Below are 144,179 nucleotides of genomic sequence, written 5' to 3'. Positions count from 1 at the left end.
TTCTGCAATATATAGCAGCTTTAAGTAGAAATTAACTGCCTTTTCCTTCATTTTGGGGCCCATTCACATTCTTTTGTTGAACAAAACAGAAAAAAACCCAGATATTTTGCATATAACATCTAATCTACCTTTCAATCTCTATCTATAACTTTAGTTGAAGCAATTTCTGTTGGTTACCTTGTCATACAATCATAGAATTGAATCACAGAATGACTTTGGTTGGAAAAGTCATTAAAGCTCACTTAGTTCCAGCCCCCAGCCATGAGCAGGAATACCTTCCACTAGACCAGGTTGCTCAAAGCCCCATCCAGCCTGACCTTGAACTCTTCCAGAGTTGGGGCATCCATAATTTCCCTGGGCAACTTGTTCTGGTGCCTCATCACTCTCATGGAAAAGAGGTTCTTCCTAGTAATTGTCGCTTTTCGTTCTTTTCTTCTCACAGTAATTAATCTAAGCTACTCTCATTGTAAGGCTTTTCACTCTTGTCCTGTCACTACAGGCCCTTGTAAAAAATCTCTCTTCAGCTTTCTGGCAGGCTCCCGTCAGGTACTGAAAGGTCTCAGGTCACCCGGAAACCTCTTCTTCAGGATGAACAATCCTTTCCTCATAGGAGAGGTGTTCCATCCCTCCAATTATCTTGGTGCCCCTCCTCTGGACTCTCTCCAACAGGTCCATGTCTTTCTTACGTTGAGAACACCAGAGCTGATGCAGCACTGCAGCTGGAGTCTCACCAGAGAAGAGCAGAAGGACAGAATCCTTTCCCTCACCCTGCTGGCCACACTGCTTTGGATGCAGCCAGGACAAATTTGGGCTTTCTGGGCTGTGAGTCATTGTTGGGTCATGTCCAGTCTCTCATCCACCAACATTTCCAAGTCCTTTTCATCATCCTTCTTACTCCTGAGGGTCTGTAGTTGTGGGAAATAGGCAGAAAGATGTTTTGATTTTGATAATCCTCACCATGGCTGATGACACTTCAGTGTTATGGCTCAGTGCCCCAGGTCCTGATCTCTCCAGAACAGGGCCTCCCAAAATTTCATCAGAAATTTCAAATTAAATGCAAATGGGAACACAGCAAATGGATTTTGGTTTGCAGTTGAAAGCAAAAAGGTCAAGATATGTCATTCATTCCAAACAAACAGATGTAGGATGAGCCATACCCCTCACAAAATAACACCAAATTAAACGTTATATCTTAGGGCATCAATTTTATTTGCACAGTAGCAAGAGTGTTTCCCAAAGGCAGACAGTTTTTAGGACTGTGCTCACATAGACCATTTCCTGTCATGAAAGTGACAGTATTCCAGGGAATTTCCGAAACTTGAATCTATTCCAAAGATTTCCAATAACTGGAAGCTGCAAGAGTGGTCTGGCCAGGGAAAAGCCCAGTGTCCTTCTGAGTCTGCAAGGGAGAATTAATTTCTGTTTGCCGAAAGCAGCTGGGTAACAAGAATTTGTACCACTCCCAGGATCACTGTTTTACAGGGAAAATCTTGTTCTCCAGAAGTCTCTGCTGGAACAAAATTATTTATTTACTCAGTTAATTAATTTACCTCTGAATCTTTTTCCCTGAGCCATTTGAGGTACCATGAGTGAGGGGCACTTTAGAACAGAAAAATGACTTTAATATATTATATTTGTTGTCTGGTTTGCATCTTTTTTAATCCAAATTAAAAAAAAAAATCAAATCCCCCTGCTTGACTGTCAACACCTAGAGTGTCAGCTAAGGTGACTTCTTCCTTGTTCTTATACAGGAGACTCTGTAGTTTATGAATTTTGGGTTCTGGTTTTATTGTTGTTATTGCTGTGTAGAATAGCATCCAAAAACCTTGTAGCACAGTATCAAAACCAGGAAGGTGACCAATCAGGCTTGTACAGGATCCATAGGGCTTTTCACCGCTCCCAGACTGGAAATTCCCATCTGTGTTCCAGGCCTTGATTATGTTACATCCTAACACAAAAAACATTTTTAAAAATCCTCCTCTGCCTTTCCACCTCCTACTTTGGACTGCAGTGTAATGAGAAGGTACCAGATCTCTGGCAACTCTAGCTGCCTACAGCAAAGGTGAGGGAGAAGTTGCTTTCCCTTATGTTTGAACTCACCACTGTCTCATCTTTTGCCCCATAGGGACAGCCTGCTCCTGCGCCTTCAGGATTGCTTTAAGTGTGATCATCTTTTCTGCATCCCTTTGTTTTAAGCTCTTCTCCAAATCAGCATTCTGGGTAATAATTAGAAGGCTGAATTAGTTCAGGGAGTGTCCTGGTAATATCCCATACCCAGGCCCCAGGGAGGCAGCAGACTTCTCTGTGGGAAAGGTCCAGTCCACATACAGGGTCCTCAGTTCCCCTCAGAAGGGAGTCACCTACTACAGCTGCCCTTCTTTTCTTCCTAATGCCCCAGTCTGTGATCCATCTGACAGAGTAAGTGCAACCGGGAGACCTCCAGATTTTTTTCTCTAGTGTCATCTGCCTGACCCTCTGGACACAGGGCCTTGTACCTATTCTGTAAAGGCATAAAGGATATTTTACCTCCCCTAGCAGGGATCCATTTACATTTCCCCCTATCTAGCAGGTCTCCCCCTTCTGCCACATGGCAAGAGGAGTGGGGCTCCTTTGACTCCTGCTGAGATTCTCTCAGGGTTGGAAGGGAGTAACTCCAACCATCTCTGTCTCTTTCTCACTCCCTAAGACTCCTTTTCACTTCTTCCTTAAGCTCTGCCACTAGGCTCACTGTAAGGAGAAGTACATCTCTGCAGCAGTTTTGTTTTGAGGAGTCAAGTTTCCCCACAGCCCCTCAGTTTAAATCCTGATACACCAAATTTGTGACTGTGATGCTATGCTGCATTTTCTATCGTGTTACAGAGGTCTCATCAGCCCACAGATAACTCCAGCATTATCAGTTTGGGCCAAGGAAGGGATTACTTTCACAGGGTTTTGGGTTACCTCGCTTTTCTGCTCCATTGCCTCCTTCATGTAAGTTGGGGATTTTGGCAAATGTGAATGCTACTTAAAAGAGTAGAGCAGGCACACAGTGTAAAAAGTGTCAGAAATATCACTTTTTTTAAACAAATTCATCTTTCTCTCTAGTTCCACATCACCTGGCACTTTGCTGCCAGGAAGAGGTTTCTTCTTACTTTTCAGAAGCTGAGTGCAGCATTTGACCAGAGTGTGAGCATTACTCTTGTACCAGGAGAGCCATAGCAAAGGAGGCAGGTCATGGAGGTGTTACAGGAGTATATTGTCATCAGCAACAATCAGCAGTCTCTGATTGTTCCATTGGCCTTATTAAAGTTTTTATTTATATTATATCTGAGTATGAGGGAATAGCTTCTAATAAAATAAGTAATAATTCATGGGGTGATGTCTCAAGATCACAGGTAATAGTATATTTCATCTGGATGTAGCAGTCATCCAGATATTGTTTGCAAATATCCGTCTTGTCCTGGATATGCAGGCTAAAAAATTATAATTAAGAACTGCCTAAATATAACCATGACTGTCATCAAAACTCCTATTGTAGCTTATAAAAATTTTATTTATAGGCAAAAGAACTACAGGCATGTAACAATTTTCATTAAAGAAAAAGAGAGCCATTTCCTTGTAAAATTAAAAAACAAGCAGGCTTTTTAGTCTCTGATGTATTTGATTTTTAGATCACAGTGCTGAAACTTTCACCACAGAGAAGGCATTTTTGCTATTGCAACAGTTAAGAAACTATCTCATATATACCCCATTGTCCCCTTATCCTGGAAACGGAAGATAGAATAGAGCATTGCTTTAGCAATCAGTATTCAATGTTTTCCCGTGCTCTCCTGCTGAAGTAAAAAGCCAGACTGTGGAATTCGAGTACAGTGAGAGTGCTGTGCCAGGTATTACAGCTGTTTCCCTGAGAACAGGACAAAGGGCTCTGGAAGACTCCAAGGCACACAAAACCTTCTCCAGCAGAACAGCTTGCACGTGCTCCTACATACATAGCTGGGTTTGTTTCCATCTGTGCAATGAAGATCAAAAGAACTGAGCAAATGTACACTTTATAGCGTTCTCTGAAATAAATAGACGTTGTAAGAAATAAGTATTTAAAAGTTTTGCTCAGGTTAGAGCTGAACTATCCTAGAGAAAGCAGAAGACTGGATTTTATTACAATCACTTGAATGCAGTGTAAATTGCATGGCTTTGATGTTTTTAATCAGTGAGTTTATATGAAATTTTAGAAAAAAATTGATTCATGACATAAACAAGGCAACATTAATAGAAGTATCACCTATGACCTCCTTTTTTATTGTCTCAGAAGTTGAGCAAGAGCCTTTCTATATAAAACTATCTTTCTTTTTTATGGTCTAGTGGCACAGCAACAAAAAGGTTATTAAGAGAACAGTTTAAGATTTTGAAGCAGAAAAATATAACTGCATTGCAGCCTACCCTAAGAACAGCTTTCTTTTAACTAAGGTAGCTTTTGGGCACTGTCAAATATTTTATACTTTGTTTTAAGAATTTGGACCATTGTGATTTACAATAGTAAATTATGAAAAAATATCTTTCTACTCCCTGTCCCTATATATAATTTAAGTTTCCAGCAGCTCTGTCACAGTATTTTAATAGTCTGTTAGCACTGGGCTTCAATTTTCAGAGCCAATGAGAGAAGGAATATTGAAGAATCTTAAAATAAATAAATGCTAAAATAAGGTTACCCAAGCCTTAAAAGCTGATGCAGTATGTTAAATTCTAAATGTTTCTCTCAAATCCACAGTGCAATTTCAATGCTACTTGCTTTTCACTGTATTAAATTCTTTGTTGTAAGAAAACCTGGCCAGTGTTTTATATTCCTCAGTTAAGTGTGGTAGAATTAAAAAAAAAAAAAAAGAAAAAAAAAAAAGAGTAATTTAGGATTCTGGACTATATAGCTTTCTAACAAAATGTGCAAATATCATATGTCTTTTTTTTTTTTTTTTGGGTTTATTAACTTGGTTATGTGGAAGATGGTGAGCATGGAGCAAATTACTTGGCTCAGCCTTTGAGTCAATATAAAAATTTTGATTTAGTAGAGGCAGAATTCTTTTAAGGGATTCCAGTCTTAAATGGCATGAGAATGTAAATGTGGGAAGACTTCATAACATTTACTTTCTAGACATAAAAAACTGAAAATCTGTTACTGATTTAAGTAAGAGAGATGGGGGAGTGGACAATAGCATTTCAAGGCAATTTTTCTAATATTGGCACAAGACCAATAAAATTCTGAAGTTATGGAATCCAGCAGAAGACTTCAAAACCATGCATGTTCAGTATGAATACAACACATCCTGTGTTCCAGCAAATGAATTGCTAGCAACATAATTAGGCTTTTAGTTACACAAATAACATATGTACATACAAATGGAAACTTAATTTTGAAATCCTCTTTGTTCCTTAAAATATCTCCAGCTAATAATAAATATATCAGTTTATACTCAGTGAGAATATCCAGTTAATTTGCCTAATTTTTATCTATATTCCTTCACAAAAAGAAATAGTAATCTAGATTTTGAATCAGCTGTATTTTGCATGTAATCTTGGAAAGGGGAAGTACATGATTTTACAACTTCAGTAAAATAATGGGCCAAGAAATGTACATTTTGATCATAAATTCATAGTGAAGTTCACAGCTTTTCACTTAGTCTGCAGAAACTATTACTGGCTTCTATTTCTTTCCTTTCCAGGACACGTATAATGTGCTTCACTCACCAACTCTCCATCTTATGCTCATTTGGATATTGAAGAAGAAACAGCCCTTTGGATCTATATAACTGAAGTTCAACAATTCACATTTCCCCATCAATAGGAAATTCAGATGTTTTCCTTTTCACGACCATGAGGAGACCATGCACGCATAGCACTTTACAGAGCTGTCAGCACCACCAACATTACAGCCTCTGCCCTGGGGAAAGAAACCACTGAAAGTTCCCTCAGGACATGCCACAGCTTCAGCATAAGTCTGCTCAGTAAAGATGTTTTCATGCTGAATTACTCTATGATGAATGAATAAGATTTCTCCAATGAGTCAGTTGAAAAATAGTTTTAAGTGGTGTGCCCAGAAAATTATTATGAACAATACCACAATTAACACCAGAAGGTTAAAGTGTTTTAAATTTTCCTCCCTGACTTTTGAAGCTATATTTGAATTTTTCTCTCTTGTGCTATCCCCACAGGGCAGGAGTTATGTAACAATGCATTTCTACTCTTCTAAAGGTTTTCATGCAGACAATGACATGTACTCTGACCTATGGAAGGGTACCAAACCTCTTAATTGCATTCAGTTTTTGAGATGTTTAGGAATTTATTTCTTGTTCTATTAAATTTTTGCAACAATAGTACAATTATTAAGAAATCTAAGGACACATTATTTTTATTTTATTTTTGAACTGCTCTATTCATTATCACTTATGAGTTGCTAAATGTAACCAGAGCAGTCTAGCAAGTAATTCTAGGCTTCATTAAGCAGCTCGGTGATGTGTTACGTCTTTTGCAATAAGGACATTACTTTTTGGTTGTCTTCCTGTTACACACTTAGATAGGTGCAAATATACCTATATGTGTCCATAGGTATATTTGTTTAAACATGCATGCAAATTATACCTGCACTAGTGTAAAATAAACATCTAAGGGGAATAGTCATTTTTGCTGCTGTTTCCAAAGCAACTACAAAAGTTCACACCCTTTGAGGTCATGACCTGTCTGCTTCATGCAGAGGTGCTGGATTGCAGCAACGACCACCACACAGAATCACAGATGCATTTAGGTTGGAAAAGACCTCTAATACCAGTTGTACTGAGTACAACTATTAACTTAACACTGCCAAGTCCACCATTAAACCATATCCCTAAGTGCCACACATGTGCACATTTTAAACAGCTCCAGAGATGGAGACCCCACAACTTCCCTGGGCAGCCTATTACAATGCTCAACAGCCCTGTCAGTGAAAGAATTTTTCCTAATATCCAATCTAAACATCTCCTGGTGAAACTTGAGGCCATTTCTTCTTGCTGTCCACAGAATCACAGAATCAATTACGCTGGAAAAGACCTCTGAGGTTGTGAAGCCCACACAATTGCAGATACAGGCCAGGATGCCATTGGCCTTCTTTGCCACCAGGGCATAGCTGGATCATGTTCAGCTGCTGTCAGTCAGCGCCCCCAGGTTCTTTTCCACTGGGCAGCTTCCCAGACACTTTTCCCAAGCCTGTTGTACTTCATGGAGTTATTGTAAACCCTGTGCAGAACCCAACACTTAGTCTTGTTGAACCTCATACCATTGTCCTCAGCCCATCGATCCAGACTGTACAGATCCTGCTGCAGATCTTTCCTGCTCTCCAGCAGACTTGGCTTCATCTGCCAGCTGACTGAGGGTGCTCTCAATCCCCTCATTCAAATCACTGATAAATACATTAAACAGAACTGATCCCAGTACTGAGGCCTGGAGAGCACCGCTGGTGACTGGCTGCCAGCTGGATGTAACCCCATTGACTCTCTGGCCTGGGCCATCAAGCCAGTTTTTTATCCAGTGAAACACCCACTCATTCAAGCCATGAGCATCTTTGACAAAGGAAGCTTCTGGTTCCACTTGCATCAAGTGCAATGGGAAGTAGAAGCTCTTTTTATACACAGCCAGAGTCCTCACCAAATTTTGTTAGGTTATGACCAGCAATGGTGCTTGTTCTCCTGAAGAATATTTATTAGTGTCCTTCAATTCTTTAAAGTCCATCAGTGGAGGATGGATGCTTCCCACACAGGAAGTTGTCCTGGAGCAAATAATGGCTTAATTGCATTGCCTATAAACAAGCACTTGTCTTGACTTCAGAGTCAGAAAGCCTTTGCAGATCAGGATTCACAGCTATTGAAACTAGAATTGTCTCTCTTTTATTTTTTTTCTTTTTCTCTATGATGGCCTCATGGATGGAATATTTATCTTCATTTAAACACAGTCTGTATTTATTCACCTGACTCTTTTCACATGTCATTTCAACTCATTAATTTGACTATATTGTCTTTTTTGGAACACCTAAATGTGTTCTGTCATCTAGAGTCATATTTCTCATATGTTCAACTGCTAATAAAACTAGAAGCCAAGATTGCTTTTTGTTTCCTTCAAGCCTTAGAAGCAGAAACCAAGCAGCATTTCTTCAGGTATTTTTTCCTGGATATGGACAGACTAGGTAAACCAACAAAGGAATTTGCTATAAATAATAGTTCAAAGTTGCCATCACTAACCACAGTTTATCTATTCCTTTTATGCTTTGTATCATAGCAAGAAGTATTTATGATAAACATGCCCCATTTTTCTTCATATTAACATTGAAGATAGCTTACAAATATCTTGGGTTCTCCAGTTTTTAACCTAGCGAGCTAGACAAGTGCTGGAACTTTTGTTGGTAGAAACAGCAAATGAATATTGTTATTTTCATTCCTACAGATTATGTTCTAATCATGCATTTTTAAATTAACTAAAAATTGGCACAGAATAGCAACAGCAAAGTGAATCATGCTGGTGTAGTGACAGATTCTTTCCTTAAGATGTCCTCTGAATTCCTTTTTCACACTCTTTATGAGTATACCCAATTCACTTTATCTGTTTCAATTCTATCAGAGAAGAATTCTTCTTTCATAGAGGTTTTGGTTTCAGAACATGCTATGTCTCAAGAGAGTGAGAATGAGAAATTATCACAAGCATAAAAATATCTGGCTGGATGTTTCTCCAGATGTCTAATCCATTTCTCTTTTTTATTTTAAATGGATAACTCAGAGGCTTATTTCCAAAGCACCTAAATGATGCAGAGAAAGTAAAGTTTTTGTGAAAGCAGGTCCTAAGTATTTTGTTCTTTGCTAAACAAATGTAACTTTTAGTAATACTGGTTTTATTGCCCATTCTCAATTAGGATTGTAGGTTGACATATGTACTGTTTTCTCTGTAAACAAGTATGACTTCTTAACATCCTAGTCCTGCACTGACTTGTTTACACCAATATACTCTTGGTGTGTGCATTTCTTTTTGTTGTAAAAGTGACTCTAATAATAGTGCATGTACTGGGTCTCTTCTGGCAACATCTTAGACCACTCTCAAAGCAATTCTAGGACCTTAATATCGACAGTTTCCTTTGGTCAATAGTTCTCAGTTTTGTTTGAAATAATGCTTATCGGGGTACATATGTCCTATTTTCTGGATCCTTTCAGAGTCAGAGTTTTTTTCCTTAGAAATATAAGTCTTTGTCATAAGTAGGCATTTTTTTTTCAGACAACCATTCCCAACATACATGTTTTAAAAAATAAGATCTGATTTGTCTTTATCAGACTAAAATTCTACTCGTTTTTACAAATAACAAAGGAGATCATTATTCTTCCTCTCAAAAGAACTCAAATTTCCCTGTCACGTGTGCAGACTTTTGGATGAAGATTCTGATATTTGTTTCTGTTGTATTCATTCCACTACCAGCAGAAGTTTCAGGGCAAGGGGCAGAGGTCAAGTTCTTTCACAAAACCTTTAAATTTCTGGCACCATTTTTGTAGAAGCTTATGAATAAAAATTAGGAAACACTTTTGATAATTCTGTGGAATCTGTATTTAATCCTGGCCTCAGTGGCCATTTCTCTATCCAAATTTGTGTGGTTAAACTCTAGGTAGAGTCTACCCTTCAGCATGAGTAGCCTTACTCCACACAAGCTAGATGGAAGGATAATATTCAGCATTTGCAATTTCACATTAAAAAAAGCCCATGGATATCAGAAAATGTTGTGATGAACATTAGTAATAGCATAATGTCAAAGGCAAAAACATCAGCTACTTGTCTGTCTCTACCATGAGGAATAAAGAATGATTGCAAACAACAGAAGGCAAATAGTACAGTCATAAATGAAGAACAATTTTCTCAACATCAAGCTGACAATGAAGGAAAGACTTCCACTGAGGACATTGTTGACTGCTGTTACCTCATCCTACTATTTTTTCTGATTTTTTGAGGGTTTTCTTGGAAGAGAAAACTCCAGGGAAGAAAATAATGTCAAATAACAGAACTATCAAGGATTAAGTTTTTTATACAGTTTTAACTGAATTATCCTCAGCTGCAATTCTAGTCTTTCTCTGCTTTATTTTAAGTTTATGGTTTACCTAAGAAAAACTCTTTAAAAGTAAATATATCTTCAAGAATGCATTGCCTTTATATGCATATTTTCTCAGAGTCAAGCCAGAATTTTATAGCCTGTTCCAAATTTTTCATTGGAAAAAGAGAAACTTTCTGAATGACAGCAGTATTTTTCTCTGGAGATTTTTGAATGTCCCACTAAAAAAAAAAAAAAAAAAAAAGAAAAAAAACCCCAAACAAACAAAAAAACCAAACAAAAATAAATACCAAAAAATGTTGGGCAGTGGTCACTGAACACATGGAAATCTGGTTACACAAAATCAGCTGGACAGTGGGCTGGTGCTGACTGCTTGTTAGAAGAGCTTTCTCACCCTTTTGTGAGAGTGGAAGTGGATACTGTGAGGACACAGCTCATCCTACAACTTACAGAGGGCAAAGTTTCTGGACACAGGGTTATCTTTTTCTTGCCCATAGATGGTCAGACTCTTCACAACACTCTGCTGCCCAGACAGTGTGAAGCTGCAGAATCACATGTTCCTGCTTTTCACAAGTGGATTCAACCTGCATCCCATGCCAGAAGTCTGCCATGAATTTCACTAAGCAGAGTCTTGTGGCAAGGCATTCTGGTCTTTGATATCTTTGCACACTAAGCCATCAAGACCTGACATAAAAACAGAGGCATGGAAGGTCATTTTTGTAGTATTTTTTCTGCCTTCATTTTAGAAATCAAGAAAAAAAGCCTGAAGGCTTTTGTAATTGCAAACTTTGATTTTCACCTCACTGTTCAACTAGTTTAGCATTTACTCCCACAATGATACATTACTCTAATGTAACCGAGGCCTCACCCTGTTAAGAACATGGAAAAACAGCTGTAGTCTGTTTCACTCCTCCCCCTTCTTTTGCCAAAACAAATGTAAAATACAGCATAAATAAGGGATAAAGATGTCTTTAAAGAAGGAAATTAATTATGCTGACTGAAAATGTAAACATAATCCAGTTTTGCAATCCGTAATCTTGCATAGAACATAATCCAGTTTTGCAAGGCTCAATTCAAGTCTTCACTACTACGAAATACTGTTAAACTTACTAATGCCCATATAATGCATGTGAAAGCATTATTCCACTCACAAAGGATAAATGCTTCACTTACGTGTTGCAGGTAAAAGGATATGCAAATACATATTCTGATAGTTTTAAAGATGAGCAAAAACTATAGGAGAAGAGTTCAAATGGTTTACATTAGGGATTGCAAAACAGAATCTGTAAAAAAGCTCTTCTGTGTCTCTAATCCCCAGAGTTCATCCATGCAGCATAATTTGACATGTATACGAAATCTGCAGACTGGCTTTCAGAGCAACAAACATAATGTGGGACCTTTTCTTTACTGAGAACTAAAGCTGAAACCAAAATATTCATTTATCATATGGGGGTACGACCCTACATCTTTTTCCTTATAGTCAGGCTCTGGTATAATTATCTTATTCATATCAGCAGTTAGAAACTGAAATCTAAAAATGATGAAATAACTGAAACTTTACAAAAATTTAGTCTGTAAAGCAAACAATCTGTAAAGGAAATAAACTTAAAAGCAAGATAAAACAAATTTCTTTCCTTGTTCCAGATAGTAAGAATTTAAAAGACTGGACGACAGAATTTGGATTGTTAAATCCAGTGTTTAGATGTCAAGTTCCAAAATAAGTTAGAAATTATAACTGTTTAAATCATGATTCATAAGATGTGCCACAGCATGCTTGCTTTTGCTTTAGTCACATTCATTAAAAATACATGGATCCTGCATCAAAAAGATACCACAGAAGAGATGTAACTTCATTTATCTTATTTATAGGTCTATAAAAATTAAAAAACAAATTTTCTTATTTAACTTGAGCAACAGCATTCTTTTCTCCTGTGTAAATGAATGTAATGATATATAATAAGACCTTACATGGTAACATGCATTCAGACTCAAAGTCACATGGAAGTCCTACGTACATGATTCACATCATATCAAGACAATGGGATGCAGTAGAGATTTCAATTTGCTTGAAACTGCATGCAGACACAAGTTCTTCATATTGAATGGTTTTGGTTTTGTACAACAGAAGATATTCCAGGCATCTTTACATATTCTCTATAAAATGCCACTGCTGCAAAAGTGAGTAGAGAGGCAAAAATTCCCTTTCCCAGTATGATTATTGTTTCTGGTAGTTCTTGTTCTTCATGCAGGAATCAGGCTCAGCTTCACAGTGCCAGCCCCATCTCCTCACATTCCTTCACTCTGTTACAGAGGAAGAACAAGGTGCCTATGGCTCCTGTTCATGGTAATTTTTTTGGAGACAAAACTCATCTAAGAAGTCCCCGTTCAGTTAACCATTTACTCTTTCATACACACACTGACATAAATATAGCTGAAGAGGGATGCAAGATGAATGAGTAAAGCTAAAAGAATGACTAGCTGGAAGTAAGCAGTGATGGCATTAACACTTGGAAAATGTTAACATCAAACTGGAGTCTTAGCATGGCATTCACAAAGGCTAGCACCCAGTACACAGGTGGTCATTGCAGGAGATGGGCATCTGGAGACCCTTGCTTTTCTACAGGTTTTGAATACAAATCTCTGTACAGGAAGGAATCATCTTCCCCTGCTGTGGATTTGAAGGCGTGGACCTCCTCACTGAGATAATCACTTCCTCATTTTTGACTACAGCTCCAAAGAGAGAAGCATGTCAGTCTTTACACCAGCAGTTCAGCAACCCAAATGTTCATTCATAAGTAGACGTGCAACTTTTCTCCTACTTTTGCTAAAATAGCAGCATACTAAGGTAAAATCTCCTACCTGTCAGAGAAAAATGCTAAGCTCTGGGCTATCAGAGTGTCCTGTCCTGGACCATATTCAGTTGCTCTTCCTAAAGCTTATTTACTGGGTCAGTATTACATTAGGACAAGGCTAGGTATCAGGCTGAAAAATTCTTAGCCTTACATATTTTTGGATCAGTATTTTTTGACTGGTTACTGCACTAAAACACAAAAACTAAAGGACACAGCTTCCTACAGCTCCATAATAAGGATCCCATTACTTTCTACAATGCTTACCACTATTATTGCAACCTTAAAATAAAAAACAACCAATGAGAGTACTATTTCCCCTACAGTTTCCATCTGACATAAGAAAAATTAATACAACAGTCTTGTGGAGCAGAGCTCTACGTTCTAAGAGGACTAAGAGAAAGTTACTTGTATCTCTAGAGCAGAGTTGAGTCACAATGCAACATTTTGAAGCCTTGTATGCTGGAGACCAGATATTTCCTAGGAGATACCCAGAGGAGTGTTTGGTGGCTTCTCTTATGCCTTCTGTTTATAAGGTGCATGTGACTGTGGGTGAATTGAATGCAAAGATTCAGATGGTACCTTTCAGTGCTGTATTCCTGAAGGATTTAAAATTTTAAAAAATATTTTATTGGAATGTTTTCACAGCCTGTTGAAAGTGAGAATCAGCTTCACTCAGAAAGGCAGCAAAAAAATGTCTAGCAGCAAAGATGGATTTTGTGCTGCTTCAACTTGCTGTTTGCATCTCTGGCTCTGTGAAGAGTTTGAACTAATTGCCTGAATTTCAGTGCCATTTATATTGTAAACCACACATGAGATGCAGTTGTAGATTATCACTCAATATATTAGTGCTTCCAAGGAAGGCATACAAAAAGGCACAGGTTTTATCATTGCATTTTCATTGAGGGTACCCCATTGGTTTTAATGATCTTTATAACCTCTCAATCCTATAACTGTGATAAGACCTACATCAAATGATATAAAATACCCTTATGCTTAAAATGTAGATTTGGGGAAGCTAAAAGAAATAGAGTTTAAGATTAATTCACTTCCAGTGCCACAGAAATCTACAGAAGAAATATCTATTATAAATAGAGTGGCAGTAGGAATTATTGGCTTTGATTATGGAAAGCAAAGTAAACCACATTGCAATGCACTCAATCTTTTTTACATTTATTGACTGTAATTTGTATATACTACTGTCTTCCTCTAGTAGGGTTAATTTCTCTGTATGTTTTTTTCTCCTATATGTGTTACAGGTACCATTTCTATTTGAAAAATCTGTGTGCTTGTAGCCATGCAAAATTCCTAGTGACACATTTTCTGTGGGGTGGGGGAGGGGAAAAGAAGAAGATAATTTGTTCCCACTAATAAGACACAAAATTTTGCAGAGCAGGTAATTTCTTTGTTCCCATTTTGTTTTGGTGTCTTTTGTAATCTTCCTGGAAGACCTGATGTGTTTTAACATTTGCTAATACCATTTCTTCCCATAAGCACTTAATGCTATGCACAACATTCCCTGACATCCTTACAGAGCAAAGCTCCTTCTGTCATCCTGTGGAAGTCACAGCTCCATGCCAGTGCTCCCAAGCAGAGAATTTCTCCTGGTCATTCCTACACCATCATCCCACCAGATGATGTCATCATGAACACATGCCTAGATAATATCCTCATATCCTCCTGCTTCTGGAAGAGTTTGCCTCTCTGTTCATCTTCTACTTATTTTGCTCTTGATAGCATATATTAACAAGTGTTTTAATTTGTATTCATCTCCAACACCCTGATTTCTAAAGAAACAAAGATCTCTCCATACAGAGATATCTCCATACCACCGTTGCTGTCAATACATAGTGCATTGGGGTGAAAAGTTAATCCCCTGTTGCGACAACTACTGCAGTTAACTTTTAGAGATATTTTAGTGACAATCAACAATGTGCCAGCATTTGATCAATTTCAGCTTCTGAATAGATTTGCAGAATCACAGAATAGCAAAAGCTTTGGGCTTGGAAGGGACTTCTGGGGATCATCTAGTCTAATGTCACTGTTCAAGCATGGGAGCAGGCTGCACAGGATCATGTCCAGGCAGGTTTTTAATTCTTCAGAGAAGGAGAGTCTAGAATCTCTCTGGGCAGCCTGTTCCAGTGCTCTGTCAGCCTCAAAGTAAAAAAGTTTTTTCTCATATTCAGAAGGCACTTCCTCTGTTTCAATTTGTGCCCATGTGCACTAGAAAGAGTTTGGCACCATCCTTTTTATATTCACCCTTAAGATATGTGCATATATTGATAAATGATGTAGTGATTGCTCTCTGTCTTTTACAGGCTAAACAGTTCCAACTCACTCAGCTTTTTCTCATCAGAGAGGTGTTTCTAATCTCCACTGGATCCTCTCCAGTAGTTCCTCATCTTTCTTGAAGTGGGGAGCCCAGAACTGGACACAGCACTTCAGGTGAGGACTCACCAGGACTGAGCAGGGGGGCAGGATCACCTCCCTCAACCTGATAGAAATGCTCTTCCTAATACACCCCAGGATACCACTGGCCTTCTTGGCCACAAGGACACACTGCTGGCTCATGGACAGCATGTTGTCCACCAGGACCTCCAGGTCTTCTGCACAGAGTGGCATTCCTGCATGTCAGCCCCCAGCCTGTACTGGTTATGCTTCCCCAGGGGCAGGATCCTGCATTTGCCTTTGTAGAACTCTGCCCTGCCAAATGGTGGGTCTACCAAGGTGACAAATAAGGCAGAAGAAGAGAGCTACAGATATGCATAGAGGGAAAGATTAAAAGACAAAAAGACAAAAGACAAAAGAAAGATGCATTAAGGGGTAGTGCTTCAGCGTTCTATAAATCCCTACCTTCATTATCAGGACATAAATTATATTTAAGACGCTATAGTCTAGACAAGTAAAATGTGCTGATGGTAATTCACTGTAGCCTAACGTGAAGTAATAAATTTATGAATCAAACATGATAAAAACTGCAGAAAGTTACATTTAAAAAGTGGCCATACACTAGCTCATAAAAGATTAAACTAGTCTGAATTGTATTTCCCTGTACAGCTAGTTGGAAGCTTTGATTTTATTAGAGGATACTGCTTCTGAAAATGTTACAAAGCTTTCATCAAAAGAAAAATGTATTAAATGAATTCCTCTGGGTACAAGGATTTCACATATAGAAATAGACCATCTTTATGCCAACACAGAAGAAAAACTAACTGAATCAATATCAATTAAAGTAATGGAATAAAGTTAGCATATTATCATTGCGACAACCATTCAGGTGTCAAGTTCAATAGTGTCATAAATTATCTCAGCTTTGACAGCAAGACCTGACCAAAAAGGAATTTTTGACAGAGGTAGCTCCAGATAAAATAGTGACCAAGAGTTGAAGGCAGTTAAATTAAATTTCTGTAGGTTTTAATCTTGATATTTTCTACTTCTTTATAGACAATGGCTTGTAATTACAGAGCAGCAATTGAGAATTAAGGACTTTTTTCCTAATATTTGTAATCAAAGTATCCTTTTGACCACTTGAGCTTTTGTAGGTAAGACTAAGGTTTTAGGACTACAAGGCACTGTCACCTCTTGTTCCTAAAGGCTAGTTTCAGTGTACCAGAAAGTTAACAATGACAAATTGATGTAGAAAGGTCATGACATTTCATCAAGAGACCGCTCTTGTTCTCAGGCAATTGGGCCTGTAAATACACACCATTCTGAAAAGTTCTGCTGCTCCAGTACCTTCCAGTTTAGGAAATGTTCCTTAAATGCTATGAATCCCTGTTCCAGTAAATCTGTTCCTATAAAAACAAGAGTCTTACCAAAATATAATTTCAAAGAAAACAATCACTTTAGATTAGCAATGCAAATCTTGTGTTTCTGTCAAAACTATTTATTTCATTTGCTTTATTTCATTTCCTTCTGTCACATTCTTTAGACATATTGGAATGCATAGAAAGGTAAGAAAGGAAAATTGAATAGCAATCAAATGAGCTGCTGACAGGTTTACCAATAGCATTCTGTGTGGCAATGAAGGCCACTTGTCATGAACACCAAGGAGTGTTGCATTGCGGGCTGCTTGGCCCAAGAACTCATTAAAATCCCCCAAGATGTTTCTTCCTATACAGAAACAAAAAAAATATGATTCCATAATGATTCCTCTCTGCTCTTATCTTCTGTTTCCATGGATCAGCAAATGTAGCTATTTGGAGAAGACTGGAGATCAGCTCTTCAAAGCAGAATTTATGTTTCTTAGGGCTCAGGGAGAAATGCAGCCACCTTTAACAGGGGAAAAAAATCAAACCTGGACACAAAAGACACACATGCCTGCTGATCATGGCCTTAGGGCACCAGGAATTCTCTGCTGTATTTAGTACTGACAGGGGAGAAGGAGAAGGAGATTGTGTGTGTTTCTAAACTATGGACTAGCATAGCTGCCTACAGACCAAGGGTGGTAATCTCTGCCATATAACACATCACTTGCAAAAAAATGCCTACTGTTATCAGCTGAACTGAAACACAGCTCCAATAGTTCAGAGTAGCTTTCCCGAAGGGAGAAAAACTAGCTCAGCAGAGGTGCATGGAAATTTCAGAGAAAAGAATGAGGTTCTGCCAGCTTCCTATCGACAGCATTGTGTTCTATAAGTACTTCCATTGATCTATGGGACTTCCATTGGACTATTCATGCAGTAATGTTCTTTGTGCAAGGAAACAAAACTGGTTAAATGTAAATTCAAACTCAACATGGTTAAGGTGCACAATCTGGCTCATTTGTTCTGTAGCTACAACCCACTGACTTTCTAAATTATTATGGAAGTATCAACAGCTGTTCTCTCTACTCAACTATTTCATATTGAGCCGGAATGCACACTTATCCATCAGTAATGAGAACCAGCCTTTTCAAAGTCTATGAATAAGCAAAGAAAATCATATTGGCAAAACTGGAGATGTAAAAAGTTACTTAGGGATCAAAATATCCCAGCTCTCTCAGTGAGAATTACACATAGTTGATCCACATGAAAAATCACCCTTGTGAAGAGGGGTGAAAAAATATTCTGTTTCTGTGCTAAGGTGAAGGAAAACCTTTGCCAAATTTGGGAGGACAGATTCATCCACCTGCTGGGGTAGAATGTTATTAACACTCACACATACAAAAAACGACAGCTGTTAACAGCTGAAACTCATAATTTCCTTGTGATCCTTAGTTGTCAGGGGACTTTACAGGTAGTCCAAAACAGAAGGACATAACAAGTGCAATGAAGAATTCTGCACTGCACAATATCTCACAGCAAAACTAGAGCTCTCACAAAAATACCTTTACAATATTTAAAGGTGTGAAATAAAAGAAAAACTGGCACCTTTGCTATACAACGGAAAGACTGTTCAAGCCCAGGTTCAGAAAAGTTTTCAAGAATAGTTTATTTTTGACAAGGTTCTCTCAATTTCAGTTTTTATGATGTGCTATTCAGGAAGGAAAAGGGGGCAAAGAGCACCTAAAAATTCCTTTCATACATTACAGGCCCATTACTTGTTCTTGACAAGACCTCTCAAGTCCTTTTTTCTCTATGAAAATATCTGAATTAGAACTGAGATGGGGAGTCTTGGACTGTTTTTCTTCCTTCCACTGTAAATCCCAGTGGGGGTTGCATGAAATCTCAGCACCCAGCACTGCACCAAGTGTAATCTTAAAAAAAAAAAAAAAAAAAAAAAAAAAAGCTTTCATATTAAATTTAGAAATATGTTACTTTATCCCACATTAAATATCAGAAATACAGCTAATGCATTTTTGCACATCTTCAGCTTTAAAGCTGTGTTTCCAACCTGTTTGCAGGCCACAGAATAACAACTGAAGACAGCAAAATGCACATGGACTGCATAGATTGATTAGGAGGATATCCTGCACCAGATAAGGCAGGTCTGAGACAATGGCAGAAAGTAAGCTAAAACTCTCAAGCAAGTACATTTAGGCTGTGATTTAAGCAATCATCAGCCTGTTCTTGAAGCCAAATGTGTCTCTCATACTCCCTGATGGACACTTTAGCTGATAACTGGAGATAACTAAGGAGAAAATGTGGGCTCAATGCATTCACGTATATATAGTTGAGGGGGGAGATTGGCATTATCTGTCTCCTCTGCCCTTGTTGTGCTGCTGCTGATGAACAGCCATTTGGTCCTGTAAGCTTTTCTGGAATTGCCCAATTTTGCAAACTGCCAGAGTAGTGGGATTTATAGCCAGTGCAAGCTAGAGCTGTCTTGTATAATATGGGGTCATAACTGTTTGGCTACAGGCACTACAAAACTGGCAGAGTGAGACTTAGTGCAAAGAGCTACATTAGCAAGCAAACAGGCACGAGCCAAATCTATTATCCAGAATAAAAATATGGGCATGGAGATGGGGTCCAAAGGAACATTGTTTACTCTTCATCATTGCTAATAAAAGCAGGAGAGTCCCACACTTGGTGGTTAGAAGGATAAAGAGTAACTAACTGTTCTTTGCTGCACCCAGCTGGCACAGAACAAGATGAAATGAATCCCTTCGGATAACAAAATTCAGAGGAAAACTATTCCTGATTGTAAGCCATCTGTAGCTGTAAATGTACCCTGAATAGCAGTTTCTATGAGACATGTTTGAAATTACTCAGTTGGTTATCATGACTTTTTTTGCCTTAGATTTCAACACAAGATTTTTAGCTGAATCACTGAACTGCTGCACCAGTTTATTGACTCCATATGGCATATGGTCCTCAGCACATTCTTAGACAATGAACACCAAATGCCCAGAGTGAGACCAGCAAAAACAACAGAAGGAGGAAAACAGCAAAATAGCAGACCTAATTAGAGAATTAGGGATATTTTAGAGAATATACTCTACTCCAAGGAAAGGTAAGAGCTTTTTTTTTTGTGCTGCAGGAAATCCATGACATAGTTGCCATCACAGAGACATGGTGAGATGACAGACACATCTGGAGTGCAAGGATAGGCAAGGAAGGAGAGGCAGTGGAGTGGATGTGTATTTTAGGGAGTGCTTCAATTGCCTAGAGTTTAGTAATGGCAACAACAGTGTTGAATTTTTATGCATAAAAACCAGGGGAAAGACTAACAAGGCAGATGTCATGGTGGGAGCCTGTTATAGACCACCTAAACAGGTTGAAGAGGCAGAGGAGATATTCTATTTCTATTAGAAATTAATATTTCTATTTTCTGCTGGGAAAAGTCTCAGAATCACTAGCCCTTTTTCTTTGGAGGAGTTTGGCTTACCAGATGTCAGCTGGGAATACAATTCAGCAGAGAAGAAACAATCTAGGAGGTTCCTGGAGTGTGTGAAAGGTAACTTCCTGATGGAGGCGATGAGGGAACCTACCAAGAGACACATCTGCTGGACCTGTTTCTTGTGAACAGAGAAGGGCTGGTGGATGATGTGATGGCCACTGGTCACCAAGTTATAAAGTTTTCTTTTCTGGTCAGCAAAATTGCCACCTTGGCCTTCCAGAGGGCAGACTTTGACCTGTTCAGGTGGCTGTTTAGCAGAGCTCCTTGGGAAGTGTTCCTGAAGGGCAAAGGAGTCCAGGAAGTCTGGACTTTCTTCAAGAAGGAAATCCTAATGGTCCAGGAGCAGGCTGTTCCCATGTGTCAAAAAATGAGCCAGTGAGGAAGAAGATTGGTCTGGCTGAAGAATTCATATGAGACAAATTCATAAGACAACATTTAGAAGAAGGAGCAGACAATGTGGGAAGGCTACAAGGATGTTGTGAAGGTAGGCAAGGAGAAAACTAGAAGGGCCAAAACCCATCTAGAACTTAATCAGACTACTGCTGTAAAAATCGGCAAAAAATTGTGGTATAAATAAATCAGCAAGAAAAGTTGGGCTAAGGAGAATCTCCACCTGTTATTGGAAATGGAGAGGTAGTGATGAAGGATGAGGAAAAGACTGAGGTAATCAATGCCTTCTTTGCCTCAATCTTTTAATAGCAAGACCAGTCATTTTCTGTAGTCCCAGCCTCCTGAGCTGGAATACAGAGATGGAGAGCAGAATGAAGCTCCTATAATCCAACAGGAAATGGTCAGGTACCTGCTACACGACTTAGACAATTGCAAGTCTATGGGGATGGATGGGATCCACCCAAGGGTACTGATGTAGCTGGTGGAAGTGTTCACTGAAGCACCTTCAGTCCTTTACCAGCAGTTCTGGTTAACTGGGGAGGTCCCAGCTGACAAGGAATTGGCAAATGTAATGCCCATCTAAAGAAGGGGTGGAAGAAGGGTCTGAGGATCTCCAGACCTGTCAGTTGCCCTTGGGGCCAGGGAAGGTTGTGGAGCAGATCATCCTGAGTGCCATTCTATGGCACATGCAAGACAGCCAGGGGAACAGGTCCAGAGAGCCTGGGTTTGGGAAAGACAGGTCCTGCTTGATCACTGGTGAGGCTGCACCTCAAATCCTTTGTTCAGTTCTAGGCCCCTCACTACAATAAAGACATTGAGGTGCTTGAGCATGTCCAGAGAAGGGCAATGGAGCTGGGGAAGGGTCTGGAGCACAAGTCATATGAGGAGTGACTGAGAAACCTAAGGTTGTTTTTCCTGGAGGGAAGGAGGGTCAGAAGGCACCTTATGACTCTCTATGACCACTTGAAAGGATGTTATAGTGAGGTTAGGGTTAATGTCTTCTCCCAGGTAACAAGTGACTGATGAGAGAAAATGGCTTCAAGTTGTGCCAGGGGAGGTTTAGATTTGGTATTAGGAAAAAAAATCTTCATTAAAAGAGTTATAAAGGAAGGGTTATTGGAAGTGGTTGAGTCACCATTCCTGAAAGTGTTCAAAAAATGTACAGCGGCTGTAGCATGGCTTAGTGGTGAAGATAAAACAGTGCTGAGTTAACAGTTGGATTCAATTATTTTAAGGATTCTTTTCAACCTAAACAATTTTATGATTCTATGAAAAGTCCTAAGATACTGTCTTGATCTGAGCATTACTGATGCTCTTACAATTGCCTTTGTTTTGTCAGCAGTGCCAAACTGAGAGAGCTGCTCATGCTGCCTCAGAGCTCACTGCCTGCTCTGAATTCTCACCCTTGAGTAGAATGAGCTTAAACTTCCCCTTTACTTGGCAGTTTCCAACAATGTAAGAATGCTCTTGTGATGCTGGGGAATTAAAGAAATCAGCTTCAGCTCTCCCTCTGAAATGAACTTCCAAATCATACTGGGTAAAAAGAGATTTATTATAGAGCTCTGCACATTTGTTTTGGCTTTTCCTATTATTTTTCCATTACTTGAAAGCATGCTTCTCTTATCCATATTAAATGCCTAAAGCTATTGTAGACCTTTTATTTAAGACAGATAAAATGGTTAAAGTATTCTATGTCTTTGGTGTAAAGAAAAAAAATTAGAAACTTTAAGACAGCTGCTACCTAACAGTGATTGAAACATCATCTTTTCCAGATCAAAGTACCTTTGTGGCAATATTTAAGTGGTTTTCACAAGCAGGGAACACTTTAGTGGTTAAAAAAATTACTAAAACCATTTTGAGAGAAAGATATTGCAACAAAACCCAAAACGATGGATTTCTTTCAAGATCTGAACCCAAATTCTTAAGTAATGAATAGCTTAAATAAGAGTGGTTTTTCTAAAGAGTCCAAATGTTTCTTTTCATCTTCTGTTTAGGAAAGAAAAGAAAAATATTTGGCTGTGAAAACTTTTCTGTGTGTCTAGATGCCAAATTAGTAGTTACATGATTTAAAGTTGTCATGAGACACATTAGTAATGTGCATTAAAATGAAGCCTCTTGTTCCCCCTTCATCTGTGGTATGGTGAATTCACATGTCTTAAATTACAAACTAACAATGGCCATTAAAATAGAAATTAATATTTCTATTTTCTGCTGGGAGGAGTCTCAGAATCACTAGCCCTTGTTCTTTGGAGGAGTTTGGCTTACCAGATGTCTGCTGGGAATACAATTCAGCAGTGTTTTCTGAGGAGATCTGTAGTTATTCCGCATTTCTATACTACAAGGCAAGAAGGGCTGCTGTAGCACCATGTAATTTGATACACTAAGATTTTTAGAAACTAAATGCCAATGAAAAGGAGAAAACACATCAGAACATAGTACACACTCAAGATATATGTGGCTCTTAATCTACTCACAACCTGTTTGTTTATTTATTTGTGTTGTAGAAAATGTGGCAGGACTTAGGTTTCTCTTTCCCTCTCTCCCCATGCACACAGAAACCCAACACAGCCATGCATGTTTTATAAAATTCTTTTAATTGATCTTCAATTTAGTACCCTTTGACTTAATATATTACTAAGTTTCACTAAAATATGGTGAAGTGTAAAGAAAATAATTTAGAGAAACTTTCATCACTTGCAGTACCTCAGGCAAGTGCTCCCAAATTCTTCTGTGCTTCAGGCTGAATAATATTGACAATTTATTTTCAGTTTTCATTGTAATATAATGGTATTTTCCACTACAGATACATGTAATTCCTCTATGGTTAATCTAGGCTATTATCCACAGGACACTTCTTTTTAAATGGAGAAAGAGGAATTAGTGAGATTATTGATACCCAGTATTTGTGATTAGGTGGAAGTCAGATCAATGCAGAGACCGTTAATGGTTACAAAGACACATTTTAAATCATAATAAAAATTCACTAGAAAAACATGGGGAAAAATAATTCCATTAGTTGTTTATTGGAATTTTTGTTGCTTTACTTTAATAATAAGAAAAAAGACACAGGAAACTAGGAATTTGCACTTGAAATAAAGCCCAAACCTCTCTGTGTTTTGACTGTGCTTTCATCACTCTTTCTTGGTAATTTTTACACAGCGACAATAACATGCATTTGCATAGAAATATTCTTATCTAGATCCAGTAGTACTAACTCCTTCTAGCACTCATATGAATTTGTTTATTAAATATTTGTAAAGCTTTTCATAGACAATTGCAAAACCAAATTATACTTGTTTTGCTCTTTTTTTTTTTTTTGGCTAACAGATATGTCATAAGCAACACTGGACAGCCAAACTATGCAAGACACCTGCACAGACTGCAAAAGCCTTTTTCCACCACACACTGTGAGAACAAGATGAGAGATGCAAGCCTGTCCCATTTTCAAGCCTTATTTAGCTGAGAATGAATTCCTTCCAAAAATATCATAATCCTTCTTTAAGTAGAAAACTGTTATATTCAAGCCAGCCAGAACTGGGGCTGGAAACAGATAAGTCCATTTTTAAGAGGGCTTTTAACTGTCCTGAGAACTAGGGAAATAAACTATTTCTCTGACAAAGCAACAGAGCCCTCCATAGGAAGAGCTTGTGGAATAGTTTAAAACACACCACATAAATGAGATGTGCTCATGGCTGGGATAAAATATTCTTTGATGTATTTCAACAAGATATTTGAGTCATAACTGGGAACTGTGATGAATAGGAAAGCAACAGCTAGAAAAGGTCAGGAGAAAAGGAAAGGAACACATGCCTGGCTTGGAAAGTACAAATTCTGTCTCCTGCTACAGCCATCCTGTTCCTAAGGGTCTTTCACCCAAGTGGAAACCTCTTTAAGGCAATGGGACACTTAAATCTGAGTATTATTTTCTTCTAATAGCACTGGTGTATACTGAGGTGGTGGTATGAACTGCTCATGACACTCAAACCTCTATTTCTTTTTGCAGTAAAGTCAAGCACTGCTATGTTTGCTTCCCCTGGATGCAAATGCTGATGAAGGGTTACCATGCAGCATTAGTTATAGAAATTTTGTCATTGACATGACAGACTTATCTGCTTGTTCTCTCCTGTGAACTAATATAGCAAAGGGAGATGGAGAGAAAACAATAATATGAGAGGAAAGAAATGCTCTCACCTCATATTTTTTTTTTTAAATGTGAGACTATTTCCCAGTAAATCAGACAGAGAAACAAAGCGGTGGCTGCCAAAAGACACAAACCACATTCCTTGCAAAGTGGCAGGACAGTGATAACTTCATTCAGCATATGCCTGTGAGATCACAGCAAATAGCATGTTCCAGATTGACAAACTGTCAAGATACGAGATAGGTGCTTCTGTTAACACAGGGCAGCATAAAAATGGGTGTATTATTTGTTCATCAAATAATCACAGGGTTTTTTTTGTATAAATAAAAAAAAATCAAAGAAATTTGATGGGAAATCACAGTTTGCTCCTTTAAAGAGTACTATATAAAGTAGTATAGCTTTTATTTAGAAAAAAAATATTATTTTCTTGTTCACTTTCATAGTTTATCTATTACATCTTTAAACCAGGGCCAAAACAGAGTAATTTATTCATGGATCAATAAAAATCAGCTGGTCTTATAAATTTCATTGCCCTCTCATCTCCTTCTGTGCCTCAGTTAGCATTCCTAGTTTTTCACCAAATGAAGTGTAGTGTCTCAGCATGTCTGGCAGACCCAGGATCATCTGCCACAATAACAATTAATACTTTGCAAGACCTTCCATGCTTCACAAACTCAAAGTAACATGCAAATCATATATATTATATGTGAATTATATATGGTGATGTATGGATATGATAATTTACATATAATGATAATTCATGATGTTTTGGGCTTGAAGATAAGGAATGTGGTAAATGATTCAGGCATCACACAGAAAGCAGACAAAATAGTTTAAGTTGTTCACCAGTGACTTGAACAATTGAGGAGTGCCTCCTCCATAAGTTTGCTGATGATACAAAGGAGAGACAAATACCCGAGTGCTGTGCAGCCATGTAGCAAGACCTGACAACAAGCTGAAGAGATGGTCAGAGAAAAACCTAACAAAGTTCAGCAAAGGCAAATATAGGGTTCTTTCCCAGGGCAGGAATAATCCCATGCACCAGTACAGGCTGGGGGCTGACCTGCTGGGAAGCAACTCTGCCGAAAAGGGTCTGGGGGTTTTGGCAGACAACAACTGTCCATGAGCCAGCAGAACCCTTGTGGCCAAGAAGGCCACAAATTCAAAGTGACTTGAATTTGTGTATCCTGGGCTGCATTAAGAAGAGCAATGCCAGCAGGTTGAGGGAGGCAATCCTGCCCCTCTGCTCAGCCCTGTGTGCAGTTCTGGGCTCCCCTGAACAAGAGAGACATGGGAGCTCCTGGAGCAGGTCTAGCAGAGGGCTACTGGGGGATGACTGGGGGACTGGAGCATCTCTCTTATGAGAGAATAGAGGACGACTGGGGGACTGGAGCATCTCTCTTATGAGAGAATAGTTTGAGAGAGTCAAGCCTGTTCAGCCTTGAGAAGAAGCAACTGAGAGGTAAACTCATTAATGCCTATCAGTATTTGAAGGGAAGCTGTCAGGAGGATGGAGCCAGGCTCTTCTCAGTGGTGCTGAGCAATAGGACAAGAGGCAGTGGGCAGAAACAGAGGCACAGGAAGTTGCAACTGAACATGAGGAAGAACTTCTTTGCTGTGCAGTGACCACACACAGGAACAGATTGTCCAGAGAGGTTGTGGAGTCTCCCTCCCTGGAGATATCCAAGACCAGTGTGGACACAATCCTGTGCAACTTGCTCTAGGAAGACCCTGCTTGAACAGGAAGGTTGGATCACATGACCCAGGTCGCTTCCAACCTTATCCATTCTTTGATTCTGTGAAAAATCATGTAATTGCCTGATCTAGTGTTTGGCAACCTCTTGTGTTTAGCATGCCTGCCCCCATAAAAGTATTCTTTATCTGTAACTGTCCCTAAAACATACTCTGTTTCTCTGATGGTTTTCCCCAAACTTGCTGGTCCACAGGCAATAAAAACAAATAAGTAACCCACTACTTAGATTTTCTTATAGACCTGGGGAAAAAAATACATCTGCAGAAAGTGAAATAAGACAGTTTCAGAACCTGTAAGTTGGGGCACTCTGGGTTACAATTGTGGCAATGAGCAAAAGTGGCTCTATTTAATTCTTATTGAATAAAGAATCTCTGGCAGCATTTCCCTTAGCATTGTGCTGATCTAACATCTACACTAACTTCAGTTCTGATACCAAAAGAACTTAGGACAGTCACCATGACTGCATACAATCACAATTTTCTAGGAATCCCAGTAAACAAGACTATACAGGAATGATTCCTGCTTTTCAATGCAGATATTACTCAAGTAAGCTTTGAAGATATCCTATTCAGTATTCTGGTCCACAGTTTTCTAGGAATCACAGTAAACAAGACCACACAGGAATGACTCCTGCTTTTCAATGCAGGTATCACCTAAATAAGCTTTGAAGATATCCTATTCAGTATTCTGGTCCACCCCAAGCTTGCTTCATTTGGAGAATTTGACAAATGTTGTCTCAAATCTATATTGCTGCTATTTCTTCCAAGAATTCTGATCTTATCAGAGCAAGACCATGCCCAATGTGACAAATGAACCTGCATAGCAGATGCTATTCACTGAATTTGAAAGTCACCTTTGACCAAGCAGCATGGATATTGCCTGGAAGAGTATGAGCCTTCTACGAGGACAAAGTTCATATGTAACATCAGGGCCACAAGCCAAAAGAACAATTTTGTCTTTACTCCTTAGGAAACTGATTTCTCTTAATAGTAATTAATCCCTGCTGCACTGAATCTTAATTACAGGGCAAGTAGATGGCAACATCACTAAAACACATATGGCTTATTAATTTCTCCATATAAAAGTTTATAGTTTACTCATTGCACATGTTATTTTAAGGTAGCTGAATACATAGATACAAATATTTTCAGGAATGAGGATCTAACTGTTAACTATGGGACAATTTTACTTGCAGTCACTCTAACAGCTATTGCAGGAAAATTTGTGAATCCTCAACAACTTCAGACAGCCTGTATAAATGCTTTTAAGTCTGAACTTATAAACAAGTCTCTGTTATTGAGTTACATCCAAACCCTGGGAACTGCTGATGGCACAGCATTTGCAGCCTCGCCCTCCTGTGCTTGCAGCCAAGGAGCTGCGGCTGCTGCTCTGCCTCCTGCCAGCACAGCAGCGCCAAGGGGAGCTCAGAAAGCACCTGAGACACAGTAAACCTGTGTATCTATTGATGAACACACACACATTGGATTTATTTGCCTCTAAAAAAAAATCTTCAGTGATTTAGTACTCCCAAGTTACATGCTCTAAGCCTGAACTTGTGTCACTGAGATCAACTACTGCCAGAGGAACAGAGCCAGAGCACCATGAAAGCATATTCTTAATGCTGTTCTGTTCACTGACATGTGCAGTTTGATCACTGTCTGCTATTGTTCCCATGGCTTGTTGGGACCTGTTTCATATTAGACTGCAAGTTGCTATGAGCAAAGTGTGTGAGTACATGGCCATACCTACAGAGCCCTGGCTTGGAGCTTAATTGTTTTTATTATAAGTAATGAATAATAAAATTAGTCACATAGCCCAAGGAAACAAATAGCACAAGTCAGTTTCTAACCAACTTGCTGATGGGAATTATACCAACAATTTAGCAAGTATTCAGTATGAGATACTTGACAAAAATAAAAATGTCTCATGCATCACTATTTATAGGCAAAGCTGTCCATGACAAACTTGAACAGAACTCTGCTTCACATGCAAAAGTCTTTACTTCCAATTCCTTAGAACTTTTCTAATTGTTAGCAGTTTTAAATGAAAGTTTCCTATTCCACTTATTACCTGAATTGTACCTTTTCTCCCTACTAATATTTCAGTCTGAGTATTTCAACCATTTCTGAGAATGAGGTTGGGAGAAGAAAACCCTGCTGTTTGGTCTCATATGAAAATATTTTAATAGTATTCAGAGTTTTACAATTCAAAAGGAAACATCATGCTTTTTATCTTAATCAAGAACACAAATCAAAGAGTTCTGCTAGGAAATATTTAGAGAAATTTTGATGAAACCTGTGTGCACTGTGAATATTTTTTGAATGTGTTTGCTCAATATATATTATTACTGTTAGAGAATTAAACCAGGGAAAATGAATCATGAAACTTTTGGCTATTGACAAAGGTATACACCCCTTGCCAATCATCAAAAATTAGGAGGCTCCAAAGCATGTTGCTAGTGCTGGCATATTAGTGATTTGTTTGTACTGCTCACTGCAGGGAGTTTGAATTAGCTGACCTTTAAAGGTCCCATCCAACCCAAAAAATTCTATGATTCTATGAGTACAGTGTATGTTAACAAGATCAGTTAAGATCAGACCTACAGTCTTATAATACAAAATTAATTCTCTTTCATTTTTTCTTTTTCATAGAAGTTATTTCATATTCACAAACTTATTGAAAAATGTAGGCATATTAATTTGTCTTAAGAGAAAGGTAGTCAAGGTCCAACCTGATGGATGTGGGTAATCTGAAAGTATGCTACAATTATGAAAAAAAATCATTATACTTGTCTTCCTCTGGTCTCATGCTCAAAATTGAAGGCTTTCCAGTCTCCAGAAGAGCTCTGCTATTTCTGTAGTAAAAATAGCAACAGTTAATGGATTTTATAAATTGCTGTTTATGAACTTTAATACCTTGTTTCTTGCAGCTCCTTCCCAAACAAATCTATGACTAAAACCAATCACATCTGTTAACATCTCATCATATTTGACTCCTCCTCAGTGGTACACAGCACTCAGAGGGTTGAATAGAAAGTCTGGGGCTGCACCTACTACAGTAAATGAAGTGCAAGCAACACCACGGTTTACATCCAAACCGCTGAACCCTTTTTTCCTTCCCACACCCTGTGCTATACCTTTCTGTGTCCGAACAGGGAGTTTTTGGCATGGGTAGGGTCTAAAATGTTACCAGTTTAACACATTGAATGACACTGGGTAGTCCATATGCCCTGGACACTGGGCCATGCTAAGTGTGCTGATAATAGAGGTAGTCCCATACTCTAAATTCTGTTCTCTTTCCTGTGCACATCTTCCCTTCTAACATTTGCCACCAGTATGATAAAGTTGCCACAGAAACTGACTATAGCTGAGCTGGAAAGCAAGAAGCCTGCATGCTAGACTGGACTGGGAAAAGAAAGACACAATGGCATCATATACATAGTAGGACAAAGTATACATATGTTTATATATATTTTTTTTTATTTTTGTACCTTTGTGTTCTTTGCACCAAGATTTCACTTGCTTTGGAAAAATAAAGGTCCTGATTCTGATTTTACTGAACGTGCACATTTGTGCATTGCAATGACATAAAACATCAAGATTATAATTTCTAAAATTTATATAAGACTATTTCTAGACATGTTAGTGAAAATGGTAGGGGTACGGTAGAAGTAAAATCATAGTCTCAAGAAGAAGGGCAGAATATACACAATGAAATCTGAATTCTGTACTACTTTCTAAATGATGAATGACAAAGATCATCAGAGTTCCAAATAATAGGTTTTTAGATATAATTTAATTCATGCAAAATATGAACCATCTAGCTTACATGGTCTGTCATTCTGGAGAGATGAGACAGTGGAGATGCTTTGGGTTTATGTTTGTTTGTTTGCTGTAAAATTTAATGCTGAAAGCTTGAGGAAGACACAATGAGGCTATGGTCAAGATGTGGCAGAACTGGATCAAGATCAAACAGTACCTTAGAAGGATTTCAGGTGAAACCTCAAGGCCTCCGTAAATACATCTCCAGCAACAATTCTGTCTTCTATAATCTGCATTCTTTTTTTCTGCCATTGCTTCATGGTGTTTGGAGAACTGAGTAAAGGTGTTATAATTGGACTAAATTCTAGCAAGACAGATACAAAACAAAAATGACCCAGGGTCCTCCAGGGGAGACAAGCCACAGGAAAAGCAGAGCATTATCTTTATTTCTTAACTTAGTAATTCCTGATCAACACATTCTATTAAAGGCAGTGAGGCTTTCCCATTTTTGATTACATTTGTTTCAATTAAGAAAGATTCCTCCTTTTTAAAAATAATTTTTATGAGTCGCTGTAGACTTTGAAGTTCAAGTATTGTCTTGAGTCAAGTATTTGCCAAAGAGTCAGAATGCACAGGCTAAGATACATGTCTCCATATGCTCTGGTATTTATAGGGAAAAAATCAGGACATTTTCAGAACTTCTATTTCTCCTATGGGGCCAACTACAGAAGAGCTGAGAAACTCAGCCCTGATTACCTTGCACACTGTGCCTTCTTTGCAAAGGTGAGCACTCAAAAAGATCGCTCATGACTGAGCCCAAATTCATTGTGTCAACAGCAATACTTCCTTTTTTTTAGGGCTTTTTTGGCTGGATTTTCTTATACTTCTAGGAAGTCCTGAAGACCATAAAAAAAATAACTCTGTATGCAAAGGATTTTTGTCTGGTTCTAAAAAGATTCTAGGGAATTTAAAATGTATTGTGCTGTTAATATTAAAACCAAATTATAATTTTATGAACTTCCCAGATAATATTCAGTGCTAAAATAGAAAAGATGCTGTCTCATTGGGAAGGTCTATTATTATCATAAAAAAGCACATGTAATGATATGCAGCATTTTGAGCACCAGAACTTATTTGCCATGATTTAGGATAAGACTGAAGCATATACTCACTAGGACAAAGCTTGAATGATTTGTTGATTAGCACTTCATTAAATTTGAGGAAAACCAGCCTGTTTTTTCTTTTTCAAATTCAAAAACTGTGGTATGAAAATTGCTTTCTCTTCCTTCAGCTAAAAGGAAGAGAAACCAAGTAGGAGCTGGTACTCTTCTAGTTCATCTAAACCATGAATGAAAATACAAGCTTAATTTACACTACAAAATCCATTCTAAAACATGCAAAGAACCTCTGTGAGCATCCTGTTCTCCCTTGTTTTCCTCTTCTTTTTCCTAAAAAAAAAGTCCTCTGAAGTTGGTGATGACTTGGCAAAAGCTTTAAGTTCCCCATCTGGCTCAGCCTTTTCTTCCTCTCTCAGAGCAGAATTGCTAAGGTAACTTTCAATGCCAGACTAATGCTCCCTGAGGGTGCTCTGACAGCATGTGTGACTAAATGACACATCTCACACTGCACATTTCAAATTGTGAGAACTAAAGGGACTTAGTAACTTTTATTGCCTAGTTAGAGTCCTCCTCTTCTGTTTGCTCCTTCTCTCTAGACTTCTTTTCAGCCTGAAAACCTATGCAGAATTGATGGATTGCACAATATTGCTGAGGAGTATACCCATTGTTTTAGCAATGGAAGAGCTATTTTTCAAAGCACTCATCCAGAAATTTGGCTGATCACAACAGCAATCTACGTCCCTCAGGGCATTTCTCTTTTCTTCCATATAAGACAAGATGTTGGAGAATATGTAATTAAAAAAAAAAAAAAAGCCAACCAATTTACAAAAACAAAACAAAAAAAATCCTCCAAACCCCACATATGGCAAAGTAAAGCAAACAGGCATTGGAATATTTTGCTTTTGTGACTCATTGTGTTCCTGAATAAGGTATGACAAGTATGCTGAAGAGAACAATTGAATGCTTGACTAGCTCTGGATGTCCTGAATTTCAGTCTTACTTCAATTCAGGAGTGTACCTCTGAGATTAATTTTCTGATCATCCTCACCAGTTACATCCACACAGGGACCAGGCTCTGAATTACCCACACAAAATTTCTTTCAGATGAAACCAAACCTGGAGTGGGGCCCCAAAACATTCTCCTTCAAAGACTAAAAATATTTGGTCCACAGCCTGTAAAGCTGTAAAGTAACTTCCCCTGAAGTCCATCTGCTGTTAGTGTCAGACCTTAGTGCACATTCATTTGCTCTCCAAATGCTTCTGCAGTGCTGCACTGATTGGCACTATGAATGTTGCCTCTGCGGCCACATTAGGATACAGTTTGTGCACACAGTGATGAAATCTATTTGTGCAAATAAGAAAGAATTTTGCCTACAACCATTCTGGGAAATCAAGCCCAGTGCTGTTTCTGTGACACAGTTACTCTGCAAATGCTGCAGGTCAGTATTTCACAGCATATGACAGAAGACTATAGATGAAATCAATAAAGGCAGAAACTCAGTGTGTTTAATCCCCGAAGATTTAAAGACTGTTTTTTATTTGTAAATAAAGATATATCTAACAAAAATTACTGTTCTGAGATATTCAAATTTCATCACAATTTTCATTGTTCTTATATTAGCATACTTACATCTATCAATAGTTTCAGATTGATGAACCATCAATCCATTTGATTTAAAAGACCATTTGTAGATCCCTTTTCACAGTGCTTCTATATGCCCATAGGGGGAACATCACAGCAAATTACTAAAAAACCTGATCTGTCTCCGGAAGCAGTAAAATTTTAGTTTATTGCCAACATAATGAACCCCAAGAACAACATTTGAGGCAAGTATATATGTATGAACATGTGAAAATGATCAGAGAAAGCTGGATAAATTGCTGTATGAAAGCATCGGTGCCACATTTCACAAAGAAAGTGTAGTTTGGCAGAAGCAAGTATTTCTGCATTCAGAAGAAACTGGAATATGTACGTGTGAGTTGCTTAAAAAGTTGTGGTCATAATATTTGTGTCATATTACAGACATTTTTGTGAATATGAAAGCATAGTTGTACTGTGTTTCTTAAAAAAATATATGAACAGGAGATAAAAACGGAATCCATATTTTCACTGTCTTTGGGGACCACACAGGTAAGAACTGAAAATAGTTACTAACAGGAAAAGTTTCGTAAAAACGTCTTGCTCCTTGCAAAGAACAGGAACAGAAGATAGTAGAGTAGAACAGCATATCAATGTGCATAGCTGATTAGGAAGAATTTTTGATTCAGGAAAATGTGTGAGGAGAAAGTGTTGCTCTGCTGCAGTTTTCTCAGAGATGTAAAGCCCTAGATTTTAAAGCAAAGATTTATGGAGCAAGCAGACAGTGTACTGTAGAAATGAACTTGTGTTTATAGGAGGCAGAAGAGGGAAGAGTGTAATAGGTCTTTTTCAACCCAAATATGTTGTTTTCCTTGCTGAAATTAATTTTGTAAAATAGGTCCATATATACTGATCACTGTTTCAGAGCCAAAGCAGCAAAATCTGACAGAGTGTAGTGTCAACTACAGCCAGGGGTAGTTTACAGGAGAAGAAATATGGTTTAATGTGACTGGTTTCTCAGCTCTTTTTCATAAGGGGATGCTGAATTTTTTTTTTCAGAAAATCTCTCAAAAATTAAGGAAGATCAGAACACTGAAGTACACTTTTAAGGATTCTTTAACTGTCTTGTTACAGACATTTCAAACTCCTGACAAAGGCTACTCTGAGGACAATAAAGCCCCATATTAATATAATACTCTGACAAGTACAGTAGGCTGGAGCCAGAGATTAAGTTAAAGTAACCTGTGTTAGTGTCTTTAGAATATTGTTTCCTTTTCCCTCAGTGATGCCATAGTAGAGACACTGGTCAATGTAAAGAATAAAACAGGGTGATTACTCAGACTTTTGTGGTTTCAATATTAGGTTGGAACACAGTTTCAGTGCCAAACACTGCTGGATACAATAGTGCTTTTATGAATATGAAGAAGAGAACTCCAATGACTGCAAGAGTCCCCAAAGGTCTTCAAAGAAGAAAAAATCCTCATATTTTCAGACATACCATATTTGTCTTTTTGATTGCACTTTAAGGTTCATTAAGTGTAGTCAGGCCCTACATTTAGCTCAGGAGTTCATACAGTCAGTTATACAAGGGAGCAGTCAGGCCTTAGGCAACAGAAAACAGATCAACTCTGCATCCTGAACCTTCCCAGCTGCCTTTGTTCTCCCTCTCTCTACTTTATTAAGGCTTTCTTTACATGGAAGTATGCTATAGGGAGTGTATAATTTTCTTAGAGTTATATTTAATAGAGTAAAATGATTAAATGGCCTTTTGGTGAAGATAACTTGGACTGAAATTCATATATATTGACTGATCAGGATTAGGGGTTCCAAATGAAATGGGTGAAACACTGTGAAATGCTCCAAGATTACTTGAAGTATTAATTAAGAATTCACACTAAAGTCAGCTTTTCCTGATAATGAAAGGCATCAGTCTATGGAGATTTTTTTTGGGGTGGGCTTGCAGCCTTTTTCTTGCAACGTCTTGTTGCTTTTAGGTTAAATACTTGGACTACAATATCTTAAATTTATAATAGCATTCTAGAAGGAGAGCTGTCAGAAAAGCTAAGGCCACTTGCTTTTCCAATGACAATATGTTTTGTTGAAAAGATTTTGAGTAGTATGTGCAAAACATAAATGGTATCTCTTCTGGTAATGCCATAATTGTGCATCCCACAAATAGTATTGGGTCCTTCAAGACTGCAGCATGGTAAATCTCGGTGATGCATTCCCTCTTAAAACATGTCAAAAGTCCAAAGCAGAGAAAAAACCCCACCACTTTATCAAACACATAATTAGAACTAAATATGAGATTTCAGAGACTACTACAATCATAATCACAGAAACCCATATTCTTTACAGTACAAATCAGTGATTAGTAGAATTAACAGTTAGTGAAGTAATATTTCAGGTGATGCTTCAATTGGCCATGCAATGACATAACTACCCCTGGAGATATTTAAAAGACATGTAGATGTGACACTTAGGGACATGGTTTAGTGCTGGACTTGGCAGTGCTGGATTAACGGTTGGATTTGGAGATCTTAAGGTTCTTTCTCAACCTAATGGTTCTGTGATTCCACTGCCATAATGGTTTTGTAAAGGCAACCATTCCAAATGCTCCTTTCTGGAATTTCACTCTGACCAGAGTCCACAGCTGGGACTATTTGGCTTGGGTAAAAAGAAGCCCAAATCAACCAAAAGACTCAAACATTCTTCCCTTAGGATTTGTTCTTTGTGGAACAATTTTTGCAGGGGCAGTTGTGAGTCAGCAGAGGGACACTCTCAGCACAGTGACACAGCAGCCCTGCTGATGGCGTGCAGGGACACCTTGGAGCTCCCTGATAACATGGTGCACAGCTGAAGAAGCAGGATCAGAGCTTTTGCAGATGGAGTAGCAGAGACCATGACACTGGCCACAGGAGTATTGCCAGAGCTGACTGAGATGCAGTTCCTCTCCAGTGACCTCCTTTTTTACCGTGCTAAGGAAAAAAAACTTACTCCATTTTTATCAAATAACATGGATAATTTTCATTTCCAATTCTACTAATTTTCTATGTTCATTGTTTAAAACTTGTCACCCCCCACCAGAATATTAATAAAAATGGATCAATTATATCAATCTAGCTGCTGGCTTGTTTATGAGGTTTGTTATTTACAAGATAGGAAATTAAATTTTGCATAGTGAGTAAAATCAGATTGTTACTATTCCAGTCATTAATTGTATTTCACTTGTAATTTTCATACTGTCAAACATATATTCCAGTTTGCAATTAGTTTAGCAGCTTTTGTTTATTCCATCATATCTAGTTTCCTCTTAATTAAAAAAAATGTTTAGGTTTCCTAATCTGAATACTATAATTTCATGATAGAATTATGATTACAATGCTAATAATGCTTTCCAAGGGAGTGTTTAATTATTTGGGGTAGATTGAACCAAGTGTTCTGGAAGAAAAAGAGAATACAATATCACTTACTTGATATTTTGGTGTTTTTATGGACTTCTGACCTGGATTCTCAAACAGCCTTCTGCAGGTGCAAAACATGACTGCTCACCTACAGCCTGGATATTCCATATGCAGAAATTTGACTGGATAACCAGTCCCACACACAAGCCCACTTCCTACATACATTTGTAGTATCTCACACCTAATCACATCAGTCTAAGCCTACTCAGGAAATTACCTACCTTCTCACATAGGCAAGCTTGGGAAAATTAAGCTATAAGTGTCCTTTACCCCAGTAGTTTGGCCACATAATATGCACTTCCCATTTAACTGCCCACACTGTTTTCCACTTGAATATGAACTACAACTTGGCCACATTAAGAGGCAATCTAGGTTTTGCACAGATATCATGCAAAAGCAAAATATTAAGGATATTTAATGAAGCCTCATCCTCAAAACATAATGAAAATTGTACAGATTACAAAAAATTAAGTGGAAAAATTGACAAGTATTTCAGTCTGTACAATATTAAAATTAATCCAGATGAGCAGAATAAATTAGGTTAGGAGCTTGATTATTATTGTTTAATGCCAGAACAGTGAATCCCGATGGAGAATCCTATTTTTATAAATCATATTTATATTTCATTCAGCCACTTTTGCCTAATTTACAAATAATTTTTAAATCGAATGTTAGACGCACTACTAAAAATTAAATAGTTGAGGGGCATAATTTGGAAAACTGAGCCATGAGACTTCTGGATGGAGAGCTTGTCACTTAAGAATGTGGTTTTTTGTCATTTGGCTAAACCAGATCCAGACAATGTAAGTATCACCAGCTGGGAAGAGCAATAATAACAACAACAACAATAATAATAACAATAAATTTTTAAAACCTTCACAGAAGTGCATTTGAATACGCACTGATTTGTATTGGTACTTAAATGCACAAATGAAACCCATGGAACTAAATTTTCATAAGGGGTCATCCCTAAACTTGCAAAGTGTGGAAAAGCCTCCACTGAAGGAGTTCAGCTTCTTCTGAAAGACAGTAGAAAACTCCAGCCAAGTTTTATAAGGGCTGAGTGAAACAGTCACAGTAATTGAATCTTTCTCCAGTAGAAAACCCAAGATGGCTTGTAACCCAGTATTACTGCATCAGACCATATGTGCTGGATCATTAAAGACAGTTAAAGTAAACAGATAAGCAGGAAATCCAGTCTGGCTTTAAGAATCTAGAGTGCAATCAGCTACTTCCACAAACTTAGTGAAGTGACCCAGAGCTCAGCAACTGGAACAATAGAAAATGTTTATGCATTTTACTCTTAAATTGTCTTTCACTGAATTCTTGCTTTGCTTTTCTGTTTGTGACTTTGGGAGAACAAGTATTCTTAATCCATAATAAATATGTACTTTTAAATCTGTTCTTTAAAAAACTTAATATGTTAGCAAGGAAATAGCAGCCAGTACTGAAACAAATAGGGCAGTATAGACATGCAATACCAAAACCAACGGTAGAAGTACTGACTGAGGTGAAAAATGAACCCTGGATGGTCTGGATCTAAAATTCTTCTAAGGGGATCAAGCATGAGTTTGTTACTTCTGAAAATCCAGCCAGCTTGAACCTGACACAATTGGGAACAGCCAGCTCTTGACAAGAGAGGAAGGAGTTTCTCCCCATGTCCAAGTCCCCTGACAGTCAGAGGCTCTTTTAGGCTTAAGTGCTGATCCTGCAGGAAAAGGCATCTTAGGAGAGCTGATGTTCACAACAACTTTTACAAGCTGATCCCAAGACATAGAACCACAGAGATCAATCTTAAAACCTGATGTTAAGAGCTTGGTCAAAAAAAGGAGAAAAGCTTAAAAAAAAAAAATTCATTTAATTAAAAATTTTGAAGCTCCTTCTTGGTGAAACAAATTCTCTTCATTTTGGGTCTCATCCTCTTTCTTACACAGCTTTGGAAGGAGTATTCTCATTTTCTTCTTTGCAGCCAACCAAAAAAGTCCTGAGAACCTGGGGTAATGCTCTTATTTTAAGTCATACCTGCAGTGACAGCCCATAAAGATTTGGTAAAAAACAAATTACTAAGTAGACGCTTATATTTTATTACAGCATTGAGTGTTAATGAAAATCAAGGAATATCAGTATTCTGTTTTTCAGTGATTTTTTAAAAATGGATATTAATAAAAGAAATGTATTAATTAATGGAAGAAGCACAATTTTTACTTGATTTATGGTACATTTAGTCAGCTGACATACCTAGGTGATTGATATCCAGAATGCACAGTCTTGTTCAAATGGTCTGCTGAAACCAGAACAAAACATCTAAGTCTGGACCAAAATTAAACATTCTCTGAAAGAAACAGGAACAAAACTAGTTATTTGTAAGGCAGATGTTATATATAGGTATTTTTAACTCATTATAATTTATTTTGCCTGGAAGCAAGCTTGCCATTTTCATACAGTTCTTTGGGGTTTTTTTTACCAGTTTTCTGCCACTGGGTAGTATTTAGTGATGAAATGCAGTCAGAAGAGCTTTCTGTGTAATTGCACTTGCAGTGAAGCAGTCAGATCCTCTTCTTCAGCACTTGCTTGCTCTCACACCCACATATTCTTATTCGTATGCAGTGTCTTATCTCTTGCTGTCTGGCCTGTGAATTATGTGTCTGCTTTTATGTTTTCTGCCAGTGTTTGCTCATCACTGGTTGGTCATTTTTCACCTCCTGAGTTACACAGTCATCACTGTTACTACTTGTACTTCCATGATAGAAAATGAAAAGTATGTCCCTTCACTTCAATATTTAACCCTGTTTGTGCTAAAAGAGGTTGAGGACTATTCTAATCACAACATGTGGGGGTTTTTTTCCTAATCAAGATCAATCTAAAGCTGAAAAACTAGGTAATGTTTCTGTCGTGTATTGTTACTAAAATTATCAGAGTAAGCAACAGTCCTGGCCTCTGTCTATGACATACTGTGCCATAAAAGATCACTGTGAGATTAAGTCTGCTCTTCCATATTATGGTACACAGCAGGCTGAGTGGGGGAGAGACAAATTAAATGGAGATGCACATAAGTGTGTCGCCCTGTTCTTTTGAGAGTTTTAAAGTTCTTCTAAAAGTTTCAATACCTTCTGATATTTACATATTTTTACTGAGTTTTCTCACACCATTCATATAAACAATGATTGTTTTGCATTCTTCTTTGTGAGTGGAGAGAATTGATAGACTGTTAGTTTGACCAGTGTGGTTGGAGAGGTGGCAGTTTCACCCTCCAATCCACTGTAACTTTTGCTCTTGTATATATAGTGGAGCCAGAAAATAAGGTTTGTCTTTTTAGTTCTTTTTCTTTCCTTTTATATCTAGCCTGCTTGTGTGAGTTATTTCGTGTCGTAGAGTGACATAAATGTGTGCGAATTAGAGAACACTGCAGGGCAGCAAATGGCTTCTTGAAAGCAGCAAGAAGCACTTAATCAGAGGGACCATGTGAGCCGCAGGAATTACTTGCTCCCTTAGCTGGGAGATGTGACAGCATCTGCTCCAATGCTGCCATTAAGGCACCATAAACACCCCCATTCTCTGCCATGCAGCACTGAAAATCAGATCCTGGTGAAGTGACTGTCTTCCTGGTATTGCTGCCAAAAATACTTCAAGGGCATGTATGAATAGAGGAAAAAACCCAGCAGCTTGCTTTTCAGACTGAATTACCAGCACAAAAATGTATGCATTTTAATGAAAATTCTGTTCACATAGCAAAGTGTTCAAGAAATTGAAATACCTATGGGATTTCCAGTAGTATATCCTAAGAGGCTTCCTCTGTTTATTGTGACTTTCATTAATAAATTAATTGCTGGCAAATTTATCACACATTGTGTGCACAGATCTTCAATCATCTCTGGGTGTGCATTTCTTTAAAGCACTTTGCTCTTGACAATACCAGAAAAGTCTCTAGGCATGCCAGGAATAGTAACATTCATGCAAATTCCTTGGCCCCAGCTGAAAGTCAACAGAAAAAAAAGACAGTTCGCCATTTGCTAGTAAAACATCAGTATTATTTATAAAGGAAAAAACAGACTTAAATAACTACTTATTTATTAAATGCTGAATCATGGAACCAGATATGCCAGAAACCTTGCCAGCATATATTTCCCATCCTGTTTGGTTTTTCTTTACTGAAAATGGATTGAGAAAATTGAGTGCATTCTTGAGATCACAGACTCTGGCAGCAGTTACTAGAAAAAGATTGATCACATGAGAACAAGCCTATCTCCATCTGGGAATGGGTTCCATGGGTTCCATGTCCATGGCAGGAGGGTTGGAACCAGATGAACTTTAAGGTCCCTTCCAGCCTGAACCATTGTATGAAGGTATGAAATTACAGTTTGATAGCCCACTTTGCACAGGAAATGCCTGTGGCCAGACACAAGTGGGACTCCAGCTTCAGGAGCACGAGGCTGTCCGACCTGACTCCAGCCACACTCCTCCAGGGGGGGAGTGTTGCATCCTGGGGTTTAGGTTCAGATTTGGGGTTCTGGTCTTCGTTATCTTACCAGTTCTGTGTATCCTCGTGTATCCCCCATGTTCCCCCCCCACGGATATTAACCCCAGGCTGCTGACCATTGGATTTTCTCCCCTGCCACTCCTGTGCCCACTCCCCTGTCCCGTCCCGGCAGTCCCGTGCTCGTCACCTCATTCTCGCAGTCCCACTGGCCCTGAACCCCCGTGTCCACCGCCGTCATGTCCCCATTGGCCGTTGTGGCAACGTCACCGCCACGGCGTCTGCATTCGTTGGGCGGAGAGCTCCCATCCTCTTCTGTCCCACCCCTCTATCCCTCCGCGCTCCCCAGCCTCAGGGCCAGATCTGTCCACGTGAGGTTGGGAGCAGCTGTAGCTTCTCCATCACGGCTTCCGTGACCAATAAAGCATCCAGCCGCCACGCAGACGGATTTGGACAATTCCCTGCCTCTTCGTTTCCTTCCCTCGTGCCGACGGCAACGCGTGGCCAGCTCACCCCGGGGCACAACCGCAGAAGTGCCCAGAAATAGCGGCCAGCACCGACCCTGACAAGAAGCCGAGGCACCAAGCCGGGGCTGGGAAAAGTAACGCACAGCCGCTGGGGAGCTCTGGGGGGAAAGAAATCCCCCCTTGCTCAGCCAGGGCACTAGCAGCCTGCTGACATGGGTGAAGCTGAGCTGATCAGAGGCACAATTACATGGTCAACTACCATGGCAAAGCTGCCCAGTCCTCAGAGAGCTACAGGTTTAGTAAGGTACATGCTGGATGGAAATCATGGCTCCTTATTTCCACTCAAGGAAAAACAGCACCCGAGGCAATGTCAGAGGAATGCCATATAGGACAATTTCTGAAACACCTCCATTAAAGATTTAAAAAGCACAAAAGCAGAAAAAAAAGAAGTTGAAAGTTGCTTTTCTGCATTATGGAGCTAAATGACAAGTCACCTCCTTGTTTCTCAGGAGGTCTCTGAGAACAATCAGTGAATTTGCTGCTGGGAAGTATAAAAGGTAATATATTCACAACTATGGTCACCATTCCTGAAATGGCTGCACAGCCAGCCATGGTCTATAACCCCTGTGTATCCAGTGCTGAAACTGCCCTTTGTTTCCTGAGAGCTAGAATTAGGGTGAGAATGTTCAGGCAAAGACTGTCTGGTATGAATTAAAGACCAACGCTGTAGAAATGAACATGCAAAAATTCATTGTCATTTTCTGGAGTGTGCAGCAGTTAAGTATTCATCCCCAACCCTATGAACCTGAAAATGTACTGGAAGCCCAATTGTACAAAACAACTGTTGTAGAGCATGGAGCAGTGCCTTAGAATGTAGCTGTGCAGCTAAACAGTGCTGCTGGTGGGATCCTCTTTACAGAACCAAAACAAAGGGCTGTGAGTAACCTGTGGGCTAGACACCTTGGGTGTTGTGCAAGTGACCTGTGCTGAACATTCTTCTGACCAGGGACTCGTTTTTAATTGTATGGAGAGAGGAGCGCCCTAAATAAGGCTTGTTCCTTGCAAGCAGATCCATGAATCATGGGGTTTACAGAGCTTAAAGTCTAGACAAGTCCAAGAATTTTAATATCTTTTGAAAGGCTCAGAGGGGACACGTACTTGCTTTTTCTCCCATTCAGAACCTAGAAGCATGTTCCATAGTCACAGTAAAAGGCCTTAATTTTTCACCTTCCAGGTCACTGGAATGCAGACAGGCCACTTTTAAAAACATGTTTATATTTTGTTATAAAAAAATGTGTGCCATTCTGGTCATCTATGGCAAATACTTCACAACAACAACCTAAAATTTGAAAAATTCTCCTCACATGACACATGAATTTTCCTGAGGGCTGAAAGATTTTTAGAACATGTCTTTTACATGAGTACTCCATTGCCAAATATCACCTTCTGTTATCTGCAGTTTTGGAGGATTTGATTGAGCTCCACTGCCCTTGAAGAGAAGAAAAACAAGCTGTTTTTCTCTAGCTCTGGAGACTGAAACCACTGAAACGACATGGTTTCCTAACACAAGAGCCAATTTCTATAATGAACATCTTGAAAACAAATCCCAAACCTTTCATCACCTTGAATATATTCTAGAATAGACAAACCTTTTCTTATCTCGCGCTTGTTATTTTGACTTCAGAAACATCATGGGTTCAAAAAATGGAACAGCTGGACAAATAAAAAGATAAAAAGGAAAAGGAAATCACAGCAAAGAAAGCTGATGGAATGTTCTATTGTGGAGAGATATGGAGAAATACGAAAACAAGCTCTTCCCTACCCCAGTGGTCTGATTCCTGATGTCTAGGTTTATGTACCAGTCATGGCTTTTCCACCTCTGCAAGGGATGCTGACACAGTGAGCCCTTGCCTTTCCCTCCACTCTCTGGCAAGGGGGACAGTCACGACGGAGAGGGTAGCACAGAACGGGGGCAGCAAGGCCTGGGAAACCCCCACCTCCCCAGGGATGCCTCTCCCAGCTGGCTTCCCTCTCAAGGGTCCCACTGTGCCTCCACATCATTTCCCACTGCTGCTGTAAGACTCTGGAATGCTTTGATGTGGGCAGCTAGCAAAGTATCACCTTCAGGAGGTGAGCAAGGGGAAAAAGTTACTCCACATGCATAAGGCATAATTCCAGGTAAAGCTCTCTGTGCTGTTGCGTAAACAGTCTGGCTTATCCTGCGCAATTGCTTCCTATTTCCCTGTGAGATAGGGACTGGGGCAGTCCATTGGGACAGGCACCCAAAGTCTTTTCCAATGCATAACAGATAAGACAAAATTGAAACTGAAAGAGATTACATTTAATTTCCTCGCTGCTGCCAGAAGTTGTGATCCAGCGTGAAAGACTCTGTGTGTGCATAGACATCCACATCCTCTGTGCTACAGGGCCTGGTCAGTGTCTAGTGTTGCCAGTAATTGCTGTTTTGTCTTTCAGGACAAAAGCTCTAGAAAGGAGAATGCACTGAAGCATGGTTTTAGTCTGGAGATGCAATTACATACTTCCACCTTTTCTTTTTTTTTCTTTTTTTTTTTTTTTTTTTAATTCAGTAGCTTTCTAGCAAGTTCTAGAAGTGCTAAAACTAATGCCGAATGCATACGTGCACACAGCTGTGGACATGCACCTCTGAGAAGTGAAAGAAGCTTTTGTTCCTGAGCCACTTGGAACCAAAATGCAAAATGTAATTGTGAAAAATGAACGTGAGAATTGCTATACCAGATCTTTACATGGTCTACTACCTTTCATTATGCAAAGGTTAAAATCACAGATTTAGAAGGTTATTTTTAAGTAATTAGAAAAATCCTTTCTCAGGCAAGCACATCACATTCTGAACAAATTATTACTGCAAATGCTGTGTGTATACTGTTCTCTGTTGGAATCCTGGATGCCAAGAATTTTAAACTTCCTGTGCTGAAAGGCAGAGAATCACAATAGAACACTGCATTTGACCTGAGGCTGTGGAGAAAGCTTCCAAAATTGATTAATAACACTGGGATTACGGGTGTGTAGTTAGTTAGAAGTGTGTAATATCACAGGATAGAAAATGTAGAGTTTGGAGTTTTAGAATATAGAAATAAATATGAAGCAAGATAGAAGTTTTAAGGCGGAGGTAGGTTGCTCTTCTTCACCTTCTTCTTCCCTCTTCTTCATGGGTTTAGGTGATGTTTTGTAATTGAACAGAAAAGTCCGCATTGCAGGCTTTGAGTTATTTGGTTAAAAAGGAAAATAATCTAATAAAAGATTCATTTAGAGAATGTGAAGCTGTTTCAGTGACAAGAAATAATAAACACCTGAGTCCAAACATGAAATATCTCAAGTACCTTCAATCCCGACCTTGACAGAAGTAGAAAATACAGAGAATCCACAGTTCTCCTTTTCTCTTTCAATGTTTTTCATTCAAATTTACTTTTATAATTTCTTTTTTTTTTAAATGTACTTCAGAACTAATAAATACTCTAAAGTAACATGAAACTAGTTTTCATATTTCAGCTTTCATCTTTCAACTACTCTCAAAAAGTGAAAGAAAATCTCACAAAACATTTAATTAAAATATGATGTTACTATTTAAGAACATAAACAGGAAAGTACCCCTGTCAGATGAAAATCCCTTGAGCTTGTATAACTTTCTCTGATTCAGCAGACATAAAATACTGTAGCATAAAACTAATTTCATGCTGCCACATAAATCAGTGTGTCATGCTCACATTATTACGTATTCTTAAGTAAATGTTCACTTGAAACAAAGTATATGCTACATTATTTTTAAAAAGCATGTAGAAATGCATGTATATACAATATGTGGCATTTAATGTAATTACAACTGAGCTGACTTCTGCATGAAAATTGGGATCCTCCTAAATTTCAAACGTCTGCAAGAATAATTTCAGCCCTCAAAGATCAGCCCCACAGTCAAGAAATCAATGGAGAGCTTTACATCAGGGATTCAGTTTACCCATCATGTACTTTCACTTCATTAGAATATTTTTCTTCATTTGCAGTAAGCATCTAAAACAGAGAAACATATTTCCAAAGAAAGAAGTATTTTTATACATCTTTACTGGCTATCTCTTTTTTTATATACATTGGTAAAGATGACTTTTTAGCTTAAGATTGTTTTCACTAATCATTAACAAATATTATCCTACCTGAGATGTTATTCAATAAATGTGCAATTTAGAGTTTTCTAGGGAATATTTATTGGGAAATGTATTTAAAACCATGCTTTTTTATAAAACATATTATATGTACATCAATGAATCCAAGACAGCTTCAGTTTTCATTGTGTTTTTTGTATTTTTGCCTATTAGTCCTCTTTTATTCCTGAATTTATTAAAGCAATCTCTCAAGGTATTGTTTATAAATTCCAGAACAGCTTGCATTTTCTTATATCCTTTTAGGTAAAAGCTTTTTGCCCTTACTCTTTTCATATTCCATGGAGATTTTTTAAAATTTCAAGTTTATCTAATGTTCATTTCAAATTTTCAGTTTACTTGTGTTCAGCGTTATTACCCGTCTTTAGTTTTCCTGCCATGCAGATAAACCGCAATAATTCTGGAAAGCTTCCAGTTTTATCAACACCACCAGCACATCTTGAAGTCCCATTTGTTATAACCATGATCATTATTAGTTTGTCCTGTTCCAGTGAAATGAGCTTCATTGGAATTCCACTAAATGAGAGCACTGCCAAATGAAGCTACACTACTTTTTAAAATAAAAACATTTTTCAACAACGTTTTTGGCTGCCTTTTTAAGAAAAGTTTTAACAAACAAAAGAGAACATACGTAGCCATTCAATCTATTGTAAGGCTCTATTACAAAATAGAGACAAGCTGCTAACAGGTACCTACTACTCTGGATGTCGCCTCTGCTCACTAAAGTCAGGATTTTTTTAAAAAATAATATGTATTTTCTTCTTCTCTAAATGAATGTGTAGCATGCTGAGTCTGAGACTCCTTAATTTCACAGGTTAACCATCAGTACAGTACAATCACTTGTGTTTACATAATGAGCTTTAGTACTATTTTCTGTACTATCAGTAGACCTATACTTCTCAGAGACTTCTAATTTTCAGTCTTTGCTTTAGTAAATATTGATTATCTATAACTATTTTTTATATCCAGATATGCATTGGGAACTTATGCATTTTGCATAAGAAACTGATTAACAGAGAGCCTTGTACTATAGAGAAGACATGGAGAGTTATGTAGTATAATAATCAGAATGTGAATTTTGGGATTATGTGCATAGTGAGAAAAATAAATACTGAAAGCAAAACAATAAATATTTTAAAAAGATTACCTTGAAACACTAACAGATAGCTAGCTTATTTGATTAAACTGAGTGCATTAAAGTGTTTTATAGTTTCTGTAAACAAGATGTTCTGTGTAAGTACACTTTTAGCCTTAGAGAAATAACACCCTGAGGTTGCTTTTGACTCCCTGGGATAACAGATGACTTAAACATCCTCCTTCACTACCTTTAATGGTTGAATTGGATAGCTTCCTGTCTATCAGAAAGAAACCTTTCCCCATGGATCTCTTCTTTCATAAAGGTCAGCACAGCCTCTTTTGCCTTTGTCACTTTAAAAAAAAAAAAAAAAAAAGTCAGTAAGTGTACCAGTGTATTTACTAACCCTTGACTTCCTGAGGGCTTTTCCCCTTTTTTTAATGAACTAAAAAAAAAGAAACGAGAACAAATGAGAGAAAGCTATTTCTCATTGAAGTGTTTGCTTTACGATTTTGTAATATTTATATAACAGCAATCTTCAAAAAAAACCACAACCCACCATATAAGTATTTTGCAAATATTTCTTCCCTTGTCAGACAAAATGTTATTTTTACCTAACAATTAAGGCACTTGCTAAGATGCTTCTCACAGATATTTCTTCCCATGCAACTCATTTGTCATAGGATTGCTAACATTAAAAAGAGGATAAATTATGCTTAAGGGCTCTTTTCAATGAAACAAGCTGGCTGAAGAAAAATCTGAGTGCACTTCCAGTTGCTGGCCATGAGACATTTTAAATGCATTTTGGTTCTGTACAATCTTCCAGCTGTTTGCACTATCTGTCAACCATAAGTTGACTATAAATTTTAGCCACACTTTACTCAGTATCTGAGCTTACTAGTAATGCACTTGATATTTTTAGGAATCAGTCATAATTCATACAGCATGCAAATCTAACAAAGAAGCCTGAATATATTCTTGCTCAGTGTTATTTGAGGGGACACTGTAAGGGAGATGCAAATGTCAATATTATTCTCTACGTGTAAATATTCTCTTTGTTTGCATAATCCTCATGTTTCAGTATTTGGCTGCTTCTAGCAGACCAAAGGGCAAAGTGGTGGAGATATCAGCAGTAACATACATCATGACAAGCATTCAAACACAAAAAGCTTTTTGGTCTTGGCAAAAGTCACCAAATTCAGTTTCTGGTTATGATTACATCAGTTTTACATATGTCAAATGATGTTTTCAGGAGCCAAACAAAGAAGATACTGCCTAGTGCTTCATCCTTCTCCCACTACAGCACAAGGAAGACACACAAACAACTCCACCCTGGAGTGTGATGCAGCAAGTGTTTGTGCATCCACACACATTCACATCCCTCTACAAATAAATGAAAACCATACTCTACAATTCAGAACATATCGCCTGCCTTAAGATAAAATTTTTCAGTCACCCTTTTAACTAGCTATTAATGCCCCTCAGCTCTGGCAGTCGTGTCCATCAGACCAGGCTCAGGCCAACAAGTCTGACTGGACATACACAGTGGATCCCAGCAGTGAGGGGACCTCATCCATGTCTGTAAGTAACTGAAGGGAGGGGTGGCAAGAGCATGGATCCAGGCTCTTCTCAGTGGTGCCAAGAGGCAATGGGCAGGAACTGGTGCACAGGAAATTCCACCTGAATGTGAGGAAGAACTTCTTTACTGTGTGGGTGACTGAGCACTGGAACACCTTACCTAGAGAGGTTGTGGAGTCTCCCTCACTGGAGTTATTGGGTTGACCCTGCCTGACCAGGGAGGCTGGACCAGATGACCCACTGTGGTCCCTTCCAACCTGACCCATCCTGTGATTCTGTAACTGAGGGGGTTTGGCTCTCTTTCACACACATGACTATCAAATCCTGAAGAATAGTGGTTTTTTCCTTTGTAAAATCCAGTGATGCAATAAACAATCATTTTCCCTGCAAAAATTAGACTGTTCTTACTTGAAATAGTTTACTTTAAAACAATGGCATTTTTATATTTTGTTCATTTTAAAGTTTTCAAAAATGTTTCATTCAGGCTTTCCTGCTTGCAGACCTGTCTCAGATTTTGGACACTTGTTGACTCAGAAACCTTCCTAGAAAGGCATCTTCACAGACACCCTCAGTGTACAGCCTTGCTCAGTTAGCTCCACATTTCTAGCATGGGATTCAGTTTAAGCTTCATGCGTTCAACCAGCAGTTCCAGCTGGTTGTCTCCTTAAGAGACACTTACTTGCCAAAGGATGTTTTTTAAGCAGTAGTATTTTTTAGTATCACTGACGCTTATTTCAGATCAGTTAACTTTCATTGCAGTCAATTTCAAAACTCCAAGTTGTTCTGAAATCCATTATCACCCACTATCTGATTTTATGGGTCTGGGTTTTCCTAGGATTCCAATTAGAGGCTTTGTTGTTTTGTTAAAGTCAGTAGGAAGTATAACCTTCCACATGTAACTCAATGATCCAAAAAGTATTCTTACTTTCTGTTGCACTGCCAGGTGTTGCACATTTTAATTCCGGTTTCACCCCCCAGTTTTCCTCATGCATCATTGCCTCAGCTAAGCCGAACAATAAACTGCAGATGCAGATAAGGGACAGCATCCTTTGCCCGTTATCCCGGCAGGGTTACCAGCGATGAGGCACTCGTGTCTTTGCACGGCCACAGTAGGGTTTCTTTGCGCTGCTGGCAATTCCTCAGCACGGGAGCGCAGAGGAAGGAGGAGGAAGAGGAGGAGGAGAAGGAGGAGGCGGCGATGGCAGCCGGGGTGGATCAGAGCGTGTCCCTCGCTGCCGTGCGAGCCGGGCTGCCCTGGTGTGAGGGGGCACGGCGAGCAGCAGCAGCTCCGCGGGTACAACACTGCCTCGGGCGCCAGGCTAGGGCAGCGCCGCGGGCAGAGCCCAGGCTGCGGCTTTTCCCAGGGTTTACTGCTGACATTTTAAAGACAGTTCTGGCTCCCTCTCGTGGAGCATGAACCATAGGCAAGGTTTTGCCATGCGCTGGTTACACGTTTACATATGCCCAGCCCTAAAGTTTACAGATCAATAGGATCAATCCTTTCATTAAACTGATTAAAAGGACCTCACACTCTGATTTCTAAAAACAAAGATGGTTCCTTTATCTGCACTGTCTTCCTACACTAAACCACCACACTCACCAACATAATGCTCCAATTCTTCATGAGCCTTCAGCAAAGCTCCAGAAGGCTCCTTTCCTTCCTCAGCACCGCCCTGGCTCTGCCTGTCAGACACTCACCTTCCACCTCCAGCTCCTGCATGCACCACACCTGAAGATGGAAGCTGCTCTTGCCAGAGTTCTCTGTCAGCACACGGCGTCACACAAAGGTCTACCTCAAGGATAAACAGAACCAATACCAAAGATAATATTTATATTTCATTCTGGTGGTTTCAAAATGTTTTTTAAAGCATCTCTTTCATATGAGTGAAATAAAAAGTGATGCTGCAATGTGGTAAGAATAGCTAATGTCAGATACAGAAGTAATGAGTATTTTCCTTTTCTTCCTTTGTGTTTTGATTCAGCTCTCCATGGATCCATAAAATATGAAGATGACATCATCTTACTAAATGCTCATGTTTATTTGATGGTCCTTCACAATCTGAAGTCCTTTATTTCCTTCATTAAGTAGAAAAAAATGCAAAGTGAAACAAGGACCAGGGGGAGAAAAAGGCATTATTTAGACTTAAATCCTTACAAGAGGATCCCCCATTGTGCTTGACTGGTGAGAAAATACCTTGCATTTCACTATGACATGAAGTTTTCTATGTGATTTTATATGAGGTATTAATTGGTATGGCATGTCAAAATAAGCAACATTTTTAAAGGCAAGAATTCTACCATGTGCCAGGTTCATCACTGCACCCAAAGTACAGCCCACAACAGGAGAAGTCATTTTTTTATACAAAAACTGTTTCTAAAAAAGCAAGTTGTTCAGCCTTATAGATAAAAAAAGGAAAGTGATGGCATTACAGGAATAATACAGAGTTGTTCTGCAGCACTTAAAATGCCACTCATTAGTCTTACTCTTCATTAATAAACTAAAGCAAGTTTTATATGATGTGTTTTATTTTTGTCTATAAGTGGTAATAGATATTGCAGCTTATAAGTTGAAAAATCCATGAGACTGTCAGTAAGAGAGGTGTATGACTTTACACAGGAGCATGTCCTAGAAGAGGGTTACTTGCATTTTTCCCAGCCTCTGCAGGCCTCCACTGAACTGGTGAAATCTTTCCAGCACAGTAAAATGTTGTTTTTCCCTCCATGACAGCAAAGAGAACAAATTCATCAGCTGCTTCCTAGGAAAGTTCAGCCAAAATAAGTAAAATGAGTGCTCCTGGAGAAAGAGTGGACACCTCCTACACTTCCCACGCATATTCTAGTCCTGAAAATGTCTATATAATCCAAATCCAATCCACAGCAGGCTACTTGATTCTCCCAGGTTGAACTGTTTGGTTAGCCTAATCCTTCTTGCTGTGTAAGCACTCATGCCAGCAATAAAGTAAATAGTAATAACAATGCTAAGTAGTGTTGCTTGAGAGAATGTAATAAATTGGCTTTGAAACTTCTGTAGTAGTGAAAGCTGGCAGAGACAACAAACATATGTGGAAAATTCCTGCTCCTCATAAATTGAGGCTGTTATGTTGGTTGTACTTTTTCTCTTACATTCATTATGTGTTTTATTTTCACTTTCAATTTTCAGATAAACAAGTGCTGCTTGTACAGAATCTAGCTTGCAAGAAGTCAAATCTGTGAAAGCACAAAAGATGCTCAGTCAATAAGAACTCATTGGTTTCAAAAAGAACTCATTTCATTACGGTTCTTGTGACTGACCTTTGCAATATTTTCTTTCAGTATTTTGAGGCAGCTCACATTGAGCAAATTCAAATCTACAAGGAACTTACCCTCTTACTCAGATGAACTGGAGGAATTAAGTGGCAAACACTGATTCTGCCAGTATTGCTGGTTCTCAGCCAGCCAAAGCTCTCAGCAAAGATGATTTGCACAGAATTATATTTTTTCTTGCAAAAATATTTTTAAAATATAAGAGAATTAAAAAAAGAAAGCCAAAACAAACGAAAATCCATGTCTGCCTCCTTACTTCACCCTTGAATAAAAACACAAATTATGTAATGGAAATTGTTCCGTGCATAACAAGAAATTTGCGAGAGGCTTACAGGATGTCAAAAACAATGCATATGTCTTGCTGAAACCTCCAAAACTCTGATAAAATCATAGCTTTAAGCTTCTGCCCATCATTACAGGCCAAAACAATATTTGTTTGCAGGTAATAAAATTATATGATAATTGCTTGTCACTAGGCAACCATTGATTTTAAGATGAGTTATCAGTTCTTGGAGACAAAGCTAAACATAACCAGGAACTACCAGTTAATTCTTTAAATATTAGCATCAAATAAATGATCTTTTTTCTCCCCAGAAAACTACTGTTTTTAACTCCAAACTTCAAAGAATCAGCAAACACATTAGTGTGGCTTTGCTAAATCTGTTCTTGCTTTTAATTATGTAGGAGATATAAACGTGTTTGTATCAAAAAAACAAAAAGAAAAAAGTGAGTATGAGAGACAGACTTTAGTGTATTGAAAATCTTTGCTATAGCTCAGGACTGAAAAGTACTATTGGCCATTTTATTTTGTCTCCAATAGCCTCCTAGCAACAGTATTTTCATATTATTACCACACTTTTTTTTTTTTAATATTTATTTATCTCTGCCACAACATGGAGGTAAGTCTAAAACACAGAAATATGGGCTTTTTTTCCCCTTGGTTAGAAGCCATCTTCAAAAATCTAGCCTGAAGTTATTTGCAAACTAATTACAAACATCAATCACCCATTGATTTATCTAGCTCTTTCCAACTGTGGTCAGTCTCTAGATTTACCCATGAGTAAATCCCATTCTTCCCCTTTGGTAGGCAATAATCAGCCAGTTCGCTTCCTTTTGCTCCACAGGATCTCTGCTCTCTTGATGTCAACTGTATGCATCAGTTCTTGTCAACTTTTATTTTCTTGAGTATGCTTGAGTCGTCTTCCTCCAGATCTGTATTTCAATAGCACCATAACACTAATATTTCCTGTCTCTGCGGGAAATGTCTTTACTGATGATCTGCCAATTCTCTCTGCCTAGAAATGAGAAAGTGATCTGGCATGATTATTCTTTAAAATAAGTCCTTAAAATTCCTTAAAATACAAGCTGGGAAGGGAATGAAAACAAACAGTCCTTCTACAAATCACTTCAGACATTTGTACCAGTGAAAGAAATGCAGGGATATGAATGGAAGCCCCTAAATTTAGGAAATACTAAGTGTGGTTGCCTGGGCCAGTTAGCATAGCTGAGAGTGGATTGGGTAATTGATGTAGGCTGAATGTGTGGCAGAGCAAGCATGGGTGGGGGGAGCAAATGGTCCTGTTACCTGTGCCAGGAGAGCACACCCTGAGAGAAGACTTCCAATGGTCAGCAGTGCTGCCAGGAGAATCAGCTGTGCATACACAGGTAGGTCAAGTAGCAGAACCATCATATGCTAGTTTAGCATTTCTGGGAAAAAAAAAAAAAGAAAAAAAAAAAAAAGAGGAAGAGGAGCAAGGGACACCATTATAGAAGACACCACTTCAAAGGAACTGATTATATTTCACTGGCAGAAAAGAAGTACACCTCCAAAAAAATTTAAGCAAATGAATCCTCTAAAAAATAAAAAGAAAAAAAAGATTAAACTTAAAAAGAGATCACTCGTGAGTCCTCAATTATCTGAACTCAAGAAGAAAGTATACAACAGGAAATGAATGAGGAGCAAAAATCATTTTGAAGCATGAAGGACAGAATGAGGCTGTCAGAATGTACAAAGGCAGATCCATCAGGCAAAGCTCATAAAGGACAGAAGAAAATACACTGTCGATACATATTGTAATGGGAAAAGCACAGAAAGAGATGGCACAGAAAAGGTCAATGTTTATTCATTGTCTGCTTTACAGTCACACTCACAACTCTGTATTTTGCTTTGTATTGGCTCACTGCTACCAGGTGCAGATCTTTCACATCTTCTTACTGAAATGCTTGTTTTCCTTCTACTGCTCCCAGAACTACCTTAGCCCATCGAGGCTTTTTGTGGTATTTGTCCTCCAGTGTGCACTGCACCCCTCACAGTGCCATGGCACACTCTCCATTACATAGGCAATACATGGGTTAGCAGGGGACACAAAATGCACCCTTCCAAAATATATTTTCTACATCTTTGATAGTGTTCCCAGTGACAAGTTTGTTTGAAATCTTAATTCTAGGTCACTCACCCAGCTAGTTATAACTTATCTTGGCCATATTTCTCTTACTGTACAAGACTGTCATAAATAACAGTATCAAAAGCCCCAATAACACCAAGGCAGATTAAATTTACAGCTTCCTCTCTGTTCAAATGACATGTTATCCTAACAAAGAAAGAAACAGTATTGGCTCAACACAACTTGCTGATTATAATTAATTTTATTTTGATCTTTCAAGTACTTATATGTATTTAGAATTCTTATTCCAGAATTTATCTGGAAATTGGTGATAGTTGACTGGTCTACAACCACCCACCTATCCCTACTTTTCCTCTTTCCCTTCTTCCTCTTCCCTACAACATCTGTTTTCTCAGCACTTTTCCTGTCTTTCAAGTCTTCAGAGAGTGCAAGCAGCTCTAATTTTCAAACAATTTCAAACAATTTTAATTTAGGGTTGCATAATATGTTGGCTGATGCAACATCCTGCTTCTTAATTGCTGCTCTAAATTCTCTTATTTGAGAAGGACTACTATTGAGTAGCTCTCAGTAGTATAAATTACAGACATGACTCCCCATGACTCCCTACAAAGATTATTTATAAAAGTTTACACTTCACATAAAGGAAAAAAAAAAAGAAAAAAAAAAGTTAATATGTTCAAGTAACCAGTAAAAATTCTGTTAATCTTTTACATAAGGATGTATCAGATAACCTATTTAAAGAAAGGAAAAAAAATAGAAGACTGGAAAAAGATTACTATAGTACAGTATTATGTTTACACTAATAAGCATCATAATTGATTTCATGGCATATTTTTATTTTCTCTCCTCATTTCTGAACCGAAGTGTTTGAATAGTCAAATATTTCTAATCACTACATTCTCAAAAGAAGAACACAGAGTAGCCTGAGAAAGGAGAGTATTGGTGGAAATGGAAGACAAGAAAACAATATCTCATAACAGATGTCTGGTCTTTGACCTTTTACATATTCTTCCTTCATGTTTGCTGATTCATTTCTTGACTCTCTCTTTCCTGGAAGTCTCAACTACTCAGTCACACCCTTCACTTATGTACGTTTTGAGAAAAACCATCATTTTTACCTAGTGCTGACAGCTTGTCATCTTTCTCCCAAGAATTCATCCTGAGGGATGCTGATCTTGAGGTGTATCCAAGACTGAAAGAATCTGCTTTTGGTTTTCACTTAATTAGCTAAAATCTATAAAGAACTGTGGTACATGAGATTGCACTGAAGTACTGAAATCCATTTTCATTTACAACTCTTCTCAGTGCAATTCCTTAATTTTTAACCCTTTATTTTAAGGAAGCTTGTCAAAGAGAATCTACCTTGTTTGAGAAGAACTTGAAGGATTACAGCTCAGGGTCAGAAGGACGTAGACCCATTTTCCCCCAGAGCAAGCATCCCTACCTGGAACCCTGTTTTACAAAACTGGTGCAAAACACTTCTAGTTCCTTGTAGCAGCAGTGTTTGACCTCCTCTCAGGACTAGGCCTCCTGGAGTAATTTTGCTGTTCCCAGTTCCTTGTTCTTTCTGCAGAGAAGGGTTCAAAAATGAAGGGCTAGCCTACAGACATTCTTGGGTTATACGGTCACCAATTTTCAAGCCTGAAAAGTTATTTTAAAAGTCCGCATCATTCACATGTGGATATACCCAAAGTCATGACATTAAAGACAAATGGAGTTTTTATTATATAATAAAATTCTCAATAATTAGGCTAGGGAAAATCTATTTAAAGTATATCTCATGTATTAGACCACCACAATGCCATCTCATACAACTGAAGAAGATGAAACCTAACAAACACACAAAACCCCCTGAGAACAGAGTGGATATGCAAAGGAGCAAATGAAACCATATAAAAGTAATGGTTTGTTTATTCACTTTTTTTTTTTTTAATTGAGAGAGAAGGCCTGGGTGGCTACAATTTCATTACAGTGAGCATTACCCATGTTTAATAATAGAATGGAAGTTCTCAAGTGCTTTTATGATGTGGTTGTATCACAGTGAATATACAAAACTCCCTACTTCCATTTGCAGTCACACAAGATTCGTGCCTACCCTGCAGAACTGGATGAGATACCATCCTGTAAGCACAAAGTGGCTGGAGCAGTGCCTGCTCAACATGATCAGCCAGCTGTCTGAAGGCCACCAACAAGTGTTCTGCAGATCAGAAATTCCAAAACTCTTCAATGAACAAATATTTAGAGCATCCATGTCTACAAAAATGTCTTCTTCCTACATTTTTCAAACCCAGAGAATAATGTTCAGAGACATAAAGGCAGTGAAATGTTGCCAGAAAACACCATTCCAACATCTGTGTATCTTTTAAGCTCTGCAAAATTCAGACATGATGACTCATACAAAATCACACATGATCATAAATGTAATATAATTTGTTAGGGCAATACAAATCATAATTTGTCAGGGCAATACAAATCTGAGGATAAAAATATGAGTGTCACACTATAGTGTCATTTACTTTTGACCTTTGCTACTTAGAAAAGGGCAAGCAATTTTTGGTTCTGCTCTGTTAGGAAAAACCATCATGAAGAATGAAGAGCTGTGTTAGGACATTTCAGACACAGCCCTAAGCCCTGCTCCTGCGCAGAGTGGTGGTAGTTCAGCACCACGCACTGAAAAAAAAAAAACAAAAAGACAAACAGGGAGTGAACCTAGCTGTCCTTAGCTTTGCCCATCAGGTTGGCTGCAAACTGCAAGGTTTCATAATTCCCTCTCTCATGTTGATTGTCTGATTTACAACAAAGCCCAAGTTTATATTAAAACCACTCGTTCTGTCGAGGCATTGAGTGTTTTTCACCCAGCTAGGAGGAGCCGTGTATCTTCATGTTAGTCAGCTTGTTGTTCATATCAACCAATGAAACCAGCATTATGAGATAAAAATATACAAATCCTTTGAAAGCAACACTTAAAAGATAGCATTAGGCTAAGAGGAGGGAGGCTGCAGTGATGATGATGTAGTGTGTAGGAAAGGACTCCTTACACAATATATTTGCTTATAAGCCAAGTATTAGCTGGCTCTAAATTAATTCTCTTCAGTAAAGTACTGACAACAATTAAACATTTCCAAAACTGACTTAAGCTGATTCTAGTTCTAAGGTTTGGAAGCCTTGGTTTTAACAATCTTATTTATTCTCTTGAGCCTTTAAAGTTTTTTCCTCCTGACCACAAAAATATTTTATTTTTTGCACAAAAAAGGGTTGAAATGAGAGTTGTCCAATTCCTATATAATCCTTTCATTAAAAAGGAAGAAGATCTAATGGAAAAAAAAAAAAGTAGAGATTATTAATGTTTTAAAGTCTGCAACTACATACATAGTGTTACCTGTACTATGACAGTGTGTTTTGCATACTGGTAATTGGTTAAAAATCAACTATACAATAACTTGGAATATATTACACATAAAAGTATTCTATCAAATGAGAAAGCAAAACCTCTGCTTTTTCAAAGACGCTGCTTTTGTAATATTCAAACAGTAAGTATTGGTTATGGTTTAACTATGAAAGAAGCCTTGCAAGTCTGCATCCAACAACTGCATTATGTGCAACCACTGCATTATAGTGTGATTTGGTGCTACAATGAAGTAAATTATTTAATAAGTGAATCACTGAAGTTTATAAAAGAAGAATTTACATCTTTCACTGTCAGCAGTTTACACCCTCACATATCAAATCATTATGCCACCCTTTCTCAGAGTAGTAGCCAGTATAGATTTATAGCCCAGAACATTTAGATTAATTAGGAAGACAATAGGTATTCCAGAAATCAATCCACTTCTGCACAGGTTATCTTTTTTTATTTTTTCCAACTCTATCTTATCAAGAAGGAAGAGTATGGATCCCAAAAGAGACATCTGTAGAAATATGGCACATTAGGAAAGTTTGGTGCATTTGGAAGGAATTAGTAGAAGTTAAACTACTATGAAAAGTCACCTAATCAATTTTTGAAGCACATACAATTTAAGATAAATACATACAACAGGCCAGAGTGTTATAAACTCAAATTAACCAGCAGCTATAGGAATGCTTACTAAAGCTTCTAGAAGTACACAACATATCTGACCTTATTAAACTGGTATCTATCGACAGTTTAATTTACTGTCTATTGACAGTTTTATTGACATGGCCTAAGCCAGAGATGAGCAACAGGGAAAGCTTCAGACCCACTGCAGTTTTGTACTGCAGTACAAATTTGATGCGTAAACCATCAGCCATTTAAGTTTCCAAATTGGCAAGGCTATAGCTCCAGTTATCAGAGCACAGTATTTGGCATAATCCTTTAAATGTGTTTGGTAGCTAACAAAAAGGTAAACATGTCTAAGCAGAGTTTAACTTTGCAGGGTACCTAGACTGCCAAGTTTCAGCTGCATGTGTTGGCCCAAATCTGTCACGCTAAACAAGGATTGCAGAGCATGTCTCTCCCAACCTCTGAGCTGTGCTCCAGTCACCTAAATCAGGAGGCAGAAAACAGGAACTCAGAATGACTGCTGGGCCTTTGTGGTTTTGGAGATGAGACTGAATATATATTCTCATTTTTTGCAAGTTGCTGAATTTAGGCAACTTTCTTTGTTAAAGACCTACTCAGAATTCTCCAATATGATTTCAGATAAGATAAAAAAAGAGTATTTTTATTCAATAAATCTTCTTAATTCTGAGCTCAGTCGTTTTTTTTTCTACAAATGCAACTGAAATAACAAGGCATCTTGAAGTGTACAATTATTCACTTTAATTAAAAAATATCAGGTGCTTAATGACTGTCAGTTTTACTCATTGCCTAAGTGGCAGAATTCAGAAGTTTTTGGCTTTCTGAACTGTTCGACTTGAAGTTCCACCAGAGATAATAAACATGTAACAGAAATAATTCTTCTGATTTTTAACTAGCCTTCCATATCCCCTATGGCATTATATTAGTATCCAAAAATCATCTTCTACTTCGTGAAAATGTAGAGCACTACTGCTACCTAATGGGTCATTTTCTTCAGGGCAAGAGGCAAATGACCTATTAGATAATAGACAATTTTATCTGCATGCTTCTTTTTCCATGCCAGAGAAACAATCAGGAGGACACTTAGCAGTGGTAGTTCTGAGTGTGTCACCACCACGTTAATTTTTACTGATGGTACTGACTGACAGCAGCACTCGGATGTAGCAGTTAACTGCATAAGAATCACTGTGGCAAATGCCACTGGATTCAGTTAGCAATTCACTTACCAGTTTATCAGTTTATAAATCAAAAAACCATCTTTCAGCCGTGGCCCTTCTACTGATATTACAATTTTTGCATATCTTATTCAGAAACATGTACGTCTGAAATCAATTTGTATTCATGGGCAAATCTATTAATGGGGAATCTATATTCAAGGACAAAAAAACTGTTTGTCTCACAGGTGACACAGAAAGGGAAAAGCAAACAAAATCTTCATTGGTTATTGAAAAGGAAGATAGGGAATCAAATAATTTGTTGATAAAGGACAAAACAAATAATAAATTACATAAGAAACAGCATGTAAATTTTTCCACTCTATGCAATACCTTTTATTTTAGTCCTAGCTCTGTTGAACAATGAAACACTTTCCATAAAGCTTTTGCCACTTATTTCCATGCTGCTCCAAAGTAGGTTCTTCTTTCCTACCCTACTGTAAGCACCCTGAAACAGCAAGGGAAGGCCACCCTTTAACATTGGCACATACGGGCAGACTCAGCCAGCACTGACAAATACCTGCAAAAGCCAGAACAAATATTTGCTACAGCTGACAGATCATTTCAAGTTTTAACTGGAACATTAAAAATATTTTGTGTGAGCTATGCCAATTTTCTCCCACTTGTAAGCAGCTAGAGTGAACAAGTTCCATCCTAGCAAGTATTTTTCTTCAGTGCTTCTCCTTCTTTCAGAAGTCAACCAGCCTGTTTTTACTTAAATTTTCTTAAAATAATCTATCAATAGTATTATCAGGCTGGAAACAGACATCTTTATTCAGATTAAAGGTAAAGGGACATAAGAAGAAAGCAGAAGCCAAAAAGATCTTGGATCAACAATTTTACATATAACTAATGCTAAAAATAATCAGGGGAGGTGCGGGGGGTGTTCCAGCTTAAAAACTCTGTTCTAGTCTAATTCCTCCCCTCAAAGTAGCCTTGGAAAAACAAGATGTTCAACCTTTTTTTGGTGAAGATACTAATAAAGGATGACACTTAAGATATCCTGATAATAATAGAAGATAAAGACATTTCACTTAGAGAAACATGCTTTATTCACTTTTATTGCACTTGTGCAAATTTTTTAATCTCCTAATTCTTCAGCACTTATTACAGAGATATTGAAAACCAAAACCTATATGTCAATATCAGTCATCACTTCCAAAAGTATTTTCAAATTGTAAGAAATGGACAATTTAATTTTTAAAAGCACAAGCACTGCGGAGAGCACCAACAGGCAGATCTCTCCTCGGAAGCAAGGCAACAATTAGCATCTTAATTCTCTTGGGTCTAAAGTATCCTTCATTCCTGATTGCACCTTAAGTTTTTTCAGACTGTTTAGCTTACAGCCTTGCTCCAGAAACCACTGTGAGGCACAGAAACCTGTGCAGCAGCAACTGCACCTTCATTCATGCTGCCAATCCCCTTCAGCCTGCCCTGTTTCGAGCCCATTTCTCACCTGACTCACTGTTTCGTTTAGGTGCTGACTGTCTGATTGCCACGCGGCACGTGGCAGTGTTTCACATGTGCCACAACCACAGAGCCTGTCCCACACCCAGAGCATCATGCACAGAGGTGCCTGGCTGAAAGATGAAAGCCATTTCCAGACTACCCACTTCTTCCCCTCCTTCTCCCGTTTATTTGGTGCCCCAAATGTTCAGACAGGAACAGCCAATTGTGGAGATGTAATTTAACAAGGAAAAACCTACGTGGGAGCTGGTTGTGGCTGCACACTTTTGCATGGCTTCGTCATTTTATTCTTAAACAACTTCTTTCTTTGTTTTCTTTGAGTGCAGTGATGCCAACACACTGTAGGAGGTCAAGGTGCTGAGCAGTGCCTCAGTCCCTGACAGGCACACATGGCCCAGGCCAGCAGAGTTTCATCCCTTACCCCTGAGGTAGTCAGCACAGGAAAGTCATGAACCAACCAACTCCATCCCACCCAGGCATCAGCCCATCTCCTGCCATGATAACCAGATTCACATCTGTGTTTCAGGCTACCTCTGAAGAAGGAGCTTATCACCAGACTGATTTCATTCTGGCAGGCAGTGAGTGAGGAGTGAGGAGAACTGATAAGGGAAAAAAACAGGCTAGCCCTTAAGCTTCTCCAAAAGGGATCTTCAACATTTTAATATTTAGTATTGCACCAGAAAAATCATGTACAGTTTACCTTCTTGCTATTCTTTTAAACATTATTTTAAAAGAAATATGAATCTGCCTTATTTATAATCTTCAATTCATGTCTCTGGTGAGGCAAGATAACCAAAAAGTATTCTCACAAAGTGTTTTTGCAGCAAAAAGCAAAATGCTGCAGCCTTCTACTTCCCTGTGCCCACAAATTGTGCAGAAAATCTGGGAAGGGGGGGTTGTCACACTCCAGATCCCTGTGAACATGGGACACTTCATCGTTCCCATGGAGCCAGTTCCCTTTCAGCCCTCTCAGGCTGGCACACTAGGCCATCCATCCCTGGTGCACACCCTGGGCACAGGAATGAAAAGGGAGGTAAGGAATCCTTGAGTATTTGATAACTTTCTTACCAGCTAGTCTGGCACTGCCTTGCCTTTGGATAATCCTCCTGGTTCTACCTCAGCCACTAACCCAAGCTGTGCTCCAGGGCTTAGTTGTGGTAACTCCAATCTCAATAATCCTGAGCACTTCTTAAATTTCTGGACCTGGCATCTTTTTGAAATACTTCTAGAAAAGGGCAAAAAATAGACTTAATTGTCACCAGAAGGATCTGGGAGGCAGGTATCCCACTGAATCCAGACATCCAAGGAAGATAAGCTGGCATCCCACTGAATTTTCTATAGATGTGCCTTGTGGAAAATGTCTTGATCACTTTCTGAAGCTTATGTTGGAAACACCTCCCTAGACAAGGAGCAGAAGGATGTCCTCTGGTTCCCTCTCCCTAATAGGGCTGTCCTGTCTTGCTCTGATCACAGCAATTTCTGGTCAATGCCTGGGTAGATCTCCATCTGGGATGTAGACAAGCTTGAAAGGTCACTATAGGATGTAAGTTTCCTTGACAGGCTCTTAGGTAATTTGACAAGCCAGAAGTTGCTGACAATGGAAGGCTTCTTTACAGGTCAATGGCCAAAAAGATTTTTTTGACAGAGTCAGGGAGAGGCAGTCTTCCAGGAGCTTAAGCTTCTGGTTAACTTTTAACCTGGTTAAAAGTTATTCCAGAATCCTTCCTCAGGTGGTTTCTAGATGACCAGAGGACACTTGTGACTTGATTTGTTATGGCCTTGTGCCACACATTGACTCCAAACAGTGTGAACAGGAAGGATAGAATAGGAAGAGACTGATAATCTTTGAAGGAGAAAAATGGAAAAACTGGTAATCCCTAGCATTTCCCATGCACTAAGCAACTCTTGGTAAGCTGTATACACACTAATAGCCACATGCCAAAGTGCACGGAGAACCCAGCCCAAGAGAAGTCAGTCCTTGGGAGACGGACTCTTACTGGGGGTGATGACAGTGGTGCCCATGCACCATTATGTCCTCATGTTGTTCTTTATGCAATCCAGCATCAAAGGAATGTACTTCTGGTATTCCAGTCCAAACTCTCATATAATGTTGTCTTCACAGTTTCATATGTTCCACTGTATCAACTAAAACACTTCTTGTGAGACAAACTTGGCTTTTAAACATTTTTGTAACCCATCTGGATAGCACTGCTTTGTTTCTGCTATTTTACTCAGCTGTGATGAGGCAGCTGAGTGGGGCCTCAAGGTCATTGGCTGCTATGGGACCAACAGAGTTCATGTAATAGTTTGGATTGGGAAGGGACCTTAAAGATTATCTTTTTTCCAACCTCCCTGCTGTGGGCAGGGACACCTTCCACTAGAGGAGCTTGGTCAATGCCTCAGCTGACCTGGCCTTGCTATCTCCATACTGAGACCCTGTGTGCAACTTCTTCTGGGTCCATTCTCTATTTACCGTCTCCAAGTTTTGTACAACAAGCCAAAGTTTGTACAACAGTAAAGGTTTCTTTTATTCGTTTACAAGAGTCAGAAAATTTGGTACTTTCTTTGCATCTGTCTCCTAGACTCACATAGAAACTCTTTTCCTAAAAGCACACAAACCAAGGAAGTTCCCATTCTTCTACCTGCCAAAGAGTAACAGTGAGCTCTGATTCTCACTGAGGAAAGGTTTACATGCCAGGGAAATGGAGGGGATAGCAATTTGAGCTTGTCCCAGGATCGGCAGCTAGTGGAAGCAGTCCTTACATCTCCTGAACCCTCAGTCCAAACCCATGGAAACAAAGGTTCTAGTATATTCACCAATTGGCACTGGGGAGGACTCTTGTCCAGGTTCACAAGCTGTGTTAGGACCACCACCGGGTAAAGTATTTGCATTCAAAAAAGTCCCTTATAAACAGAGCATGACACAAGAATATTAAGTTGGGGCAAGATAAGTGCAAGAAGAATGTCCCATGGATTTGAGACTGGTATTTTTCCCAGGAGTGCCCCAAGTGAGGCTGCATTTGCTGTACTAGAAGTCCCTTAAGGGATCACAACACAAATGTGCAAACACTGTGGCACAGGGATCTCTCGCCAGGGTGTTCTTCAGAAGCGGCTCAAGGCAGTGTGTATGATGTCACAATATCTGCAAGGCTCTGCCTCTGTGGAAGATACGACAATTCCACCACGAGCCGTCCTGACCTAGGGGCTCAGGTCACCAGTGGTGGACTAGCATTCCCAAAGACAGTCATAACTCCCTGCTGAAACCCCCATTCACCTCCTAAGATGTCCCAGTCACACAGTCTTAGCTAAACACATCTTCAGTTGCCTCGCTCACAGCCCTGCCCTAATCTTAGAGAAAAGGCACTAAATTGTATCATCTGGGTCAGGAAAGATAACAGATAATGCTGGGTGTGACACACAGAGAAAAGGCCACAGCTTCTCAGTGCCCCTATAAAAACACATCAAATAAAACACGTGGCAAAATGGAACTCTGTGAAATAACTTGTGAATTACTGGCCAGTTATTTTTCCTTCCAAAACTGTATGGACCAGAATTCTAACAAATAAGCCAAGGCTAAGAACTAAGATGTAGCATATTTCTTTAATACTTGTAGTATATTTCTTCTTCTTCTATATAGTATATACTTGTAGTAAATATCTTTAATACTTGTAGAGAGGAAGGAGTTAAAAACTGCAGAGTCAGGAAGCCTTTACTATTATTATACCAACCTTTATTAACTGCATCTCCTACTGGTGTTGTTTCTTGATAATTACATGCCTTTTTAAGACCTTGAAAGAGACCCAAATCTTCAATTCAAGGTGGGACATTCAAGAATATGTTTCTGAAATCACAACAGCCTGTTAAAGACTGATTGATTAGACAGTAGTAATTGTGGATGCAAGGCATGGAGAGTCTCAACAGTCGTGTTTAGCTTGAGTCTTCATCATCATTCTGAAAAATGTCACTGTTGAATATTTTGGGAACAATTTGGGAATGTAATTTAAAAGAATATAAAATTATATATTACTGGCACTCACTCCTTTCTTCCCTTTCATTTCATAGCTTACATAATTATTTGATCCATTTTCTGTAGGTTAGAATAATTTCAGGTCATTTTTTTAGTGGTGGTGTTATCTCTGCTAAGGGAGACAACACAAACCAAAGGCAATAAAAGGCCCAAACATCTCAGAACAAGCAGACACATATCCATTCACTGTTTCAAATTCAGCCCTTTAAAATGGATACATAAAACAAAAAACACAGTACCTGCACGCTGTTCTTATGAAATACTGTGGCTAGATCTTCTTGTAATATATAAGCATACATTGTTAAAAAAAGAAATTCAAGTCTCAGCGTGCACGGACTGTTTTGATTTGCCAGGTGATGCTTATTGGGCAAATTGCAGTAATAGATCATATTTTAATTGTAGTTTTTCTCTTTCTTAACCACCCCCTCCCACACTAACCACACACAGATCGCACAGTCAAGGAAGAAAGGTACATTTGTAATGGTTTCCACTACTACTACAACATAATTTGTAATCTTCAAAGACAGAGATGTGTTTGGAATTATTTCAGGGCAACTCCAGGGAGTAGCAAAAGAAAGGTAAGAAGTAATTCAAATCTTCAAAGGAGAAATTTCAAAGTTCAAGTTTCAAATCTGCAAATTAATCTTTTGCTTATAAATAAGCATCTAAGCTAGGTATGTTAAATTGGGGATAAGCAGGCACAGGCTGCAGGATTAGGCTCACAAAATCCACACTTACAATAAGAGTTCTCTATGTAAAACCATTGTATTGTATTCAAACCATTTGTATAGATTTTTTTTTTTTAATTAAATTACTTTTAAGAACAGGGTTCCTCTTCAGGATAGTTTACCATCATGCAGTAAATGCAGTTTCTTGATAGTAAAGAGTACATCTCATAAAGTTTTTTAATTGGATGGATTTAAATCAAGTAAAAGTTGAGCAAGTAAAACCATACCAAGGCTGGAAAGGTATGATTAGCAAAATAAAAAACTCCTGAAGTTCACAGAATTCATCATGCTTAAGTAAATTTTCATACTGTGAGAAAGGAGTCAGCTTTATGTTTTGTATGAAGGACACAGAACATCTCTTCCTAAAATAAACATTTAATTAGAGAAGGGACTTTACAAGAAAAACCAAAGAAAAACTAACAACGCCCCCCCCCCCCACCTCTTTCACATGGAGAAAAAATGTCTTTTAATTAATTTAAGAACAGACCTAAACCCTTCATCAGAACTGTAATTGAACACAGACATTTATTAATCCAGAGCAAGGATAAAATAACCTTTAGCACCTGTATTATGTTTCCAAGATTTAAGACCCAACACTCATTCCTCAGGTAGTCTTCTGGCTCTAAAAATTGTAGATATTTAATTTTACTGCCAACCACAGTAGCTTCAATTAAGTTGCTGTCACTTTTCAGGGTGATTTTCTGGCTGCCTTTAAAATCAGGAGGAAGAATTCCAGCTCTCATAAAAAAATTTTAAAAGCATATTAAAAGAAGAAAAAAAAAAAAAGGAAAAGCTAAAAACTGGAAGAAATTGGGTACTATTTCAGGGACAGTTTGCCTGAAATCAACTTACTAAACAAATTTTCTCAAAACAAATAATGGGCAATGAAGGAGAGGAGAAAATTAAGAAGTTCAAGAAATGCTTTTTTGTACTTGTATATATAACCTTGTAAAAGGAAAGACCACTAAGACACATGGGTTCACTCAAATAATAAGAAAATATTTTGTTATAATTTTGGAAACTAAACTCTTCAAAGCACAACACCAAACCCAAAGGAAATTTCATTACCCTAAAACACAATCAAATCGTCATAATTTCAATATGGGTTAATATCTGCAATGGTTATTGCTGTTACCAGACCTCCCCTCCTCCCTAAAATCCCTACTGTCAAAGTAGGAAAAGTAAAAGAATATACGTTGACAGAAACCAACACCCAACCCTTCTTTCCTCTGTGCTTCACTAAAGCAGGAACAGGATTTTCATAATTTTTGAATGTGAGACAAATGAATATTTCAGCCTCACCTGAGGTGATGAAACAAACAAGAATCAGCTCAAAACCTCGCGTGGTGAGGAGGACAGTCCCGCTGGAGCTGGCACCAGCCGATGATGTGACCCAGGGGCACCGTCCCAGCTGGGTTTCGGACACACCCCAGGCACCAGCAGACACCATTCTGGGGAAGCTGGGGCAAAGCCTGATTCATGAACCGTGCTCCAGGGCAGTGTCCCAGCAGGCAGGAGTGAGGAGCTCGATTGCCACCATCTCCTCAACACTGGGAGTGCTGCTCTTGGGACACCTTCCCTTCCTAGTGGTGGTGTCTCAAAATACGCTTATTTGCCATATGGCTCTTGATAAGATCTTTATTGGCATCTTCCTGCACAGCAAGACAGGAAGAGGAAGTAATTACCACTTCTATTCTGCAGCTTGATAACAAAACATTCCTGTGAGCTTCCCACATGTCCACAAATCTTATCTTAATGGTTTTCCAGAAATATTTTTTTTATTTAATTCTCGCCAAAGGAAAGAGATCCATACACTACATTTGAATGAACATAAGATATAATTCCACACTAAAACCTGTTTATCAGTCACTTCATGTTTTTTTTCAGTGACACCTCAGTGACAGGACAAATGATTTGTACACAAAAAGTAGCAACAATAATTAATAAAAATGGCTGCTCTAGTGCAATGGTAATATTAGGTCCCTTGGTCTTGCCTAAATACAGCAGAAGATTAGAATTTCCCAGATCTGAGTATCAATGAGAGTTTTGGGTGCACAGTAAACATAACTCTGAATCCCAGCTAAGTAGGGATTCTCTTATGGGTTCAGATTTATTTAGTGGAAGGAGTAGGGGGCAATATGTCTCTTTTTCTCTCTCCCCCCGCCCCCTCAGTTAGTTGCAAAAAATTAAACTATCAGACATATTTATTCTTAAAAATAAGAGCATAACAGTGGTCACACTTTCCTGAGTTCCACCAGCTTGTGACTCCTGGAGCACATACTTTTTATTCCAAAATGACATAAAAATATTTATAACTTTTTAACTAGTTATTCAATAATACCATAATTCACTAATGGTACTGTAAGTTTTCAAGCAGCCTAAAGTCAAATCTAAAGTCATGATCAAAAGAGCTTTTCAAGCTGACAAGCATCATCTGGAGAAAGACAGCAACAATCCCAGAAGTACTTAGTCTTTGGAGAACTGAACTGTAACAAGAAATTACATGCTTTGCAATCATGTAGTTCTCATGTAGCAATATTAGTATTCTGGTGGAGGTTAATATGTAATGCCTGCTTCTCTAAGAATAAATTTGACCATGTCAGGAGATTGTTGGATCTCTAAATTTAAACTTGTTTAGAGAAACTGTTCTCAGGAAATGTATTGAACATGACATACGTTCATACACGAACAGCTAAAATTACTGGTGCCTTTCAGTTGTTAGATACACAATTTGCAGTACCCTCTTTTATGGTTTAAAAAGTTATTTTCAAAAATAGTGCTAAAGAGAAAACGACACACATACGCAGTAATGCCCTGCATTGGACAACATCTTTCCAGAGACTGCTTATTTGGAATCTTACTTAGTCAAATTATCTAATTATAATAAAATTATCTATTATAATAAAGCTAATATATCTCCTATTAAAACAGTCAAAGGTATGAAAGTGAAGTGGGACACCTAATTTCTCAGAGAAGTTCTACAGAAATATTTCAATTTTATTCTACTACCAAAGATTTTACCCACAGTCCCAGACAAGCTGCAGCTTAAATCCACTCCAGAGGGAGAAGCCTCTATTACAGCATCAACTGTGTTATGCAAAACAGGTGAAGTGATACCAGTCATTTAAACAAGGTAGGATTCAGCTGGGATAGACTTTTATATGTTCAGGACTCTTTTCATGATTTCTTGATTAAAATGGGTTGTTAAGAGGATATTCACATAATTGATCTTAAATTCCTTCTTTTAATTTTTCAACTGATTGGTGTTTGGTTTTCCTTTTAAAAAATACAGAATTCTTCTGAACACTTGAATTTGATCTTTTGGCAGGTAATCTTTTCAGAAAAAAAAAAAAACCCAAATATTGCTAAATCACTAAAAGAAACACTTTGAAACCAAAATGCATATAGTGATTCAAGATATTTTTAAAATAACATAAAAGTTACAGACAAAGTTTGAATATTTAACATACAAATACATCAAATAACATCTTTATCATAAGTTTATGCCATGGTCCAGGGTAGAGGTCACATAAGAGGGATTGTCTAGGATCTAAACACATGACATGGGGCAAAGTATAGATCACACCATCTATTTGTCACTTTGACTGAATAAAAAGTTTCCCATACATTTACCAGACTTCATCTTAAAAAAAAAAAAAAAAAAAAAAAAAAAAAAAAATTAAATCCTGCCACTACTGAAGAAAAAAGCAAAACTCCTGCAAAAGATTCCAGCATCACCTTTCCATCATGTTTCCATTAACGCATTAATGGAATACTGATTTCTTCCATCAATTACATTATTTGAAGAAAAAAATTAAATTGAAGCAATTATCAATTTTCCTGATGTTTCAGCCAGAAAAATAACATAAATAAAGAAGCTAAAGAAGTTTCTCCTTTATGTTTTGCACCCTGACAATCTGCATAAACTATCTCATTTTGTGAACACACATGTACTATTGTAAGAAATTGGAAGAACTACTTGCCGAGAAGGAAAGTTGATTTTGGTGACACAGTTTTGCATGACTGGAGCTTCATAGTTCAGCTTTTTCAAAACATTTCATTCTTGAAAGTGCAAGTCTCTAAGTACCAGACCATAGAACAGATAGTTACAAATATGCTTGCATTACACCAGGTACTAATCTCCCCCTAAAAGCAGAGTCCTGTGGCATTCTCTGAGTCACACATGCCAGCAAATTGAAAAGCACAGAGATGTTTTCAGACAATATTTGACAGAAGAGAAGAAAGAAAACAGTAAATGAAAACAAGCAAAAAAGTGAAAACTTAAGACACAATAAGAACTAGATAGTTTAGTCATGAAAGAGGCAAAATCCTTGTTCAAATTCAAGAACTGAACAATACATCACATCCAACCTGGCACTTATTTAAGGAAGAAGCAAGTACAGGCACTCCTTGTGTGGAACTGTGTTCATACTGATCTCTGTTCTTTGTCCAAATTGTAGTCATGGGTAATCATTAGTAAAATCAAGCAGCTCAAAGCTGAAGGGGTAGAAAACTTCCTCTCTCTTGAATCTTGACAGAATACTTCTGAAGAAGAATTGACTAAATTATTTTCCAAAGAAAAAGAAATGAGAAATGTATAACCAATCTAAAGCAGAATCTAATTCACAGACAATAAAGAGGACTGAGGACCTCCTCACACAGGAAGGAAGCAGCACAATTTCAGTTCAAGAGAATGGGAGGAAACTATCCTGGACATTCCACATATTTGCTCCTTAATATTCACACCTCAATATCTATCTCCCCTTCGAAAAGCACTCTTGTGAGAAGAAAGAGGGGTTATAGAATCAGCTCTTTGTGCTCACGGAGAGCAGGAAGAGTGATGTAGAACTCAAAACTCAGAAAGTATTGGGGCAGGAGATGTGAAGGGGACACTACTAAGATATTTCATAGCCTGTTTTTATTACAAGCCTTTTGAACTGCACATGAAAATTTTTGCATTTTGAATTTATCAAGAAAAACACACCTTTCTACAGGTTTGCCTTTCAGAATTTGGGTGTCTTCCAGGCTGAAACACCTTCATGAGCCATCCACCATTCTTTTTTAATCCTTTCAGATTCCACAAAATCATTTTGTGGGGGAAGAGAACAGGGAGGTGGTGGGGGGAAAGGGTGTAGACAACGAACTCTGCAGAAACCATCCACCTTTTGCTTCTGAGCCCATGCCAACCGCCTGGGGTAACCCTTGACCGGAGACAGAGCCTTCTTGGCAGTCCCGCCTCCCACAACCTATCCCAGGGCAGCTGACGGAGCGAAAGGGCAGCGCATCAGCGTTCAAGCTAAGCAGCTCTCCTCTGAAAAAGCGACTCCACAACACGCAGTGATTTTTTTTCTTTTTTTTTTTTTTTTCTTTGTAAGGATATCCTCCCCGCGGATGAGCGGTTCTTTCCACGCGTAGTGCCAAGACCCATCCTTCCCTCCCCGGCCGCACACACGGCACTGGGCGTGTAGCCGGGGCTCTATGTAACCCCCGCCGGCACAGCCCGGCCCCGCCACTGCCGCTCCGCCCGGCCCGAGGCGCTCCCGACCCCGCCGCGGCGGAGCGGGGATGCCGCCCGTCCCGGGGGCCGCGCAGCCGCCCGCGCCCGCCGCCGGCCCGCGGGCAGCACCGCCGCGGCGGAGCAGAAAGTGAAAGTACCCGCGGGCGGCGGAGCCCCATGGGAAAGGCAAAGCCCGGCCGTCCCGCCGCCGCTTCGGACAGCGCCGCGGCCCCCCGGGGCGGGCGGGCGCCGGGGGGCTGCTGAGCCCGGCCCGGCCGCCGCGGCCCCTCTCGGCCCCTGCGCGGCGCTCCGCGGGCTGCGGAGTCATGGCCGAGGCGGCGCCACCACCATGACCGCGGACCCGTCGGCGCAGCTCCCCGACAGCCTCCGCACGGACCATGTTCCATGGTAAGGAGCGCGCCCCGCACCGCACCGCACCGCTCCGCAGAAGGCGCCCCGCCTCACCTGCTCCCGGGCTGGCTGGGCTCCGCCGCGCTGCTCCGCACCCCCGGCCGCGCTGGCTCCTCACCTGCTCCGCCGTCTCCGAGCCGTCGGCCCCGCCGTCCCGCCTGCTCTGCCGGCGCGGTGCTTCCCGGTGCCTTTTAAACCCTTGGTGGGGGCCAGGGAAATTCCCAGTTTTGCTTTTTTTTTCTCTTTTCCCCGTAGAATGAAAGTAAAAGAATCCGGTTCCCATCACGCCTGCTGCCGGGAAGGGCAGCTCGGGAATGGCAGAGGCAGCGGGACAGCGTGGGGCGGGGGAGCTGCGGGAGGCATTGCTCCGCGCCGGTCCGCGCTGCTCCCACTGCCCGTGGCGCCCAGCTTCCCGTGGGCACCTACCTTCCCGTGGGAACCTGCCTTCCCGTGGGAACCTGCCTTCCCGTGGGCACCTGCCTCCCGTGGACATCTGCTTACCGCGGGCATCTGCCTCCCGTGGGCACCTGCTGGCCCGCGGGTGCACCCGCAGCAGGTGCGCGCAGCGCCCGGGGTGCCTCGCCCCCGGGCGGGAGCGCCCGCTCGCCCGCCCCTTCGCACGGGTCCAGCGGGACGGAGGGAAAAGAATGGCAGTGACCCGTTCCCCGCTGGAATTGCGGGATGAGGAGAGGGGAAGGGGGCAGAGGGAGCGGTCTGCCGAGATTGGGGTGGGTTGTGCGGCACCCAGCCCAATTTTGGTTGTGCTGCAAGGATCCCGCTGGGTGCCGCCGAGGACGTGCCTCGGGCTGTATGCACAGGAGGGTGTTTTAATGTTAAAAAGCCAAGAGGTTTGGGTGGTTGTTTTTTTTTTTTTTGTGTTTGTTTTTTTTTTTTTTTTTTTTCTTTTTTCTTTTTTTTTTTTTTTTCTTTTTAATATATGTGGAAATACTGGAATACTAGCTCTTCCTGGTTTTTCTGGGAGAACTTTTGGGGCTTTCCAGATTTGACTTAGGAGTTTCTGGGAATTTACTGGAAAGATGGGTTATTACCAGAAATGCTCTCTTTCTTTTGAATTGCTGGCCCTATGGAGTGCCATAAACTCCCATTCCTTTGACGTTACCTAACTTTAAGAAAATCCCTTTCAATTTTCAGTCTACATCTCCTAGAACTTTTTATGACACTTGTCTAATATTTTTTCCAGAGGACTCGTTTAGGAATATCTGAAAAAATTTGATCACCATCCTTCAGTGGCTCAAGGGACTTCATGAGTGTGTAACATGTGACGTACTTTTATTCTGTAATTTCCTCATTTAAAATAGATTGGCAATCTGTACAATATCTCTTATCTCTACTTGTGGCTGGACAAGCCAAGTTTAAAGTGATGGAGTCAGATTGTTTTAATTTAGAGGATTGCTATTTTCCTCCTTTCAAGTATGTTTGTGAAGTAGCATATCCAAAATGTTTGTATTACCCTATTGGTGAACAAGCATTGCAGTTCATCTTTTGCACTGGAATCAAGAGGTGCAATGGGAGATTGGAAAAATATTGCCCTATAATTGAGTTCTTGAATGTTTTTTTGTAAATGTCTTTCAAAATACTAGATTTTGTCCTTCAAACTGATATATCATTCAATAGAGATGTAGTTAGCATAGAGATTTACAGAAATAAAGCTCTGTGGAAGTCAGGTATGTCCACTTGGAGCTTGAAGATCATAATAGAGTCACCCTACAGAGTTCTTAAATTTACTACATGTTGGATCCATTTAGATTCACTTAGCTCATCAGGCTAGATTTCTTGAGACATTAATAGATCTCGGTTGATCAGCATATGAAAAGGTCAGAAAATCTGGTTTTCAACCCATGAAATTTCCAATTAGAATTTGTCAGGCAGCTTGCTCAAGAATTCTGTGATTTAGATTGTACAGGTAAAATTTTTCCAGTCCTGTTTCTAGGACAGAGGTGTACATAACCACATGTTCACATGCAATCTGTCAGAAAGAGAAGGCTTCACTAGTCAGGAAAAGCATGCATTCTTCTTTGAGGATTCAGTCTGCTGTGTGTGGTGGGAGTTGGCTGGGATGGGCCGTAAGGGACTGTGTTTCTTTTAATGGCAGTGAGCATGTGGTGTGCCTGTGGTTCTTGCATTGCAGAAGAAAGGTGGGTCAATGCAAATTATGGTCAAGTTTTATTGCAGTTTTCTTAGTTGTTCAAAATTCCTCTGAGGCCATGATTTACTAGTGATGCCCAGGTCCAGAGGAGCCCATCTCTTGAGTGCTGGACTGGCTGTACCCAACAGCCCATCCTTGCCAGAGAGGAAGGAAAGCAGCAGCATCCTCTCTTCCTTTCCTGGCTGCTATCCCACAGCTGTTCCGTATGCAGTTGTTGTTCTTACTCAGTGATGAAGATGGGCAGAAACACTGCATACTCCTCCAAGAACTTGCTGTGATCTTTGCTAGTCCTCCATCATAAATTTATACCTTTGTTTTTTTTGTTTTTGGTTTTTTTTTTGTTGGTTTGTTTTTTCTTTTTTTTCCCAAAACCTTCAATTTAAGCATTATCTTAGCCAGACTAACAATAACCCAGAGTCCAATTATTCCTAATCACATATTATCATGTACTTGGTCTCCTTTATTCCCAGTACCAGGTGAGTCAACTGCAGCCTCCTGTCAGTCTCTTCAGGCTCTTTTGACGTTTTGGTATTTTCTCTCTGCCCATCCTCACAGAACTCATGTTTTCCTGGATGTCACGCAAAGACAAAAGACCAGGGGTCAAAGCAAAGGAAGACAGTCCACTAAAGTGGACACAAAGTGATGGGAAGTGAAGTTTGCTCAAAAAGATTGCAAAAACCTTGCGGAGAAGGTTGTGTTGCATCTCATGTTATGGCCAGTAGCATGGATTTGTACATTTGGTCAGCCTGAAAATGTGTTTAAACACACTTCTGTTATAGAGGTGTGTTCAGGGGGATTTGTATAAGTTATTAAAGGAAAAATGGGCAGTTGAGATGAGATTCAGCTGCAGGTTAAAATACTTGAATGTCTAAACATATATGATTAAAAAACTCCTCTACATGTGTCTAATGTGGTTATGGTCCAATAAAATTCAGTGCTTGCAGTGAACCCTGAGTATGAATTCAGCCAAGTGCTCACCAAGTCAGCTCAATAGTTGTAGGCTCTTATCCACACTGGCTGAATCATCTTGGGGTATGAGGGAGTTCAGACAACCAAAGAGTGTCTTAATCTGGAGGTGAATCCTTCCCTCTAGCAAGGCACAAGTCATTTGGTTGTACAAAGATCCCTTTTAAACTACTTTAACAGATTACAGAATGTATTTGTTAATACAGCCCACAATCTGTGACATTAACTAACATGTACCTAACTGTCCTTCTTGCAATCCAGCCTTTTTTAGATCTACCTTACCAGTTCTGCCACTGCTCCTTGTTCTGTCTCCAGTGAATGCATCTAGTTGTGCAATGGGAAATAAAACAACTGAAATCCGTGTGAAGTACGAGAATATACTAAGTCACGACATCAATGAGCTGGTAGGTAGTAGCTCTTGGGCTTCCAAAACATGTTGATTATTTTTAGATGCTAACAATTAATAATAAAAGCTCTAATGTTAAAACATGGTAAAAGACCAATTTAAAGTCACATATTATGCTGGAATGGTGGTTCTATTTGAAGGGGTTCAACAATTCAGTCTCTTTAAAATCTCTGAAATCTGTGGATAGTGCCTATTTGCATGTGATACAGTTTTTTGTGCCTGTGCATTATGTAGTTAGACACATGTACTATTTGGCCATACATCATATATTTGATTAGAAAGTACTTTTTTCTAAAGTAATTTCATGACTACTTCTGTTTGTATGCTTTTATCAAGAGAAGAAAGCATTACACCTGTAATTTGTTCTACTAATTAGAGTTCTTGACTGAAGTTTTATGTTGTCCATTGAGTACATATTGTCATATTTCTGACAAAGACAAGTATTCCCTAGAGAACACAAACAAACTCTCTTGGTGAGCAGTTAGGAGATAGCTGACCTGTAAGATAAAATGATACAAAGGAGTAACACCCTCTGGGAGACAGATCATGCTGCCTTTGCTGGTGGAGATCCATAAGTTGCCTTCCAGCCCTCTCAAGATGCAGGGTCAGGGTGGCTGGGGGACTGTCCTGGCCTGGACAGGGCAATGCCTTGCCACTGTCCTGTTGTAGGATGGAGCTTGATGTAGTTGGTGCCCCAAGGATTGGAATGGAGCAATGCCATTATTCCAGATACATTTTGGAAGTTTTTTTCTTTTTTAGTTGCAATAAATATTATTGTGATATTTTAAGACTTAGTGGTTTTTATAGCAGACTGTATGAAAACTAAAAGTTATCAAAATAAATACATAAATAAAACCTTCATGAATTAATGTTTGTGAAAACTAATGGGAATATACTGAGCTCTGAAGCTTTTACTTCCTAGAAGACATGCACAAGCAACTACTGTGCAAGTTCCTTCACTTTTTCTGTCTTGTCTTTTCCTCATTTAAGAGAAATTTGTCTTCTATTTATAACCAGTCTACTGTCACAATAAGTTAACAGCAAATATTATGTGTGTTGTGTGGCAGCAACTGCCCAGTAGGCACTTTCCTGCAACTGCAGAGCCAAAGTCAATAGGTTTCAGTTCCTCAGCCAGATGTTTGGAGCAGCTATGGGTTTGCTGCAGAGCAGGTTAGTGAGTCATATACTAGGTCCCTGTAAGATAATTAAATTTTCAGTAATGCCTTTTCTGAGGTCAGGATTTCCCTTAGGCTCGTTTAGACACAGCCAATAAACTGCCTTCAGATGTGGTTACTGACCATTATACTAAAGGTGATCTGAGGAAACTAGAGAGGATGGAAATATTTCATGGCAGTTTACAAATGAAGTGACAGATATATAATTTCTAGGGTGATTATATATATATATATGTATCATTACAAATTTTGGTGCTGTGTAACTGCAGCAATATCTGTTGTGGTGCATGAAAAGATGTGCATTAGCTTCCTGATGTTGGTGGTTTGGGTTTTTTAATTTGGTTTTGTTGTTTTGCGGTTTTTTCCTTTGTCATTGAACATTTGACTGACTAAACTCTTGGCTTTGAAAACACTTTCTGGATAAAGTTCTGTTTATCTTGGGTGAACTTATGAAATATAGGCAATTTCTGCAGAAAAAAAATTAGGAATTAACTGTCTGATGTGCTCATACGCATGGTTAAGTGCAGAGAGCTAAAACAATACTTTTGTGAGCTGACTTTTTTAAAGCCCTTTGGCTTAACTGGAATGTCTGGATACAGGCTGAAGAAGACAGAGCTTCTGTTGATTTGGCTTCCATTGTCATCTTGATGACAAGTGGAAGAAAAAACTACAAGAGAGGATAAAGTATTGATAAAATATTATAATCAGGCAGAAGACCATGTGATGTTGCTTAGGCCATCTTCTGTTATTACATATACAAAGTGAGTGCTACCATCTGTTTAGAGCTGAGACATTTATTTATTGAGACAAACATTGTATTCAATGTATTCAATGTTACAATTCAAATGTAAAATTTAAACATTGCTTTATGTCTCAGAATTTCCAAAGAACAAAGCAATTCAATAGAATATTGAAGATTTAAATTGAACAGATTTGTGTCCATTTCTGGGTTCCCCAATATGAGAGAAATATGGAGCTACTGAAGAGAGTCCAGCAAAGGGCCCCTAAGATGCTGAAGGGACTCGAGCATCTCTTTGATGAGGAAAGGCTGAGAGAGCTGGGGCTGTTCAGCCTGGAGAAGAGAAGGCTCAGAGGGATTTCATCAATGTGTAGAATTACCTCAAGTGAGTGGGCAAAGAGTGCAGAGCCAGGCTCTTATCAGCAGTGCCCAGTGAAGGGACCGGGGCAGTGGGCACACACCAGCACACATGAGGTTCCTTCTGATCATCAGGAAAGAGTTTTTTACTGTGAGGGTGACTGAACACTGACACAGCACTTCCATGTGTAAACATATATGATATTTTACAGGTAAATATGTCTGCAGAGAATCGTGACAGGTGCTGCAAGAATAAAAAATATGAAAAAATCAAAGTATTTTTCTGCAATGATACTGAGGTAAAATTTAACTTTTCAGAATGTAGAGAATACAAACCCAAATGAGTTCTTTGTACAGTCCAGGATAAAATAGCATGATAGGGTAGTATTTTGTTTTAAAAGTAAAATTACAGTATTCAGGATGGTTTATTTTTTTAATCTGGAATTATATGATATGTTGAGTAAATTGATATTTTAAACATTTAAATGTTAAGAAATTCCATGTCAATGAAATGTGGAGTTTTTTTCCCTACGATGAAGATTCTTCTATATTTTTTAAACAAAACAGAAACTTTTCTTTTTGCCAATGGAAGTAAACATTACAATTTCCCAATCTCTTTTTTTTATTTTATTTTATTTTTCTACAGAGAGTTATATTAACTAAGCTTTTCTAAGCTTTTCACTTCAGACCTGAAAGCTTTAAAATAGTATTTTGGGCAGATCTCAAATGCCAGAAAGCACAATTGTTGCTACAGATTTTATCATGACTTGATAAAAGGACTGGCTGCATAAATAATTTGTTTTCCTAACTGCATCAATTGATTTGATTACAGTTGTGATTTTTCCCTAACATCCTTATGCTACTAGTATTACTATTAAAAAATCCTGCTTTAAATATCTTGAAAAGATGGCAGGTAAGTCAGATTAGTTATGTGTTTTATTGAAAAACATTTGCACTATGAAAGCAAAAGAAACCAATAGTAATTGAAGGAGGGTTTGGGGTTTTTAAAAGATAAACCAACATTACAAATAATTAATCGTGCACAAACTTTTCAGGACATTTTCTCCTTGCTCTCTTGACAGGAAATAGAATCACTACAGAGCATGGCGTGCAACATGCTCAGATTCTTTAATAAGCAGAGAATCAGCAAAGCCTTTAGACAGAAAGCAGCATTCGTCTCATGTGGGACATTACAAGTTCTACAGTGTAAATGTGAAAGACCTAAAAAAGAAAAGGTGAGTTGTACTCAACTTTAGTGTGTAATAGTTTAAATATTTGCCTTATTTTCTAGAGCTTTTCAACACAGATTATCACATCTGCCTCTAAAAGATACAAATATCTTGCACATGGCACATGTTCTATGCCAGAGGAGGTTTCCTCTGTATAGCATTTATCTTGTAACCCAGTGCAAAGACTTAAGAAAATCATCTGGAAGCCTATGGTGAAGATACCTGCTCTGGTTCAGTAGTGAATTGAATTTCACTTAATTAATTCTCCAGTGAGAAACAAGGACCAGATTTGTGCAAAGAAGGCATTTAAACTTCTCTGGAGTGTAGTCAGAGTTTTAACTTCTCACTAACCCTAAGAATAATGTTTAATTTGGTTTGTCTCCACAAACAATTAGGGTGAGATTCTCTCTGGTCTTTTTTAACTACAATCTCTCAAATTCAAGAACAATTAGGTATGATAATATTTGGTTTTTTAGTATTTGGCAGAATCTTCTTTTTGAGGTGCCACTTAAATGTAGCACAGTGATCTACTGACTACTGTAGCAAAGGAAGAGTGTTCTTTTAAGTGTGGCTCAGTGTTACCTATTGAACACAAAAATATTAACCAACATCAAAAAGTCTCCACATAGGCACCAAAAATATAATGCTTAAAGAGATGGATTGAAGGCTTCATTTAGCTCTTTATTTTTCTCCTTGAAGTGGAGAGACTTACAATCTGGGATGAGATCTTCAAAGCAATGTTGGTGTCTATATTTTCCTTTGTCACCTCTAGTGAATCCAACATTTGCTTTACTTTAAAGGTATCCCAATCAAGACAAAGAAGTCAGTGTTACCCTTGCAACTCCTGCCTAACCTTATGGATTCCTGCTTTTATTTAAAGACCAATTAAAGTAATTTAGCAAAAAATTATGAACAGTCATTGAATATGAACAAGAACCACAGTAGTTTTGTCTGGCTAAGATCTTGAACACTAGAGCACAGCCCCTGGAACTGGTCTGTCTTGTTCTACTAGTCTCAACACATATAGTCAAAGTTTGGCTCACAAATTAATTGTAGGAGTCCAGGACATCCCTCTGGCTGGCCTGGCTGTCTCAAGACCCTGGCAGGGGGCTCGGAGACCTTGGCATGAAGTCAAAAACACCTGTGGCTTCGATTTTAGCCTGTGGAAAAAGTTGCCAACTTTGTATGAGGAATTACAAGCTACAAGTGTTTGAGTAGTGTGATAATTGAATTAACACAGGGTGAAAAAGAATGGAATTTTGGGGTTTTTAGAATGGGGTTCAAGGGGACAAGATGGAGGGATTTGGGTGTCCTGACCTTCTTCTCCTTCTTCTTGTCCTCCATGTCTTGCTGTGATGGTGACACTTTTCTATTGGTTTGAGACACACCGTCTAACGTAGATGATAGATACTGGCACAATATTGTAAATATAGTATATGTAGTTTCTACTATAAAATGTAAACGCTGCCTGAGGCGGCACACAGAAAGCCATGGCCGACCTACTAGACAGAGCTCAGCAGGTCAGAGAAATAATGTTAAAGATAAGGAAAAATAAACAACCTTGAGAAGCTGATCCTATGCATCCTGACTCCTTCTTTGGCTGCTCAGGCTGGGAGAACAAGGACTTTTACAATCTTGGGGTCATCTCAACACCCAGACCCTGAGAATTAATTGGCTTTTTCTCAGTCCTTCAGACAACAGAGGATAAATTTTAATCAGTGATGGAGGATGTACATGTTCTTAGTTGGACACACTGGTTTCAGGTGTCCTTATTTGCTCTGAGTTAAAGCCACATTCTCACAGTCCCATGGGCAGGATCTCTCCAGTATTCAGATGTAAGGCAATTGGTTTGCTTTGAAAGATGGCTATAGAAAGAAGGAATAGAATAAGCAGTTCTCAGATAACAATACAATCTGTTCTGTTTCAGGTTTGCTCACATGTATTTAGAATAGAAGATACAGAGACAAGTGAACAGTCCAAAAAGAAATGTAACCAAGAAGTTTGTGAACTGAAAGAAAATATATCTAGCCTTCGATCCTGCTGGAATAAATTTGAAAAATTAATTTCCAGGTGATTCCAGGTGAATCCTGCTCTTTTCTTTTGAAGTGGCATTACTTGGTAACTCTGCATTTTATATGCATTCTTCAAGTAACCTTGCTCGCTTATATGAACACTTTATGCCAGAATTCTGATGGAAGGCTACTGTACCTTGTTCCTGGAAATGACAGAAACAGAAATGGCTGAACCAAGCTGCAGAAGTCCAAGAAGTGGAACTAGAAGACCAGCATGTGAAACAAAGAACTCTTCAAATGTCTGTGTCCGACCTTTGTGCTCTGGAAACTACTCTGAATTTTAAGATTTTTCAAGTAACTTTATAATACTGTCATATGAAAGCAGCCACTTGCATGTCTACTGGAATTTCTAAAAAACATCTTGGAATCTGCAGGTGAAGAAAGAGTATGAAAAAGTAGCTGGTTTCTTTATGTCTATGCAAAACACACCAAGGACCAAAAGTAACAATTTACCAAAGCAGCAGCTTATCTTGGATATGTTCTCCTGACACAGAAGTGTTTTTGGTGTGGGTCTGATGGCTCTGCTAACTGATTTGGGTTTGGAAAAAGAGGGAAAAAGTTAGCTTTTTGAAAAACTTAGGAAGGGTACTGATTTTTGAGAGATGCAGCATGCTTCTGCTGGCTGAAGCACAGGCAAGACTGAATCCTGTGGAAGAAGAAAAAGGTGCCTGAATGTAAGTTGTTTAGTTGACTGGAAACAGCACTACACTCATTCATTTGATCAACCCAGAGTCAGCTGCAGGAGGAGCTAAAATTCCTTAGCTTCAGATTGTGATTTCTCATATGCAATTATTTTATGCAACATGTTTTAAGATGTTAGGCAAACATGACTTAAAATATGTGAATATTGTCAGAGAATAATATATTGGCATTTAACTAATAAAGTGCTCATATTTTATTTTGAATAAATAGAAGTATTTTTATAGTTACTACTCTTTTGCAGTTTCTTACTTTGATATAACTCCTTTGGTAATAAAATATTTGTCTTCTATGAAATTGGGCTGTTCACTTTTTGACTACCATGACTCCTTTTTTAGGTTTTTTTCAGATAGTCATTTGAAGCCCAGCTGGGGAATTCCTGTCTTAAAATACCCATTTCTTAGCTGCTTGTAACCTGGCCATTTTAGGTAAACACTTCCATACCAGCCATCTGCCTTGGACTAAATACTTCAGGAGAGCTTTAGTTAAGTCAGCCAGTTGTTTCCTGGTTCAAAGTAAACTAACATAAATTGTTTTATCTGTGTGAAAAGAATTTTTCCATAAAACTACTCTGTAAAAATATTGGTATTCAGAACAAACACCTGAAAAAGCAGTAGGATGTGCTTCAAAGCACTGTTTTCTCATGATTGTAAACAGCAGTAATTTTATGTATTTGACTGGAATAAGATCGCTGCACTGAGTCTAAGAGGGAAGAGGTTAAGAGCAAAGCATGTCGTGCTTTCCTGAAATACAAACTCTCCAATCCCCTATGTATTTATGGTGACGAGGAGGCAGGAGTGGTAACTTTGTAAACTGTGATTGAGACTTTCACATATTCTCTTTAGCTCTTCATGTAGATCACAACTTTAACTCCAAACACTTTAAAAAACTGAAACCAACCCCAACCCATAAGTCTTTTATGGAACAGGGAAAGAAACATTTCCCAGTATCATACTGCAGATGAAGAGAATGTGACCACAATTGTAAGGACTTCGCTGGAAATCCTTTCTTCTGAAAGATGACCCAGGAGACTGCAGATTTACTTGGTCTCTGAGACTGAAGAACAGTTGTTTTGATATTGTTTGGAAATTCAAGAACAGTTGAAAGCCAGCGCTTATTTCCTAATAACCACTTGGCAAGCAAAGGGCAGTGTAAATGAAAGCAAAAATACACAGATGCAGTTATTAGCTACTACAAAATCGAAAGGTCAATCAGTTTAAGTTACTTAAGCAGCAGTCCACAACTTAAGTCCTGAGAGAAATAAAGCAATTCCAGGACTATCCTGGGCCAAAGACCAAGGGTAGATCCAGAGCAGAAATTTAAATAAAGTGATTATGAAATTGTGGATTTCTTCTGATTACTTCTTTTAATAAATAACCTGCCTATCTGATTCTTGTTGCCAAATTTCCCGAGTCACCACTTACATGCAAACACTAACTGCTAAATGCAGTGCCTTGTGCTCTTTGGTTTGTTCTTTCAGTTTGAGAACTTCCTCAGGTTTCCTGAACTTACAAATGTGGCACTAAAGTGCTTTTCAGGAATGGCAAAGGGATGAAAACTGTGCATGGTATTATCACCATCATGCCTACCTCTCAGTCACTTTCACTTCTGCATTTATTTATTTATTCAGCCACAGGAAAGAAGTAATACGAGTAGGTCAAAACCATGATTTAGAACTACACGGAATTTATGGGAAGGTGTCAAGGATAAAAAAAAAAGGTATTTAAATTAAAAGGATTTTCACAATGTTGTTGCAAGAGGTTCAGATTTGAGACCATCTAAAGAATCTGAAGGTGCACAGGTCCATGGGACCTGATGTAATACATCTGCAGGTTCTGAGGGAACTGGCAGAGGAAGTGTCTAAGTCACCATCTATGATATCTGAGAAGTCGTGGCAGTCCAGTCCCTTTGGATGGCATCCTGTCGTTCAACTTGCCCAGGCTGCACTCGATCTCACTGTGTCATTGACAAAGATGCTAAAAGAGCACCAAGACTCCCAAAACAAGAGTCCTGATGGACAGCACTTGATACCAGCCTCCACCTGGACATAGATACACTGACCACAACTTTCTGGCTGTATCCATTCAGTCAATTTCTTTTCCACTCAATAGTCTACCTTTCAAATCTATATCTCTCCAAGTAAACTAAAGAAACTAAAGAGCTCAGTAGAAGGAAGTTTCCCCTAAAAAAAAAGGAATTAAAAGAGACATTGATCTCCATTCATATATATAAAAAAAAAAAAATCAGCAATCTAAACCCTTATTGTAATTTCTGCTCATATAAATGAACTTCTGAAGAAAAATATAAACAATTTTTTTCTTAATAATTTCATCAACAAAACAGTGCTCTAATGTCATGAAGGAGAACAAACCCAGATCAAGCTTAAGTTTACTACCCTTTACAGTTTTATTATTAAGAAAAAAACCCCAAGAAATACTACAGATGTCACAGTGATGGTCTCTACATAAACTAAATTCTCAGTATAGTTGGGGAAATAGAGGAGATACAGGGTTAACTTTATATAAGCAGATCACACTGATTTAAATATCTGGTATGTTTTTAAAGGTGACTTAGGAATCCAAATATCATCTCACTCAATTAAAAAACCTTATTCTTTGCGTACCTGAGATCAGACATCACAATATTAGTAAGACTGAAATTACATTACTTACCTGTATGCTATGTTATAATTTTATATTTGACTACAAATATATAATATATATTATATATAATATATATACATATTTTATAACTTTACATTTGACTACAAAAAATTACGCATCACAAGAAGTTTTATTGACATATTTGCTTTATTGTTAACAAGTGGCAAATTAGCATTAGGTGGTGATTTACATTTATTAATTAAAACAGAATTGACACTTTAAAATAAACATAATATACGAAATAAGAGGCAAACAAACCAAGGAATTCTGGCAAAAAAAAACCCTCACTGGATGGTCACAAACAAATATTCCATGTAATGAGGGGCAAGGCAAACATAATAAATGCAATGCTGAAGAAATTAATCACCTCCACAAATGAACACACCATTTAAAAACACAGAACATTAATAAATAAACTTATGAAGAGAAACATATTAAGTGTCATATGAAGGATGAACACCAAGAGTTAGAGCAATCACATAAAGTAGGTTTTGTAACAGTTGTAGTGTACTCAGCACTTTACAGATCCCACCCAAATCCATGGTTCTGCCAGAAAGCCAAACTGAAATATAGAACTATGGTAAACCATGCACTTCTGTTTAGAACGTGGGTTCAGTATTCAGCCACATTAAACTGAGTATTTGATTTGCTGACTCAAATGTTCTAATTGGGGAAATATAATTTCCCTATCAATTACTTTTGCAAAGAATGAGCACTTACTAAGAGAAAATGTGAAGAACCTGTTTTCTGGCAAGATGATGTAGAATGGGGCTAAATAGGATCCTCCAGAAATGTATATTATTCTGGACTGATGTAACACCAAAAAACCAAACCCAAAACAAACCAAAAAATGAACTAGTATGCAAGAGTAATCTCTTATACTGTGAATACTGGAACAAAAATATCAACCAAGTAACTACTGAATTCAGCTAATGAAGTCTTTTACCTAACACTTCTTCAAACAACACAATTAGGTCACTCAAACCTTACTTGGCAAGATGGAAAAAAACCAACCAAACCAACCAGCAACAAAACAATCACAAGCTGGAATAAGCTGTACTTGAAAGGCAATTAAACTATTTTCACGAGAGTCACTAAAACAAATTTTACTAAAGATGAAAATTCTACCTTCTCATACAACCCATATAACTATTCATAGCTTAGTCAAACTGGATAGAAATAAAATAGAAAAAAGTGCTCTTATTAAACAATTTTTTCAGCCAAGATTAAAAACACTCACAACAGGTTTGTTCTTTGCAGATATACAGTCTAAACTAGCACTTCTTGTGACCTTTGTAATACATAGACAATACCATTCAATTTTATATGCAGACTATTTACATAGTCTACATCAGTGTGCACCTATCTTGTTTATTTAAAGTACTGCAGTCATATCTCCTTCCACTGACTCGGTTAAGCAGGCATCACGAAAACGCTCTCCCTGCATTTCAGGCACCAGCTCTCAGCTGTGATGGTGAATTAGAAGCTAGTCCCTTGCAGATGACAGAGCACTTCCATGATGCATAAAGACTGGGTCAGGTGCTGCAATACAATCTGGAGTTCCCATCCTGTGAAGGCACAGGATGCGTGGCTGCACTGGAGCAGCTCAGCGCCGGAGCACCGTGGAGAGCTCCCCCTACCTGACGCCTTCCCAGCCAGGGAACCCTCAGGTGGAGTTTTCTCCCTCCTTCCAGGGAGTTCAAGGGCTTGAGTCTCTTTGGCAAATTTGAAAAATTCTGCCTATATGTTCATTTCATAGTTACAACCTGAAATGGGGGTGAAGCATCTCCCTGTGCCCACCTCCTTGCAGTGGTGTGTAAGACTAATTATTCATATAAACACATACTTTAATTGCTGTATATTTGGAGATTCCAGTTCTGAAACTACCTAGGGTGTGGACATCATGCATAAATATACACCTGTGTAAAGTACATTATATAGAGATTAAGCTTTATGCTTTTAAGCTTTATGCTGTTTTTACTATTGAAGCTAGCGTTTTTCGTAACTCCATTGCACTTCTATCAGCATAGTTCCAATGACCTTGCACTACTTCCTGGCACAGAGAGGTCCTTTGTATAAGAGAAAATCATAAAAGTAGAATGGGAATACAAACTCCCTCAGACCAAACATCAAAACCAGTCTCTTCCTGTTACTTTAAATGGAATTTTACTGTTGACCTTTCACTGTCGCCCCCCCCCCCCCCCCACACTTCTTTAATGAATGGAAGAACCTTAGTAAGAACATTAGGAAGATAAAATGGCAGACAGTAAATCTGTCATAGAGTTAGACATTGGTATAGGAATCATCACAACGATTGCATCACTAAATTTCAGTATAAACAGACAGTGCATAGTTCATGTTTTTTTCTCCCATGAAAACCAAGGCATAAGGGTGCGGAGAAGACTACAGCAAGAGGGTTTGGATGTAGATCACCAATAAATTAAATCTGGGAACTTCCTGACACATGTAATACACTAGATTGAAAATTCAGTCCAACTCTCTGAAAGTTTGTTTTTTTTTTCTTTAAATATAACAAATTTGGGATTTTTTCTTTAAATATTAACAAATTTGTTTCCCACATTCAGTTCTTTGAGGACGTTATGAAAACCAATCCATTGTTTTGTACAAACATCCACTGAGATGGAATTACAGTGATCTGTGCTTATACCTCCAGTAATACAGGTTAGGGTCTGTAACATCACAGACTTCAGAAACCTATGTTATTCAGTAACAAAACCAGTTGATAAACACAGTTAATATTCACAAAATATTATTCAGTTGATAAACACAAAACATATTGGGCCTCATAAGTCTTACCATACAGCACCAAACTACACAGTCAAAAAGAATTTAATTGTCTGCTTATATTTACTGTGGATTACAACACATACACATTATCCAGTGTTATTATCAATAGTCAATTATGTTTCATAGACCTTCTTTGTAGGGCCAAATTAAAAGATCAGTTTTAAAAACCTTTTTTTGCATTCAGGTTAATTCTCTATCTAACCCTCATGATAAATCACATAAGTGTAAAAGAATCAAATTATGTGTTATTCAAGTAATTTACTAAATGCTGCACTGAAAGCAAAGAATCTCACAAGCAGCTCACAAAGCAGAAAATACAGTAACTGTATGAGTACTGATGTGGAATTAGGACATCTGCCACCTACAATTCAAAGGAGAAAGAGTCAATATGTTTTTTCCTACAGTTACAATAATCCTGGAAAGTCTGAAAGGTATTTAGTACCATACTAAATACTACTGCCTTTGTAGAAAGCATTTTTAATAAATGGAAAAATGCATTTTCCAGCAGAAACAACTTCAAATTCATCAGGTAAGAGTAGATTTACTATCTAATCAAATCTATTCTGGACTGGTATCTTTGCTGTTGGACTCTCAGCTCACAATACGTCAGTCTGCAGACCTCCATGACCCAAGTCCAGGGCAAGTTCTCCAAAGCAGGCTTATCTATGGAAAGAATGCAGATTTCCAGTTTTTCCAAATACAGACATGAATGTGCCATAACATGGATCCTAGAATCTAAACATCTAGAAAATAAACTAGCTAGGATTTGTCAGCTCTAAGTATCATTATCAGTTGTCCATCCTATAATGCTCAGTAGCCAGTTTATGCCAATTGTGAAAAGACTACACTGAATGAAGGACAATTTCTAAAAAAAAAAAAATGCATAAAAAGTGCAAGATATTCACTGAACTAATTTGAAAACATCAATAGCTTGTGGCCTGCAACATAACTACATCAAGTCTCTTAAATCACTCACCCTTAGACTGGTATCTGCTTTGAAGATGCTTCTCTTCAATCATGCTTTCTTCCAAATTGGCCCCATTGATAATCACAATTTTTGAGAATGTAAGCAACAACCATAATACTACCATGGAACATTACATTATATTTTAGTTGTAAAGAAATTAAATGAATTGAGAGTAATCGTGTTTGTGAGCTGAAAGTACGAGTTTCTGAAAAAAAACGTATTGACTGTGGGAAAGGCACAGTTAAGTTATTTCAGATTGTTCTGTCACACATAATGAAGATGGTGCAAGTACTTCAAAGCAAAAACTCACAAAATAAATTACAACATTAAGATACAAGTTAAGTGATTTGGCTTGTGAATGGTTTTATTAGTAAATGTGTAATTTACTAATTTACTGTGTAATTAGTAAAAAACCCAACAACTTTGAGTCTCTCCCTTCTTCCCAATGGATTAATGTAAAGTCGATTACTATCTTGAGGAAACTACTGTTTTGAGATCAGAAATACACAAAATTGAAAAAAAAAAAAAAAAAAAGTCAGGTATTGACACGCATAGCAGTGAAGCACAGTTACTCCCCTATGCATTCATATGTGTAAGCTGTGCTATTTACACAGGAATAAGAATAAAAAAGACTCACTACTTACATCAAGATCTACTGCTCTGATAGCATTCATTTTTATAGAACTATTTTTTTTGGTATTGGATACATCAAGAAGGCTGTGTTCAAAATAAGAGTTCAACATTTAGGTAGGATAAGCACAGACTTTGACTTTGCTTGAGGAAATGAGGGAAAAGAAAAAAATGAGCAGGACCTTTGGAAACAGGACAAAGCACAACACCTTTAGATATGCTAGTCATGGTGGAGCACAGGAGAAGGAAGACAAGTATTTTGAAACAAAATGAACTTAATAAAATGAATAATAATAAAATTAATACCATATTTTTCCTTATAAATACATAAAAATATTAACATGTTTTTACTGAAAAACAGAACATGGAAAGCCACAAAAAGAAAATCTTGCCTTTCTTCTTAGATGCAAAGAGAATTCTCAGATAGTCTTTCCACTTTGATTCTTTAAAAAATCCTAGGAAGCAACTGGAAAGTCCAATTATCATATTACTGTTAAAGAGTTTAAAGATCTGAACTTTTTACACTTTTATCTAGGAATTTATAAGGCGTTCCTCACATTGTTTTCACTTAGAACAAAGCATCTAAGTTACTGCCATAGATGAAAGAAATGCCTCCACAGAGAAACTTTTGAAGCCCAAGTTGTTCATGGCTAGTTCCCTATAGGTAAGTATTACCCTACAGAAGAGATTTAAAAAATCCTTTGCCTAGTAGGATTTACAAAGAAAAATAACATTGAACCTCTTCTGCTACCTAGGTTAGTTAATACATTTTTACCTTAATTTTAAATATTTTCAACAAAGAGTAAAGAGTATTTCCTTGAATGGTACAGTTTTAGGTAGCTGCTATTTTTATATACAGTATATATCATTGTTTATAAATAACTGTGTAACCAGAAGATTGCACTCAGAAAATTACAAAGTGATATTTTGACTTTTGCAGCATGAAGTCTAACTGGATAGAGTACTCAAGCTTTCCATGCAACAGTACATAGCAGATGATCAAATTTCTTGTTTTCTTTCTGCTTTAAAGAATGTGTTCACACAACCATTCTTCGAATTCCACACTCACAGCAGAACTTTGCCCATTCCACTGGATACTTTGTTCCACATTCATGGCAGAACTTGGATAATTGTACAGGTGAAATTCCTTCACTGCTTTTTGCACTTCCTCCATTCACTGAGGATGAGCAGTCTCCATTGTCATACCCAGTTTTCCCATCAGACCTGGAAATTCACAGATGAAGAACATTCTCTGTAAGTCAGTTCAGTATAACAATGTAAAATTAGTCTAATCCTTACAATGAATACAGTTATTGTTACTGTCATTTTCATTCCTTCACTTCCTATTTACAGCGGTATATTTTATATACAATGCTACCCAGGCTCCCATACGTATCTCCAGATACCCACCTTCCCTGCAAGAAAACAAAAAACATCAGAGTTCGAAGAGCAGGATCAAATATTTCACTGACTACTTACATTAACTGGAGTGTTTGAAAAGTTAAAACTTAGCTTGTCAAAAAAAGGAAGGCTAAACTAGCAATACAATTTTCATCCTACCCTTTAAAAGGACAAGTCAATTTTTGTGCTTAGCATGCAGATTTATTTCAGCTTCTACTGAAATAATATTTGGTTATTTTTTCAACAGCTCCCAAGCAGTTTTGGATATTTCCAATAGGGTCTTCTGTGCACATCTGAGATAGCTGATGACAAAGGTGTGCTGTCAGATGATAAACATGCAAAATATACTGAGCACTTTATACAAGCCAAATAATACTGATTATCTGTTAACTGCAGAGAATAATACATTACCCAACTTCTCTTGTAGTAAGTAATCCCCTTTAATAAAGGCTGTATTAATGACAAAATCCACAAAGTTAAAAGCTACCTTAAGGAAATGTCTGAATTGCTAGTTTTTCTTCTGTTTGTCAAAGCACCAGTGCTCATGGCTCTTGCCACACTAGGAGGGGTTGACGTCCGGGTTTTTGTTGCACCTCTAAAATAGAAGAAATATCTGATGATTTATACACTCAGAGAGAAATAAATACAAAAATATGCATTTTCAAATATATATGTATATATAAACACACATATAAAAGTGCATCAATCTACACATTAGTTAACTGTATGAAAAATAATTAATTTCCTACCAATAGCAGACAGAGGAGCTTTAGCATGAACTTGCATGGTTTGAACTGTTATGACTTGAATCTTACAATGACAAGTTACATGAAACAGCAAGTCCCTTCCTTCATGTGTCTGACTTCCTACCAGGTAGGTCCTGCATTATTGGTTGCTCAGTACATTTTAATGTCTACTTTGACAAATTCTAAGTCACTTTTTAGGACTGGCAGGTCTTTTAGGAAAATAGAGAACAGATGACTGCAGGTTTTAATAGTTTAAGATCTGTAGAAAGGACACCATATTTTCAATACTTTGTGACCAATATGAAGTGAGTGAACAAGACTTTTTTTCTTCTTAGATAACGCTGTAAATCCTTTTTCTTCAAAACGCAATTATATTTATGAATATAAATAGAAGAAGAAAAAAGAAAGTGCATCCAGGTGGGCATTAGGGCCTCAATTTTTTTTAAACTGTCACAGTGTTCCTGAAGTTCGGGTCAATAGTAGGACCACACAGATATGGAAACTGCTCCCCTCAGGACTCCTGAGTATTATGAGAAGTCAGTATACAATGATCAGCACATCTCAAACATTGAGAACATCTTGCTGCTGGCTTTGATGAGTACAGAAACATCAGAATACCCTGAAAAAATCTGAGGAGCACTAAAAAAAATAAATTGTAAGGGGCATTGTATTGTAAAATGTAGGTGAATTTAATGGGAAGAAATGATGATATCTAACATTAGTTTAAAAAACTAAATAATTTCTTTATTATAACTATGTTATAATACATTAATATATTATATAAAAGATATTAAAACTACATACTACTTTCTCTACTGTATCAAACTACTCATAACTTGTAACTGTTCTTGAGAGTCTAGATACAAGTAAATTTAATTAGCCATCAAGCCTAAACAATCTTCACTAAAATCTAATCAAGTAATCACCCCAAGTAAACAATTCTCTAAACACATTCTACATGAGAAAAACAAAGAATAAAAATAAAAATTGTTTTCTCTTTCTTTCTCTCTGTACACCTCTATAAAAAAATCTTAAGAAAAATGTGCTACCACAGCATTGTTTTATCATTAGTGTTCAAGGACAGAAGTTTTCATCATTGCTCAAAAGAATTACCATTCACTGGGATTTCTTCTTCTTTGGCAAATTTTCAGACTATGATATCTTGTACATGACCATGTTTTTCTGTTCTCATTCTTGAACACTAATGCATAAATATAATTTAAGCTGGGATTCACTCAAGGACATTAAAAAAAAAATTAAAACAAGACTCCATTAAAAAAAACTAGTCACCAAGAGACCATTCGGTCCCCTCAGACCTAACTGCTCCTTTAAGAATTATAAACTGTCTGGTCTTGGTTTGGTTTTCATAAGGAAATGCATTCAACTCCAGTAACTTCAAATGCAACACTGACACAACTGAGGAACATGTAATAACTCCTGAATTACATAGACATGCTGCATAAAACATTTCTCCCTTCATGTCATGCACATGGAATAAAAATGGCTTTTCAGCTCCTTCTATCACTTCAACCAGTGGAGAAATGATGAAATAATTAAGCACAAAGGTGGAAATCAGCAACTAAATGCAAGAATATTTGAACTGAAATTATATCTAATTAAAGCATTCAAGTTTTAACAAGAATGGCTTCTACTTGCAACAGGTAGAGTGGAATGATCAAAGATTATAGATCACTGGGCAGAACACTAACCTTCTCCATTAGTTTTCCTGTCTGCCCCCTTATTTTGCAAGGAGATTCTAAAGATGGACTTAATTGAAAAAAAAGTACTGCGCAGACTGAAAAGCACTACATCAGTTATATCAGAATTAAAACTTACTAGAAGTTATGTCAGCCTTTCAGAAGTTACAGAATTCTAGAATAAAAGTTCTAAATGTAACCTAAATTACACTGCTATGATGTACAGATGCTAAATACTCATCTTGTGCTATTTTCCCCATCTCATTATACAATGAAGAGAGACCTTTGCTTATAATTCAGTAAAACTCATTTGAGCTCTATAGTAGGAAGAACATACTGTTAAGGAAGACAGAAAAGCATATAAACAAAAAATCAGCTGCAAACACAGAAACATTACAGGATCATCATGGATCAGGGACGATCAGGCAATGAAGCTAAGAACAGAATTGTGTCTCAATTCCTGTTTAGACAGTTCCAAGTAATTAAAAAACAAAAATTCAAAATTATTACTGACTTGGTTTTCTCTGCATTTTCACCTTGGGACCAATATACTACTTTTTCAAAACTACCAGCATTAATTTCTTACATTGAAGTCTCTTCAGAGTGTACTTTGAATCAGTTTTGAACATCATGTTAGGAGTCCTGGATATTTGAAATAAACTGATATGAAGTCCACCATTCTTCCCAGTATTTCAACTGTATCATACACCCATATCTCACTAAGTACTCTGAAAATTCATGTGGTGCTTTTGTACTAGGCACATACTAAAGAAATTTCAGAGAAATCAGTGTCTTAATACAGCATTCAGGCCATTCAGACTGAGCTGGGGAGGGGAGAAAATCGAAATACTGAAAAGCCACATTCCAAGTGTACAGTCCATCCCATATAAAGGAGGCAAAGTCTCATGAACAGAAAAAACATGACTCATTAAAGCTTGAACAGGACCTCTTCACTTCAAGATATTTAGAAACAGCTTTCTGCATATTTCCACAGTCTTTTTCCACAACTAGTTTTCTAAAAATATAGAAGAAACCTCAAATATGTTTTCAGACCAGAAACCTTCCCTTCCAACTATTCTGTGATTTCAGACATTTTTGATGAGTAAATGCACACAAGGAATAGGCTGCCGCCGTCTACAACTTTATTTGGCCTAAATCTAGACACACAATTAGCAACAGGTTTCATGTATGTTTAGTGACAAATCTTGAAGTTGCATCCTTAAGTAGCAATCTGATCTCTAGAGATACATGCCTTCCAACAGAGTCAGATATTTGTGGTTATTTCAACTTGTCCTGTTTTTTTCTGATCTGCCCCATCTCTGCTTTCTCTATATACTTGTCCACTTTTGTTGTTTTTCCTGTTTGGATGGATTTTGTGTTTTGTTTTTGAAAAACCATATAAATCCCTGCTCTACATTGTATCACATGAAGTCTGAATAGAGGCTGACAGCAGATGAGGCTGTGTACCAACACCAGCTGGAACTCTTAAAATCTACATAAACTCTAAAGAAATTTATTATCCACTCTCTACTTTAAAAGAAGTAATACTGAAAGTTACTTCCCTTCCTAAAGTAGCTCATGTTGTACATCTAATTGAATTACCACTGCTTGCAAAATAAAAATTGAAGTAATTTGATTTTTTTTTGTAAAAAAGCTTGTCTTTTTCTATGCATGCATGCATGCATGATTTGGTTGAATTATATGACAAAACACTGATATATAAATCTTGCTTCTTAGATCGTTTTCCAATATCCTTGACAGCTGTCACTATTACCCACAACAGCTCATAGTTCTGTGCAAAGTCATAAATAACTTTCTGCTGACTAATGGCACGCGTCCCAAAGTCCAGAAACTTTTGCCATAAACTGCAACCATCCACACTGCTATGCTGAATTTAAGAATGGTTAGGAACTATTCACACTTGCTGAATGCTGTTGGCATGCAATATACTGAATAACCTACTTCAAGTAAGGCAGATTTAATTCTTGAACTCAGTATATATTTGAGTAAGAACAACAGTGACTGTATAAAGAGCAGAAGCGCCTATAACTTTTAAAGATTTTTTCTCAAGAAGAAAAATCAAATCACTGCTCTATGGATAGGGCCTATTTTAAGCAACTCACCAAGTTGCTTAAATTTGTGAGTTGTAGTAACTCACCAAGCTAAATTTTCAACATCTTAGTAAGATATTACAAAATGAAAAACTGAGCTAATTTTTGAAGGTTCACAGGATAACCAAACATGCAAAGGAGCAAATAAAAACAAAGAAATTCTGTTTGTCTAAAAAGAGTTCCCATTCCTTTCATTGCTTTTGCTTCTTCAAAAGCAAAGTCAAATATTCTGTCCCTGTTTCAAAGATACTACAGCTTTGGTTACAGCATTAAGAGATTCAGACACATTTCTACTATGTAAAGCAATACATTCCATGTACGTACCACATAATTAATTACTTATTTCTTTTTTAGAATATGAAAAAGCAGCCTATTTGAATTTGACATATTCCAAAATATAACAAAGGCTTAACTACAATTTAGTATCTATTTCCTTTTTAAAAGGTTAGAATAATTGGCATAACCTTCCTTCCAAACTTAGATCTTATGAAGACTTCTGAATATCCAGAAATCTTTATATGAGGTCAGTTAGACTTAACCAAAGACTTTACCTTTCATTACAAAGTCTGCCTTCCTCATATTTTTGGACCATCACAGCTACCTTACAGATGTAGGAGTTAGAGAAATATTTGATCTTAAGAGAATAAAATTACAATTTTACCTTGTCAAAAACCTCTACAGTTATCAGGCTTAAATGCTGACTTCAGCTTTGCATCATGCAAATCAGTTTTATCTTGGGTTTAGAAAGACACCAGTTCATTACTTTTAATCTGTAATCAAGACGCAAATTCGTTACTTTTAATCTGTAATCAAGCACTGACAGACGAAATCAAATCTGAGGGAAACCTTCATCTTCCCTGTCCTATGAGGCTGTTTACCTCCCTCTGATACTAATTATATCATCTACTCTTCTCCCACAGCATTTATGTGAAAGGCATACTGGGCAGCTGATGTTTGTCAAGGACACACTTTTCTGCTTAGGAGAAACATTTTTGCAAAATAGATAAACCACACTGATTTGTAATACTTACTTCTTTACAGGCAACAACTCATCTGGCCTTTTGATGGTACTGTCTGTTTTTGTATCAGTGTCATAAAACCTTTGCACATCTCTTCCAGTTCGCAGTGGTAGGCCTAACTTGTGCATCTTACTATTAAAATATATAAAGGGGTGCTCATAAGGACAGTGCCATATTGCTATTCAAGTTACGCAAAAAAAAAAAAAAATGCACACAATTCAATACTTATATTACCAAAGAAATCCAACTGACTTTAAAACAAAGAAAAAGTAAAAATCAGGCTTTAATTATCCAGCAAACAACAGGGTTTCTTCCTGCTTTGATGAGGAATGGATTCCATAGACATTGGATTAGGTTTCCAATACATTTTTTAGAATTCTTTTTCAAACAAAACACTAATGCCAGTTATCCTCAAACTCTGCACAATATATTCACATTTGGTCTTTTTTAAGAACAGCTTTCATACAACACATCTAGAAAAGGGGGCTCATAATTACAAGTCATAATAAATTTAAACATTAGAAATGTTTAGCAGATATATATACGCGCAACTCTATAATTAGAAAGATGAAAAATTTTTCCTTTTTCTTTTTTTTTCTTTTTAATTTGTGAAGGCAGAACAGAGGACAGCCTAAAAGAGACACAGCTTTGTTTTAACAACAAAAACCCTATTCAAAATACATAGTACTACATACACAGCCAATACTTTAATAGTTTTTTTTTTTTTAGTATTATGGATAACATTTCCAAACTAAAAAGAATAAATCAAAAATCACATTTTAAAAACATTTTAAAAAGACAACCAACAAAATAATAATAAAAAAAAATCCCACACATCATCATAAGGAAAACTGTAGCTTTTCAGAAATCACAACTTAGATTACAAAATCAGATCTTCAAGTTAAGTTCTGCATTTTTATCATCTTATCATCATAAAGTAAAACCTACAAATAGCCTCCCAAACAGATGTTCTAGTTCAAACTAATTAACTCCTGTTTGACCCAATATATACTCTTTACATACTCCCAAGAAACTGAGAAGCAATACTGAGGTCTTTGATACTGTAAGACACATACTCCAACCCAACAGGATTTTCTTAGTTGTTTTTCAACTTTAACAAATTATCAACATAATCTATGAACTCCAGGCACAAACCAAGTAGAACACCAAAGAAATATCCTAGAAGCTGTCGTAATACTGTCAAAACAAAGCACTACAGTATTCTTTCACACCTTAACAAAACCAAAAACCCAAAGCTGACAGCCCTTCCATGTTCTGATGAAAAAAAAAAGCATGATCACAAGAATCTTTTGAAATGCAACAATCTTTAAGACAACTACTTACATATCTTGATTTCATTGAACAAAGCCCTGTAAGTTATGGTCTTCACAAAAGGAACAAACTGTTTTAAAAAGATAATGTTTTTAAAGGTTACAAATGCTTTATAGCAAACATATAAGTGGAATTTAAAATTTACTGTTGTTGATTTGATGTGCTGTTCATATTGTATTTCAGCTGTAAGACAGTAGTGGATGTGTCACTAGCAGACATGATTCCCAGGAGGGAAACATTAACATTAAAGTGTATGTTTTATCCCCAAAATAAAACATAAATTAAAAATTAATTTCTAAGAGTTCATTTGCAATATTAAAACATATATTATAATTTCCAAATCCCATTAAAAAACCAAACAAACATAACTGTTCACAAATGAAATGTGTACAGACAATCTGTTCACTCAAAACATCCCTCTCTGGCCAGAAACAGTGGTATCAGGTTCTGATGGGCAAAACAGTTTGCATGTGGGTGTGGAGTTCACCTGTTTGCTTACCCTTAGATTAGGAAGAATCTACCCAATTTTTTTCTCCTGAACATCTGATTACTGACAGCTTACTACAACTGCCATACACCTGAAGAAATATAAGACACCGCTAACCTGTATACTGTAATAAAATACATATCAAACTTGGGTTTATAACATGATATCAAATTATAAGTCTAATGACAGATAACTTACATAGAATTCATTTTCCTTTTCTCAGTTCTTCAGTATCAGAAAGATAAAAACCTATTTTCACCCAAATGAATGACAATTTTCCTACTGACTACAATAGTCACATGCTACTCCTCACTTGCTTCTGTATGACCCAGAAATTATGCCCCTATGCAACAATTTCATTCATACTGGAAGGACTGTCTGTGTCCTTACTCTGTCCAGGCAGAAAAAGAAAACTCACAGCAGAACTCAGCAGACACATCCTGACCTACAGGTACAAAGCAAGCCTCACTGGCACTAACACACCTTATGTTGATGATACTGTGCTACGTTCTCTCAGTAGTCCTTTACTTGGGGAGCAGAACAGGAGAAGTCAAATTTTAAAAAGACATTGCACAGTAAAAGTAACTTACAATAAGTGAGGTCATAAAATAGGGTTCCAGTTCTGCCCACACAAAGTAAAAGTGTGCGCTGCTGGGATGCTGCACACGAGGTTTACCGGCGATGATTTCCGAGCTCCCTCCCTGTACGGAACTCCCCGGCGCGGCCCGGCCCCAGCCCCGGCCCGCGCTGCGCCAGCGCCACCTGCCGGGCGCGGGCGGCACTGCGCGCTCGGCACAGCGGCCCCTCCTGTCCCTCCGCGCGTCCCTGCACGAACAGCGACCACGGCTCCACAGAAGGCAGTGGTGTCCCATCACTTGGTACACAGAATTCATCCTTGATATTGCACAACAGAACTGTAATTCTGCTATTAAGTCTCTCTCCTATTACCTCTCTGGAAAATCCAGAATTACAACAATCTAGGCAAAGATGGAAGGTTACACGCTGAAGTAATACCTAAAAAACCACCGAAGTTACAGCTTCCCTGAGTGCAAACTGCAGGAACTTGTCTCTTACAGCAAAACCTGGAATTTAACCTAGTAAAAATAATGTGCATAGGCTCTTTAATATTTGTCAAGGAGAAAAGAAAAAGTGATTGCTTAACATTCCATTTAAAAGATTGCCTTTAAAATACCCTTCCAGCATAAGCTCTGTCTGACTTCAGTGTAACAGAATCCCAGATCTCACACTAAGGCTTCATTCTATATTTAAATCATAAATGCAGTAAAAGAAGTAAATCTTGTTTAATCCCACTGAAGGGTAATGTTCAAAAGTTCTTCTATTTTAGAAAGTAATTCTAGCCACATATATCTATAGCCTAAATTATAAAATGTTTTAATGTTTAAAATCTGTCACTACAGTATTAATTATTTTCACTCTCATGTAGGACATTGACTGTTAGTGTCTCAGTCCCTGCTTTGCTATAATTTTTTAGGTATTTCAACAGAACCCAATGTATTTCCCCCTTATGCCCCAATACTAAGGCAGAAGTTGAGATGATTAAGGCCAAAATTGTCACCAGTGACTAATCTGACAAACCTAACTTTTCTATGATGTAACTGGCTCCTACACCTCTTCAATATAACTTCAATATAACTCCTGACAAATTTGTCCCAGAAGTGAATAGAATGAATAATAAATAATAATAAATGCCAAGTCACAGATACAATGAGGAATGAGACACATGTAACAGCCACCTGTGGAAGATCGGTTAGTATGAGCACCAAATACCATAAGGGCGAATTGGAAAACAGAAGACAACAAGATTTTTAGAACAATGAGAAGGACTGCAGGCAGAAACACACTCATCATGCCCATACTCTTAAAATCTGGAAATTATGTAGGCAATTGAGGTTATAAGCCAAGCTAACATTTACTGTCTTTCAGCAGAGATCATTATTTGAGAGCTGTGCCAGCCAGAAGCCATCTATTTGTGCTTAGCAGAATGCATAAACAGAGAGAACCTGGGCAAACATCTCCCCAGCTGCTATTTGGCTGCATCATGTCACAGTTCTTTCTCCAAGCAACAGAGGAGAAAATGGAAGACTACTGAAAACAAAGTCCAGTAAGGAACTGTGGAAAATTGCCAGACTTACCATGTCAAGATACAGAGATGCTGTGAGTTTGTGGAGAATTCATGAGGCTGTTTGAGGAAAAAATGTGAGCTAAGCCACTTGCTTATCTTGCACTAGGCTGGAGCAAGGCTTAACAACTGAATGATGCCTGGGGTGAGGCAGAGGTCTCACAGCCCAATGGTGTCTCAGAGAAGCACAGGAGTGCACCCAGACCTTGGTATCAGCCTCACTCCACCTCGTCCATGCACAACCAGCCTGTTACAAATCTGGTCCTTTGGAAAGATAATGATGTGAGGTGGTAATGTGCTGACAGGAGTAATGTCACATGACCTCCACTGCTCCCTCACCTGGGTGGAGGATGATACTGAATTATTAGGGATCTGTGCTGCCTTTGTTACAACCAATTCAGCCAAAGGTATCCAAAGATAATACATTGAAAAATGCACCGAACAATATGAAAATGAGAAAAAAGCTGCTTCTCCACCAAGTAGGACCACAGCAACTGGTATCCAATTATATTTGACAATAGTCATACCTCCACTTTTCCAAAAAGTCTAAAATTGATATTTGAAATCATCCATTTTCAGAGTATGAGAATACGACCTTACTTCATAGACAACAGCCTTGCTCCTCTCTCCCCTCCCCAAAGCAGGGATGACTCTCTGGTAAGATTTGTGCCTCTGGCTGCATCAAGAGTATAGCTGGGAACAGATATACAACATTTGGAAGATCTACTGCATTTATCACCAGCAATCTAATGAGTCAATGATCTGCTGGTACAGTAAACTACATTATTCGTGAATCTGGAATTGTAAAAGTTCTTACTGAACATAACCAGCCATAGTGCCTAACTGGTTATAATCAGAAATTAAGCCAAGCTGCACTCAGCCCCTCTGATCTCTGAGGAATACCTGGAACACAAGGGTATTTATATTCTATCAAATTTCATATGCTTATTGCAACAGCAACTGACTGGTAAAATTACATAGAACTTCCTTGTTAACAAGTGAAGACCAAAACTGCTGCATCCTCACTGACAAATAAACACTACAAGTAGGAACTTTCAACAGGAAAAAACCTTTTCCATTCAGCTAGGTTACACTACTGGACTCAGAAACATGCCTTCAATTATCTCAGTTGACTTTTTTTACTGTGGTTTGCAGACCTGCTTGTTTGCTACTCATCATTAGGTGTTAATTAAACTTCTAAAAATGGAGAAATAAAGAAAGTTAGTGAATAAGGGGCTGGGATTTTCTGACAGTCACAGCACAGATACCTACAAATGGTAGTGAAGCTGACCAAAAACTAGTGAGACACCAGGAGAGGCAGGAAAAAAAAAAAAAAAAAAAAAACCACATCTGTCAACCTCATGGACTCTGCATGTGACCTGTGTTTGAACCAATTAATCATGATTAGACAGAGCAAGGAGGGACAGAATTGAATCCTGATGCTACAAGACATTAGAAGGGCAGCATGACAGAGCTGTGATTCATATTCATGCATAAACTGTAAAATTTCATGCATAAACTGTAAAATTTAAGAGTGATAAACTAAAAATCTCTAGTTTTGTGTAATTGCTGTCCAACCATATGAGTTTTCAGAACGTTCTTTTTCTTCCTCATGAACTTAAGACATTGGGTTTTTTCACATTATACAGACTTCATCAATTGGATACCCATTTTTATAGGAATAAATCTTTTTCAATCACCAATGTTATAATTGCAATCACTTCCTTTTACGTTTTCTGTTCTCAGTGCTCCTTGGTGCTTCTCAAACTTCTGTAGAATTGCACTATTTTTCTTCAATCTCCTCCACAGATTTCTCTATGAGATTCTGTGAAATGTCTACCCCTCCAGTAAAGCATGAGTCACAGCCTTGTCCACATCAGCACTTACACTGAACTCTAACAATCTTCATGTAGCACTCCTTGCTGTTTTAAGTGCACTGGTTTTGTCTTATTTGTGCTCATTCATTTGTTTCCTCTTAGGAAAGAGAAGAGAGAAAGCCTCCATCCTTTTGTACTAAGAAAGAAGATCCTGTCACAATTGCCTTGTAGTCTATGGCAGAAGCCTCTTTCTTCTACTTCCACACAGTGTAGGAAATTATGCCTATTGTTTTCTGCTTTTTTAAGACCCTTTTTTTTTTAAGAAAAAATTCATTACTCCAACCACTTCTACCTATTCTGTAATTTTTAATATATTTTATTTTTATCTCTTGATCTCCTTTGTTGTTAAATCAACTTGATAAAACCTTTGCCTTCTCCAATGCTCCTTAAACACTAGCTATATTTACAGATAAAGGATAAATGCAAAACTGTACTTCTGAAGCTCATAGGAAAAAAATAAAAAGCAAGTGAAACAAACCACAGAGACATCTAGAACAAGAACAACAAAAACATTAAATAAAGCACAAATGACAACATTAGATGGAACTCACCCTGCTTGTGGGTTCACTGCTCCCAGCGAGTTTTTATGAGCTGGTGATAAAGTCTGAATTTTGCTCCCACTGGATGAAGACAGTGCTTTACTTGAAGAGACACCTTGCAGTTGAAAAGCAAGCATGAAAATACAAGAAAATTTAAGCTTTTGCTGCTGAAATGATACAATTTATTAAATTGCAAAATTCAAAACAAGAGTTTTAGAAATACAGAGATATGAGTCAATATCAAGATAATACAAAATGTTTCAAGAAATGTATCAAAAATATATAATCAAGACATAGTATTTTATTGTAAGAAAACATACAATATCTCAATTACTTTGCTCAGAAAAAGAGGGTAAGAAAAGTCAATGTACAAACAGAATATGTTTGATATCTGATGATATTTGAAACCCAAATTAGACTACTGTTTGCATAATTCTAATTTACATGCCTTGACTATGTGTTTTCACCAATTTATGATCACATTCAGCAGACGAATTAGTTACAGAATTAAGCATGAGAGATCAGTATTCAATACCATCATGCATTACTACACTGAATGATTTTTCATATTCAATTCAGAAAAAAAGAAATTTGACCTGATATATAAACCAGAATCCTAAGTGCTCAAGAGCCTTTTTAGATAGACGGTAATCAGTGCCCCTTCCAAATTTATTTTAAATGAGATTTCACAAATCACTATATCAAATAAACAATTTTTCCTGCACAGTTTGAGAACTATTATTTAGAAAGGACATGGAGCAATTTATAACATTCATTTCATACCTACAACAGTTTTGCTAACACCACTTGGCTGTGGTAAGCGTGATGATGGTGATGGTGTTGATCCTACAGAAGGCATCTTCTTAACTGGAGCAGGTTTGTACTGTAACAAAATACAACCTAGAAATTTAAGCAATTAAATCAAGCTATCTATAAAACACAACAGGTATTTCTTTCAGGTACTGTGGGAGAACAGATGATGATTTCCTACCACGTAACCTGTTTCTGATATGGGAACATGCAAATAATTTCTGATAGTCTGTTTTCTAATACTTAAGAGACTATACTAGCAGGAAACATTCTCTAACTTAGTGGCTTTGTTGTTCAACTGTATGTCGTTCTGCATTTTTTTTTTTTCTACAGCTTTTATTAACTTTTTCCATAGCTGGAATTAAGCTAAACTTAAAAGTGTCATCTCATTACCAATTAATTTAAAAGAGAATACTGAAAGGTAGAATGATTTTTTTCTTTCAAATCCAAATCTTACTTTCACCCATGTGGTCTGGACCAGTCCCTGCACTGATTCAAAATACTGTGTAATACACCTGAATCCCTCCAAAGCCTCTAATTAGCCACAATACTGCTGTCAATTGTCCTGTAGTCAGGTACCTTTGTTTGCCCCTTAAGCAAGTCTTCAATTGGATTTAGAAACTAGCACAACAAAAATTCAACTTCCTTTACAAAACCTGCATCTCTATTTCCTCCTGCTATCTTTACCTGTCATTTGCACATTTCTCTATTATAATGTAATTGAGAACCAGTAAAATGACTGGTTTTCATTTTACAACTGCTGCCATCTGACTTACGGATCTCTGCAGTTTAAGAAAGCAAAAGCCTTGTCCATGCTTAGTGTTTAATTTCAGTGAGTGTAAATAATAAAATAACAGAATAAAATAGTTAATTCTTTTTAAAAGCAACCCACTATTTAACAAGCTTGATTTGATGTTGAATGCAAGTTATAAGTTAAGAAAAGTGTTATAGCTCACCTGTGTTCGAGTAGGAAGCTTCCCTTTGGTATCAGTTGCCAATTTCCCCTTATTGGTAATACGTGCAGCTTGCTCCTTACAGAAATTTATGTGCCTGTCAGCTGCATTTTCATTAAATCTTCTCTGACAGTATGGACACTGAATGTAATCTTAAAAACATAAAAAATTAACATTAATTATCTGTTTTAAAAATGGGAGTGTTTTAAAGTCTTTTAAAGACCAGCCTCTCCTCCAGGGGAAATTATGGCTTTTTGAATCTGAAAATGAAATACAGATTGCTAGCTAAAAGCATATTCTCATTTGATGGTAAGAGTAGCTCAGGATTAGAAATAACCTAAGCAAAACCAGAAACACTTTAAGAGATGCTATTCTGCAGAGAAGGTAGCCAGAGAGGAACAAGGACATGGCAAAGAGATCAGCTGGAAGGACATAGAAAAGAAGCTACACAAACAAAATCAATTTTTTTTTAAAATCACAAACAATTCCATTTGTTCAAGATATGGGAATACATTAAAACCTTTCCCACACAAGCAGCAAAAGACAACAAATCTGTTTCCTCTGACAAATTTGAAAGAACTGAGAAATGCTAACTGCAACACTGGAAGTGATCATTATAAAAGAATCAGAAATTTAACAAATAAAAAGAATCACAAGAAAATCAGTCAAAATTAGGAGCTATCTCTAGAGACCTACAAAAGAAAGTAACTGGTGGCCATGTTACGTTAGCAAAATTAATTTAGTTACATTGCAAACAGTATTACATAGAGGAAATAACTCTCATTGTGGAAAAAAAAGCAAGGGCTACATAAATGCTTAAAATATTAAAAGATATATAATCTGTATGCTGGAAATACACACCTTAAAATACAGTGCCCTTGGAAAATGATATGTTTGGACTACAATTTCAGACAACTGGGTATTTCAGTGTCCAGAGATATTAATGCTGTATGTCCAAGATTAGAGCATTCAAAACCATGTAAGCATCAACTTAAAAAAAGCTTGACACCATCAAAGCAGGTTAAATTAATGTGTTTCTAGGTCATTTTACAAATGTATTGAAGAAAATGAGATGAAATTCAACAGTCACTGCCTCCAAAATTACAATTAGATATTATAAAATCTAAAATAAGTTTTGAATTACATGTTATTAGTCCAAATGCAGTAGATCTGGCTTAAAAACTTGTCCCTTTAAATATTTATAAACAGTTTTGAGTAAGTTAAATGATGTAATGACCACCAAACCATGAACTGTGACCCAGGAAGTGTGAGCTAAGGACAGAGGAAGAACACAGAGAAGTGACAGCATGGGAATCTCATGGGGTAACAACAATTTTTTATTTATTTATTTACATAGGATCTGCTACTGTCAGAACACTCAAACATAAACTACACATTAAGAGACAAAAAATCAGAAATAGAACTGTAATGTAGTCAAAATTATTCCAAAGAAACTAAAAAAAAAGAAAAAAAAAAAAAAGGCAGCTGTGAAAGCCCCTAGATAATATGCCATTTCTGGCTAGTGCAGAGCTCAGTTCCCACAGAAAAGTTTCAAAGCCCACAAATGTATCAGACTAGAGAGGATGAATGTATACTCTTAATAATCAGGAATTGTATCTTCATCCTTTTGTAAAACACACAGTGCCAGTCAGATAGTTGCTACCTGAAAGTACTTCTCATAATGTCCAGGAGAACCCCTAGGATTCAATGTAAGCTTTATAAAACAAAAATTAATCAAAATAAGAGGGCAGTACACATATGCAGTCAAGCTCAGAGTGACTTAAGGTCCTTCTTAACCTGAGGCTTTTCTGCACTTCCTCAGAAGAAGTGGAAGAGGAGATGAAAGAAGAAGCAATATTGGTTATTTGCCAGCTCAGAGCAGTTAAGTAGAAAATATGAATATGAGACTCTTTCCATTAAAAGGAAAAAGACTCGCTGCTTGTTAGAAACAAGCGTGTCCAAGATAGAGCTGAGTAGGAGAGGATGGATACACTCATGGTACGCTCACAGTCTTCCCACTCTTCTACATAACAAGTAGAAAAGGAGCATCAGTAGCTACTCCTCCTGTATTTGTAAGAAGAGTATGCACTGATCATTTTGTGTATGGTCTCTTCATTCCTGGTTTCCTCTTCCTAAGTCTTACCCACTGCAGTAAGATGAAGCCAGGAGACTAAAACCAACTACAACTAGATATAGATCTACTATACAGATTATTAACGATTCTTTCCATGATCAAGCCTTGTGATTCTTATCCACAGCATTTGCTATTGGCTTTAAGATGGCTTTACTTTTTAAAATTAGCTTTTAAAATATGGCTTTTCAAGATTGTGAGTACAGAATGTTGAATAATACAGCCTCTTAGAGTGAATGTATCATTACAATCCTAATACTGGACTAACACATCTCGTGCAAAGAAACAGGGTAGGGAACACTTCACATCCTCACTTGACCACAGACAGGCAGAAGCAAACACATGTTTTTACCCAATCTTTCTGAAAATAGCCATTCAGCTAATCAAATGGTTTAGCTCTTAGGACAAGAGGAAGAAATATATTCTTCAACCTATTATCATATCCCAGAAGTTAAATGAAAAGTGTATTTCCTTCTCATTCACATCAGACTGCTTGAACACTTTACCCAGTCTCAGTTCGAAGATACCCAAGGACTGTCCTGCCCTTGCTAATATGAACTCCACACATGTCACATACCCAAAACACACAAGGCATTAAGGCATACACTGCATACATGAAACCAAATGTGAATTCAGCAAGAAATGGGAGAGATTACATTTGAAGAACAGAAAAGTGCATTCCCACAACGTAAATATGTTGGGGGTGTCAGCTAATCAAAAAGGCAGTCTGCTACTATTGTGAGCATAAACAAGGTATTGAAACAATTCGCCCAGCCTATGGTTTACAAGACAGTAGCAAGCTGCAAATTGGCCTCAGCTATTTTTCCACACATTAAAAACAAAGTAATGGGCTTTGAAAGCTACACAGGATGTGAGCCAGCCAGACCCGAAGTTGCAATCCAGCATCTGCACTGGGATAGTAAGTCATCTTCAAGAACTTGTGAATGTTGCATTCCAACAAATTCCTTTTCAATGCAAATTTCTTCACATTAACTTAAAGAAAAATCTCTAAGGAACTTGACTGTTTTACATACCAGGATCATATGATGGTGGAGGTGGTGGAGGGAGTTTTCCACCGTCTTTAAGATTAAGTCCTTTGGCTGCTCGTATAGTTGCTATAAATTCCTCATGCTTTCGTCTCCAATTAGAAGGTTTTTTGGGTGGTTCTGGCTAAGAGGCAAAAAAGAAAGCTCTGTATATTTGAAGTTTTTACTTGAAGTTCAGTATCCACCTTATTTTAGTACATAACATCATAGTTAAGATTTCTTCCAACTCTTAGTTGATCTAATTAACACAAACTGCCAGCAGAAATAAGCCTAATTAAAATGCATATATAGTATGCCTAAAATGCTCATATTCAGAGTAAATTATAACATACCCGTGGCTTAAGAGGTTTCACTGTGGGAATGTCAGTTCCTTCTGCTCTCTGTCGGCTGGAATCGAATGTCTTTCTTTTCTTGGCAGAAGTTTTTTGGCAAATGGGTCCATGCTTTTTCTGTAAGCAGAAGCAAAATAAAAGGAGAATACAGAACTTAGTTTTGAAAACAGAACTCACTAACACATTATTTCCCTCTTTCTTGATAAAAAAATTTGCAAAAAAGCCCCAATTCTTGATGAATAAGCTCAGACTGCTTTCAATCAAACATTTATGCCAGCCACTACCTTTAAAAACAGAACTACAGGAATTCACGGATGTATATACAGAGTCACAAAAACACAGGTGATCAAATGAAGAAAAAAAGTAGAAGGCATCTATATTTGCTCCTTGCATGTAAAAAAACTGAGGTAGGCAGCTTTCGCACTGAGTCGTAAAACAAATCATAGGTGTCTGAAATTCATATTCACATTTAAGGACAGACTGATTTCTATTAACAATGGAGAAGAGAATTTTGGAAATGGCAAACAAAACACTTAGCCGAGACTTAAAACTGCAGAAGACAAGGATTGCTTCTGTAACCCCAGAAAAGATGCTTTTAGAGGCTTGTATTTCAGAAAATGATGGGATCTTAAAATAAAATTAAACTCCTTCTAAGGAGCTTCAAACCTGAGACAACTGGAATCAGTAATTACTTGGGGGGGGGGGGGGGGGGAATAAAACCAAAACCCCTACCAAAACAAAGCACCTAGATCTATTTTATTTAGCTATAGTAAGCACTGCTTAACTTTCATATCAACTTTTCAAATCTAAAAGCCAACAGTGCTCACACCACTTACCAGCGCTGCTGGAAAGAAAGTTCTTCCACAAATCTTACATGGCAACAGATCTCCAGTTTGCACTGTAACCTCACCTTAAAAAAAACAACATACTTCTTTAAGAAAATTTGATTAAATTAATGACAAAACATTATTTCAAAAATGCTAACCTCATATACACTTAGATATAATAACAACTGTTACTGTAAAAGTATACATCCTTTGACTTGTGCAGAGGCTATGCAGATGAGAAAGGCGAAAAATATACCGAAGTCCTCAGGTACTTTTGGAAGCTGTCAGGCCCAGCAACATGTCACCAGCAATTCTGTTTATTTATAATACATAACTCCACTCCCTTAAAAGGATGCGTATCAATACGGAAATAAAAAATTCCTTTTAAGTCGCAGTGACAGCTCAAATACACACCAAGAATAAAGCTACTTAGTGGGTATTTTCTGTGTCTTTGGAAAACATCAAATTTAGTATCAAATAAAGAAAAGACATGTTCCATCATTTATTTTGCTCTACTAAGTTAAACTATTTAACCTTCTCTTGTAAAGAAAACAGTCTTGATGCTATTTTTACTATATATTTTATTCAGATTTTTACTGATGGGTTACAGAAGTATTTCTAATGTTGCTAATCAAGCATTGGTAACAAAAATATAAATAGCATATTTGACATACAGCAGATCAACAGAATCAGACAAAAGACCAACAAGTCAAAGTATCAAGGCCTATGCAAGCAAATATATTTATATAGCATGCATTATGCAACAGAGTCATGGCAGAGACGAAAAACTGCAAGGTTTCCCAATAAAAGGCATCTATTATATCTAGTACTATACCAGAGGAATACAGGGATATTTTTATATCACGTATACATCAAGAAAGAAGCAGTAAATTTGGATTATGTTTGAGACGTACTAGTAGCTTTCTCTGTACTCAATCTGACTATTGCAGACAATACAACTGCCTCTATTTACACCATATTAAAATAAAAACCACTTCAAATTGACTTGTATTTTAGATGAAGCAGCATCTTAAATGAACAAAGATATCAACATAGCAATGTTCAATGATTTGATCAGTTTTTGTTCCCAGCTTCCCAGTGGAAAACTGTTTTCCATCTAAACATAGACACTTGCTGACTAAAGTGTATGACCAGTCCTAAAAAAATGAGTAATTTAATTAAATATTTCACAGCAAAAAACAGATTCAGGCAGCCATGGTTCCCACAGAAAACCTTTTTTGCCCAAATGCAAAGATTAAAACTGAGAGAAATCTCTATTACCAATAAACAATTATTGTTTATTTTTGATCTTTTCAATTACTTAAAACAAGTTCACCCCCAGTAACTAACTGCATGCAATGTATTAGTTGTATGAACATACTATGGAGCACAATGTATTTTAAGAATCATAACTCACAAGCAAAGAGCAGTTTAAAACATTTAGTTCATACTTTTAATTAATTTATATACCTTTTCCATGTAGATATGAATATGCCTCCCCTTACCACAGCACAGCAGGACTGCACTGACAGTAACCAAGTTTTACAAATGGAAGTGATAATCAAATTTCCTTTCGTGCCATCTAAATACCCATGCATTTAGATGCACACAAGTATGAGAAGTAGGAAGAATGCAAAACATGCAGATGAATTTTGGTTTTCTTCTATTCTTGCATTTGAATTATACTTGAATGCGATAAAGATTTACTAGGAACTTGTTTTTTAACTGTATTTTTTCAAACTCTTTTAAAAAAAATCATGTCCATTTTTTTTTTCTATAGATCTGTTCTCTTAAATCCACAAGCCTGAGCACATGAACACTGGTACAAAGCTTAGACGGCTGGGAACTTGCCCTCACCACTGATCTGAAGGGTAAGCAGCAATGGTTTTAACCTTTTCTCAATTAGTCCACTCAAAAATACAAAATATGCATAGATTTGGTTGTTTATTTCATTACTTCATTCTTCAGAATCCCTAGCACTCTTAATAATGATAACCTACATCACTGCAAACTCACTTCTGCTTAAGAGTTCAACTTCTTATGACATCATTCTGATACAACCCTCAGCTTTGCAGAAACAAGTGAGAGAGGCATTTCCCAAAAATATCAAGTAACACTGTTCATGTCTTCAATAAATTAGCTGAAATAAATCAGAATTAGTGATCTTGACATAAGGTATACAGTATATGATTAAGAATTTGGCTGAGAAAATAATTCTTTCAAATACCTTCCTTAGTAAAAGAAATGTCATGTCCCAGTTTTCTTCTGTGTTCTAGAATTTGAGCTGGTGTTTAAATTCCACATGAAAAGAAGCGGACTCAATAGCTGCTGATGTGAACGAGCAGAGCGGTATTTACATACAACATACCCAAAGCCCAAGGAATGCCAATTACCACTTAGAGCAGCTGCAGTTACAGACTTGGATTTCCTTGCAGCATTCCCACCCTCCCCTGCTGCTGGCAGGTAAACACATCTGCCTAGAGCTATTTCTACTGCCAACACCTCCCATGTAACACAAATCACTGACCCAAAGCACATAAGGAAGTTATTTTTAAAAAATGGAAGTTCCTGAAGTTTTGTTGAAAATGGGAAGCCAAGAGTCCTTTCACAGAATCACAGAATAATGAGGTTGGAAGAGACATCTAAGATAAAGTCCAACCTTTATGAAGGAGCACACTCACCCCTTTAGCTTCTTAATTCCTCTGTGATTTTCCTCGCTTTTAGTGCAAAAAAACCCCAAAACCAAACGAACCAAAACCACAAAACCTTAACATTTCTTTCTAGGAGTCCACGAGTCTTCCCTTACAGAAGGGTTAGAGATGTTATCCACATGAAATCTGATAACTTAAAAGTAAGACATGGGAATAAAATTGTGGAAGTTGCAATTGAGTTAATTTTGGCTTTGTTTTGTGTATTTTTTAAAAAGACATTAATGTGTGATATCTACTGCAATTTTTTTCCTGAAAAAAGTTAACCAAAATAGTTTTTAATCGGGGATGCACTGCAGGGAGGAGGTTAAGAAAAAAAAAAAAAGGAACACTCAAATTGGGAAACAGGAGGATATGCTTGAGAAATTGGTCTGAGAATAGAAATTGGTAGTAAGATAGTTGCATTGCAATTTTCTTCAGTCTGTAAATTTAGCAGCAATGCAGGACTTTAAAATATCATTTAGATTATACAGCAGCTACACTTCTTTACCTTTTTACCAACTTTAATACTTCTAATCACCAGCAGTTTAGATGTCTGTATTAAACATGAATGGATATAGTTAACTTGGAGAAGGACTGAAATAATTATTACTGTTTATCTAATCAAAACATATCCAGAGAAAAGATAAATATTATCAAAATTGTTATGTGAATACCACAGAATATGAGATAAGCTCAGAAGATACTGAGTTTTATATCCTATTCTACTGCTTTCTTGAGACCAGGTCTCCGACAAAAACACAGTGTACAACCTATCATGATTCTGGGTATCTGACTTAACCAGACTGGAAGCTTATTAGCAGGTCTACAATAATCGTATCATTCATGTTTGTAAACCGCCCCTGTCAGGGCTCCTCCTCCTCCAGATCTACTTCCAAATCACTGGGTTTGTACCTACACAAGTTACTGCACACATTCCTTCTGAGAATGGTTACAGTCTAGTTACCTATACTTTCTGATCTTGAAGAGTTTAGCGGTAAAGTCTGGGTGGACCACTAAGTCTGACAGTACAGCTATACCAGATGTATCATGGTGCTCTCAGTATTATAGATAAATTTAGACTTCGTTGAAACCTAGATTTCAAGAGAACAACTTCTTTCTTTCTTTTCTCTTTTCTCATATTCAAATAGCACAATTGATTTACAGCAGAAACTGTAAACTTGCAACTTCCACAACTGGCAAGCTGCCAGTTCTATTTATTTTTCTCAGTACAATGTGTGGACCCATCAATACATACAAGTTTGATCTGACACAGTCACAGCCATAGCTGTCACAGTCACTTGTTCTTGCTGTCATGTTTACAGATAAAGCAGTTGTGTAAATAGACTTCACACCTAGAGGGAGAAGAAGCCTCCAGTATTGCTGAATAACTGAAGTTTTGTTACACTTTTCTCTTTTAGAGAGCTCTATATACCCAGGAATGTGTGTGCACTTAGATACAAATTGCAGAAACAAGACTGCACTTTGTAGCAGTATTTCATCAGGTTGTAAAATCTGACTGCCCTTCAAAACCTTTTACTTGTCGACAGAGTGACAGTACTAAATTATTTAGGCCACAGAACTGTGATAATCAGAATCATCAAGCCTCTCTGAATTCAAACATGCAGAAACAGCCTGGTACAATTCCCTGCCTTGGGACTAGGTACCTATTTGAAGCCAGCAAGTAATCTGCAAGTGTTGAAAGTCATCACTTGAAGAGCACTTACCAAATTCTTCTACAAAACTGTATTTATTGCTTTTAGCATAACTCCATTCTCATCTCCAAAAGCAAGGCATTTGTCACTTAAGAGTGCCACATATTTATGGTACAATAAAAAAATGCTGTTCATTCCCCACATTAGTTAGAATCTGTATCATGAAGCCACAGCATCTGGTTCTTTGAGGACTGCCCAGTCTCTAACATATGTCCAATAATCAATAATGACAGGGTTATACTTTTTTTAATCAACACACCAACTAACCATAGCCTAACCAAAGGTAAACAGTACAAGCAAGAGCCACCTAAAAATTATACCAGTGCAGTGACACAGGTAGGGAACTTCACAGAATCACAAATATTTTGGGTTAGAAGGGAACTTTGAAGATCATTTAGTTCCAACCTCCCTCCTGTGGGTAGAAACATCTTCAACTAGACCAGGTCTTGCACAGACCCTTGAACATTCCATTAAATTAGAGCATTAATTTTTTTGTATTTAGAGAATTCATTTTTTAAAAGCAGTTTTGAAGAGAATTTAATAACATAATGAAAATATGAATGTACCAAAGTAGGAAAAAAGTATTCCAATAATGATCAAAGTTTTGCAAATTTGCATTATTTTGCCAAAAGGAATTTTTAAATGAAAACACAAGTAAGGCGAATACACCGACTGTAATTCTTAACAACAGGAAGTACTTGCCATACTTTGATCAAGTCTGCTTGATAAATTATATTGTGCATATTTTACCCCACCAAGCACATCCCTTCTCACCTGTGCTATTCTGCAGTTTGCAGGAAAGAGACAAAGAAAGAGGAAATCATAGTAAGCCCTGCCTCTTAGTATTCAACCATTCATATACTTAGACATTTTTAAGCAGCTAAGTTTTGACAATTGTCTAACAAATATCAAATCAATCTACTTTTATCTATCTACTCCCAATTTTATAGGAAAGCCTCATGAATTCTCCTGTACTCCTGTATTGACAATCTTGTATAAACCTGTCACTTCGGTTTCCAAAAGATAACACTTTAGCACTGTAGCATCCATTCCTTCAAACTGAAAAGACTTTCATAGTACCTCTGCACATTTTTGTATCAGCTTTTCAGTCTGACAATGAAAATGCATTATATTTCAAAAAAACCTGTTATTGCACTGAACATGAATGAGTCTGATGATAGTGAATTTCATTTGAATTTCTTGAAAATAACACACCAAGGTGAGACCCACTGCCTCAAAGTGACAGCCTGGAGGAGGATTCTGTATAGGTTTTTTTGGTGACTGAGAAATGAATTCCATGCAGTCAAGAATGATTGTAACAGCAGCACACACAACTCACATAATGGTATACTCCCTTTTACTATAACTGTCTGTCCTTTGCTTCCTTCCTCATATGAAGCATAACTTTTAATGTGAAAATGTGCCAGTCACATTACACATCCTTAAAAATAACCAGCTCTCTCTATGGCCGTTTCTCATGGGACTCTTGCAAGCAGATCCCTAAAGTCACAGACTGCATTCCTGAACTCTGGGCTGAGACCTATTTACCTAGCTCCCTCTTTCAGGATCCTGAATTCAACCATCCTACAGTCACTGGAGGAAAGGCTGCCCCTGACCTTTACATCTCACACATCTGTATATATGAAGTGCTGCAGGACTGCCTCCCCTTGCCAGCTCCTTATCACCTGGGTCAGGAGTTTGTCATCAATGCATTCCCCTTACTGACTTGTCCCTCCAGCAGATTAAAGTATCTTCAAAGGTTAAAGTCTCTCATGAGGACCAAGGCCTGTGAATACACTGATCCTTCCAATTATGAGGGAGACTTCATATTTTTCCTGATCAAGTGGCTTTTAGCAGACAGCCACAACAGCTGTTCCCACACTGATCTGCCTGCTAACCCTGATTCATACTCAGGTGGTTCTACAGCAAAGCTCCATTGCATTCTCACTGCTCTCCCACATAAAGGGCAACTTCCCCCCTTGCCGTCCAGCTGGTTCTTCCTGAAGAGCCTGTACTCATCCACCACAGCACTGCAGTCCTGTGAGCTGTCCTACCACCTACAGATGATCCCAACTAGATCCCAGCTCTGCAACAGACAGCAGACCTCCGATTCCTCCCATTTGTTCCCATACTGAGTGTAAATGTGCAGGCATTCTAGAGAGTCACTCAGTCATGACAGTCATCCAGAAAAATCTATGAAACCTTCCCTTGCAAAGCCTACAGAAATGCAACTAAACCAAAGGCAAACAAGCAGCACTATTTGACAGATCTGAATTCCAGATACATCATCTGGCTTTCTATTAACAAGCTTTAAGATCAACTAGAAGCACTAGAAAGCATGTGACCTGCAAAACCTATGTAAATGTCACACAGTTCTGCTTTGGCTTCATAAACACACTGTTCTCCTGTATTAGGCTACAGGCACTGTGATCACTGTGAGAGCAGTCAGGCAAAGACTTGCCTTCTTCACACCAGCCTTAAACCAAGACTGTTTTAGCATAGTGATCCCCAAAGCAAATCTGGGCTTATGCACTCTACAAGTGTAATTGGACAGAGCAATCCCTACCTAAGTCTGCTTGCTTATCAGAATCTTAATTGGCAAAAAATGATGTGTTAAAAAAAACCTGATAATAAACTCAATTTATAATATCTTGATTCCTAGTTTGCCCCTCCCTCAGGATTTCTTTAGAAAGTAAGCCCACTCCTCAGCAGCTCCAGTCAAGTGCTTACCATACTCCTGAAATCAGGTTTCACTGAAATGCGACACCTGCTTTTGATGACAACCACACCATGTTGTGTGCAGGTAAAACATGTTCATCTTTCCACTATATTCAACCAAATGAAGTCAATTAGTAGATCAATCTAGCTTCTGTAATTTAAGTTAAAAATGCAAGAAATCTAAAAAAACTATAGAAAAGGTGTCATGGTTTGATACTGGTGCAATGCCAGCGCCCTCATGAAGATACACTTTCCCAAATAAATGCTGTGAGATGTGATCAGGAACAGAGCAGAGCAGGCTTAAACTTGATAACAAATGAAAAAAAAATGTTATTAAACTATTACTACAATAAAAGACACACACACACTAAATCTAGGATGATGACCCTCTAAAACACTCCTCCTCCCACCCAATTTCCAAAACAACCACCATGAAACATCACCCGGGATTCTTGATTAAGTTGCCACCTTTCAGATAATCAATACTCAGTCCATTAAGGGAGAGAGGAGTCTCTCTTGCACCACAGACCCCCAGGAAACACAGTTGCCACCTCCTGTGTTCCCATGTCACACATGGCAACCGCCTGGAGAAAATCTGCCAGTGTGACATCCTCCTTCCATGTACAGTGCTCTCACCACCGTGCATGGACAGACTGCTCATAGGGCTCCTTTAAGGATGCTTTGCCATGGACTAAAAGAGACAACAGTTCAGCTTCTCATCTTGGGACTACAGTCCCCCCCATTTTCCCCTGGGGCCGAGGGTCCAAGAACAGAGATCATCTTCTTCCTGAAGACAGAGGGCATCACCATTCTATCCTCAGCTTTTCTCTGTTCTTGCCATTCCTGTGCTGGTGGTTGCTGAAACTGGTCTCCTTGGTGCACCACTGCATCCCTTTAAAAAGCAGTCTCTATTGCAGGAGAATTTGGTTCAGTCCATGGCTAACAAGAAAAGTCTAGCTGAAAGCTACTCCATCATCTCCTCCCAACTAAAAATTTCTTTTTCTAACATCTCAGGTCCCGGACTGTCTCTCTTCTACTATAAATTGAGGAGGAGTAATATTTTACAAAGCCTTCATTTTCCAGGATAGGGTTAAACGTTCAGACTCCCCAGACAGCTGAAATCTCTGCCCAGAACTCCCAACTCTCACACTGGGCATCTTCCCCCCCCCCCCCCCCCCCCCTTTCTCCTTTCTTCTGCTGTCAAATTTCTAGGTGCCATCAGGCTCTCTGTCTCTTTCCCTTTGAGGAGGGGAAACAAAGGCATCTCTGCTTCTCTCCACCCTTCCGTCTGCAGGATCTGGCTCGGTTCCAGTCCTTCAGCCCCTGGCCTACCTCTCCCAGGCCGCATGGCTTCCCCTCCCCCACGCAGCCCGTGGCTGGGCAGGGGAGGTCTGCACTGCACTCTTCACTGACCAGAACCAAAGAGACAGTTCCCTTGGGAGTTCTCTGCTTTTAACCCCCTGTGTTCTCAGAGGTGTGTCCATGCCTTCAGTGCCAGGTGCCAATATCCAAACCTGACCACTGATTGGTTTGACCCAACTTCCTGAAAAATTCACTTCCATGTCAAACCACGACAAAAGGGCATAAAATCTATCACTTCTAAGATACTGAAGAAACTAATCTGAAACATTCAAATTCTTGTCTACACACATTCCTGTCTATTTCCTCTCCTTTAAAGGTGAAACAGATTCTGGTAGTGCACTTCTCCATATCGTATCAGCCTAATCTAGCTTTTGGGATTTTTCCTTAAGTAAAATAATCATTAATTTAAAAAATAGAAACATGATTGCTTTCAAGAGAGTAAATATATTGACTAGTTATAGGGTGCTAAATGTCAAATTCAGATCACTTAACAGAGGTTCAAGTATGCCCAGTGAAACATCAGTTCAGTGCAAAGACACATTTATCTTTGTGTTTCAATGGCTACCAGAGAAAAATAACTTATTAAAATTATTTACATTAATATTAGTTTTGCATTTTTAGTAGTTTCAAGTTGCTGATTTAAGAACAGTGTACAATAAAACAAATTCTTTCCCTGTTGGACAAAAGACAGACCTATTAAAAAGAATGAAAGCTGAAGTCTGAAGTCAAATGGAGATAAAGAAAATGGCCAGCAAAGTACAGAGGCTGCTGCATGGATCCAGTGAGGCAAGACAAAGATCAACTCTAAAAGGAAAATAACACTCACATTAATATTATTTTTGTTTTTAAACCCAATAATTTTCTACACTATTAAGGAAAAAAAGTAACATTGGGCATTCTGAAATTCTGACAAGGCAAGAATAAGCACTTGCTCTCAAGAGTCACATTACTAACATAAAACCCCAAAGGAGAGATCTTGCATCTTGCATCCTCCACTGTTAGGGGTGGAGCAGGACATCTCAGACATTCCACTGGCTGGGGCAGGTCTAGGGACAGCTGCTATCATAGCACAGACCCCAGGTCTCAGCAGAAGATGCTGTACAGAGAGACCTCGAGGACACACCCAGGCAGCTCAGTCCGTAGGAAGATCAGCAAGGGAAGGCTCTGGGTTTGACACTGCAGGCTATTTCCTCAGCCAACAGCCAGCCAGCCCCTTCCAACCACAACCAGCCTTCCCTGGCTGCTCGTGGGGCTGGGCAAGCACTGCCATTAGCTACCACAGAGAGCTGGACTTTTGCCCTCGGACACAGCGGCCCCTCTGCCCCTTAGGCTGGGATGGGCTGTGAACAAGTGCGGGAAGCGGCGTTTAGTTGGCTCAAGCAGCTGTTTCTGATCGGCTTCCTCCCAGAAAAAACAACTGATTGAAAAAAAGCCGATCAAACGCCACCACTGGAATGGACTGCTCTGGAAGTCAGGAATTCAGTGCTTGGTTCCATCTCGCTCAGGCAAAACAGAGAGCAACAAACACGCCAGTGTGACAGCTTTTTTCTTGACACAGCAGTGAAAGCAACAAGAAGATGTTAATCCATCAAAAACGGTCCTGAGATTCAGCACATGGTTAACTACTCATGAATGGATTTTTAAGCTCACCTTAGAGATCACTACATTGTCAGACAGAGCCAGTCTGTTGCTCTGTTTTCATCAGTAGATTAAATGAAAATTGAAGAAAACAGCCAAACAGCATGCAAGCTGCAAACTGACAAATGTTGAGCTAGCAACTTTAGACTTAATATCAGATTTGTCACCTCTAATGACAAGCATGCACTCCTTACTTTTACAAACCTTTAAAGGTACAAATTTGACTCAATCTAGTAATATAACAATACTGATAAAAATAACCTAATAGAGCAACAGCCTCAAAGGGGCAACAAAATTACATTTTACAAGAAACTTTTAAGTGACATAGAACTCTACTTTGCCATTTCACAGGACATTTAAACTTGCACATAGTGAGAAAATGCAACTGCGACACTGAAAATATTATTTAGTTTTTTAAATGTCATGAATACAGTTCCACATGCCAACCATTACACATTCATCTCTCCACGTTTTGGAAAGGATCATTATAAACTGGGTAGAGCCCTTTCTTATTAATAGCGTGCTTATGTAAACTGAAGTAAAACAGATCTTTCATCTATAATGCTGATCCTCAGCAAAGCAAAAGCACCAGCTTCTGAGGCTGGAAAGTCCAGGACAAGCATCTTGAGCCTGAGGAGGCCCTCCACCATCATACACACACCAAGAGGCTGCTGTTGACAGATAAAGTCCTGCCCTTCCCCATAACCATGACCCCCTCACACATACAGCTGCCAAGCACCTACTGCACCAGTCAGCTCTGGGAAATTCTATTACTAAGCACTAATATAATGAGGCAGCAGGCCGAGCCAGATTTCAGAAGCTGCCCATACTTATATGTCAGATGGGTATGACTGTGCAATTGCACATCCAAACATAAATTTAATCAAAGATGGCAACCAGCAACACCCTTCTGAGTTGCTGATGGAGCAATAATATTAATAACAGCATAATAACCAATGAAATAATTTATTATTATTATTGGCTTTGCCTACATTTTTTCTGTCCCAGGGTGACCTTTCTACAAAAACTTAATCTGAGCCTAAACTAGTATTCATGAACAGAGACAGCCTAAACTGAAAAACTGTAAATAAAAGCAAACCCACTTGCTTCAAATGTTTTGAAGCAGAAAGGGTAGTATTTATATTGTGGTGGTTTTTAAAAAATAAAAACATGACCCATAAAAATGCAGAAAATTGTTCTTCAGTTTCAAAAACTTCTGCATTCACGGACAGTGGATAACAGTGTGAGATATGAGTGTTTACAAGGCAAGGACAGCTGGAGTTTTAGACATAACTTATTTTCTGTGCTATTCTGAAATTAATCGCAAGTGTTCAGAAGAATAATTTCACACGATGGAAAAAAAATGCTTTGACAAGCTCTAGCTTTTGAAAGAAAAGTTTCAGTAAAACATGAGATTTCACCTATGATCTAGCAGTTCTCTCCACTCCCAGTACATTCTGAAATACAAGCATGATATAAATAATTTCCAACGAAGTCAGGAACTGGACAAATTTTATTAAAATATCACAAGTTTTTTCAGGATTCTGCTGTTATCTGTAGATATTTTTCTCCTACCCCCTGTAATTAAAGTGCTAGAGCTTACATAACACAGCAAGTATAGCTGGCCTTGGTAAAATTAGCATACAGCCAAATCAATTCATAGATGCGCTGCAGATGATGTAGAGTCTCAAATGCAGTCAAATTCACAGCTTACTCAAAATTAAGGCAAACTCTTCCCTTTTGGAGAGGTACCATACCATTGTCCTGAGAGCTGGAATGCCTGATAAGGCATTATTTGATAAACACTGGACACCATGTTTCAAATTTCAAAGGCATTAATAGTCAGCAAAGAATGCCAAGTGAATCAAAGAAAGCTCTTGGGATTTTAATGCCAAGTTATGTCCAAATTTAAAGTCTTGATGAAGTCACTAGGCTCAAGAATAGGATCTGATTACTGTAAAATCTACTAAAGAGAGAACATAGGTATTCTGTGAAAATTACTTTAGTTCTCCAACTGTTCTAGAAGGGATAAAGAACAAAGGCTAGTTTGTGCTTACTCCTCCTATTTAAGCACTCAGTTACCTCTAGAGAAGTAGAGCATGGAAGACTTAATGACTGTGTGTTATAGTTTTTTGAAACAGTTTTTTTTTAAAGTAGCATGGTTAAAGCAGCTTGCAAAATGCAGTCAAGACAGGCCTACAAAAATGGTCAGATTGCAAGCTGTAACTTCATGAATTCCAAGCTGATATCTATGCTACGACGGATAACACCACCGATGAAAATGATGTTATCATTTCGGAGAGCAAGAACGTTTCCATTAATTCAACCGGCACAGGATAAAGTTGAAAATACCCTGTCAGCAAATTCATACCTAGTTTTCTTCACCGCACTGAACATTCCCCTAGCATGATAAGCGGATCTTAACACCCACCTTAGCCATCTGTTAGCAAAAAAAAAAAAAACCAACAAAAGGGCTCCTGGCAGAGATGCCCGCACACTGCGCCGCACCCAGCCCGCAGGGCCCCGGCGAGCGGGCTCGGAGCGCGGCGGCCGCAGGGAGGGGCCGGCGGGGCCGGTGAGGGAGCGGAGCAGCGCCCGAGACAAAGCGCGGGGAGCCCGGTCCTGCCGCCGCCCGGCCCCGCGGGCTCCGCTGCCTCCCGCCTTTGTCCGCTGCCCTCTCCGCGGCGCTCGCCCGCCTCAGCGCCGCCGGCCGCGGGGGCTCCGCGAACGGGCAAGGCGGTGCCCGGGCCCCGTTCCCACCGCCGCCACCGCCCGAACACGCCTCAGCCGCAACACAAATGACCCGCCTCGCCCCGGGCGCCCGCCGGCTGCCCCGGCTCCGCCGCTGCCGCTCACCTTCCAGCCCCTCCATGGCGCGCCCCGACCGCCGGCTCGGGCTGGGCTCGGTTTCAGAGCGCCGCTGCTGTGGCAACGCCGCCACCGCCCGGCCCGCCAACAACCGCCGCTCCCATTGGCCGGACGGGCGGGCGGGTGGCCTCTGGCCCCGGCACCGCCGCCCGCCCCGCCCGCTCCGCCTCGGCTTCCCGCCCGCCCGCTGCCCGCCAGGAGTGGAGTTCACAAGCCCCGCTCCGCCTCGCCGGGCCCAGGCGATGTTCCCCGTCCTTAGGCTGCGCCCTGGTTGGGTTCCCAAGGGAGCAGGGCACCGGGTCTGGGCATCTCCCTGGAAAAACCAGGCGTATTCTGACTCAGGTGCGATCTGACAGGTCCTGAAGCCCATACGTTGAGGTTATGCTGTGATCAGGGATCTCCTTCCAAGAGCAGCGCCTTTACGTGAAATACAGGATCACGGAATCATTAGGGTTGGAAGGGACCTCTGGGGATCATTCAGTCCAAATTGCTGCCAAGGCAGGATCACCTAGAGCAGGATACAGGAACGAGGAACGAGTCCAGGTGGATTTTTAATATCTCCTAAGAGGGAGACTCCACGACCCTCCTTGAACATGAAGACCAAAGCGAAGCAGATAAGGAGAAATGATCGTGCAGTCGACAAAGCATCCAGCATCGCTGGATGGACATGGGCAGCAAGGGACCTTCCACCCTCAGCACCTAGTAGCTGAACAGATGGGTGCTGATGTGTGGCCTTTTGGGGTGTCCCCTTGCTAATGAGAAAACTAGGAAGACTACAGGAAGAACACAGAAAAAAATGTTTTCAGGTTCAAGTCCTGAAAATAATTGCAGACAATGCATTCCCCCACCCTTCCCTGAAAGAGATGCTAATAAAAGATTAGTGTCTTGATGGAATCTCCTGCTACATACATTTGAGTATGGATGTTTTCAGGAAATAGTGCTACTAAATTGCCATTGGCTAATGAATATAAATAATGCTTGATACATACAGAAATTCTTCCAATCCTTTTACAAAAGGTCTCCACATTTTTAGCAACCAGAGCATTTCAATATTTCTCTCTTCAAGCCATTATTTTAGAATTACATCTTAAGATCTTTTATTTGTCTTTCTTGTGGAAATATGCCACGAGCAACTAATAAAGTTTTTCTAAAGTACAATAAATCTTATAGAAATTACTGCTGTCTTTACAGACACATGCAAATAATTTCTCTTCTTATGCTAGACAAGTTGGTTGATACAGATTCACTTGTCCATAGAATCACAGTTACTGTTTCTTAGCACATCTGTGAATGCAACGCAAAGGAACAAATATATAAAAACTACATTAAATTGGAAATTATGGTCATGTTGTCATCTCTGCATTCTCTTAGCACAGAACAAATAGACCTAGATGCTGCATGCCAAACAGCTAGCATGTAAATCATGACTAATATATTATTAAAATCATCATTTGAGACCAAAAGCTTGAGTACATATGGTAATTCCAGCTGCATTTTTTTCCTAGTTAATTTAGAAAAAGTACATTTTAGATTTGCCTTTGGTCTCTGGAGTTTATGCTTTTAAAATTACAGGCCATGCCAGAAGTAACTAGTTTGCCACCAAGTTTCAAAGTTCTAAACTTTGCAAATTATTCTTTAAATCTTTGACACTGAACTTAAATAAGCCTATAGCTAGTAAGCATTTCGATAAACTTACCATTAGGATAGTGTACAAGAAGTACACTTCCTTTCGTGATATTTCCACGTGGGGATTGCAAATTCAAAACCGGAGGAGGAGATGTTCTCAGTTTAGTGAAGGGTTTCCTATTTGAGGTGTGTTGTAGATGTTGGCAAACCCAATGGGAAGAATGATGATGTCTAACTCCATTTCAGAAGGCTGAATGATTTCTTTATTATAATTATGTTATAATACATTAATATGCTACATAAAAGAGGATACTAAATACTAGATGCTACTTTCTCTAACTATCATATCTCACTAACTCACAACTCGTGACCCTGTTCGCCAGAGTCCAGACACAGGTGGATCTAATTGGCCATCAGGGCCAAACAATCCACCATGGTCCAACCAAGCGCTCACTCTGGGTAAACAATTCTCCAAACACATTCCAGATAAAGGGGGGTTGATGTAGGACATGGGCTATGAATCTTATAAGCAGTTTAGATGGGCCAAGAGAAGCTGTGAAATAAATACAGCTTCCTGTATATATCAATATAGAAAAATCCCTACACTGTACTATTCCAAATCTTTAGTCACTTTAAAAAAATACTCTGGGATCCAAAGTTTTGAATTACCTTGCCCTTGGTTTTTGCAAAGCAGTGCAAATCATTTCTATGGGGCAGAAATGTCAAAAAACTACTAAGTCCTGTAAAATGATCAGAATTTAATTAACATTTCAAATACTCTTTTTCACCATTTGAATCCCTGTCATAATGACTAAAACCTTCATAAAAAATCAAAACCTTTCCACTATCTTTCATGTTAATAATGAACTCTGGATAAAGAAGGATCTCCCAAAGTGATATTTTAATTAATACACTTTGCACTGTAACTAGCTTCTGGGAATTCATATATGCTTGCACAGGGGGACTTTAAAATTTAAATATTCCTAATAAGCTTTTTCTTACAGTTAATGTTAATTGAGGACTACAGACAAGAATGATTACTCTCCTACTAAAATAATTCCTCAGTTGAATTCCTGCAAGAATGCCTTTTGTTCTTTTGTGGGTTATAGTCACAATTTATATTCAGGAATGAAGTATTGTGATTTTCCTATCAATCTTTTTATCTACCCTCTTTTTTTTTTTTTTTTTTTTTAGTACAGTTGTATAGTTTTGTTTGCTGTGGCTGTCCCAGATTAGACAGAAAGAGACCAGAAACCACAACAAAACTTGGTAAGCAGTACTGGAGTAAACAGTTTTTGCTCTCTCAGAACATGAATTGCTCAATTTATAAAGCTGAGTCCAAACTGAAAAAATAAGAGTAAATGAGTTATAATAATGCCCAAAAGACAAAGAAAATATGAGTTTAAATTCTAGTTTGCCAGCTGTTGGGTAGATTTTCTCAAACTGAGTAGCCAGTAATAGAAGGAGACCAGGGACTGTGACTTTATCACTGGATGTAGTATCTCTGCTGTTTTCTTATTTCCATATATTGGCTTTTGCAACCTGCATAACAGTCTTTATATGTTGGGATGTTATTTTTTACAGTTCTACTAGCAGGCTAGTTATTAAAAAATAAGAGAGAAATTCAGAATACATAAGCCAAACAAATTGAGTTTTAGTAAATCCCCCAGACTGTGTTTATTTTCCAGCACACTTCCATGCTTCAGCTTGCTGGTTTAGGACACAATCTGCTTTATAGGGCACAGCACAAACCAAAAGTGAGAGATTACTGAGAAACAAAACAATGCTGCAAAGTTGATTTTGCAAAGCCAGAGAGTTCCTCAAAACACTTTATGTGTTTTTCTTTCCTGAATGCTCACTTAGAAGATGGACTTTGCTAGGTAGACACGTGAAACTTGGGTGCATCAAGTTATTGTGTGAACAAATTGACCACCCAGCTGGTGAAACATTCTGCTCTTCTGGAACCCACTAAATGCCTTGCATGGTAAATAAAATTAAATTTATACATATGTACCATGATTCTCTTGGTGAGATGAGGTGATTTCACCCTTCAAGGCAAATTTTTTAAATTAAGAAATTAAAATGGCATTACAAATTAATCTATATTTTTATTGTAATTTGATAGTATATTTCTTTACTACGCTGAGGAACAGGTCATATTAGAGCATGGTAAGTTTAGAAATTCTTGCCGAACTAAGATTTTTTTTAGAATAAAATATTCTGAAGGGCTAGATGGAAAAGTTTCCTTTTTTATTTATCACCTAAGATAGTCAGCTTGTTTCCCAGAATGTGATTTTGTGATCCATCTATTCTTCAACAAAAGCCTGACCAGTTTATGCAGTGCGCATCATCGCTTATCATGTTGTGAGATATGACTAAACGTGCATGTTTGCAGTTCTTTGAGAATACATAGCCATGGATATGCCAGTAGAAGTCCTTCTTAAATCATTTTTACCTAATAGTTTCGTAAAGAAAGAAAACACTAGAGTTTCATCTAGTTTTAGATGAACATTTAGTTTTGTTTAATCCAAGCATCATTAAATTGGATGTACTTTTCCTTACGTTAAACAAAGAGCCCAGTCAGCGAATTCTCCAGGCCTCTTCTAGTTGCAGCTGATCTCCCTGTGATTGAGTCTTTTTTTTTTTACCTTTCAAAGCCACAGCCTCACTCTGTCTGTTTCTTTTGCCTTTCTTGCTCTCTTACCAGTAACATTTGTGCATGGCCAAAGTGAGAATTCTGTCTATCTCGTTATGATTTGTGATGTTTTTCTTCCCCAAATGCTAGATATCTGCATGCCCCATGTTGTTTCCTAGTATTAAGATGTGTCAGTGATTACATCTACTGAGAGTGTGGGATGAAAATGGGGGGGGAGGGGGCGGGGAAGATGCTCCAGCCTCTCTAACACCCAGCTCAACAGGGTATTGCAATCAATTTCTTTTTAAGTATAGATCAATACATTAAAGTTTTCAGCAGACTGAAAGTAATTGTGGCAAATGTGATGGCCCTCAGTCTGAGATACTCTGAGATGGCTTTTCTCTTACATAGCAAGGTTTGCTTTGCTATGTAGTTAGATGCTTGGATAAAAAAAATAATTTCACCATGTGATACAACTCCACTGATCTTTCCAGCTTCATGTGAGTACTTATGGAAGAATCTGACACATTTGGCACATAGTAGATTGTAAAACGTTACTTGTGGTAATGAATGGTCGCTCGTGAGTGACTTAATTACTGTAGATTTTAATATAAAGAAAAAAATGTTGCATTTTATTTTCTAATTTACCATCTGGCAGGAAGTCTTCCATGTCTTTGTAAACTCACCAAATATACACAGGCTTGAGCAAGAAACACAGAAATATTAGTCCATACTTTCACTTTGGGGAATGGGCCCATCAAACGGAATCATACTGGAATATATCAGCAACTGGGCTCTGGCATAGTTCTATTTCTAATCACAGAAATCAGAAATAGAGGGGACATATGCTAGGTCAGAATAATTTTCACAATATATTTTTAAATATTTCATGCCATTTGATCAAATTGTAGAATTTAGAGATGCAAAAAAAAAAAGTTTGATTATTTGATTCACTGGGTAGTATTTGATTAGACATAGCTTTTCCTTGATTCTCTTCTTTGGCTTACTGTGAAATTTCATATTGATTTAAAAGATTTACATGCATTGATCTGAGAAATGGAGTCAAGGTTACTGTTTTTATTCAACAGCATGAGACACACTTCGAATTCAGAGCCTGATGAAGCTAATATTTGCTCTAAGATACTGAGTGTAAAAAAAACCTATTTGGATATAGAAGCTGTTACTTATGAAAATAATATCCAGCAACTATGGAAGTTTTTTGATCTCAAGCCATTACTGACACTGGCAGAGTAAGACATGGAAAGAGGAAATGAAAGCATGAAAAACCACAAGCAGAATAAAGAGCTAAAATTGTCCCCTCTGCCTCTCACTCACAATCATCTTCCTTTTGCTTGAGGGGAGGTAAATATTTACAAAATAAAAACTTAAGTATGTGACTTTGGCTTTCATTTAATAATGGGCACAAAAGAGATTTTGAGAATCAGTGTATTTCACGTTGATTATAATTTTAAGATGGGATTTGTGTTTGGTTTGTTTTCCTGATGCCACTTCCATTAAATTTGTGAGGATTTTGTTGATTTTAAGTGGGATTCAATTTTATTTTCTCAACAGATTATATATAAAATAAGATAAAATGGGCTGGGTAAAATTCCTCCAAAAAAGATTTTTTTATATTGTGTCTCTGTACATGAATATTTCTTATGGGCCTCTTAGTCTTTAACACATGAACATGTTTTAAGTGTTCAGTAGATTTTTGTGTCCATTTGGGAAGACCATTTAGATCATAAACGTATCAGGCGGTGCCAAGTATTGTCAATTAAAATGCGAAGGTGTCAGTCAGAGATCAAACATAGGCAGTAATGAGAGAAGAATAGTGTTTTGCTGGCAGGCACTGCTGGTTGTCTCTTTCCTTATTGATTCCTCCCTTTTATTTTTCTTTAAATACTTTTGGAGAACTAATTCTATAAAAAGTCTAATTAAAAGGGAAGGGAAAAAAACAAGGAACTGAAACTGAGCTTCAAGCCCAATTTTGTATTTTCAAATTTGCTCTTTGTGTGCATCTAACTTCAACTAAGCCAGCAAAAATGGCTGTACTGGTCGACAGCTGGCTGAACATGAGCCAGCAATGTGCCCTGGTGGCCAAGAAAGCCAACAGCATCCTGGCCTGTATCAGGAATGGTGTGGCCAGCAGGAGCAGGGAGGTCATTCTTCCCCTGTACTTGGCACTGGTGAGGCCACACCTTGAGTGCTGTGTCCAGCTCTGGGTCCCTCAGTTTAAGAAGGACGTTGAGGCGCTTGAGCGCGTCCAGAGGAGGGCAACAAGGCTGGTGAGGGGCTTGGAACACAAGCCCTGTGAGGAACGATTGAGGGAGCTGGGGTTGTTTAACCTGGAGACAAGGAGGCTCAGATGTGACCTTGTCACTCTCTACAACTGCCTGAAAGGTGGTTGGTGGGGGTTGGTCTTTTTCTTCAGGTAGCAACTGACAGAACCAGAGGACATAGTCTAAAGCTGCACCAAGGGAAATATAGGTTGGATATTAGGAAGAAGTTTTTTACAGAAAGGGTAATAAAGTTCTGGAATGGTCTGCCTGGGGAGGTGGTGGAGTCACCATCCCTGGATGTGTTTAAAAAAAGATTGGATGTGGCATTTAGTGCCATGGTTTAGTTGAGGTATCAGGGCATGGGTTGGACTCTATGATCCTTAAGGTCTCTTCCAACCTTGTCATTCTTGTGAAAAATCTTTTACAGCTCTGGGATACTGCTTACACTTCCTGAAAATTTTGCAATATAGAGTCCTCTTACCTACATATCTGTCTACCTCCTTCTGATTCTAGGGACTACTTAATTCCATTTCCACCAGTGTGAAATCCTTGCTTTTTGTGGACTTAATTCATTAGCAATAGAATGGAAAGACCCGGCTTAGCAATGCTGTGCAACTGTTAGTTCAGGGAGAAACCCCACTGAATTTTATTACTCCTCTGAATACTTTAAAATCAGTCTTTTGTGTTACTTTCTTGGCTTGATTTTCTCTCAGTGTTTCAGATTAGGCTATTTCCTAAGTACTCTCTCCAGGTATTCAAACATCTATTTCCAGAACTTGGCTCTTGAGAATTGCTCCTGCAACCTCAGGTTCTTCACTTCCTTCTCATTATCTCCCTCACTGATTTCTGTATTGTGAGCAGAATCAAACGAGGCCAGCTCCTATTTTGCACTTCTGATCTGGCTTGAATGACTATGTCTCTATTATCCTTTGTATGCATTTTATGTTTTTTTTATAAACAAAATTTGGGACAGCAGAGTCAGTAGAAACTACTTGTACCTACCTTTTCCTGAAACCAAACTTACGCATACAAATGTGATTTGACCTTGTGAAAGGAGATTCTTGGGCATCTCAAAGTACCTCAAATTCTCTCACCTGTCCAGTGTCCTACATAAAATCACCATATGCAGTTGGGATAGATGGAGACTGTTCAGCCATGTCTTGAGGGGCTGGGGCTGTTTGCACTTCAGATAAATGTGTGACTAAGTGAGTTTCAAAGTGCCTGCAGTACAAGCAGACAAATGTGGAGATTTGCTTAGAGCATGGTGGCTGAGTCACTGTAAAGCAAACCCCATTTATGTCTTACAAGTCAGCACTTTGCATACCTGATGAATATAGCCTTTAGCCCATATTTACAGATAGACATGCCCTCCCTGCTGACCAGTCCTACAGGATACATTACCTCAAGTCTTGATGTCTTTGCCCTTATGGCAAAGAGAGGGAATGATGTCCTGGGCTGCGCTGACAAAGCATTGCCAGCAGGTGAAGGGAGGAAACTGCTGCTCTGCTCAGCAATGGTACTCAGTACTGGTGAGTACCACACTGCATTGGAGTACTGCATCCCATTCTGGATACTCCAGTGCAACAGAAATATGGACGTACTGGGCCTCCCAGTGGAGGGCCAGCAGGATGCTGAAGGGACTGGAGCATCCCTCTGATGAGCAAAGAGCTGGGGCTGTTCAGTCTGGAGAAGAGAAGGCTCAGAGGGATTTCATCAATGTGTAGGATTACCTTAAGTGAGTGGGCAAGGAGTGCAGAGCCAGGCTCTTATCAGCAGTGCCCAGTGAAGGGACCAGGGGCAGTGGGCACACACCAGCACACAGGAGGTTCCTTCTGAACATCAGGAAAGAGTTTTTTACTGTGAGGGTGACTGAGCACTGACACAGGTTTCCCAGGGAGGTTGTGGAGTTTCTATTCTTAGAGATATTCAAAATTCACCTGAACATGGGCATGGGCAGCCTGCTCTATGTGGCCCTGCTTGAGCAAGGGAGTTGGACAGAATGACCTCCAGAGGTCCCTTCCCTCCTCAACCATCCTGTGATTCTATAATTAATTTCAAACACAAAAGTCCAGCACAGTTCCTGGCAGAACCTGAACATCCCCTTGTCCTATTATTTCTATGTCAGTACTACAGTGTTATATGAATGAGTAGGTATCTCTTAGGTTATTCAGTTTCCTTATGTTCAGACCTCAAACTTTTTGGATGTTGGACGTTGTATTTGAATTGTCATTTTAGCTCTTTCCAGTTCTGTACTTCCCTCAAAGTCCTCCACAGAAATCTCAAATGTAATTTCCATCAGCTGATGTGTTAAATCATCCATTATCTTAATCAGTCATCTTTTGTGTATGTTAGCCTATAGTTGTGTGTGTGCCAGTTCAGTTAATATGCTTGATGCATAAACATCTGGTTTGCTAACATAATGATTATTATTTTTGCCATAAACAGAAACAAAAATTAGACGCAAATGCTGCCACTGACATTCTTTGAGGTAATTGGGTTTTTCTTTGCCAATGGCTTATAATTACTGTATAGCTATTTTTGTATATAACAGATTTCATAGTTCTAGTAGAAGGGATGAAGTCACTCTTTCATATCTATGGAGACATGGATCAGCATGCAGTATTCTACTTGATACAGTAATTTACAGGAGCTCTGCATTGTTCCTGTTTGCATTGTGAATTCAGAAATCTGTACTTGCTATAAAAATAGCATATGCACACCCTTTAAGGCAAATTCTCCCCTTTTTTCATTTGCTGAGAAATTTTTGTTTGCAGAGAAATTTTTTTCTTTCCTGGTACCATTTCAAGGCTTTTGTTTGCACCTTTAAAACTCCTGCCATTCCTAGTTTGAGGAAATACCATTTTGACAAAAAGCATTACTTATTTATGAAATATTCCCATTACTGCTATGGATCATTAAACCACCATGAAAACACCCAAGAAGCTGAATTTGAATGCTGCTGTGGTACAATGATTTATGTTCTTATGCTTCTATTAGTAATGCTTTGTGAGTGATATTGACAGACACAAGATTTTCTATGTGCAATATGATTCTTGGCCTTGGCAAGGAAACTATTTTAGCTTAATTTTCAGATAGACAAGATTTTTTCTTTTTTAAACAAAAATTCTTCCTTTCCTAGTAATCACTTTTAGCTACAGTTATTTTAAATGACCAGTAGAAAGCCTTTGTGTGAGTGGAAGGACATTCTTAAAAGTATGAAAAAATTTCTTGGTCCAGTTAGCTGCATGCTAAATAAGCAAGACTGAAAAGTACTATCCAACCAAAACTAGGTGAAAACCAGGTAACTCGATATGTGTATGAATTGTTGTTGAATATTGGAATAACAAAACAAGCTTATTGTGCCTTTTTCTCACAGCAGCTCCATAATTCCAGAAATATTAATAATAAAAAAGTATACATTCTTCTTGCTTGAGAATAGATGTGAAATATAATTTTTATATGTTTTGGTCATGCTGTCTATGACTATTCATCTATCTGCTGTGGGGTAGAAAAACAGACTGTGGAATTTTTTTTTTTCAGGCTCTACCTTTCATTTTGCAAGATGTAAAATTTTTTCCCCTTAATGATAACTAGAAAAATTGTTCTTAAAAGGCTTGACCTGGGTGCTTGACTTTTTGCCTAAAGAGGGCTACATTCACATAATTGGTGTAGAAAAAAATGTTACCCCATGTTATCAGCAGATACTAAAGGTCTGTTTTATCCTTTTGTGAGTTCAGTATGTGCTTCCAAAGCCATCAGCCTGAGATCTCACCTGTCGCCCTGGTTATCAAGAGTTTTTCTAAAGCCTTCTGAGTTTACATTCTTGTAGAGAACTTTCTCACACAACTTTCTGTAAACAACCTATTGTTTTGCATTCTTTCATAGAGGCGGAGAAATTTGATGTACAGGTAGTTTGTCCAGTGTCGTTGGAGAGGTGGCACGTTCACCCTCCAATCCACTGGCACCTTTTGAGAACTATAAAAGATTGGAGTCAGAAAAAATAAATTAGTCTCTTCATCGTGACCAAGGCTGTGGTGCGTCGTTTTTGCTTGTGTCATCTGGTGACACTCACCTCACAGTTTCTTACATTATTTGATATTTTTTTAGTTCCTATGCAAACCTTTCCTTCATTTCAAGGAGGATTTTGCTTGAAGGAGTTGTGCAGAAATGCTCCTGTTCATTATTTGAGGTGAATTCCTAAAGTTGTAAAGGTTCAGTGCAGTTAGGAAACTTGTAAGTAGGAGTAGAGAGTGAAACAATGATGTAGTCAAGTGCCATTACAAAAATTATGTTGGTATTTGCCTAACAGCCCTCCTGAAATCTAGGCACACCCTTAAAGAGTACTCCTTTTTCTTCTGACATCAAAGCCATTCAACACCAGAGCTTCTTAGTAAGGCATGGAGGGACTGCTCCATAGTCTTCTCTTCTACATTGCTTAATTAACCAGTAAGTTAGTTAGTAAGGATTATCATTCTCTATGCAAATCTTACTAACAGGTTATGAAAAGCCAAATGTCAACAATTACAACTATCATAACTATCATAACAATAATCTATTGTAGGTTTTTCATTAGTGAGTCCTTCCATATTTGTTAACTTGGTCAAGAACCGTGAGAGGAACAGATCTCTCTGCAGTAGCTTCTTCTAAACAAGACTTTATGAAAAATGTTAACAGTAAAGCTTGTGCTGCCAAAGTGACTGTCCTTTGGCATCTGAGCCTCTTCCCGGAGAGGATGTTCTGCCTGACTGGCTGTGCTACCTTTCTACTCAGGTCCCCAGAAGTGTAAGTTATCATTGTTTTGACACAGAGCACTGGCTTACAGAACAAGCTTTGTAAGTGTTCTTTCCTTAGTACAATACAGTCAAGCAAAATGCTTGAGAAACATGACAAGAAATGTTTTTTTTCTAAAAAATAGGAAGAAGAAGATCATGATCTTAATAGGCATCCATCTGCTATGTGACTTCATAGCTTGTGAATGCTATGCTGCATCCATCTGCTATGTGACTACAAATGGCTTTCTGAAACTCTTAAAGAAAAGGCTCTCACTCCATAACTCAGGCTTGGGAGACTTAAAAGATGAAATGGGACAAGGTGAAGTGTCAAAGAGGGAAGTTTCATTTACAGTTATTCAGGAAAACAAAGTTCTGACTTGTCTGTGTAGTTCTTGGAAGATGCTCCAGTCTGGGATGTCTGACTTGCTGTTGGAGAGGTCTAGTCCCAGCTGGAAGAGAAAGGTAATATTTTCTGTGACCAGCAGGACTGAAGACAAAGCCCAAAACTTCTAAAACCAGAGTTTCTAATGACGCACTTCAAAAAGAAGAATGAGCCTGGGAAAGTCAGAGGAAGAGTCCTCACAGAAATAGCAAATAAGACCTGTCATTGCAAAGAAATCTAACTCTTCTGCTCTTTCCTTAAAAATGCTGCTGTAAACCAGAAACTTGAACCAGAAGCGTGATGTTTATCAGGTTTCCAGAATCTCTGCGAACAGTCTGTGTGTATCTGCTCTATTTTCTGCTTTATCAATGTTTTAATTTCCAAATGTCCTCTGTCATCTCTTCTAAAGCATTCAAATCATGAAGTATTCCTCCAATAGATCTCACATATATTTACTGTAATGAAGTCTAACTTGGAAGTACATGATGTTGATAGGGTTACCTTCCTCTTTGCATATTTTGAGTGAACAAAAAATGTGGAACAGTTACGAGACATCATATCTTAGAAAAGATCTGGTCTGTAGGGTCTAGCAAGCATGGGATGAACCCTCCTAGAATACAGAGTTGAACAGCTAAATTGTAAGACTCAGGTTTGTGCCCTTGGGCCCTTGGTCCTACAGGGAAGTAAAATTTCTGTGTGTACCAGCTCACTGTTTGCACTCAATCTAATGGTTTCCATTAGAAGGCAATCACATCTGCTGTCCTATAAAGCCTCTGTTTTGGACAATGAGAAAGTCAAGTGTACTGATGATATCACGTGATCTCAGAAAATATCATTAATAGGTTCCAATAAAGCACCATGTTTCTGGTAAGAAGGATTTAGCGTAAGTGACCTTCCTCTTTACCTTTCCCAGTAAAAAAATGGTGATGATGATGTAGAATGGTGTCATTACTCAGGTTCATGGGTATGTCAGTCAGGGTGGGGTGGTCCTAAGGATAAAACTTGAAGGCATGTAGAAGATGTCTGTTGCTAATGCATACCATTACATTAAATTAGTTAGTTGCCATGTATTAAATATATGCATTAAGTGATCTTTTTTTTTACTCTTATATGGATTTCACCACTGTTCCATTTAGGTGACTATTTTGTGAGAAAGTTTTGCATAATCAATCTATGATAAAAGAAAAATGAACTCAGTATTATACAATAAAACAATAGCAATAATAATAATAATAATAATAGTAGTACTAGCAGTAGTAGTAGTAGTAATCCCCCCCTCATGACTCCTTAAAATCTCAAAGCTGAATGTCAAATAAATATGAGGGGAATGAAACTAATCAAGATTTTGTTTGAAGAATGGGGATTTTGTTTGTGTTTCAAATGTATTGTTTGCTCTTCTGAACTTTCAGAACAATATGCTACTCTCAGGTACAGCCATACAGCTGTAAACAGTAACAGTATTTGTAGTCATATGTTCAAAGAAAGAAGTGAGCTCTGAAATATCTTCACTGGATTCTGTTAAGGATAATTTTCTAGAATACAGACATTTTGCATTAAAAGGAACTCCAGTACACTGCTGGACACCTCCCCTTCCCCTCCACTGATGGACCTGTAGTAGCAATTTTCAGCAAATGCCCTAAGAATAAATGCATCTATGCACAGATTTAGATCCTGATAAAATACGAATCTGTTTTACAGCATGGATTTGATGCAGAAATTACAGGGTACAGTTGACTCCTGCCCCAAAAGCAATAAATAAATGTAATATTCACTTCAATACCATTACCCTAAATTTACATGGCAGGAGCTGAATTTACATGACAGAAGACTGCCTCAGCAGTCTCACATCTACTCAGGAACAATGGATTTTAGAGAGACAGAGTCAAGGGAAATTGCCCACTTGTAATTTTCTTTTTTCAGCTGACCCCTTAATTTCAGTATTTCTCCAGTCATACTTATAGATTTATGGTATATTTTTCTGTCACACATATACCTATTTATATGCACATCAGATAAATCTTTCTGTTAAACACAGCTGAATCAGTTATACTTTTCCTATTAGTCTTAAATGTATTTTCTTACATTTCTTAGTGAAGAATAGGTCTTTATTTTTAAAAGTGTTGTCACAATATTTGTTTGGACTACTATAGAAGCAACTGCCAGGTCAGAAAAGGACTTGCTCCAAGGATTTTTTAGATTTGTTTTTCTTCTGTTCCCAGATTTCATTCTTCCAGTTGCATATTTCTCTTGGTAAAGGATGTTTTGGGATTTTTCATGAACTGTTAGCATCATACATGAAAAAGGCAGGTTGTGTTATTAAGTTAAAGACCCTAGGATGGAGAAGCAGTGAGTAACTGACAGCTTCAAAAGCAGCTGTTTGTCACTAACCTCTCCCAAAATTAGCCTGGAATATTTATGCCAGAAGGAAATGTGCTTTTGGATGCCAATGCTTAGTTGAATAGTTATAGTTTAAGGATGTTTTATTATTCTTGTTGTTGGACAGAAAATGTTGGTTATATCTAAATTTCAGATCAGTTGTGGCTTGTGATCTCTCCTGTGAGAAGAGTTAATAAATCTTGGACTGTGTTCATGAGGAGGATGCAGCTCTTGCAATTCCTTGTCCTTTGAGGATGCCTAGACTGACCCTGGGTTATGGCATAGAAATGGGATCTGCAGAAGTCATGTGCCTGTACAAGCCTATAAAGAATAGCACAAGGTGATGTCTAAGACCTGCTTGTCAAGGATGTAAATGTTTCCTTTTGAGCTTGGGATGCATTTCTCTTCTTTGGCTTGACTGCTCTGATTAAGTCTGAAAATTCTTTTGAGTAGCTCCCTTTGAAGATGAGATTATCAATCCTAGTCTTTTTTCTTAAACAAAATAATCAGTATAATTTGGACCCATTGTGAGGTAATCTAGTGGTTATGGCATTCACCCAGGAGAAGGTAAGTAAGGACTTAAATTTCTTTTTACGCAGTGGGGGAATGCTTTTAAAGAAAGTCTTTCTTGTAAAGAATACTTTCTTGTCTGGAAGGTAGATGGTGGAGATTCAAAACCTCAGACAAAGCATGGGAATTATGCTAAAGCTTTGATGCCATGGATCAAAGATACATATTTCAAACTGTTGTGGAAACAGGCACCATTGCTTCATCCTTTAATCAAGTGGTGTGCTAAGAAGAATGACTGTTAGATTGAGACACAGTATATTGTCATGATCATCTGGCCTTTGTTTTTTTTCATGTATGGTTGAGGTACTTTCTTAAAGAGCAGAATGCCCCAAAATTCCCGTGACTTTCAGCAGGAAAGAGGAAGAGATCTCACCTTTAGCCACAAAGGGATATGGCATCTGGACCTTAAGCTATGTTTAGGACTCTTATTTAAGGGTTTGAGTTTTGACTTTAAAAGATCATTTGTAAAAGTGATGAATAGCTGTCCAAAAGAGTAGGAACTTGATTTTCTGAAAGAATAAAGGGCTTAGGGAGCAGTTCTGAGTCTTGTACTCAATGGCTGTCATATTCAGAGCCACTAAATGAGCTTAGTCAAAAACAATCCTTGTGCAGAATGCTTCCCTTCAACGTTAATTTCAGCTCTCTGGCAAGGACAAGTGAGCATATTGGCTTATGGCTAAAAGATGGTAATTGAAACAGAGGGCTAACCTTTCCTATGTGTGAAGTTTCAAGGTTATATGCAGCACCTTCACTTCATGTACAACACATTTGTACTTCCTTGTGATGCAGCCTGGCAGACTGGTTCATAGAAATCACAAATTATAAAGCCCAAGCTGTCAAACTGCACCCTGAAAGCTTTTAAGATAAAATTTCTTCCTTGTCCAGTAATGTGTCTTCAAAAAGCTTAGTGTATTATCTTTACTGGAATATAAGAAACTAACAAAGACATTTGAACAAAGAAAAAAATAATCTCATCCTACCTGGACTTGTTAGGTATTATAATGCTCAAGAAAAAAATGTTCTGCTTTTCCTGTTGATGACACTGAAAAAATAATAACTGAATTTCCATGTCATTATGGTTGGTGAATTGAGCAATTTCTCTGCTTGGGAAATTGTACTCAGATTATAGATTACAGAGATATGTAATATATATCTATAATATCCCTAGATATCTATATGCTTATATCTGTATACATGTGGCTAGTATGTCTCTATAATCCATATGATTAGATGGAGATATAGATATAAATAAAGATATATAGGTCTAAAGATAAATACAGATATTTTATTGGTGCATAGCATGGTTCAAGAAACAAGTATTAAGATGGGGTGCCTTTCACTGCTCTGACCTCATTCACATGTTAAGTGGGCAAAAAACCCTATTGCTCCTGGCTGGAGCAGATTGATTTTCTTAGTCAGTATGCCCCCACATTATGAAAAAAAGCCTCATCAGTATCCTTCTGAAACCCTTCCTAAGTGTTCCCTGTGCTGTGGACAAAAGAGCAGAATCATCTCGAAGTTTTTACCTTCAGAGTGCACACGCTTCTCTGAAACTGCATATTTCCTATGTAAAAATGTTTTTGTATTTTATATTTAATATTTGACTTAAACAAGCCAAATGGGCTAATATTTAAAGCATTAAAAGTAGATATCTCAGGCTTAAACAAGAAATGTCTTCAGAAAGTGGAGAGAGAAATGTCAGTAAATGTTACAGAAATAATAAAAAAGGAAATAAATTTATTAATATTGATGAAACATATATAGGTAAAAAAAGTATTAGATTGTATTTAATTGTATTGAATTCTATTAAATATATTCAGTTCCAGATATTACCACTGGTTTAGTTTGTTTGCTAGTTCTGCTACATTCACTTTGCAGCACTACTCAAATGTTCAAATAGAAAAGAATGCTGTATAGATGGAAATACCTTCCAAGTTGACATATATCTTCTACTACAAGTGAGTGCAAAGAAATAAGACAATATGAAATACTGTAGTGTCATCCTGTCCCTTTAAAATAAAATCACTGCTACAACTCAATCCACAACTTTTTCATAAAGGAAGACATTTTTAAGATTTCACATCAAATAGCACTGATGGTGCTCTAGGATGGCCCTGCTTGAGCAGAGAAGCTGGGCCAGATGACCACTGTGGTCCCTTCCAACCTAACCCATTCTGTGACTCTGTGAAAAATGGAGACTTGTAGCTGTTACCACTGGAGACACTTACTTTTCAGCTCAGTCATGTATTTTATGTGCAATGCAGTTGCTAAAGTGAACAAACTCCAGATGCCTGGAGTTGCTGGAGTTATTGATGTCCTTTCTTTAGAACCTTGCTCAGCTGGTCTATTTAGTGTCTTTTGAAGTACTGCTTTGATTGCCAGTTCAAGTTGGGTTTTTTCAGGTTGGTAGATTGTCATATGTTGAGCAGTTGATCATTGTGTTTATGAACTGCAGCCTTGTTGTGAATCATCTTGTGTGTAAATCTGCAACCAGTTAATGTGGTTCATAAAACATAATGACTATAGTGAAACTGCTTCAAATGTTTGAAAATACCTGTTCCACTTGTGATATAAGCCTTTGCTATCTCATTTCATGAGAAAGGAAAAAATTAATACAAAGTGGAGGTGAAAATATAAGTTTGTGAGTCCTGATTCTTCATTTCATAGGTATAGAGAAATATTTGTGCTGAAGTATTTTCCCACTGAAGGGAATTGTCTATGCAACTAAACAGGAAATCCCACCAAACACTTTTTATAGGGTGCAATTCAAAGAACCTAAACTAGATTGTGCTCCTTAATTATTCCCTGGAGAAGCGTTTCTCTGTCTTGACTCTCTCTCAGCACAAACCAGTACAATTGGTTTGATGAGGGATAGAAATTTCTGGGTTCAAACTGGGGCAATTTATTTGGTGAAACTTCAGGGCAACAAATACCCATTAATTCTCCTTGTGAACAAAACCTGAACACCAAAAATTTATCAGCTGAATCTGCTTCTGGTTGTCAGAGTGTATCTCCATATGAGTTTTATACTTCTCCAAATCCGTTATCTTTAGTGAAGACAGGTTTTATGAGATTTCTCTATAACCTGTATAAATCAGATCCACATTTTTTTAAAGTGTTATTTTTGCAGAAAGAGCTGAGCATTGTCTAGTAATTACTGTATATGTACTGTGACATAAAACTCAAAGCAGTTACTTGCTTTTTTTCCAGCTTGAAATAAACTGCTCAGTTCTTTACATTCACTATTACTGTGAAAATATTCAGGAAGCTGGAATATTTACTGAATAGTTTTATATGTCCTAAACAAATAAAAACAGCAGAGAAAAAACATCAATTTTAATACAGCAGATGAAAGTAGTAATCTCTAAATATTTTCTGACCCTACAACACCTTAACAGCAGTCACTGAAGTATTTTAGAGAAACAGAATAACGCTTCAGAGAGCAGTCCCTTAATATCTAATAGAATACAGTAAGGAGGGACCATAAAGAGGCTGTGAGGTCTTGGGAAGATGTTGACTGGCCTTGCATGTAGCTGCCACGAAAGCAGGTCTCCTGCAGGTCAAACAGCAATAAAAATATTATGTTGATAGATCTGCATGCAAGTTTTGCAGAACTACTGTAATTAGAGGTAGGGTTTGCTAAACTACCACGGTAGAATAAATAAGGTACTTTGTCTTTTGAGAACAGTGTGTGCAGGACAGCACAGTACAAAGTGCTGACATTTACAATAATGTCAGATATTTTATGGCCAAAATTTGGTAGAAGAATGCTATTTAGTAAAGTATGTGGATTTTTCTGTAATTTCTCATATGGGAACTTGTTTTTCTTTGACAAAGAGTCACAGAATCCCTGAAAAAGCTGAGTTGGAAGGCACCCTGAAGGATCATAAAATCTCCTGGTCCTACATAGCACCATACCCAACACACACCATGTGCCCGAGGGTATGGAATGTCTGTCTAATTCTCCACTCCTTGAATACATACACAAACACACATATACATATATGGAAAGTAAATAGCTTTCATCAGATCTATCATTTTCAGCTCTGAAAAAAAGAGGAAGTTTTAGGGAAGAATGTGTTCCCAAACAAAAGCAACAGAATTCACAGCTGTTATGATTCACAGACAGGTGGCTATGTACATTCAGGTTGCCTTCATTTCCTTGGGAGAAAGCTGTGCATGCATGCAGTAGAACTGTGTTTGCAATACTGAAAGAACAATTTCTGGTTTTAGAGTGATGCAAGTGCAACACTTCTGCTACATATTGAAGAAATTCATTACTATGAGGGTGGCAAAGTGCTGGAAGTGGTTGCCCAAAGTAGTTGCAATACATCCCTGGGAGTATTGCGGATGGGGCTCTGAGCAACCTGGTCTAGTGGAAGGTGTCCATGCCCATGGCAGGGGCATTTGGATGATTTTTAAGGTTCCTTCTAGCTCAAACCATTCTATGATTCTGTTTGGAAGTACCACTGCAAAACAACTTACCATCCCTGTCATAATTCGTATCACAATATTCTGTGGACTCTGTATTTGTAAAAGCATAGATAGGCTGCTTTAAAGGGAATGAAATTTCTGTGGCTTTGTCTTATGCAGAACTGTTTCATAATCCTAAATGATTGGTCACAAGACTTGTTGGAGAAGAAACATATTCCAGATAGTGAAAAGAGAAAAAAATTGTTGATATAAAATTGAACCCACTGCAGCACTAAGTCACCTTTCAGACATTAGGAAAGAAGGTAGAAAACAGGTTTACTCACCAGAGCTGTCTTCTGTTTTCCCCTTCTCTTTGAAACATCTTGGGTTACTTAAGGTAATAGCCACCAAATTCCTTCATTATTTGTCTTTTTAAAACATAGTTGTTTGACCCAGATCATGGGAATAGCAAAAGGAAAGAGAGGTCTATCATAAACACTCTGTAATACTCTGGAATTTCTCTTCTTCTAAATTTGCCTTGATGACATTTCTGAGGGTTTTTGTTTGCTTGTTTGGGTCTTTTTCTTTTTAGTGTTTTGTTCTTAGTTTTTTTTTTGGGGGGTGGGGGCAATTCCACTAGGCACAAACTTTCCATAAATTTCAGATGATTATTCTTTGGTTTTGCTATGATGACTATTTAAGTTTATAGACTATTTGATATACTCAGAATACTCAGATTGTTAATTTCCTGTTAATAAATGTCACCAGGAATGTACAGTATTTTGTCTGTGTGGCCAGACTGGTGAACACAGGCTGGGATTCTTTTGGTTGTCCTCAGATCTATCAGAGTTTGCATGAAGACCAGCCAATAATGCATTTCTGATTTCAGTTCATATACTGAAACCAGTTGCAAGGCCTACTTTAAAACTCCTGGTTTATTTCCAGTTATGGAAATCTTATTTATGGGGTATGGGTGCAGTGCCTGGGGAAGTTCTGAAAAATAATGTGTTTTAAGAGATTAAGTACAAAAGACAAGGCCATAATTCAATAATGTAAAATATATATTTACAATATTCTGCTCTTATGATTTTCAGAGATTTTTCTCAACCCCTTAATCACCCTAGATCCATCGTGGCTGTTTGGACCTTTGTTTCTATGGGTTGGTTTAATTTTGAATCGTTCTATTTAAAAATACACCCCAGTACCACCAGGAGGTGTCCGTGTGCCATTCTTTTGTTACTTTCTGGGGTGCTTGCCTTTTTTTATTTCTGGGGGGAGAGCTCCATAATAATGCCATAAGAGTAGCAGTTTCTATAGAATCATTATTATTCATATTATTATACACTGTTGTTGTTTGCACTTCCAAACAAATAAGGATGTTGTGTTTGTGTCTAGAGAGTTCTTAATTCTTTCCACGGATGAGAGAATTACGGATGAAAAAGACCTGTTGAGTCATCCATCTTTTTCCCTTCTGGCATGCCCTGTTCTCTGAAATATACTGTATAATGTATTGAGTGAGGATATCAGTCTGTTGCTAGGGAAATGATGACTATAATCAGATGTTACACAGTCTACATTTTGACTGCATTGCAGGATCAAAAATGAGGCTGTGAAAACAAAGATTTTTACTGAAACACTTAAGTTGTGCCCTATTTGCACTTTAGTGTATACTTCAAAAAGCTAAATATCTCACAGTATTTTTATGTTGCATATTCCCATTTGGTCTGTGAAGTTTAATTGGAAAATATATAGTGTAGTTTTAGTGCAAATACAGGCATAAAAATATGTACAGATCCATAGGAAATTACGAATAACTACAAGAAATTCTATTACGCTTCAACCTAAAGGAGAACCATTTTTATTACCACATGGATATTCAGAAGTATGCATCAGAGTGAACAGTAAATTTATTTTCATCTGAACATCAGTTTGGGAGAAAAAATTAATTGATAAAATATGCCTGGTGATAGAAGGCATGGTTCAGTTGTACTCCACAGGGTGTCTTGAAAATCCTGTTCCAACCAACCTAAAAGACAGTGTGTTGCAACAGTCACAAGCATTACCAGTAGATGTTGTGCTGAGGGAGGGCCGTGTGCAGGAATGAAACTTTTTTCATGGCTGTACAGTCAGATAGAATTTTTCTACTTTTTATTGCATCTTCCAACCAATTTATTTTGATAAAGTGCACACAATCCTTGTTGAGAAGAAATAGTTAGCATGAAAACAATTTCCAATTACAATGGCGTGTTGTATGGGTTATGGCAAAACTTCTTAAAATGTTAAAAGCTTCTTGAGTTTGCCAGATCTAATTTACTAGCCACATTTCTGTGAGGATATGATTTTCAGGCTACCTGTGTAACACCCCAAGCTTCAAACCCCGCTTCCAAAATTTGTGCATAGTGTTGGTGTTTTATATTCATTTGTAATTATAATTTTCCACAAAAGCCAAGCATAGCCTCTTCCAGGACCAATTTATTGGATTCCCAGAAGTGATAGAAGTTCCAGGACATTTTAAAGTAGATCCTGACCCCAAGGATTCATGTATGTTCCGTTCTATTGATAGAGAGAAATATTAAAGCAGCAGATACGTATCATTACAGTGTGTATCATTACATGTGTTCCTGCATCAATAGCCAGCTGCTCACTGAACTGGAAAGAATGTGGGTAACAGAAGGCATTTTACTGTTGACTGAAGTAGTGGGAAACAGTGAAATTTCACTAAGACTTAATGATAAGCTTCCCACATCAAAGACCTGGCTAGTACACATTGGCTAGATACTTGCCATTTGAGGACCCTAATAATAACTGAATTTTTCTAAGAAAAATGCATAGTTTTGCTGATGAGCATATTCTGATACTGAATTCCTTTGCACAATCATGTGTTGTTCTTTTTTTTAATTGAAAAGAAGAACCTGCAAATAAAAAGATATGAGTAATGAAACTGATCTGTTTGCATGCTGTGTGGTTAAAAATATAATGTTTTCTTTGCTGCCTTGGAATCCTGTTTCTGGGTTCATACTTAAAAACGGTTTTGTGTATCTGTTTGCAATACCCATGTCTGATGAACACAATGAGACATAATTTACATGCCAATGCAACAAACCAAATGTAAACTAGATCAACTCACATGCAGAGCTGCTCAAGATTTGATCCCTCCACAAGGATCTCCCATACCTCTTGTAGGTGATATATCACTATTTCCTATAAATTACTGCCAAGCTACCTTTTTTAAAATTACATCTCTTATCCTTTTGTATGCAAAAACATGATTAATTTTTCAGGTTCAAAAGGTTTGTTTTTGTTTTTTTTTTTTTTTTTTCACAAAACTAGATCTAAGCATTAACTGATTAACCACTGATAAAATAGGTCTATTATTTAGCAAATACAAAACACTTATCATCTGTCTTTGCTATTGAAAGAAGATGGTGTGGATTTTTTATGAATGTTTTTGTCTCAGACATTTTGGGAGCACTCAAGATCGTCTGCCTCAGTTGAACTTTTGTAAAGCTACTTGCTATCACACTACACTCATGGATCAGCACCAGAGAATTTCCTAACAGCAAATAGGACTGAAAGTGTATGCTGATGGGTAATTTGCTAAAACCTTACCTTAAGAACTCATAAGCAAGTCATCACTAGCACTGGTCTTTTTATAAACATTTGGTTTCAGGGTACTGAAGCATGTGTTGCCTGAAAATACCAAATGATCATTTATACACACATGTCATGTGTTGACAAGTCTGTCCTGTCCTCCATTCTAAAACATCAGCAGCTCCTAGTGTAAAAATCAGTGCAAAAGGATAGAACATGAAGTCCTTCTGTCCCTACTCTCTTGCAGGAAAAAATAAGTTCAGCTGAAGATAGAGAGAACAGTGATAATGTTCCTGCCACTACCCTTATTTCTATAATTTTCTTATCTGTTAAGTGTTTCTGCCTTTTAAGAGCATTCTGTTTTTTATGTTAGAGAACAAGAGATATCTTTGATTTCATTAGAACTTGGTGATACTAGGATTGGTCTCAAGGGTACGTGCCACAGATTTATGGATGTTTCTGATATAGTGTACTGTTGAGAACCTGAAGTTGGTTCTGAAATCAAAATATCACCTGAAGTTGAACAATTTGACTTATTTTTAGCTATTATCAACACATCCTAACTGTTCATCATATGAGGGAGGAAGCTATTTTGTGCACTGGGCCCACCTGCCTTACTATTAAGAAAATATATCCTCCTCATATTGCTGGCCTATCTTCTTGAATTCATACTTCCTTCCTGGCTCTGTTGCTTCTCTTGTGAAAAAAAAACTTTGAAACAGATCCCGCTCTGTGCATTGACCAAGAAGATTAAGTGAAACAGTCTTTCCTCTACAAGACTTTAGTCAGTCAATATGCAATAACACAGCACTCCATGAATTTCTAGAGTATTACTGTACATCAGGGAACCACAGGAAAATAAACCAGCCAGAAAGAGATGCAGAGCAAAACAAAGTAACAAGTCAGCAAAAATCAACATTCAACTAACCATTACCACTGCTGAGGTA

At 38.2% G+C, this 144,179-nt stretch overlaps 2 protein-coding genes and 2 long non-coding RNA genes across 5 annotated transcripts; 2 read left to right on the top strand and 2 right to left on the bottom strand.

Moving 5' to 3' along the window:
• Positions 1 to 52,262: 52,262 nt before the first annotated feature.
• On the bottom strand, positions 52,263 to 71,533 carry LOC128819750 (uncharacterized). The gene is made up of 3 exons (XR_008440738.1): positions 71,326 to 71,533; positions 53,069 to 53,190; positions 52,263 to 52,778 (listed from the first exon to the last, which is right to left on the bottom strand). It is a non-coding gene; the product is annotated as an uncharacterized LOC128819750 (long non-coding RNA).
• IL7 (interleukin 7) lies at positions 71,245 to 81,319 on the top strand. The gene is made up of 5 exons (XM_054000055.1): positions 71,245 to 71,268; positions 74,666 to 74,808; positions 77,294 to 77,380; positions 78,164 to 78,316; positions 80,238 to 81,319. The coding sequence occupies exons 1-5, from the start codon at positions 71,259 to 71,261 to the stop codon at positions 80,382 to 80,384; spliced, it is 540 nt and encodes a 179-aa protein (XP_053856030.1). The 5' UTR covers positions 71,245 to 71,258; the 3' UTR covers positions 80,385 to 81,319.
• A 2,559-nt stretch (positions 81,320 to 83,878) lies between these two features.
• Positions 83,879 to 120,649, bottom strand: ZC2HC1A (zinc finger C2HC-type containing 1A). 2 transcript variants are annotated; one of them, XM_053992414.1, is made up of 10 exons: positions 120,574 to 120,649; positions 107,607 to 107,680; positions 106,771 to 106,887; positions 106,427 to 106,562; positions 103,265 to 103,413; positions 102,282 to 102,381; positions 101,511 to 101,613; positions 90,038 to 90,145; positions 89,219 to 89,373; positions 83,879 to 87,215 (listed from the first exon to the last, which is right to left on the bottom strand). In XM_053992414.1, the coding sequence occupies exons 1-10, from the start codon at positions 120,587 to 120,589 to the stop codon at positions 87,097 to 87,099; spliced, it is 1,077 nt and encodes a 358-aa protein (XP_053848389.1). In that variant the 5' UTR covers positions 120,590 to 120,649; the 3' UTR covers positions 83,879 to 87,096. The 2 variants fall into 2 exon arrangements, with proteins under 2 accessions (XP_053848389.1, XP_053848397.1); XM_053992422.1 differs by adding an exon at positions 95,136 to 95,255 and having other exon boundaries at positions 87,134 to 89,373.
• Positions 120,650 to 123,430: 2,781 nt separating this feature from the next.
• On the top strand, positions 123,431 to 126,156 carry LOC128815924 (uncharacterized). Its single transcript, XR_008439750.1, has 3 exons — positions 123,431 to 123,480; positions 124,337 to 124,380; positions 125,935 to 126,156. It is a non-coding gene; the product is annotated as an uncharacterized LOC128815924 (long non-coding RNA).
• The last annotated feature ends 18,023 nt before the right edge of the window (positions 126,157 to 144,179 follow it).

The sequence above is a fragment of the Vidua macroura genome, chromosome 1 (genome assembly GCF_024509145.1).
Source record: "Vidua macroura isolate BioBank_ID:100142 chromosome 1, ASM2450914v1, whole genome shotgun sequence".
Lineage (NCBI taxonomy): Eukaryota > Metazoa > Chordata > Aves > Passeriformes > Viduidae > Vidua > Vidua macroura.
Note: the sequence above shows the minus strand (reverse complement) of the source record. Positions and strands in the feature narration are given on the sequence as shown.

Bases quoted from the DNA above. Each gene is read 5' to 3' on its own strand.
- IL7 (XM_054000055.1), top strand. The intron at 77,381-78,163 runs GTAAAATTTAAC...CTCTCTTGACAG, and splicing joins TTTTCTGCAATGATACTGAG to GAAATAGAATCACTACAGAG. The intron at 78,317-80,237 runs GTGAGTTGTACT...GTTCTGTTTCAG, and splicing joins AAAGACCTAAAAAAGAAAAG to GTTTGCTCACATGTATTTAG.
- ZC2HC1A (XM_053992422.1), bottom strand. The intron at 106,563-106,770 runs GTATGTTATAAT...TTTGCCTCTTAG, and splicing joins TGAAACCTCTTAAGCCACGG to CCAGAACCACCCAAAAAACC. The intron at 89,374-90,037 runs GTAGCTTTTAAC...GTGAATTTCCAG, and splicing joins AATTCAGACATTTCCTTAAG to GTCTGATGGGAAAACTGGGT.